A 144,179-nucleotide genomic window follows, 5' to 3' on the forward strand; every position below is an offset into this window, starting at 1 on the left:
TCCTGAGACAACAGAGGATCTCATTGCCCGGCGCCTTCAACTACTCGATTCAATCCACCGATTTAACAAGTAAGCTTCAAATTTTGGTGTAGTATTTAAAATGCTGATTCTAAAAGATATTGCCAGAGTAAATGAGAAGAGCTGATGTTACCTCAGATACTGGAATCTAGTAAGGATTGGATCTTTTGATGATCTTCCCTGAATTATGGGGACGTGTTATAGCATATTAGTTATTAACTTCTGTGTGAATTACAGGTAGTCTTCGACTTATGACCGCAATTGAGCCGGGAACTTCTATCATTAAGTGATGCAGTTAAATTAGTTGTGTCCAATTTTACAGGCCTCTTGTCACAGTCATTAAGGGAATCATATGGTAGTTACATGAATCCTGGCTTCCTCATGGATTTTGCTTGTCGAAAGCCAGCTGGAAAGGTCACAAATAGCAATGCTGTGACTCTAGGACATTGCAACCATCATAAATACATGCTAACCAGGTGTTCAAATTTTGATCATGTGACCACAGGAATGCTGCGACAGCCATACGTGTTAAAACTGGTCATAAGTCACCCTTTCCCCCCAGCACCGCCATAATTTTAGTTGTTAAATGAATGGTTGTAAGCCGAGGAGTATCTGTAATTGATATTATTAATGTTTTGTATTAGCTGTTCTAAAAATAGGACTGTTTTAAGACTGATTGTCTATGATTGTCTATGCATTTCAAGATTACTGAACTCAAAAGGAATCTTGATTTTGAGATGATCCATCCAAACCAGGCACATTATAAATCTGAATGCATGTTTATATATATATATATATATATATATATATATATATATATATATATATATATATATATATATATATATATATATATATATATATATATATATATATATATATATATATATATATATATATATATATACACACATACATACATACATATACATATATACCCATCAGAAACCACGTGCCAAAAGGGCAAAGACAAATATATATATAAATCAATAACATTAAAATTAATTGCCTATAAAATGCATCCCAGAAACGCCTCTTACATGTAAGAATGCAAGTTAGCTATCTCTAATTTAGGTGATTGGGGTAATGGTTTATAGTCCTGAGAATACCTTTAAATGGCTTGGTTTCAGAGCTGTAAATTTACTAACTTCAAAGGAAATGTCCTGGCATTTATTTTCAAGAAAACTCGAGCATTAGAAGTGAAAGCAGACTGGTCCTCTTTCAGTTGAAATAGTGCCATCTGGCGGCTGGCCTGAGGAACCTCCTAGTGACATAGACTGAAGCATGGAGTAACTTACTTTTCATCTTGTGTTCTCTTAGATCAAGAAACTTGCGCAAAGCCATAACGAAAGATAAAAGCATGCCTAACTTCGATGAAGAATTATTGCACCAGGTAAGTATACAGTATTAACTTCATACCACCGCAGTTCTGTTTGTTTTTTAAAACACAAATGAACTCTGCATGAACTTAGCTCTTTTTTATAGAATAAAAACATGAATACTTGGGGTAGAAGAGGGAAAAATAGAAAGGGAAAGGATGGTTGTATAGCTACGGCAGAAACCTATCTGACTGCCAAGACCTAGAGTAAGATTTGCCAATGTTCTCTTTGCTGCAGAAAAAAAAAAGGGGGGGGGGATGAACGGTGGCTAGCACTAGCAGTGAAGATTTAATTCTCTTTCAACATACAATTTTAATTTCAGCCTTGCGAAATCTTATCAAGGCATTTCGATATTCTCCAACCAGGGATTCTAAACGTATCTCTGTTTGGGGAATGCAATTATTTCAAGCTTGCAACAAAATGCAACAAGATTTTTAGCAGTAAGAAACAATAGCAATTTGAAACAAAATCTCTTTGGAGAGGAGAGGTAGGTTGGAAAGCTATAAAACAATAACAAAATGAATGCTGTTTTGGAGGACATGGAACAGACAGAATGGCTGGGTGTTTTTTTTAGATGGAATTCTTTGCATTTCAACAAGATAAACCCTGCCATCCTTCCCTCCCTTTCTTCTTTAAGCTAGCTATCAAGAACTTTAATAACAAGCAGAATCCCGTGGATGTGTTAGAGAAAATCCAGACTCATAATCTTGATGCCAATAGCTGTGATGGACCTGTAACGGCTGAAGGCGATGCAGAGGTAACACCTCTGAGAAAGAGGGAAGTACATCGGAGTCACACTATTAGTGTGGCACTTTCAACAGCAGATAGCAGTGACTTCTACAGTTTGCCCAGAGATGCAAGTGCTGCTTCCACTGACAGCTGTCCGGAGGATTGATGCTCTAAAAACAAGATGAATAAGGAAATCTGGGTGCCTTACACAAGGAACACGACACGATTCAGGCAGAGCGGTTTTCCCATTCAGCATTGAAGAGGCTTCTTGAGATCAAGGTTTTCAAAATTACATTGGGACATTCAGCAGGAAGAGAAGCTTCCCCCTCTGACTTGGCATGGAGTTTGCACTTCTGGAGATGGACACTCCTGTTTATTTTGGAATGAATCATTAAAATATCGTATAGTAGATCTATATTTAAAAAAAAACTAGAAATGTATTGAGATGTCAGAATTTATATTCTATAGTATTGCACTCTCTAATCAATTTTAGTAATAATAGATATGTGAGAGCAAAACTTTTTATGGCATTTTGAAGGACTGTTCTATTTTTATTCTGAAAAAGCAGTGGGTTTTAGTTGAACTGCTGATTGATGGAATGCTTACAGTATTCAGTATGAGGTGTGTTTAAAAGTTAAGAGAGGCAAAATTGTGTAGCTTGTTTAGTGCTCACTGAATTGATTGCAACGGAAAATTAAGAGTAATAGCTTTTAACAAAAGGTACATTATATCTTGCTGAAGAGACTAGACACCTAATTAAAAAAAGAATTTCCTCTGTGAGCAGAGTTGAAACTTCTACTCAGAACATGTTCGTATTATATGAAATGCCTACATAACTGAGCAGCCCAACCGCATTTGCTATTTTAAATTACGTATTTGTGGCACAGAAAACGGGCCTACTTAAGATGAGCCTCGTTAAGCAGAGCACATCTGATAATAAGTTGCAATTTTTGAAAAGCAGCTTCATTGCCCTTACTTTCAAAGGCAAGACTTCCAGCTAGTCTGTTGTGCACTTTTAGAAATGGAATGTTAACTTTAGGTGAACATTCAATTATGGTGAATAGCGCAATAATTTCATTTCATATTTTGTGTTTATATAATGTTTGTATACAAAATGGTGTGCTTTTTAAATTGGTTTAATATGTCTTAATAACATATTAGGTAGGTAATATGTTTTAGGTAGTAAGATTGTCTTAAAAATTCTCTGTACATTAATATACGGTTTAAAAACTGAGCTTTAGTTTGCTGCTGAAAAAGTTTTTATTTTTCTACCAAGTAATTCACCTAATCTTCATATGTGCCTTGGAATTGTGCCAAATATTGTAAACTAAAGTAGTAAAATTAACAGTTCTGTGTTCTTAATGTCTGACCCTTTAATTCAAAATTATGATTTGTAAGCCAATCTGTGTGTCAAAGCAGTTTCTAAAATGTTCAGAATGTTGTTGATGCTTGTGTATTTGGAACACAAGGCATTTCTTGACGGGCAACATGATACTGAACATAGGATAAAATCTCCACCTGCTTGGTTATGCTTGTGTTTAGTTTAATGTGTTATGTAAACTCAACTATAACGCTTGTTCAACATTCTAATCAAATTGTCTCAACACAATCTATGAACACAGCTTCCTCTGGCCCTCAAAACTATATGGAGAACTTTGCATATTTATAGACACGATCCCAGAGAGATAGAGGGCTTCCAATGATGTACAAAATGTGTATTAAGAAAAATTCTTTGTGGAATAGGAATAGACAAGAATTGGTCACGGCTAACTTTGCTTAATGGAAAGGTTTTAATACATTTCAGAGCCCATACAAGCCAGAAAAGGAACTTGTCTTTTAACACTCTGACTTACATAGGGTAGATTGTATGCATGGATTGAACACTTATGCTCAGTAGCAAAAACGCACAACATTGTTTACAGTGGCATCATGCATGAAAGATGGTCTTTGAGCAGCTTGACAACTCTGAAAATGGGAAGTCTCAGTAGCTATGAATGTGTTTATGTGATGATGGATTACACCAAGACAAAATACAGAAATCAGCCTTTAATTGATTTCAGCAAAATATCCTTTTTAAAATTAATGTTGGCTAAATTATGTTCAAAAATTGAAGCACTTATTAATCTGTTTCTGTATAAAAACAACATGCTGAAGTTTTCTTTTCCCAAGCAGACTTTAAATTTCATGATGTTCTAAGCAAAACATCCTGAATTTACAATACAGCAAATCAATCAACAATACATTATGCAGCCATATTTTTTTTTGAACTGTATCTTGCTTGGTTCCAAACCAAGATTAGCAAAACTTCAGGAAGTTTTCTGACATGTAATGTACACATAGTATTTCTGATCCTCTGAAACCATGGTAATGCTAAACAGGCTTCAAAGCCAGTTTCAAAAACACAGCGCTTGGGGAAACCTGTTTGGCATTAATCATAGTTAATTGAAAATGAGGTGGGAATTTCTACTTGGGGGAAAGAATAAATTTGTTGGCTGCTCCTCAATTTTTTATTCATGGTTAAGAAATGAAGATTGTGTGGGTCTAATGTATCCCCCCCCCCTTAAATATAAATACAGAATTCTCTTTCCAATATGTAATTTAGCCTGCAGACTTAAAATTGGTATTTCTTGGCAAGGTAGAATTTCACTTCCCATGAGCACATGAAGCACCTCTAGGAGAGGCAAGTATATTTTCACATGTGCCAGTTGCGCAGTAAATAGTGTCAAAGGAAAGCTGAAACCTTAGAGAATGAATCCTTATTTCTCAAGCTCATTATATAAAACTTATCTAACAAAACCATTTCACTTAATTGTACAGAAGGCAAGCTTATCAGTTTTACTTTTTATAAAAATGTGTACAGAACATTTTGTAAACTTTCGCCTATGATAGAACATACTTTCCTTGACTTATTCCAGGTGATTAGCAGTTGGCAACTGTCTTCATATTTCATTAATCTTCCTCATCAGAATCCAACACTTTTCTTCTATTGAACTAGAAGAATGATAGAATATAGGTGAACTCAGGCTTAAAATACTTTTGAGGCTAAATTGTCAATAGTTGATTTACAGTAACAATATCAATTTATGGGGGTGGGGGGACACATGCACAGCAATTCTACCACTGATGTGTAATCCCTTACGATTGCTTGGAGTCTTCCTATATAATTTTGAATGTGCAATGTGAAACCGTACTCTTAAAACATATCAATTTAAAGCCTTCATAGCATCTAAGTTGGGCGGGGGAAAGGCAGAAGGAGAAATCTGGGCAGTTTGTAGATAAAATTAAAAGAAAACAAGGCATATCAAAAGAGGCAAAAAGACAACTGACCAGGGTCAAAATCCAAAGAACCAAATAGCAAAAACAAAACATACAAATGGGCTCAACTTAACAGTCAGTTTGTGGAATATTGAAAGAGTGGGAGTAGTTCAAAGATGAAGAGTAAAGAGGGAAAACATTAAGAGGTTAAGAAAAAACACTGCAATGTACTGAGCAGATATGGAATAAACGGGAAGCCTTTCATTTCCATAAACCATCTGTTGCCAGTTTCAGTGATGTAATTTGCTTTATTCTACTTGAAGAGCTACGTCAAATACCCAGCTATGCTGTGTCTTCTACATTTCTTCCTTGCAAACCAGATTTAATTACTTTAAATTAGTTTTAAAACCTCTTACCTTTACTGTTGTTTTTTTGTCCATTTGCTGACTCACTTTTTCAAGTATTTCTATCAATCCTTGTTCTGATACCTAAGAAGTCAGGAGAAGAATGGAAAGAATACTGACTTGGTAATATGGCACACAGAGCTCTTGCTGAAAAATGCAGGGTTTATGGTTCTCATTTTGAATTACTGGTACCTTATTTATTAAGATACAAATAGCAACAATCAAATGTTTGAACTATACTTATGACTTTGTCCTCTACATACAATAGCATAGTAGCAAATAGAAGCAAAGGTGGGGAAACAGTCAAAATATTATGAATAGCTAACAGCTTGCTTTACTAGCTATATTAATGGTTCAAGTTACTAATCTCTTCATACTCCAGAGTGTTCAGGGGGCTTAGGAGACAGGCTGCTTCTTCCCTCCTGAAGCAAGTTATAAAGAAGGTAGGAAACACTCTTGCTTAGCAACATCCCCAGCAGAAGTTCCCTTGCAGTAAATGGTTCTTTAAGGGTCCACCTATACCCTCCTTTACATAAAACAGCTTCTTGCTCTCTGAAACCAGAGAGGACTTTACCCAGGGAGAGGGAGATAAAGGACCATTCTAATTGCAGCGAACGTTTTAGAAGTTTTTTTGGCAGGCTGTTACACCATCCAAATTCCAAATAGGAAAAAAAAATCGGGTTGTTGTTCCCTTTTCAAATAATAGCCAATCAAATGTGTTTTGGGAAGAGATAATGCCCTCAACTCCACAACTCTGAATACTCTGCTAGAGAGCAATATTGCAGGGGGCTAAAAACAAGAAATAAACTTACTTTTCCACCTAGCTGTCCAAATCTTGCCATCTGTATAAGGTAATTTTCAACCGCCTTTGCCTTTTCTGGCTTTACAAGTGCTAAATTGCTTACTGCAAGAGGAAAACAGATATTTAGCTAGTTAAAGACCATCTATTAGAGGTATATCTGGGCTGCTCTCTCAAGAGCTCAAGACTACAAGGGACAAAACTAGCCTTGGCTGGGTGGAGGAAAGACCCAAAATCACCAAATAAATTTCCAAGACTGATTAATGACTTGAATCTGATCTCTCCAGTCCTAGTCCAATACTTTAAGCACCATGCTGGCTCTCACAACTCTAATATTTAACAACAAAAAGATTATTACATCCATCCCAGACGTTTCACCTTAACCCTGAATTAAGAAGAGTAACCCTTATACAGTGGTGTTTAAATAAAACCTTTTGTAAAAGATGACCAACTGGAGAATAGTACAGAAGTTCAAGGAATGGTTTGTATTCTAAATGATCTTAGTACAACTGTACAATTTTTGCTTTATGCACCACTTTTTCAAGTAGAGATCCAGTAACTTTTGAGAGTGTTCAGATGCCACAATCAAGGCAAAATAAAATACCAGCAGGTAATATGTAAAGGATACTAAATATAGCATGCTGTAATGCTTTTGGATGAATGACACCAGCAATTCAAACCTGGTGGAGAAGTGGAGGACTGCTGATCAATGAAATTCTGAATATGTATACAATGTCAGTGCCATTTAGGCATGGATAGTATTACAGCCCATGACACTCTTCCTTTAATCTAGAGGTCTATGCCAAGACTCTTCTGACTTTCTTGAAAACGTGGTTCTTCCCTGGGCATTGGGCTAGAACATTGGATGAATCCATCTTGACTGAAAGTATGATTGTCCTGTGAATTTTGTTAGTCTCATTGCTCTGTTGATTTCCATTCAAGAGGTTTATTGTATTCTAATTTCTAGTCCCTTGTTTGAATGCTCTTACAAATGCCACCCAAAATTGCTTTCTTCAAACTGAATGGTCATAAACAACAAGTCAAATAATGTTAAATAAATACTTACATCTGGCACGTGCTGCTTGATCCAAAACCTGAGCCAAAATATTATTTCGCATTTCAGCTTCCCTGTAAATAATGAAATAATTTTACACAGCAGAAAATAAAAATTGCTCCAAAAATGTTAACATCTGCTAAAATGCTAATTATAATATCTGTTAATTTTATAAACCAATGCATGGCAGTTATATATAATCTTTTGATATTTTTCCATTAATTATTCCATAATATTATTTTTTAACATTAACATGTTTAATTTTTATAATTCTTCAAAAACTGAAAATAAAATCAGTTTTACATTTATAAGTAATTGCCAGAGCAAATTTTTTAATCAGAGTGACAGATTACAAATTATCCCACAAAGCTCATATTCTAATAAGAAATTAATTGGAAAAACATCCATTTATTTTACCAGCTTGAACTTGAATATCTTTCAGCATTGAACAGCAAAACATTTTAACAACAGAATATTGGAAAAATTTTAAACAAGAGCACAGAAGCCATTAATCCCACTGTTTGTAGAGAATACTGATCAATCATAAAAGTTAGTGCACACCCATCACAACTTTCTTTTTCCTAAAGATTTTCAAATATTTAATAATATAACATTTAAAATGCTGCAATGCATGTTTTTGAAAGAAAATATATACTCTATCATGAAATGTTTGCAAAATCATATCTATATGATCTAAATATTCTTAAAGCCACAAGATTTGAAACTGAATGTCCATAAGCTATTGTTCTAAGTTTGGGATATGCCCCACTGTTAGAGAAAAAGAATGTGAAGTTCTAGAAACAAGTTCTGAAATACCTTTGTTTTGATTCTTGTTGTGCAATTTCACTGGAAGGATCCTAAAAGGTTAGAAACAATCAGGTTATTGATAACTGAAGCAATAAACTGAAGAAGTTTCTTCTGAGCTCTGATTGGTAAAATGCTAAATCATTCATGCTATCACCTTAATATTACAAGAGTTTCAAGGGCAGAATTGCTGGACATCAAATAGCTCTTATATGCACAAATATTACGGTGTCTTAGGGTCAAAGGAAAAACATTTTATTTGGGTGTTTTAAAGTGCCCGCCCTCTATCCCTTTTAGAATATATAAACTGCAAATATATACAATCTTCAGTGCTTTCTATGTCAAAAGCGTACCATTTCATGTTATCTACAGAAAGAAAACTACTGTATATACTCAATTCTTAGCTTATTTGCAAATATATTGTATTTTCCAACTGGAAAATCATCCAATTTTAGTACTTCTCTGAAGTGAGATGCTGGCTCTTAGAATAGAATAGAATGACAGAGTTGGAAGGGACCTTGGAAGTCTTCTAATCCAACCCCCTGCTTAGGCAGGAAACCCTACACTACTTCAGACAAATGGTTATCCAACATCTTGTTCAAAACTTCCAGTGTTGGGGCATTCACAACTTCTGGAGGAAAGTTGTTCCATTGATTGTTCTCACTGTCATGAAATTTCTCCTCAATTCTAAGTTGCTTCTCTCCTTGATTAGTTTCCACCCATTGCTTCTTGTCCTGCCTGAAAAGGTGCTTTAGAGCAGTGGTCTCCAACCTTGGCAACTTTAAGACCTGTGGACTTCAACTCCCAGAGTTCCTCAGCCAGCTTTGCTGGCTGAGGAACTCTGGGAGTTGAAGTCCACAGGTCTTAAAGTTGCCAAGGTTGGAGACCACTGCTTTAGAGAACAGCTTGACTCCTTCTTCTTTGTGGCAGCCCCTGAGATATTGGGAGACTTCTATCATGTCTCCCCTAGTCCTTCTTTTCATTAAACTAGACGTACCCAGTTCCTCATATGTTTTAGCCTCCAATCCCCTAATCATCTTTGTTGCTCTTCTCTGCACTCTTTCTAGTGTCTCTTCCTACAGAGAAACTGAAAAATAAGCTAGCAAACTAAATCTCCTCCATTGGAAAACAAAACAGTGCAGTGTCTCCATTAAGAGCCAATTTGGTATAGTGGCCTAGAAACCAGAAGACAGTGAATTTTAGTCCTTCCTCTGGCATGAAAGCTGACTAGGTGACTTGGGCTCTCTCTCTCAGCCCAAGCCACCTCACTGGGTTACTGTGGAAAAAAAACAGGAGGAGGAAGGAGGTATTAGATACCTCTGGCACCTTGAATTATTTATAAAAGAAATTAAAGCAGAATAAAGAAAAATCTAAAAAATAAGTGCCAGCTGGGTGATTTTGGGCCAGTCACTTTTTCTCAGCCCATCTCATCTCACAGGGTTGCTCTTGTATGGAAAAAGTAGGACAATTAAATCTGTTTCCTGCCTTTAGTTATATACAAGTAGTCCTCGACTTACAACCTTTCGGGTTAGTGATCAAGTTACAACAGCAATAAAAAAAGGTGGCTTATGACCATTGCAGCATCCCCACGTGTTCACGTGATCAAAATTCAGAAGCTTTGGTAACTGACTCATATGACAGTTGTGGTGTCCCGGGATCACCTGCTGCTACTGTCTGACAAGCGAAGCCAATGGGGAAGCCAGATTCACTTAACCAAAAAAATTGAAATAACAAGTAAAATAAACAAAATAATAAGTAAATACTTAGAATAAATAAAACAAATAAAAATAATAATAAATAAAATAACAAGTAAAACAATAAGTAAAATAATAAATAAATAAAAATAACAAGTAAAACAATAAGTAAAATAATAAATAAAATAAAAATAACAAGTACAATAATAAAATAATAAGTACAATAATAAATAAAATAAAAATAAGTACATAATAAATAAAATAAAAATAAGTACATAATAAATAAAATGAAAATAACAAGTAAAATAAATAAAATAATAAATGAAATAACAAATAAAATAATAAATTAAACAATTAATAAATCGGCCTTCCTCCCCCTCCCTCTTGGGGAGCTGAGGGGCGCGATCTCCTCAAGTGAGGCTGAACTGAGGGGGGCATCGTGAGGAGCCCAGCCTTGACGCGGATCGGCCGGGAGACCTTCGGGGGAAGGTGTGGCTCGCCCTCACCCCATGCTTGGCCTGCAGCTCGGCCATCCTCTGCTTGCGCAGCGCCTCCAGCTCCTCGTCCGCCATCGCCTCAGAGGTTGGGGAGACGGGCCGCAGCAGCCCCGCCGCGCGTGAGGGGGGACGAAGGAGGAGGAGAAGCAGCAGCAGCGACCGCACCCGCCTCTCCGGCCGCCTTCTTTGCGCTTGCGCGGACCGCCTTCTGCCAGACTCAGAGAGTCGAGCGCCGAGCGAGCGAGCGAGCGAACAACCCGGACCAGGCGGCAGCGGCGGACCTTGCACAAGGCGAGGGCTCCGCTTGCTAGGCCTAACGACTCGAGCATCGATCTCCAGGATCCTGGAAATAAAGAAGGCTCTGATGTTAGATTATATAGAGCAAGGGCTCTCCAACTTTGGCAACTTTAAGGCTGGAGGACTTCAACTCCCAGAATTCCCCAGCCAGCTTTGCTTCTGGGAAAGTTGAAGTCCACCAGAATTCTGGGAGTTGAAGTCCACCAGACTTAAAGTTGCCAGGGTTGGAGATCCCTGACAGAGGGGAGCAGGTAGGCGCGCTTCGCTTAGTAAGCGAAGCAGGGAGAGGGCCAGGAGGGATGGACTTTGTAATGCTTGCTATATGGGGCGGGTTTTTTTTTCTTTTTTTGCAGTACTGTTGCACTAGAGTTTTCTTCCATTTTAAATTATTCTAAATTTTTGCTTAACCTGCAAGGAGAACGTTTGGATGGGAAATGGGTTTAGATTACGGAGTGGAAAAAACATAAATAAATCCCTAGGTATGGTTTCGTCTGGTAGACACCCCCCTTCCCCCCAATTTTACTATCCATCTGGTGAAATGGCTGGGTTGTGACCACCAGAGGGAGCGCCGGCTCTATCCAAAATTATTATTTTTCTGCTATGGATTAAGGAAGGAAGGAAATGAGGTTATATCCGTGCATTCTGTGCTGTTAGGCGGCAGTAATATAGCCAGGGCATAGAAGACGGAGGTTTTAAAGTAAAACTATCACCTGAGAGACGCAACGATTTCAGCTGAGCTGCAAACCTGTGTACGATGGAAATTCCTCTTGCTCGTAAATAAAATTGCAGACTTTTAGTACATCCACTCATTTTGTTAGTTTAGCATTTTTATTGAGTTATGAAATATTGTAAGATGCCAAATGTAAATAAAAAGCAGGAGGGAAGAGAAGGGAGGAAGGATAAGGAGGAAAAACAGAAGAAAGAAAAAGAAGCATTGACTTCCGACTCTCTCTTGTTGCAGTAAAATAAGGCATTCGCATCAAATCACAACTGTTTGCCTTTTCGTAATAAAACGAGCAAGCCATTTCTATAAAGATCTATCAATTACTCGGTAAAATCCAAAATCAAAGTTTCAAGCAGTACATCCACTCATTCTTGAAATAAACCTAAAGCTCCTTTTTATCCTATCGTTTAGCTCTGTTTTCCTGCCTGGGAGCATTAATCAGAAATACACTGTGTTTAAGTGTCTTGGAAATACAAGTGTGAGACAACGCACTATCAATACAGGAACATTCTCCATTTGGAGAGCCAGAAAAAATAATAATGTTGGGCCAAGAACCAAGGCAGGATTGCGGTTAAGTCTAGAAATGTTTTAAAAAACCAATCTATAGTTAAAAGCCCGGCGGGAATTTTTATGAATGGGCGTGATGCTGATGAGCCACGTGCGCGTCCATTGAAGCCGGCCGCCTGGTCGCTGATTGGTCGGTTTCCCTCCCGACGCTCCGCCCTCTTCTAATCTCCATCCCATTGAAGAATCTGCGGCGGCGGAGGAGTTTGAGTGTCTATGGAGACTCTCACGGTTGTCCCAAAGGGGCTTTTTCGTCAAGAGGCAACTGGGTTTTTCCTTGAAGACGTTTCGCTTTCTCCCCCCAAGAAGCTTCTTCAGATCTGGAATGTGGATGAAAGTAGGGCGGGAAATTGCCTTTTAAAGGGGCGAGCGGCTTCCAGCATCCTTGCACCCGGAGCCTTGTTGCGCCTAGGGGAATCCGGGAAGCGTCAGCTTTGCCCAGCCAGGCGCTGCGGAGACGCTCAGTGCTGCACGCCGTTTGGCCAAAGACGCGATCTCCGCTGCCCTGCTCTGTTATTCAGATATTATCTACTTGAACAAATTTAACGTGACACGACTTGATATCAAAAAGAGTTGGAGGTTGGGGTTCTTTTTGTTTTGGAGTGATGTTAGGATAATAAATGGCCCGAAGAGTTTGTTTTTGGTATCACCTGAGTTATTCGTCTTCATAGCAATAGCAATAGCAGTTAGACTTATATACCGCTTCATAGGGCTTTCAGCCCTCTCTAAGCGGTTTACAGAGTCAGCATATCGCCCCCAACAACAATCCGGGTCCTCATTTTACCCACCTCTGAAGGATGGAAGGCTGAGTCAACCTTGAGCCGGTGAGATTTGAACAGCCGAACTGCAGAACTGCAGTCAGCTGAAGTAGCCTGCAGTGCTGCATTTAACCACTGCGCCACCTCGGCTCCCTTCATGCAATGGGCAAGAAGACAGTTTAAGAAATTGCAGCCGACAAGAAGTTCCACACTCGAGTATTTTAATCTCCCGTTCCGTGTCTCTCTAGATGTGGCCCCCCCGAGCAAGTTTTGATCAGCCACGTGAATGACAGCTGACGTGTCTGGGGACCAGCGTCTCCTCCGATGATCAGGATGAAGAATTAAGAGGTAGCTCTTATTGTTGCAGCTGTCCGTGTTAATGATGAAGAGAAAGGGAATGCTTTGGTGTCCCCGAGAGCGTCATTTGAAATATTAATGAAATAATTTTTCAAGCGTTCAGAAGATCATATTTTAAGAGTGCCAGGAAGGGAGAAGAAAATGACTCTTTCCTTTCTCTCTCTCTCTGCTTTTATCCAGAGGCATTTGGCTCTCTTCAGCTTGACAGCTTGTAAATGTTGGTTTTATAAGAGGCCTGTGAGGGATTATGTTAAAGATCCATACGTTTCTATCAGTGGAAAAGGGGGGGGGGAGGATGTCTGCAGGGAGGGGTTAAAAAAATGGCAAGATAGCAGCCATAACAGTGCAGTGTAGCTGCCATATTTTGCACATAAATAGATGGGTGGGTTTTATTTGCACCAATCATAATGTTCATAAAAGTAGGTAGAAATTTGACTGAGCTACCATGTCTGTCTTTTTTTTATCATACTCTGTGTGTGTGTGTGTGTGTTGTGTGTGTGTTATGTCAAGGCACCTGGTATGCCCAAATATGGGAGGGAGCATACTGCTTCCCTTTTGCCTTTCAGCTCCACCCTAGGAGCCTTCCAGGCAGGAAACCATTTTTGTGTTGCATTTGTGTTGATAAATAAATAAAGGGAGACTAGTATAGATCTATTTCAAGCTATTAACTCTCATCAGCTAGCCATACCCTTACTGGGATGCGAACCTGGGCTGTTTTTACATATTAGGCAGTTATTTTCGTGACCCGTCAAAACTGCGGTCCACTAAAGCGCGCCCGATTAAAGCGCGTACCTGACGTCATCAGCAGCGCGACAAATAAAATTAAAAATAAATTAAATTAAAATTAAAATAAAATTAAAGCAAGCCGATTCACATAAAGGTAAGGGTTAGGTTTAGGGTTAGGGTTAGGGTTAGGGTTAGGTTTAGGGTTACGTTAAGCGTTAGGGTTAGGTTTAGGGTTAGGTTAAGGGTTAGCGTTAGGTTTAGCGTTAGGTTAAGGGTTAGGTTTAGGGTTAGGTTAAGGGTTAGGCTTAGGGTTAGGTTTAGGGTTAGGTTTGGGGGGGGTTAGGTTTAGATTTACGCGTTAATTTTAAGTTTACCGCTCACAGCGTGCTGTTTTCGTCGTGCTGTGATGACGTCACGTACGCGCTTTCATCGAGCGCACTTTAGTCTACCGCGGTTTTGTGGTGGAACCGTTATTTTAGCCTCTAAGCCACAAGCTCTCCTCCCTTATCACCTGAGCCAAGGAAATAAGTAAGTGTTATGTCAAAGCACCTGGTATGCCCAAATACGGGAGGGAGCATACTGCTTCCCTTTCAGCTCCACCCTAGGAGCCTTCCAATTAATATATATGTAGCACATATATTTATTGAATGATTAAGTAGATCAATAAATTGACCCCATTATTAACGTATCTGTTATGACCTCCTGGCAGCCAATCAAAACATCTTTGGAAATTAAATAAAACTTCATTAATATAGATAGGTCCTTTAATAAGTATAGAAATGTATTGGCTAAATTAATTTAGATTGCTGATTATGTACTAATCATACTTATATGGATTAATAATAATCAGATTCAGCTCCTTTCCCACAAGACATTGTGTGCTTATGCATATCCTTAAAAATCTCTGATACAAGCAGCAATAGCTACTCATATAGTAACAACACTGCCCATATATAAAATGTATTTTTCCAATTTCCCAAGTTTTAGGAATTGACACAAAGTCAAAGTTCTACCTAACAACTGAAAACATTGGAGGAGTCTTTGAAGCTGAAATAGAAACAGGAGCCGTCTTCACGATTCACGAATTGTTTTTAAATATGTTTATTTTGTTTTATCAGGAAAAATAAAATAGAAAATAGAAAAACAACAACAAAATATCTCCAGCGCTAACAATAACAAAAAAGAAAAAAAATATGACCCAACTATCAAATAAATTTAACATTAAACATACAAAATCCACCCCTGGTGGGTAAAATGAGGACACAGATTATTGGGGGTAATATGCTAACTCTGTAAACCGCTTAGAGAGAGATGTAAAATATTGTGAAACAGTATATAAGTCTAAATGTTATTGCTATTGCTATATGACAGTAAAAAGTGGAGACTAATTTTTTACTTTGTAATTTACTGCACTGAAAAAAGTTGGAAGTTATCGCTTTTTTCTTTCTTTTTTTTCACTTCAACATCTCTTTTCCCCTTTCTTTTCCTACCTCACTTTCCCTGTGTTTAGTTCCATTTGTATTTTACACTAGGATAAACTTCAATACTATCCTTTAAAAAAAAATCTTAGGAAAACGATGAAAACGACAACTTGTTGGCAGGAGCATCTCCTGAAGCTTGGAGAATCTCTCTAGAGATCACGCAGGTATCTTTCCTAACATCTGCTGTGTAAGATTCTTTTTAATTGGAGATATCAGGCATTGATTGATGTATGAACATGGGAATTGCAAGTGTTATTGGAAGACAGAAACAAAAAAATCCAGACAAGACTAGTGTCAGCCTCTGCTTTGCTGCTGCTTTGGCTGTCATTGAAACGGGGAGGGGGGGGGCATGGTATTTGGGAGGGGAATCATTGATGTGCTGGAGGAAGTTTCTAGACGCTGAACTGACCACCTTACTGCGCATGTGGAGGAGGGGTGTTTCCCGCCAAGGCCAACGGTCCAGCATTCCATCCTGGTGATGCCTTTCGAAGCTATCTCACGCCTAACATTTGAGGGAAATATGATTGGACTGTGCACAGGGATGCCAAGGGGAGGGGAATGAATTATACATTATATTATTAGCTTTCGCACCTAATTAACCAGACTCAGCTTAGCTTTGCAACTGTTCATTTATAATTAGTAAAAGTACACTTGATTTCAATTCAAATGGAGTCCAGTGGTTTTCTTTCCTGATTACTGAATGAAGTGATGCTGACAACTAGAAAATACCTGCATTTTTCCTCATCTTCAGTCATGTATTCAGGCTGCAGGAGTCATCTTTTCCTGGGGCACAATTTCTCAAATAGATGATGGGCGTACCTATTTTTCTTTATTTAAGGGCATTCTGCCCATTTGTGACCTCGATTTCAGCTTTACTTTGGTTAAAAAACCAAAAAAGCAGGGATTTGTTTGCAGCAATGCTGAAAACGGCTTGGATCATAACCTTTGAGAAACGCTAAGCCGCAATAAAAATGATAAGTGTGGCGATAAATCCTGCAGAATATAAAGCTCTTTGGAAAAAAGGAGAGAAATTAATGCAGATTTATTGTAATTTATTTTAGCAGGGGGAAAAAAATGGTTAGCGCTTGGGGAAGTGTTTGGGCCTGATCAGGATGACTGGGACAATAAAACATTTGCCTTGGAAAGAAAAATGCACAAATAAGGAGTATATTGGTGTCAGCTGAGGTAATAGTTAATATTTATGTGTCTGTAATTGTTTTTTTTAAAAACCCCTTTCTTGTTTGTGTATATGAACAAAGATGGGATTGCAGTTGGTTTTTCTTTTTAAATTTGTATTTTGCATCCATGATGTGCTCTAGGCTCAACAATCAGTTGTGTTTCACAGTAGTAAAAAGTTTTTGCTGCTGTGTTTAAATTTCAATTGCCTCTAAGGTTTGAGACAGGATTGACTGTAGCAAAGTAGGTGTAGAAATCTCTTTCTTTTCTTCCTCCCTTCCTTCCTCTCCCTCTTCTTTTTATCTACCTACCTACCTACCAGTGGTGGGTTTCAAATTTTTTTGGAACCTACTCTGGGTGTGGCCTCTATTGTGGGAGTGGCTTGCCGGCCATGTGACCTGGTGGGAGTGGCTTGCTGGCCATATGTTTTCTTTCTTTCTTTCTCTCTTTCCTTCCTTTTGTCTCTGTCCCTTTTTTCTTTCATCTCTCTCTCTCTTTCTTTCTTTTTTATTTATTTCTTCCTTTCTTTCTCTTTCTCTCTCTCTCTCTGTGTCAGTTTGTCTCTCTCTTTGTGTGTGTGTGGCAGTGGTGGGTTTCAAAATTTTTTGGAACTTCTTCTGTAGGTGTGGCCTGCTTTCCAGGTCCACTGGTGGAACCTCTTCTAACCAGTTCGGTAGATTTGATGAACCGGTTCTACCGAATAGGTGCGAACTGGTAGGAACCCACCTCTGTACCCATCCTACCTACCGTATCTACCTTCCTACCATATCTATCTATCTATCTATCTATCTATCTATCTATCTATCTATCTATCTATCTATCTATCTATCTATCTATCTATCATCATCATCTATCACCATCCAGCCATTATCTGTCTATCTATCTGTCTATCTATCTGTCTGTCTGTCTGTCTATCTATCTATCTATCCATCTATCTATCTATCTATCTATCTATCTATCTACCTACCTACCTACCGTATCTATCTATCTATCTATCTATCTATCTATCTAATCTATCAACATCCAGCCATTATCTGTCTGTCTGTCTGTCTGTCTATCTATCTATCTATCTATCATCTATCTATCTACCTACCTACCTATCCATACCTACCTACCTACCTACCTACCTACCTTTCTTTTCTTCTTTTCTTTCTTTCACATTTACATTACACAAATTTTGTGTGTCCTCCACAAAGCAGATAAAAAATGGATTTCCATGCAGCCGTGGTGGCACAGAGGTCATAGAATGCAGTACTGCTGACTGCCGACTGACTACAATTTGGCAGTTCAAATCTCAAATGAAGTTCTCTCTTGAGAAGCTAGACAATGCGTTTATTAGTAAGCGGCAGGAGTGGGATTCAGCCGGTTCGGGTGAACCGGTAGCTCCGACGATCAGCTGAGAGCGAACCGGTTCGTTCCGTCGATTAGGTGGGCCCCCGCGCGTGCTATACTGACCTGTATTTCCTTTGTTTGAGGCCCAGCTGATCGGCGCGGTAGAGTGCTGTGCCTCAGCTCTTTTACTCACAGGGGCTGCAGTGGAAGGTAAGTTTTTCACCTGTTTTCAAATGCACCGCAAAGCGCGCGCTCAGCAAACCGGGTGTTACCCCGGTTCAATCCCATCACTGGTAAGCGGTGTTAAATGTATTATGTGAACTCTGCCAAGCTGACCTGTATCTGTCTAGGCAACTTGGGAGAGATGCAGGCATCACTGAACCATGAACTTAGCATGAATTAAACTTTACCTTTCCCCTTAACCAATCTAGAGGCTGATTTTCCTGGCAAGATCAAGCGTTGCATCCCTATAGGCTTAATTAAAGTTTTAGTACTTCACTGAAACACTTTATTATTGAATTCTGCTGAATTGGCAGGGGACTCCAACCTCATTAAGGGAATCAAGATAAATTACTGAGGGACTTCCGTACTTTTATAACAAAAACACGGTCTAGATTCGGCTTTGACTTGTTCTTTTTGGTTGCAGAACATCCTGTCTACCTGAATTTGGTTTGTGACGGACAGAACTGCAACCATCCCTGCAGTGATATTCCCAAGGACAATGGGAAGAAGGAAACCTTTTCATTAATTGGGGAATGGAAGGCAGCTCTGCTGGGGAAGCTTTAATCTCATTACCCATCTTGACTTAATTAAATCTGGGAGGTGCCAGTGGAAACCATGTAAGTTTCTTGTATTTAGAAATTAATTGTAACAATTTTCTTACGTGAATTACTTGAATCAGCCAAAGATACCCCTAAGGATCCTTTGATGGCTTTCCAGAGGCAGATGGCAGCCACAATTTGCAACACCAGCTGCGTTCCACTGGGAGTTAACTTTTAGTGCTTAAATTAGGAAGTTACAGAAATCATTTCCTTCTTTACTTACCAACCGGTTCACTAAGGTTTGCGTTAAGAGGACATCCTAAGGCAGGTTGTGCCCACGGCGGATGGGCAGCTACTCAAAACCTGGAGAAGTTCTGCATCAAGCGAACTGTTTTCTTCCATTCCGTATACAACGTTCAAATTGGCAATAATTTCATTGTCACAATGATTTTCTTAAAAATAAGGCATTACAAAGCGAATGATACAAACAGAAGAGAATATTTGCAACTCAGAGTTGCACTGTGGTGTCCTTGCTGTACTCGTGTTCATTTTCTTGTAGACATTTCATTACCCAACTAAATAACATTATCCCAGCCAAGGAACTACTAGCTCACACAAACCGTAAACAACAGCCTAATCAACGAATCACCAAGAACACTCCGACCAACATAGACAGGACCAGCTACTAATATATAAACAGATAGAAAATCCTGTCAGAATATTCATGAACTGGCAGATACATGGTAACAAGTTCAGCCAATGAATAGGCATGGTAACAGGTCATCCAATGGGAACTATTTGTTGACTGAGAGTCATGCCAGATGGCTTGGAGCCTGGGCGTGGCTTACCTATGTAGTTCCAAGTCTGTGCTGAGAAACAAAACTGAAACTAGACTGTATTAAGCTCTGACCTGAAACTCATCTCTGCTCTCCTCTGCCTTGTGCTTGCTTGTAGTTGCTACCACGTTGGAAGAATCTGCTGTTGGTATTGTACATTTATTAATGTGTTATTTTATATATATAAAGAAGGTAATGAATCCTGCTGAATCAGTTATCTGTTTGTGCTTTCTGGATTTGATTTTTGCAACAAACTTTGACAAACCCCACTCCAGTAATAAGCACTGATGACGTTACTTAGTTGGTCAATGAAATGTCTGCAGGAAAGCTCAGAGACTACCGAGGGCCCAAAATTGATGCCTTCATTAAATTTCAAAAGGTGTCCAAATGTGAACTTCTCGTACATCAATATAAGTTAGCTGATTCACAAAGGGTTTGTTCTGCATGGCGTACGGATGAGTCTTTAGAAGCACGAAATCATATTTTCCATTAAAAATTAAGTATCTGGCCTTTTTAGGAGAATTCTTTATGGTATTCGTTATCCCCCTTAGGATGTTACATACTCAAAATGAGGCAGAAGCAGAATACAGTAACTGAACATGGTTTTATATCAGAACAAGGTGGGAGCATTTTCATTTCAACACTTTCTTCAACTCCTTGAAATATAGGTCACTGTACTTTACTGCACTCTACCAAATCTCAATTTCAACATTCTATGCCTAGACAAATTAACAATTAAGCATGGAAGGAAAGAAAGCAAATTGCTACTAATAAGACTTGAAATAGAGTGTAAAAAGTCCTGGAAGTAATGATGCTTCGAAGAACCACAGACACTGAAAATGGGTAGGAGTGCAGTGACCACAAGCACTTGGGTGTTCCTGAATTTTTTTTGCTGGATTGAGTTTAATTGTTAATAACACCTCCCCTACTAAAGCTTTGAGGAAAATAGATAAATCTACAGCTGCTACTGAAGGAATGAGAGCTGGGAACTGAATTTCCCTCTATATGGGTAAAGATTCCCCTTGCACATATGTGCTAGTCAATCCCGACTCTAAGGGACGGTGCTCATCTCTGTTTCAAAGCTGAAGAGCCAGCACTGTCCGAAGACGTCTCCGTGGTCATGTGGCTAGCATGACAAAATGCCGAAGGCGCACAGAACGCTGTTACCTTCCCACCAAAGGTGGTCCCTATTTTTCTACCTGCATTTTTTTACCTGCTTTTGAACTATTAGGTTGGCAGAAGCTGGGACAAGTAACAGGAGCTCACTTTGTTACGCGGCACTAGGGGTTTGAATCGCTGAACTGTTGGCCTTCTGATTGGCAAGCTCAGCGTCTGAGCCACTGCAGCCCTTTCCCAACCTTGCCAATTTTAAGACATGTGGACTTCAACTCCCAGAATTCCCCTGGCAGCCAGAGGAATTCTGGGAGTTGAAATCTACACAATTTAAAATTTGCCAGGGCTGAGAAGCACTGTTCTAAATAGTCCCATCCTATTCTCAGTCCTTAACAAGGATAGGGAAGGGTAAAATGTCAAAAAGATTTCCAACTTATAAGGCCCATGTGTATACCAAACTCTGGCAGAATTCCCTAAAGACTAAATGGGAAGAGAAGACTCATAGAGACCCTTGGTGCAGAGGATGTAGATGAGGAGAGGGTGGCATAAGGGACTCTTTCTCCTCTTTAGATCTTTTTTTTTTTTAAATCATGAAATATTGGAATAGAAGTTATGAAAGATTTGCTTTTCATGATCTTCGTATATATGGCCTCTGTTTTTGATAACTTACATTATGGCACATGTAAAGTGTTACGAAACCAAGCGTTCTTGAATTATCGAGGGATTAAAAATGAAACACTTTCAACCGACCTAAAACAATTTCCCTTTCTTTTCTTTCTTTTTTTTAAAAAAAGAGCCATTTTTAGCAAAGCTATGCGTGGTTTTGATGTCGAGCCAGTTTGTAAACATGGAATGTTTTGTTGTGAAAGACTTTAGTAAAATACATGGTGTAGGAGGGCAGATTTCTTTTGATTTCCTCACAGAAGCGAGGCGACGGTGAAGGTTTGAGATCAGGATCGTATTCTCCAGGACCATCCATAGTCTGTAACGGAAAGTGAAAGGCTGTTTTAACTATTTTGACACTGCTTTATTTTTATTTTATGTCTTTGTATTCTGTTTTATTATTTTTACAAATAACTCAAGGTGGTGGATATATCTAACACACCTTCCTCATCCTGTTTTCTTCACAACAACCCTACAAGGTGAGTTGGCCTGAGAGAACTTTGTGTCTAAGGTGGGACTAACAATCTCCTAGCGAATGGCCCAAAGTCACTCAGCCAGCTTTCCTAAGGTGGGATTAGAACTCACCACCTTCTGGTGATTGGCCCAAAGTCACCCAGCTGGCTTTCATGGCTAAGGTAGGGCTAGAATTCACTGTTTCTAGTTTTCTAGTCTGGTGTCTTCACCATTAGACCTGTTGTGGCCCACCATTGGAGCTGGCAGCAGATTTGGATAGTGAGGAGGTTGGGGAGGAACATGGGTCAGTCCTGGAGTCTGAGGAAGGCTCTGATGAGGAGGCAGAGATGGGGCCAGAACTGTATGCCAGTTATCAGCTGCCTTCAGAGTCAGACATCAGTGAGGCAGAGGAACAGCTGGAGCCTGTTCCCAGTGTGCCCATGTGTAAAGTTGCCAGGCGAAGGGAACAGCTAAAGAACAGGGGTCGACTTGGGAGTAAGGCCACAGGTGGACCATGAATGGCTCCTCCCAGAGGAAATAAAAGAGGAGCGAAAGGGGAGTGGAGTTTGCAGGAGACAAATAGTTTGCTTAATTGGTTCGTGATTCTCCGAGACTCCTTGCCAAGTTCTACGAATATCGGCCTGTCAGCTCTCCAAGCCAGATAAGGTCTGTGACTGTAAATCCTCCTTTGAAAGACTTTGTAAATGAGCAGAAATCACAGTAAATGAATAAAAGGGATTTTTGTTGGGACAAGGAGTTTGTTTTATGCTCTTGGGAAGCATCGGATAGAACAAGACCAAACTGGCTCACTTAGATCAAAACTAAAGTAGCATACTACGCCAACCTTCCAATCCTCTCATTATTTATTAGTTTTATTTATTGCGTTTACTAAACCTATATGCCGCCCATCTCACTATCAAAGTGACTCTATCAGTCTTATGAGATCTCCGCTTTAGAGGACGCACGCTACTGGATTGGTTTCCCACATCCATCCTGCAACAGTGCTCAGCTGTTTTCTGGATTTCAAATGTGTCCCCCAGGATAAAAAGGTTGGGGACTCCAGATCTAATATCTTTGTTTCCGGGTTCACAATAGATTTCATAAGGGGCACCCCAAGGACATGTAAAAGAGTAACTGAATTCTTGGAAGCAACTTAAATGCAATTTGGATGACTGATGTTTGTGGAATTTAGTCAAGAGTCAGAGGAGAAAGAGGTTCAAACAGCTCGCAATCTTTGTTATGCAGGAAAAGGGTATATCTAATAGTTAAGTGCTTTAGTCTGGCAAGATTCCCGTCTGCAGGCGAACAACAATAAAGTAATTACTCTGATGTAACTCTCTGTGTCATTCTTGGTTTCTTGGGCGCGACAACTGGTTTTGGAAAAGACTTACGTGGCCGTTGGCAATATCCAGAAGGTCACGCAACCGACAACCCCTGCTATGCCGTCTTTCATAACAAATGCTGTCCTCCAAGATCACAAAGTCGGTGCCAAAAGATCTGAGGATCCTATGGACATCTTCGGGCGATCTTTTGGCATACACCTGATAAACCTGCAAGTGAGTGAGAGAATTGGGTTGAATCGCTTTATTAATTCATTAAACGTGGGACTAAATGACGAGTAAAGGAAGGAAACAGGCAATGCACACACACACAGAGATCAGTCACAATGATTAGTCACGATTAGTCTTATGGGATCGGAGCATCGGCGTGGCATCAGTGGAGGGTGGCATCATCCAGAGAGGGGGACACAGTGGTGGGATTCAAATAATCTAACAACCGCGTTGCCCAGGGTTAGGTTGGCTGTCATGGGAGGTGTGGCCCATCCCTGTCCTCCACATGCGCACATGCGGGAGGAGCCTCCCGCGACTGCCAACCTGACTCTGGGCAAACAGTTATCCACCATTGCTAAAAACAAGGACAATGCAAGAATTGGAGTAGCTGGAGAAAGTCAGATCCTCTTACCTGCTTTGTTCTTTCTCGCAGGCTCTTGTCTTCATAATGGGGGTGATTGGTTAAAATTCTTCCAGTGCAAAGCTTAACCCCTGCTAAGAGCTGCATACTTCCTGCAATCACTGCTTTCTTGGGAGTGTTGGACCTGGAGAAACATTGAGGTTCACTTCAGAAGGGCACAGCGATGGGATTCTTCCCTTTGGTTACTTTTACCAGCTTACGGTCCAGGAGCAGATATTGGTATAACATTGCATTTTTTTTGCTCCCTACTGCCTTCACCAGTACAACCTACAAAGGCTGCAGTCATGAAAGAAGGTTCACCGACATGCACGCTCGACAAAAGAGCGGCGACAAAAGTGCGAGGTTGAAATCGTGCTGATGAATGCGCGCAGAAGCACGCTGACAAATGCGCGCCGATGAAAGCGCACCATCAAAAAACCAACGAACACAATGTAATAACCCTAACCACGCTTTTGTGGGCGCGGTTTTGTCGGCGCTCTTTTGTGGGAGTGCTTTCGACATTGCGGGTTTCTCGCCGCGCTTGGTAGTGGAACACCTTCAGAAGTTGTGGGTGCTTCATCACTGGAGGTTTTTAAGAAAAGTCTGGACAGCCACTTGTCTAAAATTGTATTGGGTCTCCTGCTTGAGCAGGGGGTTGGACTAGAAGACCTCCAAGGTCCCTTCCAGCTCTATTCTGATTGAAATGAAAATGGTTATCATTTCGTCTCCCTGTTCTTCCTTCCAGGGGAAAAAAAAATTGCACTTGAAAGACAGATATAATGCCCGGCCATCTGTTCGACATTTCGTCTCATCAAAGCTTTTGCACATAGAAAAATAAGACAGATGTCCTTCCAAAACCCTGTCTGGTGTGGGATAATTCCCGAAGGGCAATCTTGCCAAATAACCAGGCACAGTAAAATGAAGTACACCTCTTTTATCGTTTGTGCATGTGCTGCCAGTCATCCAGCTAAACAGATGTTTAAAAGTTCAGCAGCAGCAGCAGCAACAACAACAAAAAACCTCTGTTAAAAGAAATTCTTTTCATTTCACTTTGGAACTTCTTGGTGCATGAATTTTTCGAGTAGGTTTTCCTGATTACACAGGAATGCAGCCTGGGAATTTGCTATGAATAAACTACCAGCAGTTTATTGATTTACGTCTATTTGTTGTATAGTTGCCGTTTGAAGTCAGAGTGACACTGGAAAAAAAAGTGATATACGACTGTTCCTCACACTCACAACTGTCGCAGCATGCCCACAATCAAGTGATCAAAATTCGGCCACTTGGCAACTGGGATGTAGTTAATGATGACTGCAGCATCCTGGGGTTGTGGATCACCATTTGAAACCTTCTCAGTCAAAGGGGAAGATGAATTTGTTTAATAATTGCACAGTTTATTTAACAGAATAACAGAGTTGGAAGGGACCATGGAGGTCTTCTACTCCAACCCTCTGCTCAGCAGGAAACCCTGTAACATTTCAGACAAATGGATGTCCAATCTCTTCTTAAAAACTTCCAGTGTTGGAGCATTCACAACTTCTGGGTTCTATCTATCTATCTATCTATCTATCTATCTATCTATCTATCTATCTATCTATCTATCTATCTATCTATCTATCTATCTATCTATCTTACATCCAGCCATTATCTATCTATCTATCTATCTATCTATCTATCTATCTATCTATCTATCTATCTATCTATCTATCTATCTATCTATCTATCTATCTATCTATCATCTATCTATCTATCTATCTATCTATCATCTATCTATCTATCTATCTATCTATCTATCTATCTATCTATCTATCTATCTATCTATCTATCTATCTATCATCTATCTATCTATCTATAGCCGAGGTGGCGCAGTGGTTAGGGTGCAGTACTGCAGGCCACCAGCTGACTGCTAACTGCAGTTCGGTGGTTCAAATCTCACCAGCTCAAGGTTGACTCAGCCTTCCATCCTTCCGAGGTGGGTAAAATGAGGACCCAGACTGTGGGGGCAATATGCTGACTCTGTAAACCGCTTAGAGAGAGCTGAAAGCCCTATGAAGCGGTATGTAAGTCTAACTGCTACTGCTATTGCTATTGCTATCTATCTATCTATCTATCTATCTATCTATCTATCTATCTATCTATCTATCTATCTATCTATCTATCTATCTATCTATCTATCTATCTATCATCTATCCATCATCCATCCATCCTTCTTCTATCTTCTTTTCTTGTATCTATCTATCTATCTATCTATCTATCTATCTATCTATCTATCTATCTATCTATCTCTCTTTTTTATATTATTTTATATATTATCAGCTAGTTAATCAAATAAAATTATCTCAGATAGCAATAGCACTTAGACTTATATACCGCTTTACAGTGCTTTACAGCCCTCTCTAAGCGGTTTTACAGAGTTAGCATACTGCCCCCAACAATTTGGGTCCTCATTTTACCCACCTCGGAAGGATGGAAGGCTGAGACCATTTCTGACACAGGTGGCCTCCCCCTCCTCAAATCTTTCACCCTGAGGCTGCCTCTCAAATGCTCAACTTGAGCCTTCCTCAGCTAATGTGCTTCAAACGACCAAACGGCAGTTTCCCATTACAGAAAAATGAAGCAATTTTTACAAATGTCTGGATAAATGATGTATAAAATGAAAGGAGAATTTGTTTTTATAGGTTTCTGCCAAGCTTCATATCCAGGCTGCTCAACCCTCACGCAATTTATTCTGCAAGAAATGTCACTAAATAATGACAAGGACTTAGAGGTCAAACTGATTTACATTATGTAATTTAAATGTCACTCCAAGCAGACCTAATGGCATTTTGAACAAATAATCTCATTTATTTTGGAAGCTCCAAGCTTCAACAAGTTAATTACTGTTAAACTAATGGGGGTAAGCTGAGCGGAGTATAATGTAAAACGGGAACCTCTGTTTTATCTACGCTTTCCAGTATTATAGGATTATTATAAAATAACTCATTTGCAACAGAAAGAGTTCAATGGGAAGTACAGGAATTTGGGGGAAGAGACAGAGCTTTCCCTTCCTTTGGATCTTTTCGAAAATAAAGATTCGTTTCAAAATTAGAGGAAAGAAGTCAATATTTCTCTGCACATTTGACAATCTTTAATAGCCAGTGTTACAAATGCAGGTAATGGCAACTCTAAATTCTCCTAAATTTGGCATTACTTTGACCTAGATTGGATCTTTCCTGATGGTGCTTAAAAGAAGAAAAATTACTGTATATGAAGCTTAGCCCAAGTCAGACCAAAAAATAAAAAAAAGCCTTTTTAAGAAACAAGCTTTTATTTATTTTTTTAAAAAAAGGAAAAACATACCTGGAAAGATAGAAAACTGTATGTCAAAAAGCAAAGGATTGTGTACAGAAATGCTGAATGAGACAAGGCAAAGTTGGACTGAAACTTATATTAATCAGAATAGAGCTGGAAGGGACCCTGGAGGTCTTCTAGTCCAACCCCCTGCTCAAGCAGAAGACCCTATGCCATTTCAGGCAAGTTGTTGTGGGCCCCCAGCGGCCAGAAGAGCTGGCAGCAGAGTCGGACAGTGAGAAGGTTGGGGAGGAACATGGGCCAGTCCTGGAGGCTGGAGAAGGCTCTGATGAGGGCTCTACATTGGAGACAGAGAGGGGGCCAAGGCCGTCTGGCAGTTCTCAGCTGCCTTCGGAGCTAGATAGCAGTGAGGCAGAGGAACAACTGGAGCCTGTTCCCAGTGTGCACAATGGCAGGCAGAAGAAAAGAACAGCTAAGAAATCAAGGTTGACTTGGGAATAAAGCCACAGGTGGACAGTGAATGGCCGCACCCACAGGAAATAAAGAGGAGCAAAAGGCGAGTGGGATTCGTTCATTTGTTTCAGGAGTGTGGAGATCTGTCCGTGAATCTCAGAGACTCTGTGCCAAGCCTTTCTTTGCACAGCATTGTGTTTGGAAAAAGATATACCTGGTAGCTTTCCAAGCTAAATAAGGTCTGTGGTCATAAATTCACCTTTCAAAGACTGTTTACCAGGTCTTTGCTGAATGTGAATGAGAGGAATTCATATTTGTTTAATAAAAGGGGTTTTGTCAGCACCAGGAATCTGCTTCGTGCTTTTTGGGGAAGCCTAGGTCGGAACACAAGCGACTGTCCAGTCTCTTCTTAAAAACCTCCAGTAATGAAGCACCCACAACTTCGGAAGTCAAACTGTTGAATATGATGAAATACTGGCAGTCCTCGACTTATGACTGGTTCGATTAGTGATTGTTCGAAGTTATGACAGACCTACCTTAAGAATGGTCTACTTACAACCAGTTCCAAAGTTCCCAGAGTCAGGACCCTTCCATGATCGTATGACCGAATTCTTAGCGCTTGGCAACGTGGCATTTTCAGTCATTTGCAATGTCCCATAGCCACCTGACCTTGTTTTTTTTTTAAAAAACAATTTTGAAAACTACCACTTACTTCCAGTTTTGGGCAAAACCGCCCTCGTAGCGAACCATGGATTCGCTTTGCGACCACATCATTTGTTTTACGACCTTCACTTAAAGACTGCCGCAGAAAAGTTTGGAGTTTGGAGTTTATTCAATTTGTAGGCCGCCCTATTCCCCGAAGGGACTCAGGGCGGCTGAACAAAGCCAAGGGAGGGGAAATTACAAAAAGTAAGACAAAGACAATCAGACAATACGAACAATTTAAAAGCACAACAGACACAGCAAATTTGAGTAGGGGGGGGGAACTCAACTCCAGGCTTGCTGGGACAGCCAGGTCTTCACGGCCGTCCGGAAGGCCTGAAGGGTGGAGAGGGTCCGAATCTCCACGGGGAGCTCGTTCCAAAGGGCCGGGGCAGCCACAGAGAAGGCCCTCCTCCGAGTAGTCACCAGCCGACATTGGCTGGCAGATGGGAATACAGAGGAGGCATAATCTGTGGGATCGAATGGGCCTTTGGGAGGTAATCGGCAGAAGGCGGTCTCTCAAGTACCCAGGTCCAATACCAAGAACCAAGGTGGCGCAGTGGTTAAATGCAGCACTGCAGGCTACTGCTAGATCAGCAGTTCAGCGGTTCAAATCTCACCGGCTCAGGGTTGACTCAGCCTTCCATCCTTCCGAGGTGGGTAAAATGAGGACCCAGATTGTTGGGGGCAATATGCTGACTCTCTGTAAACCGCTTAGAGAGGGCTGAAAGCCCTATGAAGCGGTATATAAGTCTACTGCTATGTAGGGCTTTATAAGTAATAACTAGCACCCTGAAGCGTATCCGGAGACCAATAGGTAGCCAGTGCAGCTCGCGGAGGATAGGTGTAACGTGGGTGTACCGGGGTGCACCCACAATCGCTCGCGCGGCTGCATTCTGGACCAGCTGGAGTCTCCGAACACTCTTCAAGGGCTGCCCCATGTAGAGCGCATTGCAGTAGATTTCACGACTGTCACGAAGTGGTGCTCTAATGGGCCAGCTCTGGAACTACCTGTGCCACTGACTTACTGAGATCTTATTAAGTCTGACTCCCAACCTCAGGTTAAGAGGCATAAATTGGTTGCCAACTGCTGTTCCTGCAAAAGTAATTAACTTCTTCGATGCATAATGTTTCCCCTCCACGCCCATAAATCCCCCCCCATAACAAATCACAAGGAAAAAAAAAAGCTAATTTAAACGGAGGAGGCTAAGCAACAGTCCTGCATTCTCCAGCTTGGAACCGGTTTGAAAAATGATGCTCGTTGCGACTTGTCAAATCCAGTTTGTGGCTGAACCCAAAAGACCCATGCATATTTTATGTTTAAATCTATATATAAAACACCGCATATTGCACTCGAGAGACCAGGTTTATCAAACATTTAGCATCTCTTAATACAGAAGTGGTTTTAAAGACCTCTGGCTGGTGAAGATTTGTCATGAGAATATGTCAATAAGGAAGCAGAGGGATGGAGATCCCTTTAGCTGGCTTTCAGGATGCTGTCAGCGATTTATATGGCCTCTTTATTCGTGAATAATCACACTATTCATTATTATTGCAAGAAAGAGAAAAATTAGAATGAAGTAGCGTAAAGAACAAACGTTGGTCTCCTAGCCCCTAGAGATCATATAAATCAGAGCCTGTCCGACCATGACAATTTTAAGACCCATGGATTCCAATTCTCAGAATTCCCCAGCCAGCATAAAGTGCCCATCACAGTCCTTAACTGAACACAGCTGCCATTAAGCGAACCTTCTGTTTCCTGGGGAGGGGGGGTTCTTATTTATTTGTACCCAACCTTTATTATTTTTATAAATAGCTTAAGACAACAAACATATCTAAAATCCCTTCCTCCTCCTGTTTTCTGCATAAAAAACAACCCTCCCTGTAAGAGGGTTCACAGACAAAACCGCACTCGACTGAACCGCGCCCGACTAAACTGCGTCGCTGATGTCATCAAAAGGGCGACAACAGCGCGGAGACAGAAGCACGCTGTAAACCCTAAACCTAAAATTAACCCCTAAACCTAAACCTAACCCTCCCTAAACCTAATCCTAAACCTAACCCTTAACCTAACCCTAAACCTAACCCATAACCTAACCCTAAACCTAACCCTTAACCTAACCCTTAACCTAACCCTAAACCTAACCCTTAACCTAACCCTAAACCTAACCCTAACCCTTAACCTAACCCTAAAGCTAACCCTAAAGCTAACCCTAAACCTAACCCTTACCTTAAATTGAATCGGCTTGCTTTCAAAGCGCTATTTAAAGCGCCTTTCTTTCTCCGCGCTGGCTGTTGTCGCCCTGTTGATGATGTCAGCGACGCGGTTTAGTCGAGCGCGGTTTTGACGGGTCACACTGTAAGAGGGGTTGGGCTGAGAGTGTCTGACCCAAGGTCACATAGTTGGCTTTCATGCATAAGATAGGATTTGAACTCACGGCCTCCTAACTGGTGTCTTATCCGCTAGATTAAACATATTTTTTTTGGTCAAAAAATTAGAAGTAAACACTATTTTTTTTTTGGCAAAGATATTATAAACTGTGTGTCAGGCCTGCAGAGGTTCCTTTAAGAATCTTTGGCCTGCCACACTCTCATTAAGGGGGTGGGGGGAACTAGCAAGGGGTAGAATGTGTTGTTTTCAAAACAAAAAAATTCCTCTCTAGAAGCTCAAGGTCATCTTTTGTCTCCCAAACCTTTGCACCTGACCGGAAGCAGTTGGGCGTAGGTGCTAGCGTGGAAGAAGGAGATTGGACCATGTGATGGATTGTGGGTGTGGGGACAAGATCATGTACTTTTAACTGGGTGGGATCCTGATGTAACTTCCAGAATTGGGATTCCATAGCACGATGCCAACATGCCTGCCTTATTAAATTGGAACTTTAAGCATAGTTTTGCCTTCGACTCTGATTTAATTCTGCATGATATTTGGAACGCTGACACTGTGTTGCTAAGCACCTGAAATCCATTGGAACTTTGAAACAGTAAGTACTTTTTTGGGGGGCGGGGGCGGGGAGAATCTGTCGTAATTCAAGGACTAACTAAATTTCTTCAATTGTGGAGACATGTTGAGGACCTGTTGAATGGGCCTCTACTAGCCGAAGCTTCTTAAGAGTGACGAAGACAATGGTTTAAGAAAGAAGGTAACAAGGATCCCCAAAATATGCCCCCCCCAAATGTCAGAAATTTCCTGACATTTAGAACAATTAACCAGTGGAACAACTTGCCTCCAGAAGTTGTGAATGCCCCAACACTGGAAGTCTTTAAGAAGATGTTGGATAACCATTTGTCTGAAATAGTATAGGGTTTCCTGCCTAGGCAGGGGGTTGGACTAGAAGACCTCCAAGGTCCCTTCCAACTCTGCTACTGTATTGTATTGTATTGTAAATAGTCTGTGACATACTAAATGTGTGTGCCATTTTCTAAAATATTTGCAGTAGTCTGTTCATGCTTGTTAATTTTCTTGCCTATTTAGAACCTGGGAGATGGCATCATTGGGGTAGGCAGTATTTCTTAACCCAGTGGTTCCCAAACTTCGCAACTTTAAGACTTGTGGACTTCAACTCCCAGAATTCCAGCTCTGCTGGCTGGAGAATTCTGGGAGTTGAAGTCCACAAGTTTTAAAGTTGCCAAGTTTGGGAACCACTGTCTTAACCTCAGCCACTTGAAGATGGGTGGACTTCAACTCCCAGAATTCCAGCTTGCTGGCTGGGGGAATTCTGGGAGTTGAAGTCCACTTATCTTCAAGTCATTGAGGTGGACAAACCCTGGTGTAGGATGTCTTGAAAGCTATCCAACCATGGTCAGAAACGACAAAGTATTTCAGCTACTGAAAGTTTGGTCCAATGGAGCAAAAATTTCTAAGAAGATGTTTCAAGAGTCTTTATCTCTTCCCAACTGTGGTGACCGCCACACCAAAACTGTATTCTCACTCACCTGAGGGCTACAGATTGCGAAAAACTGGCATTGGGCAGGGATCTTAGTGCCTATATTAAACCAAGTTTCCTAGCTCACTTTTTAGACTCTAAAAATTTACGTATGTAACTGGCAGAATTGGAAGCTGCGATCACAAAAGGCATTGACTCGCCCTATCTAGCGCGTGATTTTAAACAGAGAGTAAAGTTCCTCTTACTTAATCCAGTTCATTAGCTCCACTGTGTCCGGGTCGTAGAATTCTCTCAGCTCTGACAGCTCTGCCATTATTCCCGGAAGGAACTAAGAAGAAAACAGAAACGACCAAATAAATCACCGCAGACGTCCAAAGGAACCCAGCTTTTCAGCATGGAAAAATACATTGTTTATAAAGTCCGGGCAGCAAAGTTACCAGCCTTTGTGGCCAGCTAGCGGCCAGCAAAGCTGGCAGTAGATTCGGACAGTGAGGAGGTTGGGTAGGAACTTGGGCCAGTCCTGGAGTCTGGGGAAGACTCTGATGAGGGCTCTGGGTCGGAGGCAAAGGGGAGCCAGGCCGGTATGCTAGTTATCAGCTGCCATGAAATTATTTAAAAGCAGCTTTCCAGGCAGTTAAAAAAAGCAGCAACTGATTGTTCATCAAGAAAAACTATAAATGATTAGGTGAAGGTTCCCCTCGCACATATGTGTTCATCATTCCCAACTCTAGGGGGCGGTGCTCATCTCCGTTGCAAAACCGAAGAGCCAGCGCTGTCCGAAGATGTCTCCATGGTCATGTGGCCGGCATGCCTAAATGCTGAAGGTGCACGGAATGCTGTTACCTTCCTACCAAAGGTGGTTCCTATTTTTCTACTTGCATTTTTTACATGCTTTTGAACTGCTAGGGATTCGGCACTAGGGATTCAAACCGCCGACCTTTCTGATCGACAAACTCAGCTTCTTAGCTACTGAAACACGGCGTCAGGCTAATCAAGGAACTAACCAGGGCAAATGATGTATCCATTAAAGGTTGAATTATCTTTAATTCAAACAGGTAAATCTTTGGTAGAAAAGTTTTCTATTCTGAGAAAAGAAAAGAAAAAACAAATTTAAGAAGACTAAAAAGGGTCTTACCTTATAGCAAAGATAGAGCAATACGAGGATTGGTGTTACATATCTAATCACAGACACCTATACAGAAAAAGGAACAATGTTATGTACTGAAAGGAAGAAAAAAACACCGCTATTTAGACCAAACTCATAACAAATTTATCCTACCAATGGTGTATACTTTGAAGTCACAGAATGACTTTCTTTGACAGCATTTCTGTTAAGAATATTAAGCACGTTAGACTGTGCATTAGGTTTCTGTGAATTGTACTGATTTTTATTGTGCTGTATCTGAGCAATCACGCAGACACACACATACCCCCGGCATTTTTCATGAATTCTCTACATTGTTTATGCTTTTCATAGCTTCTACAACATCACCATCTAGTGGACTTAAATAGCATTCATTTTCAAAAGACGTATGTTTCCAAACGCATTCCAAATATACTGCTAGGAATGTGTCAATGTTTTATTAGGACATTTTGAGCTCTAAACGTTGTAAAACATTCTACTTTCTATGCAAATGTCTACTTGAAGCAGAAGATTGACATTTGGAACAGTGCTGAAAGCTTTTTAAAGTACATTAAAATAGTTGTTTTTGCTGAGAGCTGAAATTTTGCATGGGAAACAGGACATTTTGAGTTTTGAGCTCAAAAGAGTTAGGCATAAAAGATCACGCAAGCTCTCCCAACTACCTTATTAAATTGTACTCAATCTGTTTTCAACCACCATTTTGCAAATCTGTTCAGGCCATGGAAAAGAAACCAGAATTTTATTCATTACTGAAATAAGAAGGACAAAATGTAATGATTGAAATTCCTGCACGGAGGGAGGTAGTTTGAATTTGAGTTCTTAATCACTTATTAATTTTTGCTGTTGCTTTTAAATGTACTGGCCTTTTAATGCTTGTTTTCCTGACTGCATGCCATCCAATGTTCCAACTTTGTAAGTTGGGCTTCCATACAGATAGTTCTCAACTTCCAACTACAATTGAAGCCAAAATTTTGGTCAAAAATTTGTATGGATAAAAATATGGTGGATTATGCAAAATGTTCTTAAAAAAGGATAAAGTTTACCCCTCAGTTATTCTTGTTAGGTATAATTACTGATTGTACAGTTAGAGAGACTAACCTGATTTTGCATTTAATAACTGCAGCAAGATTGTTGGTGGCACAATACTGGAAGAAGGAAGATTTGCCTACTATTCAAGAATGGACATTAAAAGTAACAAACCTAGCAGAGATGGCTAAAATATCAGCATATCTCAAGGACCATTCAAATGAGAGATATAAACTGGAGTGGAGAAGATGGATTGACTATACTCAAAATAAATATGGGACTAAGAAATTCCAGATAGTTTATGACTGAAGAAACAAGGAATGATATAATCTGTTTAGACTTAGCCTAGCAAAGAGGAGTTAAAGCTCAAATGAAAGATGATACTAACTTTAAAAAAAAAAGTTTATCTTAGAATATCTTTGTTAAAGATTTATACCCTGTATTGGTTCTGGGAAGTCGGGGGGGGGGAGGTTGGGGGGGTTGGGGGGAGGGTAGGGGGAGGGAGGTAAATATTTGTAAAAGTTTTTTTTTTCCAAAATTTTCAATTAAAAAAATTGTTATGATTGTAAGTTGAGTTACATACAGCCGTACTCAATTTTACGACACTTTTTACAATGCCTTTAAGTGAATCACTGCAGTGAAGTAAATGATGGGGTCAGAAGTCCGAATCCATCCTATACAACGCGTGATTTTGTTTTTGCTTGAAAATGGCGGAGGGGGGGGGGAGAAACATTGCAAAATGTGATCATGTGACTGTGGGATGCTGCAAATGGTCATAAATGCGAGCCTGTTGCTAAGTCACCAAAATATGGCCATGTGACCACAAAAGGTGATAACAACACTCATAACTTCGGCGGTGAGTTGTAAGTCACTTTTTTCAAGTCTGTCGAAACTTTAACTGGTTGTTAAGTGAACAGTTTTAAGTCAAGGACTAATTTGTACAATTTGTTATATAGCTAAATAAATAAAAGATCTCTAACCCGTTTGGGTGTGTGAAGATGAATGCATTTCAAAACCAGTCCCCAGATATCACCACTGCACAGGCCAGAAGCTGCAAACATGCACACGTGGGAAGTCCAGAGATATTTCATCCTGCAAGATTCAGAAAGAGGAAAATTAAGAGAAAAAGAAACCATATCTACTATCTGTTCACCTCCTGAAAGTTTCCAATTTCCAGTTTATTGGTATTTGTATGCCGCCCACTCCCAGGGGACTCTGGGCAGCTTACAGACAAACAAGGGAATTAAAAATTAAAGGTAGAAATATAATCATTTTAAAAATACACAACATACATACACTTAAAATGGGGCTGGATGCTGATCAACAGCCCCAGGCCTGCCAGAACAGCCAGGTCTTAGTGGCTTTACGGAAGGCCGGAAGTGTAGTGAGGGTCCGGATCTCTACGGGGAGATCATTCCATAGGGCCGGGGCAGCAACAGAGAAGGCTCTCCCCCAGGGGGTCGCCAGCCGACATTGACCCGCCGATGGTACCCAGAGGAGGCCCAATCTGTGTGATCTAATCGGTCTTTGGGAGGTGAATGGCAGGAGGCTGTCTCTCAGGTAGCCAGGTCCTAAACCATGTAGGGCTTTAAAAGTAACGACTAGTGAAACCTAGCTGTTACATATTTTTACTTTATATTTTTGTATTAAACTTATCAAAGGATAAAATGCAAACGAAAGCGAAAATAGTGGGAAAACGGGAGAGGAAAAAGGGAAGAGAAAGAAATATACGGGAAAGGGGGAAAAAACGAAAAAGCCTTGACTTCCGATTCTTTTTAGTGCAGTAGAACGTCATAATAACATTACAGCCTCAACTTTTTACTTTTACATACTTTTTACGTACTAGCCATTTCTGGAGCCACAAACTTATCTAATCAGAAAAATCCAATATCATTGTTTCATTTCTCCCCCCCCCCCCACACCTCAAGCACAAAATCCAGAAATGGTTTCCAAGTAGAAAGTAAGTTCTTACACTCTTGCTGACCACGACATTATTAAAAGCAGCTTTCCAGGCAGTTAAAAAAGGCAACAACTGATTGTTCATCAGGAAAAACTATAAATGATAAGGTAAAGGTTCCCCTCGCACATATGTGCTAGTCATTCCCGACTTTGGGGGGCGGTGCTCATCTCCGTTTCAAAGCCGAAGAGCCAGTGCTGTCCAAAGACGTCTCTGTAGTCATGTGGCCGGCATGACTAAATGCCGAAGGTGCACAGAATGCTGCTATCTTCCCGCCAAAGTTGGTTCCTATTTTTCTACTTGCATTTTTACATTCTTTCGAACTGCTAGGTTGGCAGAAGCTGGGACAAATGACGGGAGCTCACTCCATTACGTGGCGCTAGGGATTCGAACCGCCAAACTGCTGACCTTTCTGATCGACAACTCAGCATCTTAGCTACTGAGCCACCGCGCCCCTACTGTAAATGAAAAGCCTCTAAATCTGCCAGAGGTTTTATAGAAGGACAATGCCATGGGTTAATGCAGCTTATGAAAAAGGGTAACCCGGTCATCAGAATCACTTAGCATTCTGCCTGATTGTTCTTCGTTTCTTCTTTATGGACTGGTGGTTTTTTTTTACAGTTTTCATGATAGATATGACTATGATAGATAAAACGTACCTCATGGTGCTTAAGGCCAGGAGCCCGAATGAAATGGTGTGGACCAAGTGGTAAGCCATAGCAGGTTTGAACACGGTGGCGGACGTGGGTTGTTTTCCCGCGGATTTGATACTCGCACGGCCACTGAACAAATGAAGGAGAAGGAAAGGAAGAAGATGTTTATACTGTGGCCAGCCAGAAGACGACTTTAAAGTTCTTTTTAAAAAGGACATTGGTATTCAGCTCAAGGCATCCTCTCGCTTATTGATTCTTTATTGAGACAATAAACATAAACATAACATTTATAAACAGTATCCTGAATAACAGGAAGCGAGCTTCCTATAATCTTCTCAGCTGTCCTTACCACTCTCTGTAGGGGCTTTCTATCTGAAAAGTGGCATATATATGCTGCCAGGTTCCTTTAAAGCTGTTACTGCTCTTAGTGAAGTTGGGGGAGGGGGGAGAGAGGAAGGTCACAACCAGAAAAAAAACTCAACAGTTTAACAAAAGACCTACCTAAGGTTTTGAAAAGAGACAACAGCAGCTGTTGTGGCTGTGATCAACAGGACAAATAAGTAAGGGTACAAAACGAGTGTATTTGATAGTCTTGCAAAAGTATTAAAAGGCAAAAGACCAAAGGCTTCTTCGCACAAGTACAGGTTAGCATCAAAATCTCTGAAGAAAATAAGAAGAGAAATATGGTGACAAAATCTGTGACTTAAAGTATTTATTTACTAGAATTATACTCTATACTCTGAAATGTGGAAAAACCTTCCTTCTAAGAAAATACTTTAGAAAAACAATTATTGCTGTACCTTGTTGCTCCGAATCCAAATTTTGCTTTGAGAAATTTGAAGATGTGCTCATCGGATTGCAGATTTAGAATTCTCTATGGGGAAAAGGGAAAATGTACAGCATTTATATTCTCTGGAAAGGACTGTACAACCTAGTCTCATTCCTGCCAATCCTCCTCATGAAACAAGTTATTACTTGAGAATTCTCTAAAGCAGGGCAGTCATTCATGGGACTCAAATCTGCAAGAAAAGTATTCTGAAGAGGAAAAGGTCTTACTTTCCCTGAAGATTTCTGTGAACCCAAAAGTCTGTTCCAGAAGGGGTGGAGGATCCACCAGAAGACAAATTAGAGCTATAGAAGATTGAAGTTTTCTTCTACATCAGTGGCGTCAAACTCCCGGCCCGCGAGATGTTTAGGCCTGGCCTGCAGGGCCACCCTGGAAACAGTGAAGGACCAGCCCACAGTGTTTCTGCCAGTGAAAACGGAGCTCAGGCTGCCCTCCCGAGCTCCATTTTTACTGGCAGAAGGTTGCAGGAGGCCGTCGCAGCCGAAAACGGAGCTCGGGAGCCCGTTTTCGCTGACAGAGTGCTCAGGCCACCACAGGCGGTCCTGACACGAGTGACGTTGTGCTGGCCACGCCCACCCCAGCCGCCCAAGGTCAAACACCACCCTGATGTGGCCCTCAACGAAATCGAGTTGGACATCCCTGTTCTACATGAATATAGTCATCTATAATTTAGTGCCTAAGACTTAAATATCCCATATTCCTCTTTAAAATGATGCTCTATAGATGGAGAAAAAAGAAGAAATCTTACCCACCTTAATAAAATTATTTACAAGGAATGTCAAGCACAGCACTAATAGCACATGGAGTAGAAGTTTTCCAATTCTGCTTAACAAGCCGCCGGTTTTCAAGTTATTCTGGAAAAGGCAAGCGGTTAACAGTCCTTAAAATGCATCTACAACATGGGTGTCAAACACGGGTGGGTGTGGCTTAAGGTGTGATGCATCCAGCCCACGGGCCGCTAGTTTGACACCCCTAATCTAAAACAATACAAATTACGTTGTTTGGTATTGCTGGATTATTAATGAAATAATGTTAATTAATGAAAAGTATTGTATTGACGTTTGATTGCGATCCAATAAAGGCAATTTTCAGCTTCATACAAGTAGTCGTCAACTTACAGCCAATCTTTTAGCGAGTGTTCGAAATTACAACGGCACTAAAAAGAGGGATTCAAACCGCCGAACTGCCAACCTTTCTGATCAACAAGGTCAGCATGTTAGCCACTGAGTCACCACATCCTATCTATCTACCATTTATAATGGTACAAAAGGGATCAAAGAGCAGGCAAACAACAGCTTTTATGTTCTTAGCTATCGTATTTTTCGGAGTATAAGATGCACCTTTCCCTCTCAAAAACGGGTGAAAATCTGGGTGCTTCTTATACACTGAATACAGCATTTTTTGCCTCCCGAAATCCCGCTCCCTTCACCAAAATGGCCGCGCATAGCCTTTAGGAGGCTTCCAGAGTGCTTCTGGGGGCTGGGGAGGGCAGAAATGAGCGAAAAACGGGCCGCTTTTGCCCCCCCCCCCAGCCACCAGGAGCTCCCTCTAAGCCTCCTAAAGGCTATGCATGCCCTTTCTTTGACAACAAATGGGCCGGTTTTTGGGAGGTCTGCAGAGTGCAAAACCTTTTTTTTTATTTGCCTCTTCAAAATTTTGGTTCGTCTTATACTCCTGTGCATCTTATACTCTTATATTATGGCAAAGCAAAAATGGAATAATAATACGTACCTGAAGTTTTCTTGCTAACAAAGCTGACATATTAAAGCTGACAAGCAATGACCCAATGATCATGGAATTAAAGAACTGTAAGAGGTAAACCATCAGCAGACTGGCCACCTGTACGATATAGAGCCTTATAACCTGCAAAAATGATTAAAAAATGATGCCAGACACAGCTTCTATTTTTTAGTATTCATGCTTGGACGAAAGAGACTAAATTTACATGCCTCATTTTTGCTTTACATCTAATCCAGTTTAAATTTATTATTTTCAATCGCCCCCACTGCCTTTGGGTGATAATATTGTACGGGGTGGGATAATATCAAGCACAGCCACCTGTAAGAATCTCTTATCACTTCAACATGGCTTCAATCTGCACCAATGAGTGCCCCGCCCAATAGTTAACTTACTTTTCCTTCAGGGATCATGTCAAGGCAGTCGAGAGTAAACAAAGCCATCGCTTGGATCAACAGGATGAATTGATTAAATTGCCAAGTCAAACTTAAGAGGAAGGTTGCAATAAACACGGCTAGAAGCATCAACCTCTGGAAGAGGGAAGAAGAAAAACAACTGATGAAAAAAAAAAGAATGGAAGGCTGAGTCAACCTTGAGTCAATCAGAATCGAAATCCTGGCTTTTGGCAGAGTCATCTTGAAATACTACATTCTAACCCCTACGCCACCATGGCAATAGAATAGAATAGAATGGGATGGAACAGAACAGAACTGAGTAGAGTAGAGTAGAATAGAATAGAAATAAGGAATGGAATGGAGTAGAGTAAAATAGAAATAAGGAATGGAATGGAGTAGAGTAGAGTAGAATAGAAATAAGGAATGGAATGGAATGGAATAGAATAGCAAAAGCAATAGCACTTATATACTGCTTCCTAGTGCTTTATGGACTCTCTAAGCCGTTTGCAGAGTCAGCATATTGTCCCCAACAATCTGGGTCTTCATTTTACCGACCTCAGAAGGATGGAAGGCTGAGTCAACCTTGAACCAGTGAGAACTGAACTGCTGGCATCATCAGTTATGATTATTTCTTCATGAGATGTGAAGGACAATACATAAAGGTAAAGATTCCCCTTGCACATATGAGCTGATCATCTCCGCTTCAAAGCTGAAGAGCCAGCGCTGTCTGAAGATGTCTCCGTGGTCATATGGCCAGCATGACTAAATGCTGAAGGTGCACGGAACACTGTTGCCTTCCCACCAAAGGTGGTCCCTATTTTTCTACTTGCGTTTTTTTACATGCTTTCGAACTGCTAGGTTGTCAGAAGCTGGGACAAGTAACGGGAGCTCAGTCGTTTACGTGGCGCTAGGGATTCAAACCACTAAACTACTGACTTTTCTGATCAACAAACTCAGGGTCTTAACCACTGAGCTACCACATCCCTTCAAAAGGACAATATCTTCCTAATCCCCTTGATTGCAGTGGTTGAACCAATCTATGGATGCATTTTGTCCTGACATTAGATGCTAAGTGCTTTTTGGCAAATGCTAGGGATAGTATATATGGTCTCTGTAGGATTAATTCAATGATGTGATGTGGGTTTGTTTTGAAACTATTCCAGAGGTGGGTTCCTACCAGTTCGCACCTATTCGGTAGAACCGGTTCGTCAAATCTACCGAACCGGTTAGAAGAGGTTCCACCAGTGGACCTGGAAAGCAGGCCACATCTACAGAAAAGGTTCCAAAATTTTTTGAAACCCACCACTGGTCCTTGGATCTGATTATTCTACACTATCATGCTCATATTTATAAAACTCAGTGCCTCTGTGAAAGGTAAGGATGACTACTGCCTTTGTGGTGCAATCAGAACATTGCGTGTGTTGAAGTTGTTTTAACCAAAGATGCCTTTTAAAAAACAAGTTTACCTCATATTGTTATGCATGCCAGTGCTGTGTGTGAGGTGATTTAAGGTGGTTCTGACAAGTGTCGTCGGCATCTTCATATCCGGTCACATGGGTGGCAAGCCACTCCTATTCGGTCACATGGGCGGCAAGCCACTCCCACAAGGAGGCCACACCCACAGAGTAGGTTCGAACAATTTTTGAAACCCACCACTGAACTATTCCCAATATTTCTTTAGCTGTAGCCAAATATTTTCTCAAGAAAACTTTTTTTTTGACCTGGAGAGACTTACTTCGTGAACAGATCGTAAATGTGATCTGAAAAGGACCGTAATTGCAGCGAGCTGGACGGCAAAGAACGGCAGTGCCCAGTTTTCTCTTAGCGGGATGGTGAATTCCACTCGGGTTGTATCTACTCTGTGGAAATCAAAAACAAAAGCTAGTTCTAAGCTAAGATGGGGAAACTCCTCAGGGAGGTGGAAATTAAAACACACTTGGAATATTCTTTTGCCTACTGTGAAATACATCAAAAAGTTTACAGGCTAATCAGACAAATGTTTAAAAAGGTGTTTTATTTATTTTTTTAAACAGTCAGGTTTGAAACAGAGGAGGAGGATGGTGAAATTATGGAACTTCTGATCGAGATAAGATTATGCTGATTAAGAAAAGCAGACCTTCCCTTGGCTGTTTTCCCCAAAATAAGGTAAAAGTAAAGATTCCCCTCGCACATACTCATCTCCGTTTCAAAGCCGAAGAGCCAGCGCTGTCTGAAGATGTCTCTGTGGTGATGTGGCTGGCATGACTCAACGCTGAAGGCACACGGAACACTGTTCCCTTCCCACCAAAGGGGGTCCCTATTTTTCTACTTGCATTTTTTACATGCTTTCAAACTGCTAGGTTGGCAGAAGCTGGGACAAGTAATGGGAGCTCACTCCGTTACGTGGCGCTAGGGATTCGAATCGCTGAACTGATGACCTTCTGATCGATAAACTCAGTGTCTTATCCACTGAGCCACTGTGTCTCAATTTACCTCAAGGAAGCTCTCCTGATATAAACATTCTGATGTTCCCAGGTAAAACCTTCCCCAGGAGAGAAAATCATTATGATGGTAGGAGAAGACAACCTCACCTGTTGACTATATACCAGACAGCAGCTAATACACCTGAAAGCCACGTTCCACTAAGAAGCCAACTAGTCACATATAAGGCAAGGACATACACGGCTTGAAGGCTGAACAGCGTATAGATGTAAAAATAAATGGGTTCTAAAAATCTCTGCAAAAGAAGGATAAATCAAGCAGTGAAGTGGTCATAATTCATTTCAGCATGATGTCAACTGTTTGTATCCAAAAGCATGTTTGTAAAACTCATCCTGCTAGAAGTAAGGATAGAAATTCTGGCAGAAGCATTGGTGATAACCAAAGGGAAGATTATGGAAGGAACGGAGGAGGGGTTTTGAGCTTTTTACAAGATATGCAGTGAAATACAAGTCGCCAAAGAGACGTCCATATAAGATTTACTAAAAAAGCAATTAGAATACAAATAACACAAATGGGAAGAGATAAAAGATTGTACTACTATTGGATGGATACAGGATGATGTAATGAAATGCTATAATAAAAAATTAACTTGAATTTATTTAATTTTAGAATATTTTGCATAAAATGAAGTAATAATAGTTATAGTCAAATAAATGATTAACAGTGATAATAATGTATACATATATACTTGATTGTTAATATAAGATTTTATATAATTTGTAAGTGAGGACTATGGAGGGAATTTTATAAAGATGTATTACTACTGGATGGATTTAGGATGATGTAATGAAATGCCATAATATAAATTTATTCAAAATTTAGAATATCTCACATAAATGAAGTAATACTAGTTATAGTCAAATAAGTGTTTAATAATGATAATAACTGTATACATACATATCAGATTGATAATACGAGATTCTATATAAATTGTAAGTGTACACTATGGTGAGGATGCACAATAGTTTTGTAACAGGGGTGGGTTTCTCGCCCCGTTCCAACCGGTTCGGTTGGAACGGGGGCCGGCGGTGTCCTCGTGCACGCGCGCAGTGCACACACATGCGTACTAGCGTCTGTGCGACGCTCCAGCTGCTCCTGGAGGATCGCGCAGGCACTGTATGCGTCCTGCGCATGCGTGGAAGCGCAGAACTCGTCAAAACCGGGTAAGCACCGCGGGCGCGCCCTTCGCCGTTCCCGGAAGTTACTTACTTCCGGGTTCGCCGACCAACCGGTTCGCAGGGACCGCCGCGAACCGGTTGAAACCCACCCCTGTTTTGTAACCAATCGACACACTGTACAAAACTGGAAGATGATTTTATTTTTGTCTGTGCTTGTTTGTTTAAAAATAAAAAAAAAGTTTATAAAAAAAAACCCCATCCTGCTTACTAGAAAGCCTTTTGAAACTTGAAATTTGACATGTTCAAGTAAGACATACTGTAATTCTCCAAGCCTGCTCTACTCTTGGTGGAAGAGGTTAACCTCATTGAATACAGTAAGATTTACATCTAAGTAAATATGATTTTTGTGTGTGCGTCTTTGAGTCAATCTTGACTCTACAAGGACCAATCTTTGCATTTTTGTAGGCAAGATTTTAAGAGGATGTTTTGCCAGTCAAAATCTTCTTCATATGATTGGATAAAAATGATTGGCCCAATGTCATCTAGACGGCTTCCATTCCTAAAGCAGGATTAAACTCATGCTTCCCTACTCCCAAGCCAGGACTTCACACATTATACCAAACCAAGTCTCAAAAGAAATATATCTTTGAGTCAGTCTTGATTCCTGACAACTACTATATTTTTCAGAGTATAAGACGTACTGGAGTATAAGACGCACCAAGGTTTTGAAGAGGCAAATTTTTTTAAAAAGTTATTGTACTCTGCAAACCTCCCCAAAATGGCCTGTTTTTCATGAAAACTGGCCCGGTTCCCCCCCCCCCCCAAAGGGCATGAATAGCCTTTAGGAGGCTTGTAGAGTGTTCCTGGAGGGTGGAGCTGGGGCAAAAACGAGCAAAAAATGACCCATTTTTTGCTCATTTCTGCCCTCCTCAGCTCCCAGGAGCTCTCTGAAAGCTTCCTAGAGGCTATGCACGGCCATTTTGGTGAAGGGGGAGGGCTGAATACAGCATTTTTTGGGAGGCAAACAATGCTGTATTCAGTGTATAAGATGCACCCAGATATTCAGCCTCTTTTTTGAGGGAAAAAGGTGCGTCTTATATTCCGAAAAATATGGCATAAGAACAGTACTTGCAATGTACTTGGCAAGATTTCAGAATGCTTTGCCCTTGCCTCCTTCCAACTGACAGAGAGTGATCGGCCCAATATCACCCTGCTGGTTTTGCATCTAAGGTGGGACTAGAACTCCCAGTCTCCCAGACTGTTCTGACTGAGGCCTCCCAAGAGCATGAAACAAATTGGTCCCGACAAAAACCCCTTTTATTAATTGACTGTGAATTCTGCTCATTCACATCCAGCAAAGTCTTTCAAGGGATAATTTACAGACACAGACCTTATCTGGCTTGGAGAGCTGACAGGCTGATATCTGCAAAACTTGGCAGTCACAGCCCAATGAAGTGAACTAATTGTCTCCTGCAAACTTCCCTTCCCTTTTGCTCCTCTTTTATTTCCTTGAGGGGGGGGATTCATCATCCACCTGTGGCCTTACTCCCAAGTCGACCCCTGTTCTTTAGCTGTTCCCTTCCTCTGGCAACTCTGCACATGTGCACACTGGGAACAGGCTCCAGCTGTTCGTCTGCCTCACTGACTCTGAAGGCAGCTGATCACTGGCATATGGCCCTGGCCCCCACTCTGCCTCCGATGCAGAGCCCTCGTCCGAGCCTTCCCCAGACTCTAGGACTGGCCCATGTTCCTCCCCAATCTCCTCATTGTCTGAATCTGCTGCCAGTTCTGCTGGCGGGCCAGAACACAGATTACCAAAATGACTCTGAAATATGTTTTAGGCCCTGTGTGTTTGTGTGTGTTTGTGTGTGTAAAACAGTGACATTAAATGTTACTATATTTATGCAACAACCATAACAATATGGGTGACTTTTTGAGCATTTGCCATTTGAGCATTTTCATTACAACTTACTTTCAAATGAAGCACTGTATATAGCATGCTGAGAAATACTTCTTGATAAACATTCATTCTTTCAAGTATATTAATTGTTCTCATGGATTCAGTTTTATTGTCATAGATCAAGCTGTGTAAACCTGCACAGTGAAAAGAAAGGGAAAATGTGACACCTCCAGCTATAAAACCCACGAAAATGTTAAAGTTACAAAGCTACAATGAAAGAAACTGAAATAATGTCATTCATTCAATCATTCATTCATTCTGCCCATCTCAACCAAGTGATTTTATCTTCTTGGTTTAGAGCATGGGTATCTGTTGTGGCTCGGCTGGAGCCTTTGCAGCTGCTATCAGACTCTGACAGCGAGGGGGGCCCTATGAGTCATGCCTGGAGGAGGCGGAGGGCTCTGGACAGGGGTCTGACTCTGAGCAGGGCTCAGAGAGACTAGTTGGTCTCCAGGTAATGACTGAGCCTTGGATCAGTGGGGAGGAGACAAGAGAGGCTGACAAAGAACCCTCCTGTGAGTTGTTTCGGGATGCACGTAGGAGAAGAGCTGACCGACGTAAGGAACAATTGAGGACTCATAGGAGGTGATAACAGGCAGCTCTTGCTCGTTGGGGTCTTCTCCTGCGGATAAGAAGACTGATGGTGCCACGCCCTGGTTGCAGAAGTCAACGTTCTCCGTTCGTGTGTAACCATTGAGAAAAGCATTTGGATAAGTGTTTTGATTTATGTAATTCTGTTTGGTATTAGTTTGAGTGAAGACTTTTTGCCAGAGCCTTTTATCTGTGTTTATTTTGGGCTCGCAGCCAGCTCGAGCCGGGACTGATAAAGACATTCCTTTGCAAGCTTCATTTGGCTTTCGTTTCTGAACGAACAAGGTGGGGGGTCAGAACAGGTATCCAACCTTTTGGCTTGCTTGGGCCACACTGAGTGAAGAGGAATTGTTTTGAGCCACATATAAAATATATAACATAGTTTAATGTATATAAACAACAAGCCTTCTTTATTTTTTATTATAATTTTGTGGGGCCACATTAATAGTTCTCCAAGATGGCATGCGATCCATTGACATACAAAGTCAAGAGAGAAAGCCGGATTCACTCAAAGTCCATATGATTCACTTAACTGCAATGATTTGCTTTAACAATCAATGACAAAATGTTGTGAAAATTGGGCATGATTTAACAACCACATGGATTAACGATGTAAATTCTAGCCTCAATTATGATCAAAAGTCAAGGGCTCTCTGAAGGCAAAGCTGAGTAACTGGGTTCTAAGCACCAAAGAGTTAGCAATAGCAATAGCAGTTAGACTTATATACCGCTTCATAGGGCTTTCAGCCCTCTCTAAGCGGTTTACAGAGTCAGCATATTGCCCCCAACAACAATCCGGGTCCTCATTTCACCCACCTCGGAAGGATGGAAGGCTGAGTCAACCTTGAGCCGGTGAGATTTGAACCGCTGAACTGCAGATAGCAGTCAGCTGAAGTGGCCTGCAGTACTGCACCCTAACCACTGCGCCACCTCGGCTCTTGAGGTATTTGATGCAGAAAAATAACATTGAAAACACTAACTCTACAATACCTTGTTGAATTGAGGGTGCCGCCAGCATCTGCTTGTAATAAGAGTAGTACAAACCGCATTCTGTTCTGAAGGAAATTTCCCGTTCTACTTCCTACAAAGAAGCAAATCACTTGAGATGCAAGAAGAACCTTAAACTATGAATCTATTAATTTTGCTTGTCCTTGAGACCTGTGACTCTTGGGCAGGGTTCACATCAGAGGTAGTATTCAGCCGGCTCGGACCGGTTCGGACATTTTGAGTAGTTCAGAGAACCGGCAAATACCGCCTCTGGTTGGTCCTATCCCATTGTTTCCGGTCCTATATTCCCTTGTTTTTCAGCTCAGTTTATTTGCGTGTCAGAGAGGATTTCCGCGCCTCAGCTCAGCTAGAAAACAGATAAGCTCACCAATGTTGACACCAAGGGTGTTCTTTGAGTGCTGCGCGCACACGCAAAGCATGTGTTAGGCACGCATGTGAAGCGCACTCTCATAGAACTGATAGGAAAGGATTTGGACTCCCACCACTGGTTCGCATATCACAAAAAGGGCCATGTTTAACGATGATCTGTTGTACATACTAAAGTTGGTTCAATCCCCATTTTGGAAGGTTGTAACTGTGACTGACATATTGCAAACGCTATAAAAACGAAAGCTGTCCCATTAAGTCTGACCGCGATGTTTCAACTTAGTCTTAAGTAGAATAGAGTTAGAACAAGACGGAGAACAATTTATGCAATGCAACTTTTTAAACTTATGGGCTAAATCCACGCTTACTGACTTCAGGGCATCTATTCTTTGCACGATTAGGTTGAGATGCAACCCAATGCATTAAATAGGCAAAGCCGTTTGTAATACTTATCTCATTTCTCAATACAGTTATTCCAGGCCATAGATCACTAACTTTCCTAGCCCAAGCAGTGTGAAATTGAGGTTGAAAGATTAATCAAGATCATTTTGTGAGTTGATGACACAGCAAAGCTTTAAACTCTTCTTACTGACGTCCACATATTCCAGACAATTTTGTACATTGACCAAAATATCAATTCCTAAAGAAATGCAAGGAACTATAAACCATGTTTCTTGCCAAAGTTGGTGAAGATGTTTAAAGACAAATCAGCTAAATGTTGGAAATGCCATCAGACACCTGGCTCATACTAATATATGTGGTGGACCTGTGAAGAAGCCAAAAATTATTGGGCTAAAAATACATACGTGGCTGGAAAAGATGATACAAGATATTGACTTAAGACCTGAAATATTTTTGTTGGGGATTTTACCAGAAAACTATAGTAAAGAAAATATATATTTGATTATCCATGTTATAACAGCAGCTAGGATTGTATTTGCACAAAACTGGAAAAGTGAAGAGATCCTTACAGAGGAGAATGTGATTAAGAAAATATTAAAATGTGCAGAAATGAACAGATTGACACTGGCAATTAAAGAGAAAGAACAAACGGATTATTATACTATATGAGAATCTTTTTACTGGTGGTAAGAGAATAGGTTAGGTTAGGTTTAGGTTTATTGGTTTTGTATGCCGCCCACTCCCGAAGGACTCCGGGTGGCTCACAATAAACAGGGGGGGGGGGGAATAAATAAGACAATAGACATAGTAAAAGAAGTTGTGTAAAGTATAGAAAATGTACTGATAGTTAAATATAATTAATAGAGTTAAATAAAGCATGGTGAGGATTGTTATAGTATCAGACATTTAAGGTATTGGAAATTAAGCTAAGAATAGATTAAATAATGAATATGATTGTAAATTTTAATTGTTGGCACAAAATATTTATACCCAGGCGACACAATGTTTAATGGAAAATGGATTGTTTATATAAAAATGAAATTAAAAAATTAAAAAACCCACTTTTCATTTCAGATAACGGGCACAGGAGTTATAATCAAAGAAAAAAAATCCTTAATCTATCATTACTTTTTGAAAGTTACTTCCATGATCTGGTAATTCTTGTGATTTTAAATTGTCAAACAAGTCTTAACGCATGTGCCCTGTCCATATGAACGGAAGTGTTCTTGGGTAAATTTAAAATTGGTAGCTGGACTGCTTCTCTCTCTTTTTATTTCTTATACCTACAAGGGGGGGAGGGAGCTCCAGTGAAGTTGAATGAATTACATATGCTTAGAATAATCCACCAAAATCAATTAGTTTACTCTAATCTGGATTGAACCCAATGGAAATTTCACAAATGCCTTTTCTACATTCTTTTGTCTTTTCTAAAGTCATTTGTACGTTACAGCCGTCATCCTGTCATTACATTTCATTTCTGATCCCAATTTGAATCGGATAGAGTCCTTCTATTTAAAATAATCTTGTCTTTGCAACATGGGGAAGATGCTTTTATGCCGGTAAGCTTTTAATCTCTTGAGTTGCAAAGACTTAAGGGACTTCGCTTGTTTTAAAGCTGTTTTATCTGCTGTATTTGTCTGTTTTATTGTCTTGCTGACGTTCAAGGCTTATCAGGTGGATAGCCAAGATATCGATGGAGGAGAGACGGAAGAATTAATATCCAACCGAATGGCATCAGACCACAACGGACACAAATTATTTGAGCGGGTCACGATTGGCACAAAGGACATATTTCAGGCTAGTGGCGTGATGATGTCCCATTGTTGAGGTTTGTGAGGATACAAATTTTCTACCACACTAAGAGTTTCAAGACTACCTATTTGCTTTAATTACTTTATGACTAAGAACTGCAGAATTGCAGAAAAAACAATTGCTACCAACCTGCCTTCTATTGAGGACCTGTACACTGCATGAGTCAAAAAGAGGGCTGTGAAAATATCTACAGAGCCCCCACATCCTGGACATAAATTGTTTTAACTCCTACCCTCAAAACGAGGCTATAGAGCACTGCACATCAGAACAACTAGACACAAGAACAATTTTTCCCCAGAATGCCATCACTCTGCTAAACAAATAAATCCCTCAATACTGTCAAAGTCTGCATTACCATTATTATTATTATTCTCATTGTTCCTATCACCCATCTCTTCTCACTTATGACTGTAACTTTATTGCTTGTATCCTTACAATTTATATTGATTGTTTCCTAGTATTATTCGATTGTTTATTTGTACTCTATGACTATCATTAAATGTTGTACCTAATGATTTGGGTTGAATGTATCTTTTATTTTATGTACACTGAGAGCATCTGCACCAAAGAAAAATTCCTTGTGTGTTCAATCATACTTGGCCAATGAAGAATTCTATTCTATTCTATTCTATTCTATTCTATTCTATTCTATTCTATTCTATTCTATTCTATTCTATTCTATTCTATTCTATTCTATTCTATTCTATTCTATTCTATTCTATTCTATCCTATCCTATCCTATCCTATCCTATCCTATCCTATGATAATCCAATCACAAAGAACAGTGTTTCCCAACCTTGGCAACTTTAGGAAGGGTGGACTGAACCCACAACCAAAAAAATCAATTCCAGATGGTAGAATATGGACTTCAATTCCCAGAATTCCCCAGCCAGCCCAAAAAATCAATTCCACATGATAAATCTCACCATCTTTGGAAGCAGGAGATCCTGAAGAACTTTCAGTGGTTTGGATAGGAACTATTCTATCCTATATTCAATCAGCCACAAAGCTTGTAGGTTAATACGACCGATGTTTCCACATTCGTTATGCATTTGGGAAAAAAATATATAATGCACAATATCGTCTCACCTATATTTTTTTTCAAACATTCTGGGTTTAATGAGGGAGGGGGCAGGAAGATTGATCATAGAGAGGGATCCAATTAGCAAGAATGCATCGAACATAATTAATTTGTAAGCTGGGTACCAGCTGTATTCCACCAAATGCCCCACTTTATGGGGTAAACATTACTGTTTTACATCTGTTTCATACTAAGCTAACATCTGCTTTCCTTGTTTGCCAGTTCTGTAACAAGTTCTACTTTTTTTCTAGACTCTCATCAATTGTGGCCAGAGCATAATAATTGAATAGTAAAATGCATTCAGCCATATTAACATTAGTTAAGTAAACAACATAGTTCTTCCTTAGTAACACTAATATTAATAGAAGAGAAGGAGTATGTATGTATGTATGTATGTGTGTGTGTGTGTGTTAACCATTAAGCCACAGAGTTCGTCTCCTTATCAGCTGAGCCAGGGAGAAAGGTATATATCTGGCTCAGCTGAGAGGAACTCTGTGGCTTAATGGTTAACACATCTGCCTAAGATGCAATACAGCACAGGTTCCAATCCCAGTAAGGGTATGGCTAGCTGATGAGAGCTAAATAGCTTGAAATAGATCTATACTAGTCTCCCTTTATTTATTTATTAGCACAAATAAAAAAACCCCACAAATATAACAAAGGCAACAGTAAAAATATTGGGTTTCTGTCGTGATGGACTCTTGTGACGAGCCGATTGACAGATGGAAGCAGTTAGTAGCTTCCTCCCATAATTGGGGCTTACCAATGGTTGTGACTCTAAATATATATATATATATATATATATATATATATATATATATATATATATATATATATATATATATATATATATATATATATATATATATATATATATATATATATATATATATATATATATATATATATATATGTTTTTTTTATTTGTGCTGATAAATAAATAAAGGGAGACTCATATTCACATTCATATATATATATGAATTATAAACATCAATATCTAAAATGTGGACATATTTTATTCAAATGCTTCAGTGGTGGGATTCTACTTTTCCCCCCTTACCGGTTCTATGGGCGTGGCTTGGTGGGCGTGGCAGGGGAAGGCTACTGTAAAATCTCCATTCCCACCCCGCTCCAGCGGAAGATTATTGCAAAATCCCCATTTCCTCCCGATCAGCTGGGACTCGGGAGGCAGCGGATAGATGGGGGCAGGGCCAGCCAGAGGTGGTATTTACCAGTTCTCCAAATTACTCAAAATTTCCGCTACCGGGTCTCCAGAACCGATCAGAACCTGCTGAATACTACCTCTGAAATGCTTGTGTTGCTGCTAATTATTGCAGCTCCTCAGAGTCTTGTGACTGAATCAGGTGTAAATGGATAATTAATAAATAAGATTAATACGGGAGTTCTATTCTTACCCTGCATGAGCTATCTGTTTCATTGTAGATAAAATGTCGTATTCAAACTGCTGAGTTACTGAAATAGTTCTCACTTTTGGGGGGCAGATTTTTCAATCACTTTGGAACCCCGATTTATCCCAGAAGGGCGAACAAAAAAAATTGCATTTGAATTTGCTGTGACATGCATAAAGAAGAATAGACAACTTGGCAGCTTCCTGGTCTATTAAATCTTCAACACATAGCACTATGTATATTGATTATATTCTATGCTGTTGTGTCAAACTCAAGGGCCGCGGCCTGGATCAGCCACACGGGGTGCTTAGATCTTCCCCCTGGGCCCACTCTGGAAACAGTGAGGGACCGACCCACAGTGCCTCTGCCAGCAAAAACGGAGGTCGGGAGAGCTGCAAGTGGCCCTCCCGAGCTCCATTTTCACTGACAGAGGGTTGCAGGAGGCCATTGCAGCTGAAAATGGAGCTCAAGAGCCCATTTTCACCGGCAGAGCGCTCAGGCACCGACATGAGTGATGTCGAGTAGGCCACGCCCACCCCGGCCCCTCGAGGTCAAACACAACCCTGATGTGGCCCTCAATGAAATGAGTTTGACACCCTTCTTCAATGCAAACGCGAAGAACAGCAAAATAGGAACAGACCAAAATTTTCAGAATGCAACCGCGATGTTTTACCTTGATATTTGAAAACCACAGATCGTTTTCATGGAGCGTGGAGACGTAAACGGATGTGATTATTCCCAAGAAAAGGCCCACAATTCCGCCGATGACGAGTGAAATCTTCTTCCATTGTTTCGCACCTAGTTAAAAGGTTACATTTAAAAGGTCTGAAATGAAGTCAATCATCTTCTCCAGTTATTGTCCATGTTCTATCCGTAAATCTGTGTAGTTTTAATGCTTTAATTTTTTTTTCTTATTTTGAAACTTGTAAGTCACCCAGTCATCTTACAGGGGAGATAGGCAGCATAAAAAAATTAATAAACAATAAACAAATAATACTGATTCATCATACACATATAGACCATTTTATTTCTTTCCAACACCGCACAGAAAATGGAAACCACTAACAAAACCTGTGCTAAAACTACCAAGTTAAGCTGAAGACTCTGGTTGTTTTATCTTGATAGAGTATAAGTAAATGCTTATGATATTTACCCATTATACTATTAATGTCGGGGTTCCTAGTAATACCCCCAACAAACTTGGAGTTTCCTCCAAGTTCCTCCAAGTTCCACTTTATTAGAGATGTCATATTGGCACATCTGGGAGAACCCGAATCTGAAAGCTTCCAGGTTTTTTCCCCCCACCCAAGTGAAAGTTCAAGACCTTGCCCAGCACCCACATGTCCGTCACATGGTCCCATCAGGTACTGTCCCAACTGGAGATGTCTCCCAGTCACACCACTGCCGGTGCAGGGCAAGATGACCTTGACTCTGAGAAAGGAATGTTATTTTGACGATGTAACTCCCATACTCCATATAATCCCCCCCTCCCATTTTCCCATATATGTGGGAAATGTGGCAGGCCTGAAGGGCTTTCAGGCCTGACAATAAAGTCACGGTGGCCATAAAGTAGGTCATCCAAGGGACTGACCCAATTTTATACACTGTTTTGCAGTGGTCCATTCATAACGTTTGAACAGTCGGTAAGTGATTGGTTATGCCAAGGATCACTTGTAATGCACAAGAGGGGCAAACTGAAATCAGAGATGTTCTTTGCAAAACCAGACAAAGAGATCTTCATTTAGGTGGAAATTCTGGTGCCCTCTGGCAAACATCGTGTCTTAATGTAACAGAATACTGGAAAAAAGAATAACTCATGACTTTTTCTTAAAATTACTATTTCTGCATGGAATCATTCATTTCTTGTTTGCATGTTGTTGAAAAAAAGGAGCCGCAGCAGTGGCACAGTAGTTAGAATTCAATATTGCAGGCTGACTCTGCCCAATGCCAGGAGTTCGATCCTGACTGGCTCAAGGTTGACTTAGCCTTTCATCCTTCCGAGGTCGGTAAAATGAGGACCCAGATTATTAGGGGGCAATATGCTGGTTTTGTAAAGCCTTCAGAGAGTGCTGCAAAGCACTATGAAGTGGTATATAGTCTAAGTGCTATTGCTAAAAAAGGTAATATTGCCTCAATAATGACAGGTTTTGTAAGCTTAAAATTATTTTTACCACCATTCATTTGATTCAATTTGTTTGTTTGTTTGCTTACTTGTTTGTTAAACGTGTTTGCTGCCTATCTCGCCGTGGGGCTTACAGTAATAAAAAGGAACAAAAGGAAAACAGTGCAAACAGAACAGAAATAATACAGCAATAAAATAATGACGAAGGAGCAAAATGAGAATAATACCTTTATACAGGGTGTCCTAAAACTGCACTGAAACGTTTGGGACACCCTAAATACTTATTATAATTTATTTTTTTAATATAAAAAAAGGACGCCATCTAGTTTCAAATGAAGACAAAGTGCAAAGCAACAAAAACAATAAAGATTTTAAAAAAAGGAGAGGAGGAGATCAAAGCGGAAAATGGTGAAAAAGTGATCAAAAATTGTTTTTAATTTTTCTTTCACACAATTGTGACTTACCAGCTACGCTCTTCTCGTTAAGTTTCCAGTTTTTGTCCTGTGACAGACAATCTTGTGGAACATTGGTGCTTTTTATTCCTCTTCTATGTCTAACACTTGTCATGATGTCAATAACATTCACACATTATACTTCGTCTGGTTCCTATATGCATATTTACAAACAAAAATTACGAAAGGTGTTAATTAAACATCCATTTAATGATCAATCAATCCTTCTTCTTTTCCTCCTCCTCCTCTTTAAAATGTACACCAGGAAGTAAAGATTCACACTCCACAGAAAATGGCAGGCTTTGAACATTAACGCTGCAGAAATTTTTTTTTTTCTTGCAGAGCAATTAATCATCTTGTTGGCTTATTCCTGTCACAAATAAATTAGAGAAATAAACACGATCCTCAAACACATTAGCTCATTTGAGATTTCAGATCTGTCAGACAGGGCACAAAGAAGATAGAATAAAAGCAAAATATTGTGATTTTTTTTCCTTTTCCTTTTCTGGAAGCTTGGTACAATACAGGTAGTCCTCAACTTACAACAATTTGTTTAGTGACTGTTCAAAGTTACAAAGGCACTGAAAAATGTGACTTATGACCATTTTTCACAGGTACAATCTGTGCAGCAACTCCAAGATTATATGATCAAAATTCAGAGGCTTGGTTCATATTATGACTGTTGCCAAGATCAGGTGATCCTCTTTTGTGACCTTCTGACAAGCAAAGTCAATGGGGAAGTCAGATTCACTTAACAACCGGGTTACTAACTTATCAGCTGCAGTGATTCACTTAACAACTGAGGCAACAAAAGTTGTAAAATGGGGCAAAATTCACTTAGCATGTCTCACTTAACAGCAGAAATTTTGGGCTCAATTGTGGTTGTAAGTTGAGGACTACCAATAGTAGATCCATAACAATAGAAACATGTAAATTCCTACTATTTGGAATTTTATCCTGATATACTAGTCCCTTTCTGCTAAAAATATTTTAGTTTTGTAGTAACTAATATATCAAGACAAACTTCCAAATGGGATTTTCATTTCTACAAGGACTTTTTAATACCAAGTTACCACAAGGAAGTGAGAATGTCAAGTATGGAAATTAAATAATTATTTCCTGCGTAATTTATTTTAAAAGGAGAGATAATAAAATTTCAAAGTTCTATAATCACATGAGCATGTTTTCGTTATGTTTTCAGCATGCTTTCAGTAAAAAAACATCAATTTGGGAAAATGGATTTACTTAACGACTGCATTATTCACTTGATGATAGCATGATTGGGACTAAACATGATTCGCTTAACAACCGCCATAAAAACAGTAGAAAAATTGGTTCCAGTCACGTAAGGGGCTGACCTTATGACTGCAATGGCTAACAATCAAAACTACGTTTCCTGACAAAATAAAAAATAAAATAAAATCCACTTAGGGTTATGTCTCCATGAATTTGGAGAGCAAAATGGACATTGCCAATGGATTTGGAACAGTGGTGAAATTCAATTTCTTTTACTACCGGTTCTGTGGGCGTGGCTTGGTGGGCATGGCAGGGAAAGGATACTGCAAAGTCACCATTTCCTCCCCACTCCTGGGAAAGGATACTGCAAAATCTCCATTACCAACCCACTCTGGGGCCAGCCAGATGTGGCATTTGCTGGTTCTCCACACTACTCAAAATTTCCGCTACCGGTTCTCCGAACTGCTCAAAATTTCTGCTATCGGTTCTCCGAACTACTCAAAATTTCCGCTACCGGTTCTCCGAACTACTCAAAATTTCCGCTATCAGTTCTCCGAACTACACAAAATTCCCGCTACCGGTTCTCCAGAACCTGTCAGAACCTGCTAGATTTCACTCCTGATTCGGAGTCTAGGGGGTATGGTTAGGAGGATGCATGCTTTTTGAGTCTTCCTTATCTAGGTTTCCTGGAAAAATACATGGTAAAATCCCATAGAGAGCCGAGGTGGCGCAGTGGTTAAATGCAGCACTGCAGGCTACTTCAGCTGATTGCAGTTCTGCAGTTCAGCTGTTCAAATCTCACCAGCTCAGGGTTGACTCAGCCTTCCATCCTTCCGAGGTGGGTAAAATGAGAACCCGGATTGTTGTTGGGGGCAATATGCTGACTCTGTAAACCGCTTAGAGAGGGCTGAAAGCCCTATGAAGCGGTATATAAGTCTAACTGCTATTGCTATTGCTATTGGGGTAAAATCCACTTAGGGTTAGGATTAGGTCGCCAAAGTTTGAAGTTTCAAAAACCATCAAAGGTGAAAGCAGGGACAAACAGCTTCTGGGCTTTTGCCAAGACACAGGACGTGATCATAGCATGGCCAGGTTCTAAGTTCAACTCAACGTTTAAATAAGCAGCCTGCAATAGAAAGGGAGAAGGAAGTGCTGTTTTGTCTATCATTGGTTGATGGAAAGAAATTTCTATTCTAGGCTTCCTCTGTCAAAGTAGCATCCAGAGCACAAGGGGCATATCTGGGGGATTAATATGCATTTGGCCAGGCAGGAGGAGGATTTTAATTCCTGAAACTGCTACCCAATGGGCAGACTGATTGTACATAATAACAACCGGTGCTGTATGGATTGATTTTATGGTCAGAATTCTTTGTCCCGTTACTTTTTCGGACAAGGCATGTATTCGATCTATGCATATTTGTAAATAAAATTAAAATAAATTCTTCAAAAATGAAGGGATATATATGTGTATGTATGTGTGTGTTGCATTTGTGCTGATAAATAAATAAAGGGAGACTAGTATAGATCTATTTCAAGCTATTTAGCTCTCAACAGCTAGCCATACCCTTACTGGGAATCAAAGCTGGCCTGTATTACATATTAGGCAGTTATGTTAATACAGTCCAGGTTCAAATCCCAGTAAGGGTATGGCTAGCTGATGAGAGCTAAATAGCTTGAAATAGATCTAGGCTAGTCTCCCTTTATTTATTTATCAGCACAAATGCAACACAAATGTAACAAGGCAGCATTAAAAAAATGGCTTTCTGTCTGGATGGCTCCCAGAGTGAGTGGATAGACAGAAAAGGGAAGCAGTATGCTCTTTCCCATATTTGGGCATACCAGGGGTTGTGACACAATACACACACACACACACACACACACACACACACACACACACACACACACACACACACACACACACACACGAACCCCAAGTTTGTGTCATGAACTTGCCTAGGAGGTTGACAGAAAGAGGGCATCATGGCTAAAGGAAGCCAGGGTTAATGGAAATCATTTTTGGGGGGGTGGGGTGTCCATTCCGGTCTGTCCAGGTGCCTGAACGGCCCTCAACCGCTTCCACACAGGGCCCATTTCCCACGACCTACAGAGCTAACAAGACAAGACCCTTCTCCCTTTTTTTGCAGCTCAGTCGTGCGAACGCAGTTACAGCGTGCACGAAGATGGTTCTGGAGCGATGCCCAGCAAAAAAGGGGGGCACAGTGCACGTGTGAATGCAGACCCAGAGGGTGTGTGGGATGTCTGCGTGCAGGAAGCTGGGTCGCCGCAAAGGGGCCGATCCTGATCTACGCGGGCCAAATGCAGGCGTCGTTGGGGAGGGGAGCCTCAAAAGACCCCGATTCCGAAGACCACATCCGAGCAGCATCCCTACACGTGTCTTTTCCAGCAGCAGCACCACCAACCAGGGCGGCAGGGCATCCACGAACCAGGGCCCGGGCCAGCCGCTTCTCGGGTCCCTCCCGCAGCCGGCCTAGCCCGGCCCAGCCCCGCAGCGCCTCCGCCGCGATTCCCCACCGCCACCCCATCGCCTTGCCCGCCCGCGGAGCCTCGGAGCGGCGGGATCCACCTACCTGCCGGCGGCGGCGGCGCAGGGCTGGCGACGTTCCTGGAAAGGCGGCCTCGGCTGTTTGGGCGCCGGAGGAAGGGAGGCGGGCAGGCGGGCGGGAGCGCAGCCGGGGCGAAAGGAGGAGCCAGCCGGGCTTGGCTGTGCATGGACGGGGGAGGATGCAAAGCAAGGGCCGGTGCAACAGGCGGGTTTAGGGGGTCCGCTGGACGCGCACACGCGTGGATAGGCGCTGCTACTCCCACGCGCAGGAACGAGACCCTCCTCCCTCGGCTTGCGCGCATCCTCGCTGCTTTTCTTGCGATCCACGTGGGAAAGGTAGAGCTTCCAGTACAGGTAGTGAAGTGAGACGGTTAAGGGAGCTTTGCCCCATTTCAGCACCTTCCTGCCCGCGGTTGTTAAGGGAATCTGGCTTCCCCATGGCCTTTGCTTGTCAGAAGGTCGCCAGAGGGTATCCCCGGGATCCCAGGCTTGAAATGTTGGCCTTGGAGAACCTGGAACTACACCAGGCCAGAATCCTTCCGTTCACCACCATCAGAGCTGAAGAAGCTACTTGGATGAGAAGTGAACGGTCTTCAAAGAAAAACAAGAAAGTCCAGTTGCCTCTTGAAAAAGCACCTTTGGTATTACCTCTTAGCTAGGCATGCATCTATCTATCTATCCATCCTTCCATCCAAAACAAATCTATCTGTCTATCAATCCATCCATCCATCCTCCAAAACAAAACTATCTATCCATCCATCCATCCATCCTCCATCCAAAACAAATCAATTATCTATCCATCCTCCATCCAAAACAAATCAATCTATCCATCCTCCATCCAAAACAAATCAATCTATCTATCCATCCAAAACAAATCAATCTATCTATCTATCCATCGAAAACAAATCAATCTATCCATCCTCCATCGAAAACAAATCTATCTATCTATCTATCTATCTATCTATCTATCTATCTATCTATCCATCCATCCTCCATCCAAAACAAATCAATCTATCTATCCATCCTCCATCGAAAACAAATCTATCTATCTATCTATCTATCTATCTATCTATCTATCTATCTATCTATCTATCTATCTATCCATCCATCCATCCATCCAAAACAAATCAATCTATCCATCCTCCATCCAAAACAAATCAATTTATCTATCTATCCATCCATCCAAAACTATATCTCTCTCTCTTTCTCCTTTCTTTTTAGGTAGCTGCCCAAAGGCCCATCCCTGACAACAGAGGATTGAAACATCCTAGTCTGGATTAAGCATGTGTGATCCCAGTTCCCTCGGAACCATTATTAACCAACACTAAAGGTGGTCCTAGTCACATTAGGTGAGGTGAACCCACGTAGTGGCAGTTTTTGGAACAAAGTGTGATTCAGCCATGGGTTGGCATGGTCTTCCCATGTTGAATTAAATTGCTACACTTCATAATTTCTCTAAGTAAGTAGAACTATTGTTAAGGTTCCCAGTTGCAACTTGGCTCCAGATGCAGAACTAACGGATGGGGGGGATCCGGTTTCTTTTGTACTTTTAAATCTTCTGTGACCAATTCATATTTCTTTGTAGAATGCCTTTCAGGTTGCAAACGCTGGGGAGGGTTTCCATGGAAAACAAAGCAAAATCGCCATCTATTTTTGCTCTTTAACAAGATTGCTGGCTATGCATTTTTTTTTAAACCAACAGAAAAATGGGAGTTTCACCGCTTTGCTCTGTTCGCTTTTCGAGTGGTTCATCTCACAGTAAATCAAGAGCATGCTACTGATGTAATCAACAAAGGAGTTTATTACCAAAATACAATTAGTCAATACATGACAAAACTTCTGTAAAAGTAAAATAAATTATTCTAACGTTGTTCAGTATCTCGTAAGGTAGTCAAATTAGCTGTATACAAAGCCTGTGTCCGTCGTTTCTAAACCAGACAAATCTAAAGAGAGTTTAAGGCATGCAGTTTAATGTGCGGATCTTACAAAATAAGCCATCCAATCAGTAAGATACAATAAGAGAGAGAGAGAGAGAGAGAGAAATAAAAATAAAAGAACAACAACAAGTCTGTGATCTTCTACATGTCAGTTTTCTATACGTTTTATACTTTGGCTATAAAAAGCAGTGCCATCGTATTACAATTTTTTCCTTTAAAAAAATATAAATGTATCCATGCTCATGAATATCAAATGCAAAAGTCTATTAAATATATTTTTTAACATTACTTTGAGCACCAACTGTACAGTTTATTCATTTATTTAGGGATTAAATAAGAGCTTTAAAATTCAGAAACCGACAGTCACTTCACTGGTCCCTCTCAAAGACGCCGTGGAGTGAAGCGGTAGAATACCGTCTCTCGGCCAAAGCTGTTAATGCCATACTTAATTGTGGGAAGCAGGGCCCCGTTAAGTATAATATTGTTTTCCAGGTAAGCTATTTAAAGCAATCTTATGGAATGAGCCGAGACTGAGTCTACTCCGACAGGAGAGCAGAGAGTGAATTGCACGGGTGCTTCTCGTATCCTAGATGTCTGATGTACTTCTGCATCCATTAAGGTTCAAGCCATGTTCGCATAACATCTGCATATATCAAAACTAAACCATCTACAGGCTAGCATTTACTAGGGGGAAAAAAAATTACAAACCTGGGCTTGCTTTCTATGGGGTTATTTTTTTATATGCGCCTTACTTAAATACTACTTGTCGTGCACAGATATCCAGTGAGTGCAAATGTGATTTCAACCACTTCTCCATATTTTATTTTACTGTCCATGGCAGAGTTTTACAACTGGGTGCGGTTCGGCTTGAAGCAGGCTGATTCTTTAGCGCAGCATGTATTCAATACAATACGTTGAATATAATTGGAGGCTACCACGGAATAAGCTGGCTCTCTAACTCTTCTTGATAAACTCTGCCTCCCTAACCAAGAGTATATAAATAACTACAGCTTGGAAGTATAAACGTTTATACTTGGAAGTTTATCTTGTAAGAACTGGGAACTAAAGCCGACTTTTTAATTTGGAGCACTGAGTTTGGCTCCTACATAAATTAAAACAAACAGGATAATTAGCGAGTTCTAAACATCATTTTACCAAAACTGAGAAAAGACATGCTATATATCTGAAAAGTGCTTTTTGATTTTAAAAAAAAAGGAAACTCATGACATCCAAATAAGGCGTGGCACGACAAAACCGCGCTCAACTAAGCCGCGCCCGATTAAACTGCGTCGCTGACGTCATCAACAGGGCGACAACAGCGAGCACGGAGAAAGAAGGGCGCTTTAAATAGCGCTTTGAAAGCAAGCTGATTCAACTTAAGGTAAGGGTTAGGTTTAGGGTTAAGTTTAGGGTTAAGTTTAGGGTTAGGTTAAGGGTTAGGGTTAGGTTTAGGATTAGGTTAAGGGTTAGGTTTAGGTTTAGGATTAGGTTTAGGGGGGGTTAGGTTTAGGTGTTAATTTTAGGTTTAGCGTTTACAGCATGCTTCTGTCTCCGCGCTGTTGTCGCCCTGTTGATGACGTCAGCTACGCGGTTTAGTCGAGCGCGGTTTTGTGGTGGAACCCAAATAAGGTACATCTCAACACTGGTTTCCCCCCCGTAAGGCAAGTAACATGATCAATAAACCTCTTTCAGGCTCAAGACTGAAAAATGTCAGTTTAAAATCGGTTGGCTTCTTGTGCAAATAAAGGTAATGTCACTCTTTTAGTACTGACTAGTCCCTTAATTTCTTATTATAAAAATTCTCCGAGTTTGTTTAACGGTGTGAGTTAAAGATTACATACAGAAAATACACTTATTTATTCCTTGTGCATTTAAAAAAAAACTACGTGCCTACAAATTAACTTCAACAGAAACTTCACTGCTGTTATATACTGTAAGCGTACACTTTCACGATTTTCTTGTAGTGTATTAAAGAGGCATGATCTGTTATGAAGAATGAAAATTAACAAAAAAACAGCTACCATGGCTTGAAAGGGAAAATCCAAAATGAAATTTTAACCTGGGTAATTCGTAACAGAGCCTAACCAGGTTACAATAAACAGATGGTTTGTTCTAATAAAAAAGAGGATAAAATATTGATCTTTTTTTTTTTTAGTATGAGTGCACATACTTAAAGAAATACCCCCAAATTTCCTCTTTTTGCAAGCACATCAGAAATCCATGCTGAGGATCAAGTGTCAATAGAAAAATGAATCCACTATCTTAAAACCCATTCTAACCAGTCTCATTTCCATTCTCTTGACTTGGGATGTCAAGTCCTGTACAGTATCCTGAAATGGCAAATTCCTTCAGTTTCCCCTTAGAGGAGAAATATGTAACCGTGACAATTTTAAGAGTTGTGCACTTCAACTCCCAGAATTCCCCAGCCAGTTGGCTGAGGAACTCTGGGAATTGAAGTCCACAAGTCTTAAAAGTTGCCAAGGTTGGACACCCCTATCTTAAATGTTCTTTAAAAAAAAGTTTCTCTACCTCAGCATCTTAAAAGTTACTGTGGTTGAGAAAAGCTGCCTTAAAGGACACCTTGGAAACAGTCACATTCTACATCCTATCTAACCGTAATCCTAACCTGACATATTCCTGTAAATCAAAAATGGGTAACTTGGTTGGTGGCAGAAGATTATATTTCATTTAAAAGTAAAAGGTCGGGCAAGGGAAAAAGCTGTCTTTTTCTTCTGATTTTTCTTTTTCTTTTGGCAAGAATGGGTACCAGGTAACAGTGGACAGTAGGTTCTTCTCAAATTTGGATTATACAGGGGGGCCTCCAGGCTTGGCAACTTTTAAGACTTCTGGACTTCAACTCCCAGAGTTCTGGATTCTGAATGTTGAAGTCCACAAGTCTTAAAGTCATGAAATCTCTCCCCCCCCCACTATTACAATACTCCCTTTTCAGGGTACTGCTGCATACAATTTAGAAAGAAACAATATGCAGTATTTAAACAATGCAAAAAGGAGGAATCCTACATTAGGTAATATGAAATGGTTTCAAGAACTATTCCCCCATTTAGCATTTAAAGCTTGAAAACTATTTACACCAAGTTTTCCGTTTGCCCAGCTTCACACTTCAGAATTATTTGGGGTGAGGGAAGCAGGGAAGGAGACCCCCCCCCCCCAACTCAAGTAGCACCGTAAAAAACTGTCAGGTTTTAACTCTGCAAAATGACAAATATAAATAGGTCAATAAATAGACAAAAGGAATATATCTCACAAGTCTGGCAAAATAATTCAAAACTGCATATAAAGCCACTTGTTAAGCAAACCAGCTACTTGAGGGAAAGAAAAGGCAGTAGGTGTGACATGAGCTGAGAGAGAACTGTTAAAAGGAAGCATCCAACTACATTTCACACGAAGAATAACATTGGTTTTGTAGTACTGAGAAGAGGCTCTGTGAATAGCATGGAAATCACTGGTGGAGAAAGACATCCATGGCATAAGATGGGGTCTCCAAATGTGGCTGTTTTCAAGACTTGTGGACTTCACCTCCCAGATTCTGGAAGCTGTAGTCCATAAATCTTAAAAGTTGGCAAGAATGCAGACCCCTGGCATAGAGGTTGTAACATCTGCCAAATCCCCAGAGTGTAACGTCACATGGTGTCGGAAAGAACAGCGGAGCTCGGCTAAGAACGCACAAAACCTTGTGTTGCCTTTTACCTACCTGAGGTGTTCCCCCCCCCAAAAAAAAGATGAGAAAGAAGGGAGAAAGGGACAAAATTAACCTTCGTTCTCATTTTGATGAAACAATCCCTCTCTCAGATTAAAAGCTGCCCGAGACTGGAAGGGACCTGTTGGTAAATCCATCAGGTTGATTTTTTAAAAAAAATTGGGAGTTGCAATGGTCTTTTGTATAAAGATTTTGCCATGTTATTTCATGAGGGGGGGGGGAAGGAAGAGAACCCTTTCATTGCACTGATTCCGAGTTGGATTATCTTGTATATTGTGGCCCTTCTAAAATGATGCATGTTTAAGCACACTGAAAGGAAATCCTAATAAATATCTGTTTAACCTATGTACAGGTAGAACGGAAAAAAAAAACTTGGCTAAAGAGGGCCCAATGACATACTTGCTTTTCTATCTCATCAAAGAAAAAGAATTAACCAGCCAAATATATATATGTATTTTACCAAGAGGCAGAACTTATTTTATGTCGCTTGATGTAGCAAAAAGAGTTTTGCCTGGAAAACACATCGGTTGCGGTGGGAAGCATAAGAACTAACCAAGGTTTCCGTCCTCAGAAATGACTGCTTGATGGTCACATCAAGATGGTTTTCTTTAAAACTTACCTTAAAGCAGATTTTTATGCCCTCTGGATGCATTTCTAGGTAGAAAGGTTAAATCCCTTTTTTTTTGTTAATTCCTCTATGCCACTATCATTTGGGTCAATAATAGGCATTAAAAATAGTTCTGTGGGTAGAAGGTAACGTCCGGATATTTTTTTTCCCCACTGTAAACGCAGCATTATTCGTGTCAGGGTTTCTTCAAAAGCTTGTAAAATAACTTGCTCTTTTGTGGGTAAGAGAGGCTTCGGATGGAGGCAGGAAACAAAGACTTGCTGAAGAAAAGCACTTTGAGCAAATAAATATGTACACATACATACATGCTTATTCCTAAGTTCTTCGATTTAGCAAGTCTTGCAGGCAAAGCTGGAGATCTGAAGAGAACTTTTGTCTAGTTCAATGATATTTCCACACGGGCAATTTGGAAGACGCGTGGACTTCAACTCCCAGAAACCCCTCGTCGGCATGGCTGACTGGGGAATGCTGGGAGTTGAAGTCCAGACATCTTCTAAGTTGCCAAGGTGGAGAACCATTGATTTAGTTTATACTTTGAGTTGCTGCATGGTCCTTATTGAGGATGATGTTGATGATTTCCCCTTCGTGTTCTTTCATATGGTCCAACAAGTTCTCTTTGCTGGTGGACTCAAACCCACAGATGCAACAGCAGAAGAGCAGGACACAGTATTCTGAGCCCAGGTAGGACAAGCCTGCGGGCTTCTCTGAACCGCTTGAGGTATTGGTTGTAGAAGCTTGATCCTGATGGTGGTCAGAACTCAATATTTTGTTCGCTGTCGGCTTAGGAGAGTTTGAAAAAGACAAGCCTTCGGAGCTACTGGTGAAAGGAACGGCATCGCCTTCCAAAGTTTTGGTTACTTTCTTCCCAGTAAGCTGACCCAGTAGCCTACAAGACAAAGGGAAAAAGTTGTTCATTTTTAACTAGCTGATAACCAGGCATTGCCCGGAACAAATCCCCCTTACCAGAGGGAGCCCCCTTGTTTTTTGTTTGGTTGTTTGTTTGTTGAAGAACCAATCCCCCTTACCAGAGGACCACCCCCCCACCTTGTGGAGTACTGTGAAACCGTGATCATAGCAATTCCACTGTGCTGTACAGTAGAAGTCATTTTAAGTCACAACAGGCTGTATCTTAACAGAACTTGAATCCAAAATGCACACTATCACTGTCAAAAGTACTGTGATTTGACACTATAGATATAATTCATTTCTTTTCATTTCAGCGGCCCAGGAGTTCCAGAGTTATGCTGGAACACATAGGCACAGATACACACAGACACCCCGAGGGGTACCCCCTTAAACATACATACATACATACATACATACATACATACATACATACATACATACAACACTCAAGAGAGGGGAAGAATATATAGATACAATACTGAAAAATGCCCTGAGTTATATTCTGCATTTCCTCAAAAGTGCTGCAACATTATCTTCAAACTGTTATTAAATATCCCCTTGTTTTTTAAAGAGAAGTTTAGAAGCTTTGCACAAGGAGAGTTGTCTCGGACAGCCAGATGGGTGGCATATAAATTTCATAAATAAATAAAGAGGCCAGCTGTGATGGATTTGTGGGTGTGGGGACAAGATCATGAACTTTCAACTGGGTGGGAATCCTAGGTAACTTCCAGAATTGGGATTCCACAGATGTGCCAAGATGTCTGACTTATTAAATTGGAACTTTAAGGATCGTTTTGCCTTGGACTCTGATTTAATTCTGCATGATACTTGGAATGCTGACACCAGCTATCAAAATCATCCATTTTCATCATCCATCCATCCATTTTTGATTACATTTTTTCTCGCAACCCAGGGGGATTAAAAGGGTGATATTCCATCGTGGTTTTGATTCGAGTCTGGTGTCACAAACCTAAACGGGGACTGCCGATCGCACACACCTGCCGCTTTGTGAAATGGCATCGTTAATAGCTTTATTCACTTGTTCATAGTTATAGTTTTCATCACTTGCATGTTTCCACATATGAGACTTAAGGGAAGGAGGGTGGCTGCATACATATCCGCAGAGAGAACACCTGAAATAACATCAGCAGGATGCAAAAGTTACTACGAGCGTAAACACATACTACCGCAAAGCATTATTATCGGACCACTCCTCTATTTTGCATTTAAACCTGTCTTATTTGGGATTACAGTTTAAGTAACATTTTAAAGAAGCTCTACAGGGCCCCTCCCTTAACTGTAATGCTGTCTCAGGGCAAATCTATAGTCCTATCTAACATGACAGATTAGCTAGTAAAATGGACTTTTAAGGATGCAGAAATTGTAAGGGGAACATCCCATGTTCTCAGGAACTGAGAATATGAATTTTCAGAAGCAAGAGAAGATATCCACTGTCAAAGGCTGAATCTGGTTAAACTGGAGAAAAGTCTATTGCTGTAAGATTATTTCCCTTTTTGTGCCTTCAAATTAGATTTGTTCCCTGGCCGTTCACAGGAGCGGTTTGTCCTTACCTCCTCCTTCCTAGAGTTTTGAGAGTAGGATTGGCCTAAAAATCACCCAGCAGATTAAAACACCCATTTTCTAGACTGTTGTTGTTGTTAAGGCTACACCACACTAGCTCTCTCTAAACAATTATAGGTATTCTTTGATTTTCGGCCACATGGCAGTGGGAGATTGGACTACGTGATGGACTTGTGGGTGTGGGGGCAAGATCTTGAACTTTCAAATGGCTGGGGAAAACTGGGAAGCTTTCAGATCCGGGTTTTCCCAGTTGTGCCAACGTGGCTCTCTTAATAAATTGGAACTTTGAGCAATACTTTGCCTTGAACTCTGATTTACTTTTGGATGCTATTTGGAACCCTGACAGTTTAGGTTGCTGACGGCAACACAAAGACTAAAAAGGTAAGACAAACCAAGCAATAAGAACAGATCCATAAGAAACCTTGAGAATTGTAACCCTGTTGTTTAGCCACAGAACAAGATTGTCTCGGTATGTGCTATTTGTTACCTACTTGAACTGCTCCATTAACTGCACTGCCTGATGCTCTTGTGGGTGGCGTCTCATATGACACTTCAAGCTATTCATACTTGTGGTGGCGAAGTCACAAACACGGCATCTGAACAAAAGCAAAGAAAGCATTGATTCCAGCAGTCTTGCATCCCCTTGGCATTTTAATGCCCCAAAGTTTAAAAAAAAAATCTTTTGGAAAATTAGCAGTGCTTCTAGGCTTGATCACTTGCAATCCAGTAGTCAAACACGGCCTTCCTTTAGTTCCAAACTCACTTTCTGCAGGGATAGAAAGAAAATTCTGGTTGGGGAATTCAGGAAGGGACCGTCGGCAAAAGGCTGGTCAAGTTTATTAAGAGAAGGCTGCCATGAAGATTGCAAAATCACAAATCAAAAACCCGTTCTTTGCTATTCAAGCAAGGAAGCAGAGGGACAGATGGCTGCCAAAGTCTGAAAACCCCACAGCCTTTGCAAAAATGATTGCTAAATTGTTTAATAGGACAGGATGGGGAAATATAGGGACTGTAGCAACGGAATGTAACAATTAAATTAAAAAGCAGATTTAGATCTATTTCTATTTCAACTCTTGCATTCCTTTAAAATGCAATCTCCAAAATGTTCCTCAGAGGTTGTTCTGACCTAGGCTTCCCAAGATCATGAAGCAGACTCCTCATCCTGATGAAACCTCTTTTATTTAGGTTAAAGGGAATTCCTCTCCAGCAAAGTCCCAACCAACAGTTTTCAAGAGATTTCACAACTACAGACCTTTATCAGGCTTGGAGAGCTGCCAGGCTGATATCTTCCAAATGCCACGCTGTAGCAGCAACTACTTGGCAAGAAGTCAGGAACAGATCTTCACCCAAATGAATTGAACTAATTGTCTTCTGCAAACTCCCCTCCCCTTTCGCTCCTCTTTATTCCCTATGGGAGGGGCCATTCACCATCCACCTGTGCCTTTACTCGTGAATCGGCCTTTGTTCCTTAACTGTTCCCTTCTGCTGGCAGCTCTGCGCGTGCGCAGATTGGGAACAGGCTCCAGCTGTTCTTCTGCCCCATTGATCTCCGACTCCAAAGGCAGCTGATAACTGTTGAACGGCCCCCTCCTGGTCCCATTTCCACTTCCAAAGCAGAGCACTGGTCAGAACCTTCCCCAGACTCCAGGACTGGCCCATATTCCTCCCCAACCTCCTCACTGTCTGAGTCTGCCACCAGTTCCGCTGGCTGCTGGCAGGCCACAATAGAAGTGACTTTGGCTTGACAAAACTCAGCTGACTGTTTTCAAGCTCTCTTTGAATGTTTTAAATGGAATATTCTAAATGTTCATGAGTATTTTGCAAATGGGGTCTCTAAAAAACTGGGCTTAACCCACTTGCTTTAACAAGTTAGTGGGTAAAATTTAGGTTTGAATTCTGCCAATGAAAACAGATTACATCTATGGCAAGCAGATGCGTAGGAAACAGTGCGTAGAAGGCTGGGGGATTCTAAGCATGTTGCGAGAACAAATCCCCCCATCATTTATGCCCTTCTCCAAAATCAGAATATTCCAAATTGCCCGCCGGTTGCTGCTGCAAGGGAACCATTAAGAAACGAACGAAACAAAACCGGCTTAAATTCCCTGGGTATAAAAATAGAGATTATCTTCACCTGTATGGCTTATCCGAATTGTGAATCCGTCTGTGATTCCTCACTCCAACATACGTTGTGCTTGTGTAATCGCAAATGTCGCAACGGTAAAGTTTCTGGACCGAAATCTTCTCCCCTGTAATAAGAACATCAGAAAATATTTGTTCTCCTTCAGCACTGGTTTTTACCAGGCCCAATTAGATGCTTGTGAGACCCCTCTAAGCTGCAAATGATACACAGGAAAGGACACAATGCATCATAATTGTCAGCTTTCCGAAAGATGCCCTAATTGATTCTTGAGCCTCAGGCCAAGTTTCAAAAGAAAACCAGTTATTATTAGGAGCACCATTTTGGCAATACCCTACTGTAGTCAGATCTGAGCCTCATTTGAATTATAGCTGAACTTTACCCGCGCTCCTTCCCTCCCCTCAGTCTGTGTCATAAATCACATTCTCCAATGAAGTGCACCTCTCACAAGCCTGCTGTAGTAATCTGAGATCCGACTCTAGCCGAAGGTATGCATGGAATGCAATCCCCCCCTTTCCTCACCATGGCAACTTTATGAGTTGACAATAATCCTCTGACAGTGGAAGATATGCTGAGCCATGCTGATGGCCAGCTACTCTTCATTAAATTTATATGATGCCTATCTTGCTATCGAGAGGAACTCTGGGTGGCCTTGATGACCTTATCCTCTTCACCCTTTCCAGCCATGTAGATTGGCAGGTCTCATACCACAACTTTTAAGGGATGCTGCCTTTCAATGAGCCATAGTGGTGCAGTGGTAAGAGTGCAGTACTACGGGCTACTTCTGCTGCCTGCCAGCTGCCTGCAATTTGGCAGTTCGAGTCTCACCAGGCTCAAGGTTGACTCAGCCTTCCATCCTTCCGAGGTGGGTCAAATGAGGACCCAGATTGTTGGGGGCAAGAGGCTGGCTCTGTAAACCGCTTAGAGAGGGATGTAAAAGCACTGCGAAGTGGTATATTTTAGCCTAAGTGCTGCTGCTGTTGTCTTGAATCACCTGCTCTTCATCCTTCAGTGGTTCAAAGCCCTTTCCTGAGTTGCTTCTAGAACCCAATACCTGATATATTGCTTTAATTGATTGTAAAAAAATACTCTCCTATTTGCATCTTTTGCATTATTTTCAATAAAAATTGCCAATTCACTCGATCAAAAGTTTTCTCGGCATCTAAGAATATAAGTGCTGCGGGGGTTTGATTATTCTTTCCCAAGTATTCCCAAGTATGTTAACAATTTGTCTTATTTCTCATTTGTCTCCCTTGTATAAAACCGGTTTGATCATTATGAATCAATTGTTGAACAACCAACATTAACCTATTGGCTAATATTTTTGTAAAAATTTTATAATCTATATTAAGTAATGATATAGGTCTGTAATTTTTTGGTTAACTAAGATCTTCTTTAGGTATCAGGGATATGAAAGCTGTCTTCCAAGATGGGGGTACCTTCCCTTCCATTTGGATTTTATTAAATAATTCCTTAAGGGGTTCTTCCATTTCTAATTGTAAATACCAATACCATCCCTGTATTGCCATGACCAAAACTGGATACTTCTTGCTCTGCCATTTGTGTAATGGTCACCCTCTGTGTAATCGGAGGGTAGGATGTATTGATGAATTATACAAAACCTGCTCCCCCCCCCCATCTGCACTATTCAGGTGACACCGAGGGCGCAGATTAAACCTCAATGTGGCCTCAGTGACCCTCAGAGAGAGTGCTAATGATCGGAGGACTGCAAGGAATATAAATCCTTCCATTCTCCAGCAGTCAGTCTGAACGGAAGCAGCTTCATGGATGAGGAGCGAAACACCTTCAAGAGAAAAAGGAAGTCCAGATGCTCTTTGAGAAAGCGCCTTTGGGAGAAGAAAGTCTTAAGACCTGGCAAATGACGTATCATTGACTGGAGATGACCAGGCTAAGCCAGAGGATGGGATCAAACATGTAATAGCAATAGCAATAGCAGTTAGACTTATATACCGCTTCATAGGGCTTTCAGCCCTCTCTAAGCGGTTTACAGCATATTGCCCCCAACAACAATCCGGGTCCTCATTTTACCCACCTCGGAAGGATGGAAGGCTGAGTCAACCCTGAGCCGGTGAGATTTGAACAGCCGAACTGCAGAACTGCAGTCAGCTGAAGTAGCCTGCAATGCTGCATTTAACCACTGCGCCACCTCGGCTCTTTTGGAGTCGCTGTGCTTCCATAACAGACCTAAGTCCAGGCCCCTCCCCCTTGAATCCCGTTGACTCCTATCTAGTGTCAATTTGCCTGGACCGTTAATAGATCAGATTCTTGCATACAGGTATGATGTAATTAACACGAAGTGCTTTGACCTAAACTCCTACTTCTGTGCCTGACATTGGTGCCTGTAGTCACTGCACCTAATATTGTACACGACAAAACTCTCAGATTAAATTAGTTAATCTGGCAAAGCACTACACTCCCATTCCATTTTAGCCAACACAGTTCTAGGCTGCAGAAACAGAGGGAATCAAGATCACGTGAAGTGTTAATACCACTTTATAATGCCTTGGTAAGGCCACACATGGAATACGGCATCCCGTTTCGGTCTCCGTGATGTAAAAAAAGATGTTGAGACTTTAAAAAAGAGTGCAGAGAAGAGCAACAAAGATGATGAGGGGACTGGAGGCTAAAACATATAAAGAACTGCATCTTGGTATGTCTAGTCTGATTGCAAAGAAGGACTAGGGTTGGCATGATAGCGGTGTTCCAATATCTCAGGGGCTGCCACAAAAAAAGAGGAAGTCAAGCTATTCTCCAAGGCACCTGAGAGCAGGACAAGAAGCAATGGGTGGAAACTCATCAAGGAGAGAAGCAACCTAGAACTAAGGAGAAATTTCCTGACAGTGAGAACAATTAATCAGTGGAACAACGTGCTCCCAGATGTTGTGGATGCTCTAACACTGGAAGTTTTAAAGAAGATGTTGGAGAACCATTTGTCTGAAGTGGTGTAGGGTTTCCTGCCTAAGCAGGGGGTTGGACTAGAAGATCTCCAAGGTCCCTTCCAATCCTGTTATTCTATTCTATTCTATTCTGTTCTATTTTTACCCTTTGATTGAGCTAGTGGGTTTGGTACCTGCTTTATAATGCATACATGTTTTGGAAGGGAAATAAGATACAACAATCTCGGTTTAGCTGTGGGTCTTTTTCTACAGCGACCCCATGTTTCCCTCCCTCCAATTCTAGGTACTGGGGATCCTGTTAATGTTTATAAGTGCCACCGTGATACACAGAAACCCTGATGATTTTCTAGGCAGGGAAAGGATGTTCCTGCTCAAGCAATTGACATGCAAGCAGATGTTGTGCTTTATATATCTATGTATATATGGAGGCAGCATCTGTTTCACACGAGGGTTTCCTTCCTGCAATTGTCTCTTAATTTGATTGCAAAGGGCTTCTAAAATGATTTGGGAAGCGAGCATTCTCGTTTAATGAATGCCATTAAAAAGGAAATGGTGTTAAGTGAAGGCAGGCTCGGGACACAAGGTTTTCAAATTAAAAAGGTACTTTAAGACAGTGTTTCTCAACCTTGGCAACTTGAAGATGTCTGGACTTCAACTCCCAGAATTCCACAGCCAGCGAATGCTGGCTGGGGAATTCTGGGAGTTGAAGTCCGGACATCTTCAAGTTGCCAAGGTTGAGAAACACTGCTTTAAGATACTAGACAAGGCAGAAAAAATCCCCCTTTTTTTTAAAGCAATGAGCAATCAAGAAAAAATGCAGACAAACACTAATCTCTGCATCCAGATGAAAGAATAAGAAAAAGGACCTCCCACCTCAAATAAAGGTAAAGGTTCCCCTCGCACATATGTGCTAGTCGTTTCCAACTCCAGGGGGCGGTGCTCATCTCCATTTCAAAGCGGAAGAGCCAGCTCTGTCCAAAGATGTCTCTGTGGTCATGTGGCCGGCATGACTAAATGCTGAAGGTGCATGGAAAGCTGTTCCCTTCCCACCAAAAGTTGTCCCTATTTTTCTACTTGCATTTTTTACATGTTTTCGAACTGCTAGGGTGGCAGAAGCTGGGACAAGTAACAGGAGCTCATTCCGTTACATGGCACTAGGGATTCGAACCGCCGAACTGCCAACCTTTCTGATCGACAAGCTCAGTGTTTTAGCCACTGAGCCACCCTCTAATAATCCATCATTATTCAGTGACAAAAGGCCTTAAATGAGGATATCTGAGAAACATTCCCCACTCTCAATTCTCCAAGAATCCCCAAGATATCACGATTCTATTCGCAACTGGATGAATTAAAGGATGAATTTACAATAACCTCCTCACAAACCTGCATTCTTTAGAGCAGAGGTCTCCAAGCTTGGCAACATGTGGACTTCAACTCCCAGAATTCAACCAGTCAGCAGGGGCGTGGAATGGGAGTTCATGCTGGGAGTTGAAGTCCACCAGTCTTATGAATGAATGAATGAATGAATGAATGAATGAATGAATGAATGAATGAATGAAGTGGCCAAGTTTGGAGACCCCTGCACTTTAGACCAATGTTTCTCAAACTCGGAAAGACTTGTGGGATTCTGGGAGTTGAAGTCCACAGCTCTTAACCAAGTCACTGAGATGGAGAGACACTGCTCTAGCTCTACCAAGGTATAACTCCTGGAACTGCAGGTCAGCAGAGCCAAATAGATGAGTAGTGTAGCATTTTTGGAGGGCGCCAGGTGAGAGAGAAGGAGCATCCTGTCCTTTCTCCCAGTCACTCAGGTTGAGAGCCACGGTGCACAAGGGGAACCCAATCCAGCCCACAAAACTAGCCAACGAGATAGACAGTACCAACTCTTTCATCTGCTTCGCTGCAAGCCGTTAAGCTGTCAAACGCTGGGGCTGCATATGTATCTGGGAGACAGTGCTGCTCTCTTTCGTGACTGCGCAGCTGACTCTGGAACACAAAACAGTTGTATAAACGTTAAAACGATGTTGTTAATCTCTAACCCCAAACTCAGTTGAGCATTCTTTTATTTGGGAAGCGAGCATTCTCGTTTAATGAACGCCATTAAAAAGGAAATGGTGTTAAGTGAAGACAGGCTCCTGACATGAGGTTTTCAAATAAAAAAAGGTACTTTAAGATACTAGACCAGGCAGGAAAAAATCCCCCCCCCCTTTTAAAGCAATGAGCAATCAAGAAAAAATGCAGACAAACACTAATCTCTGCATCCAGATGAAGGAATAAGAAAAAGGACCTCCCAACTCAAATAAAGGTTTAAGCATTAATGACAAGTGGATGGACTAACAACACCCGTGCAGGACTCAAAGCCACCATTTAACAGCGGTTTGATAACTAAAATCATGTGGGTTGGATGCCTCCATCTTGCTAGATTGTCAGTCCTGGTTTGAAAGTCGAATCAGCTTAGTTTACACCGCACAAGGTGCTAATGTGTAAACTTGGTCAGTACCTAATCCCAATGAAGAGATTGGGGGGGGGGGAAGGGGGTCAGATCTATAAGCCGTCTTTTTTGGGGGGGATTTCAGGCCTGCCACACTTCCTACTGTGGGAAAATGGGAGAGGGGATTATATTGAGTTGGATGATGTGTAGCCATAACAACATTCTTTCTCAGAAAATCAAGGTCACTTTTGTCCCTGCACCTGGGCAGACGTGGATGGGAGGAATCTGTCTTCGTGGCAGTGAAGGACTGGACCATGTGATGGGACTTGTGGGTGTTGAACTTTCACTTGGGTGGGGAAAACCTGGAAGCTTTCAGATTCGGGTTTTCCCAGATGTGCCAACATGGCATCTCTAATAAAGTGGAACTTTTGAGGAAACTCGAGCCTCGGAGTTTTATTTCGCTGGGGGTGTTTTTTGGGACCCTGACAGGGAAAGTTATTGCATATAGTAAGATGAGTTAGGGGGAAATCCTATGAGATAATTTTCAATCTAAAGCAGTGTTTTTCAAACTTGGCAACTTTTAAGCTATGCGGATTTAATATCCCAGAAGTCCCCAACCAACATGCCAGATTTCAGCCTGGCATGTTGACTTGGCAAGGACTCTCGGAGAGTCACGAACCAATTAAGCAAACTAATTGTCGACTGCAAACTCCACTCCCCTTTCGCTCCTCTTTTATTCCTTCTGGAAGGGGATGCTCATCATCCACCTGTGGCCTTACTCCCAAGTCGACCCCTGTCCTTTAGGTATTCCCTTTGTATGGCAACTCTTGTACTTGTACTTGACGCCTCTTCACCCATCGTGGGTATAGGCGACTTCCATGGAAATTTGACGCCACTGTTAAAGGAATGGATATGGCGATCCATGGAAGCTGTTTCGGCTGGATATACCCAAGCGCATGCGCACACTGGGAACAGGCTCCAGCTGTTCGTCTGCCTCACTGATGTCTGACTCTGAAGGCAGCTGATAACTGGCATAGGGCTCTGGCCCCCTCTCTGCCTCCGACCAGAGCCCTCATCAGAGCCTTCCCCAGACTCCAGGACTGGCCCATGTTCATCCCCAACCTCCTCACTGTCCGAATCTGCTGCCAGCTCTGTTGGCTGCTGGCGGGCCACAATAGTCCCCCCCAAGCAGGACCACAATCAAAAAGCACAGTGGTGGGTTGTATAAAACGAGGAGAGGAAACCAACTTGCCCCCCCATCAATTCACATCAATTCTAAGCACCCAAGCTGGCTGTTTAGGCCGGGCGTTTAATTAACGCAAAGCGCAGCTTTGTTCACCTTGTAATGAAAGGATTCCTCACACTGCTTACACTGGTACATTCGGGTTTTGCAGTGGTTGATCATGTGACTTTCTAAATCCTTGCTGTGGTCGGCGACGTGCTCACAAATCGGACACTGATAAGGCTGCCTCTGCCGATGTACCCGCAAATGCTGTTTGATGTAGCCTTTGTTGCCGCTGCTGTAGTGGCATAAGCGGCACCGGAAGGGCCGCTCCGCGTCGGGGATGTATTCCACCAGACTGCTCCCCAACACGCCGGCATCCCCCGACGGTTGGCACTGGACGTTATCTTGCAACTCCTTCAAAATGTCGTCGTCGGAGGCATTTTGGTCTGTCCTCTCTTTCAATTTCTCAATCACGGTCAGCAGCGACATGCTGATGCCCATTTTAATGGGGACCTCGGAGAGCTCCGGTTTATCTTTCTGCAGTTCCACCAAAGCCCGTTCCTCTTGGTGCAGGCTACTCAATTCCTCCGTCTTCAGGGAGGCGATCCGTTTAGAATGGCCTAAATAGCCGCCGTCCGGAGGCCTCTGCCCAGCCTCCGAACCTAAAGGATTTACGTCGGCGAAAGCCCGGAAGCTGGATCGGGCAAGCTCCGCGGCTCGGATTGGCATAGTAACCAGGGCTTCGGCGGCTAGCGAGTGCAGCCTCAAAGACTCTGAATTGGTTCTCCTCCGGGCAGGGGGAGCATTTTCGTCAGCTGTTTTAGCCCGGCTGGGATTCATGTTCTCTTCGGCCTTTTCCGTGCTGCTCCACCCAATGATAACTTCTTCAATTTCAATCGAATTCTTATCCATGTGATAAACGTCGTCCGACGCATCCCGTCCAGCCGGAGGGTGTTCAGGGCCGGCGTCCACGGAATAATGCAAGACGCTATCCATGACTTCATTCTGCAAGGCAGGCTCTTCGGCGCTGGGCAGGCGCTCCACAATGACGTTAACGTGGCCCTTTTTGTTCGGGCTGCAGTGGATGATTTTCTGGGCCGATGAAAGCAAGCTGTCAGCCCCCAAATGATCTGGGTCAAGGTCTTCATGCGACGACGCGCTCTCCTCGAACAATCGGTCTGCAGGGGAAAGCGCAGCCGGCTGACTGAGGGCTGATTCTTCTTTGACCGGCTCTTCCGTTTTGAAAGCCATCGGCTCGGGGCTGCAAATGCGAAGTTGTACAGGCGAGTTGTTGCAGAGTCCCGCTTCGTTATTGTCTAGGGACAGGACGACTGTATCCAATATGGCGGAATCCGACAAGGCGGCTTGCTTTTTTTCTTCCTCGAATATGGGATACGAGCAGTTCACCTCGCCCGCGTGCTTCCAAGCGTGCGTCTTCAACATTCGCTGTTGCCCGCACGTATAGCTGCAAATCAAGCAACGGTACATGCCGTATTGCTCGTAGGTGTACCACTTCCGCCTCCCCTTCTCAGGCACTTGGGGAGGAGGCTGCATCTCGTGATCGGTGCCGATGATGACTTTTTCTACCGGCCCGGGCAAAGCAGTACCGGACACGTCAACGCCATGCTCTTCCTTCAAGAGGGCGTGGATTTTGCTGCTGTTCTCCGGGTGACTTCGAATGTGGCTCTCAAAATCTTCGACGCTCCGGGTGGTGAAACTGCAGACCGAGCACATGAGCATGACCTCATTCTGCTGGCCGTGTTGCTTCATGTGCTCCTGTAAGAGGGGGAGAGAGGGCGACACGGACTTGCAGAGGCTGCATTCGTAGCAAAGGACTTTCCGTTTGCTCTGAGGAGGATCGTCCATCGTGTAATAGTCTTCTATATTGATGGTGCCCAGAGCGGGCAGTTCCAGGGCTTTGGATGGGACCTCCGGAAGGCCGGTGGTGTCGGGGTACAAGCGTTTCTTCCCGATTAAAACGCATTTCTGCGACTTTTCACTCTCGACAATTTTGCTGAGCTTTTGGATGACCTGGATGAGGGGATCGGGTTTACACTTCAGCGAGTCGTCGGCGTTGTCTGCCGATGAGCTTACGATGGCTTCGGAAATCAGGACGGCTTCCTGTTCCCTCAGATTTGAGATTAGGGCAATGATGTTACTGCCTTCTTCCATAATACCTAAAATGGAAATAAACAAACAAACAAAAAATAAATTCATGCTTTGCAGTGGGTGAAATCCAAAAAGTTTTCCTACATGTTTGGTGGGCGTGGCTTGGTGGGCAGGGCCAGCCAGCTAAGCCGCGACTCCCAGGCTTACCTGGCAGACAGATCAGGGGCGCAGTGCTTCAGGCAGGCAAGCTGCAGAGCAGAGACTGGGCGGGGCGAATGAATGGTGACCGGTTCGGGGGCAGGGCCAGCCAGCGGTTATTATCGGTTCGGCGACCCACGCCAAATGTCCGCTACTGGATCTCCCAAACCGGTCTGAACCAGTAGGATTTCACCCCTGATGCTTGGGGTACAGACGGAAACTTCCATTTGTAAAGTATGGAGAAAAAAAAAGATTTATATATTTTGGGCTGTCTTTTTAATTCTACCAGCTATAATAGTACACTATATTGCCAAATGTATTCGCTCACTCATCCACATAATCAGAAGCAGTTGTGAGCGAATACTTTTGGCAATATAGTGTATATGACAGGGAGGGGGGGCTAACCCCAAGTCCATGGATCGGCACTGGGCCGCGGCATCCCAGAAACTGGGCTGTGCAAACAAGCGAAGCCCCATCTGTGGACTACAGGCAGCATGCAAAACCACGCCGCTTCTGGTCCACGGAAAAACCTCTCTCCTTGGAACCGGTCCCTGGTGCCTAAAAGGTTGGGGGCCACTGATATATGAAATGGTCTGTTTCATCATCAGTAATCTGAAGTATGTGCAATTAACTACAAGAACAGGATGCTTCTTTAATTAAGAAAGGATCTTTCACGTGTGATCCTGGAAAAGGCTCCTGTGTATTCTTTGGACAGCAGAGAGACTAACAAGCAAGTGTTATGACCGAGGCGTCCCAAGAGCACAAAACAAACTCCTTGTCCTGACAAAAACCCCTTTCATTAATTTACTGTGGATTCTGCTCATTCACATCCAGCAAAGTCTTTCAAGGGAGGATTTACAGTCACAGACTTTATCTGGCTTGGAGAGCTGCCAGGCCGATATCTGCAAAACTTGGCAAGAAGTCTCTGAGAGTCACGAACCAATTAAATGAACTAATTGTCTCCTGCAAACTCCACTCCCCTTTCGCTCCTCTTTTATTTCCTCTGGAAGGGGCCATTCATAGTCCACTTGTAGCTTTACTCCAAGTCGACCCCTGTTCTTTAGCTGTTCCCTTCATCTGGCAATTCTGTGCATGTGCACAATGGGAACAGGCTCCAGCTGTTCCTCTGCCTCACTGATGTCTGCCTCTGAAGGCAGCTGAGAACTGGCATACGGCTCTGCCCCCCCCCTCTGCCTCCGACACAGAGCCCTCATCAGAGCCTTCCCCAGACTCCAGGACTGGCCCACGTTCCTCCCCAACCTCCTCACTGTCTGAATCTGCTGCCAGCTCTGCTGGCTGCTGGTGGGCCACAACAGCAAGTACCGGAGCTCATAACCCCAGACATTATCACTAGCAGGCAAAATCATAAAGCTGCATCTCGCTTATTTTGGCCATGCCATGTGATGGAATTCACTAGAGACAGCAATTGCGTTTGGAAGAGTTAGCAGTAAAAGGAAATCGGGCCACCAAAGAACACGGTGGCTGGACACTGGGTAATAACTGACACCAACCAGAGCACAGAAAAATTCAAAGAAGTAGTGCCAGATGCAAAGATGTGGAGAGACCTGGCTCAAAGAATCACCAGGAGTTGGACATGATAAATGGACCTCATCATCTTTCACATGATAGACTTACCAGGTTCTTTCCAGTCTAACAGATGGTTTAAGAGGGAAGGGGTTCGGAGACAATTTTTCTTCTTGCCAGCTCCAGCACTCTTCTTAGCTGCTCTTCTGCTCTATTCTTACAGGTGATTATTGCTGAGGTTCCCATGTGCCAGTGCACAGCATCGCTCATTGGAACAACTGTTGGTGGAGCCCTTGCATCTTCCTTGTGAATTCTCTCCTCATGCTAAAACATTCATGGCAGCAATCTGGGACAAAGATATAGTTGGTTAAGTATCTCTTTAGAGTAGAAGAAAGAAATCCATCTTTTCTACAGCATCGTGCAACATTATTTTAGTTTAGAAATAAAAATGTTATCTATTAAAGACTGCCGAGTGTATAATCTTGGATCTTGCAGTCCTAGTGGACAACCATTTAAATAGGAGCCAGCCATGTGCAGCAGCTGCCAAAAAAGCCAACACAGTTCTAGGCTGCCTAAACAGAGGGATAGAATCAAGATCACGTGAAGTGTTAATACCACTTTATAATGCCCTAGTAAGGCCACACTTGGAATACTGCATCCAGTTTTGGTTGCCACGATATAAAAAAAGATGTGGAGATTCTAGAAAGAGTGCAGAGAAGAGCAACAAAGAGGATTATGGGACTGGAGGCTAAAATGGTTGCAGGAACTGGGTATGTTTAGTTTAATGAAAAGAAAGACGAGGGGAGACATCATTAGCAGTGTTCCAGTATCTCAGGGGCTGCCACAAAGAAGACGGGGTCAACCTATTCTCCAAAGCACCTGAAGGCAGGACAAGAAGCAAAGGGTGGAAACTAATCAAGGAGAGAAGCAACTTAGGAGACATTTCCTGACAGTGAGAACAATTAATCAGTGTCTGATCAGTGCCTCCAGAAGTTGTAAATGCTCCAACACTGGACATTTTCAAGAAGATGTTGGATAACCATCTGTCTGAAGTGGTGTAGGATTTCCTGCCTAAGCAGTGGGTTGGACTAGAAGACCTCCAAGGTCCCTTCCAACTCTGTTATTCTATTCTATTCTGTTCTGCCTATTATTAAATTAATTTTCAAACCACTCTTGATTCTTGGCAACGGTCTGGATGAGACCCTGCCTCAATGCTGGCAACGTTTTCAGAGGTGGCTTTGACAGTTAGTCATCCTCTTCCAATAGCTGAGAGTGACTGGCCCATGGTCATCCAGGTGGCTTTGAGCCTAAAGCAGAACTAGGAATGTATCCTGGTTTGGGCGCTTTTAACTACCACACCAAACTGGTTCACAAAGCCATTCCTTTCATAATTCAGGGCAAATGACCTTCAGGGACTTCAACCATGATAGAAAGCTTTGCACACCAAAACTGAGCATCTTGAATTAGCTTGGAAAGCAATCAGTAAGCAACAAGCTATTTAAACAATATCCGTATCCATGCCATCATTCTTGGCCAACTGCAATTGATAGATTTTCTTCTAGCTTAGAGAGGTAGCGTAACACACGATGGTTGATATATTGGAGCAGGGAGATCTAGATTTGAGTTCACTTTCAATCAAATAGTCACTAGGGCAAGGGTCGGCAACCCACAGCTCTGGAGCCGCATGTGGCTCTTTCATCCCACTGCTGTGGCTCCACAATCGATAGGGCTCTTGGTTAGGATAGGTAGGGGGAAAAGGACGCCGTGCTAGGAGGAGACTCTATGGTGGGGGAACCAGACTTCCAGTTGGCTCCAGAATTTGTGGCTCTTTGTGTGTTTAAGGTTGCCGACCCCTGCACTAGGGAACTTGTGGAAGTCACGTTCTCTCAGGCCAGCTTCTCTCTCAGGAAAAGAGATAGGGAGAATACTGTGTTTATTGCCTTGAGCTACTAAATGCAAGGCAGAACATAGATCAAATCAAGAACATTTTGATCAATCTAATGAAAGTTTCTAGTAATACTGCACTCAAACACGTTAGATGGGTTGGGATTTGGCAGCGATGACTTCCTATGTTAGAAAAAAAATAAAAGTCTGGACAACACAGTGGAGAATCAATCCCAGGTTTCCAATTCCTTCATTGACATTTGATAGCCCGAGATACCTAAATCTAACTAGCTTACACTCATTCAGACTAGCCTTTTAGATATGACAACTCAATTTGAGGCTAAATGGTGGGATAATTTCACAGGATTTTAAAATCAGTGCGCCGGCTTCAAGGCAGAAGAGGACAAGGAAGGCCGAGTATAGGATGTATGCAAAATGTATGAGAAGCTGAAGCCAACGAAAATCCTTTCATGAAAGTACAAAAACTGGCTCTGAAGGAAGGTTCAAACACAGTCTTTAAAGCAGTAGCCTTTAATTTTTTTTTTTAAAAAAAAAATACGGAGCACCAATTCGCCGGCTCACACGACAAACCAATTGGGAAGACCTTTGTAGGAAAAAAAGACTCTATAAAACAAAGAAAACTCTTGAAGGACAAGTGCATTCACCTGCCATAGCAAGCAAAATAAAGTGTGTGTGTGTGGGGGGGGAGGGAAACGCCTAACAGAATCTTCACAACTGACCATTCAGAAAGGAGTTTGACAGACTCCACCAGTCTGCCCCCCCCCCCCCCCCTGAGCCCTGACACCTCCAGATGGGTTTAGAATAGAATAGAATTCTTTATTGGCCAAGTGTGATTGGACACACAAGGAATTTGTTTTTGGTGCCTATGCTCTCAGTGTACATAAAAAGACAAGATACATTCGTCAAGATAGAATGCACTGCCTGACTGTTGTTACATCCTCAAAGTCCCCATAACTTTAACCTTAAACTGTCCACCGTGGACCTCACTCATTTCTAAGCGGTCAGTAGGGGCGTGCATAAGCACACCAGCGTGCCTACAGTCCCTGTCCTACTGTCCCAATTTTTTGTGTTCTCATTCATGTTTATTCTTATTCCTGTTATCTTGTACACAAGTAACAAACTAAATGAAATGAAATCATAAGGTACAACTGTTTAGACTATAAATTCAAACATTCCCAGCCAAGAGCGTCTATTGGTTGGGAATCCTAAGAACTGTAATCTCAGACATCTGGTGACATGTTGTATTGAGGAATAGGAAAAGGATAGAATAGAATAAGAATAGGAATAGGAAAAGGACAGAATAGAATAGAATAGGAAAAGGAATAAGAAAAGAACAGAATAGAATAGGAAAAGGAATAGGAAAAGGACATAATAGGAAAAGAATAGAATAGAATAAGAAAAGGAATAAGAATAGGAAAAGGTCAGAATAGAATAAGAAAAGGAATAAGAATAGGAAAAGGAATAGGAAAAGGACAGAATAGAATAGCATAGAATAAGAATAGGAAAAGGAATAGGAATAGGAAAAGGACAGAATAGAATAAGAAAAGGAATAAGAATAGGAAAAGGAATAGGAAAAGGACAGAATAGAATAGGAAAAGGAATAGGAAAAGGACAGAATAGAATAGAATAAGAAAAGGAATAAGAATAGGAAAAGGAATAGGAAAAGGACAGAATAGAATAGGAAAAGGAATAGGAAAAGGAATAAGAATAGGAAAAGGAATAGGAAAAGGACAGAATAGAATAGGAAAAGGAATAGGAAAAGGACAGAATAGAATAGAATAAGAAAAGGAATAAGAATAGGAAAAGGATAGGATAGAAAAGAAACAGGAAAATGATAGGTTGGATAAATAAATAAATAGAACGTTTGGTTCAAATCCGCAGGGCAGAGATTGTATTATTCTCCACACCCACTTATTTCGGGTGGAGAAAACCCGCGTGGTGATTAACGAAGGGAAAAACGAACGGCCAGGATCGGACCCGCTCAGAAACCACCTTCGCCCACGGCATCCTTCTCTCCCCTTGGCTGGCTCTGTGCCCCGCAGCGAGCCCAACCTCCGCGGGGAAACACGCCACGCTCGGCTTACGGCGTCAAAAGGAGCCAGCCTGGCCAAGCGCCCTCGTGTGAACCCAATTGGGGGCGGTAAAGAGGATCACCACCTGCCGGGCGAAACGGGCTCCGGGGAGACCCCCCAAACCGCCGACCTCTCCCGCAAGACGGCAGCCTTTTCACCCGCGGGGACCCTCCGCGGGAGGGGAAGAGCCGTTTCCGAGACATCCGCCCTCCCCTCCAACGCCTCGCTCCCTCTCTCTCTCTCTCCCCGGTCCTTATCCGATGGCTCGCCGGCCTCCCCTCCCCGTCCTCGCCGCCCGCTTCCCCCGAAGACGGCTCCCCTTCTTCCCCTTCCCCTTCCTACCCCGGCTCTCCCTCCTTCTTCTCTGCGGTAGCCACTCCGCTTCAAAATGGCGACGATGGAAAGGCGGTCACGTGAGCCCGCGGGGCCAGGTCAGGTGACCGGTGGGAGGGAGTGAAAGTTCCGTCTCTTGACTTTCTCTTCTCCCTCCTCCCCCCTCCCCCCGCCCACCTGTTACCATAGAGACCGGAAGGCGCACGAGGCCGGCCGAGCGGGAAGTGCGCATGCGCTCTCTCTCGCTCTCTCTCGCTCTCTCTCTCCGCGTTCGCACGACGCTCTTTTAACCCGCTTTTGGGGAGTGGGGGGAGGAGGAGGGCGAGCGGGCCCGCTTCTGTGGTCGCGTAAGCCGTGCGGTAACCAGAACTAGAAACCTGCTTTAAAAGCTATCCGAGCCTGGTGTGGGGAATGGGTGTTTGGGGAGCCAGATCAGCTGGGTCGTGTGAACGTCCTTAGCTGCCCCTCAAAGGGGTCGCATGCAACTGTACACTGTAGTGGTGATTTGGGTTTGATCATCAGGCTGCTTTGCTTGCAAAAATTGTGATTTTTGTAACTTTTTATTTTTTTAAAAAAAAATTCTATTAACTTGTTGAGATGGGCGGCCGTATCGGTTAAATAAATCAGTACATAAAATAAATAAATACATCTCCTTTTAAGTTACCATTTCCTGTCCCCAGAGAGGGGATTCTCAGTTTATCAGCTTGCAGAAGTAGGGCTGCAATTATTGTTATATTTTTTTACTTTGCCTGTGTGTCTATAGAATAGTTATATATTTATATATCTCTGTTTGTGTGTATCTGTAAGGGACGGGGTGGCTCAATGGCTGAGCTCGATCAGAAAGGTCAGCAGTTCAGCGGTTCGAATCCCTAGCGCTGCGTAATGGAGTGAGCTCCCGTTACTTGTCCCAGCTTCTGCCAACCTAGCAGTTCGAAAGCATGTAAAAATGCAAGTAGAAAAATAGGAACCATCTTTGGTGGGAAGGTAACAGCGCTCTGTGCCGTTTATTAATGCCAGCCACATGACGATGGAGATGTCTTTGAACAGCGCTGGCTCTTTCACTTTGAAACGGAGATGAGCACCGCCCCCTAGAGTCGGGAACGACTAGCACATATGTGCGATTGGAACCTTTACTTTTTCCCAAAGGGTAAATTATGTAACAATAACAATTCATGTAACAACAACCACCTTAGGTTCATAAATAATATCAATCTAACTGTTCACAAAACATGCTTTGAAGGCATTAAAACAGAGTAGATGATGTAATTATTTTTTAAAATGCTGTTACTTAGGTTTTAATTTTTTTTTTGAAAGAATGGGCTCTCAGGAACATGCTCGTAAATCTTTCTGTGAGCTTTCAAATGCATTAAAAAAAAAGTCCTCTGGAATTGTTGACCTCATGGTGGTCAAGCTTTCTACTTATTCTTTGTAGCTCGGGTCCAAAATATTTTTCAATGATTAAAAAGAATGGGGTGTCTTGGCGTTATTGATGAGATAAGTCAAAGTGAATTCCTCAAGAAGAACAACGGATGTAGTATATTTTATGTAGCATTTGGGTTGTAAATTCTCCCCAGCCTACACATTTTCTGTAGTGGGGGTGTGAGTGCTTTGGAGCCTCCTCAGCCTTTTAATCACAGGCCCTTTATTTTAAATTGAACATCAAATTGGCATCCCAACAATCATAAATTTGTTTGCTGGCATGTCACATAGCATGCTGCAGTGCAGTGGCCATAATTGAGTTCTTGATACTATGATGTTTGAAACACTTCCAAAACCCATGGCTTATCTGGTATTCAGAGGATCAGGCCCATCTGATAAAGGCTGAATGCCATGCATACATCTGAACTGGTGTAATGCAGGTAGTCCTTAACATGATCACAACTGAACCCAATATTCCCATTGCTAAGCAAGACTCTTGAGTTTTCCTCCGTTCTACAAACTTTCTTGCCACTGTAGAATGGAATGGAATGGAATAGAATAGAATAGGAAAGAATAAGAAAGAATAGAATAGGAAAGAATGGAATGGAATAGAATAGAAAATGGAATGGAATAGAATAGGAAAGAATGGAATAGAATAGAAAATGGAATGGAATAGAATAGGAAAGAATGGAATGGAATAGAATAGAATAGAATAGGAAAAATAGGAAAGAATGGAATGGAATAAAATAGAATAGGAAAAAATAGGAAAGAATGGAATAGAATAGAATAGAAAATGGAATAGAATGCAGAATAGAATAGAAAATAGAATAGACTGCAGAATAGAATAGAATAGAATAGAATTCTTTATTGGCCAAGTGTGATTGGACACAGAAGGAATTTGACTTCGTTGCAGATGCTCTTAGTGTACATAAAAATACATTTGTCAAGAATCATAAGATACAACACTTGGTGATAGTCATAGGATACCAAATAAGCCGTCAAATCATACTAGGAAATAAAACAATATAAATCGTAAAGATACAAGCAGCAAAATTATAGTCATAAGAGGGAGGAGATAGGTAATAGGAAGGATGAGAAGAATAATAGTTATACAATCTTAGTAAATAGTTTGACAGTGTTGTGGGAATTAGTTGTTTAGCAGAGTGGTAGCATTTGGGGAAAAATCTGTCCCTGTTGTGTCTAGTTGTTCTGGTGTGCAATGCTCTATAATGTTTTGAGGGTAGAAGTTGAAATCAACAGTCTAGGTTTAATTTCCGAGAATTCATTGCAATTCACTACACGTCTCCAAGTGATTTTTGTTTTTAAAAAGTCTTATCTCATTTTTTGGGGGTTAATTTAGACATACTTTCCTCTTGCTGTCTTAACGGCTAGAATGAATTCTCCAGCAGTCAGGACTGTGCTCTGTATAAAATAAGTTGATCTTTTTGAAGAGACATGCTGAATCACTTTGAGATTTCATAAGGCGACATATTTTCACAAGGCCTCTCCATGTACACACTTGATCGTGCCACCAAAATGAGCCGGATGGAAGTGAGTGAAAATAAAACGTGACACTTTTCTTCGGAGACCTTGAGGTGGCAGCAATGCTACGTTTAACTCCTGTCATACATTTGGAGTGAGAGGTTGTGCGTGTGTTTAAAAAGCACTAAATCAAAACAACCCTATTTGTTATCGTTTTATAGCTCGCTCTTGAAGTCAGTAAGAACTTGTCTCGAACATCATTTGCATTGTATGCAATTTTTACTAGTTTATCAGATAAGTTTTAAAAGCACGTTGAAGTGGGGCTAAATGTAAAAATAAGCCATAAATGATGGCGGAGCTGGGAACATGTCAAATGTTATAGTAAAATTAAAAGGCCCTTTTGGAAAAGCACGGTGCTAAAATAGTGTTTACAAAGGATTTGATAGCGCATCAGATGGAATCCCCTTTGTCTTGACTAACTGTGCTTAATCTTTTCTTGAAGACATTCAGCGATGGAGCATCCACCACTCTTGAGAGGCAAGCATTCCACTGATGAATTGTTCACTGCCAGGAAATTTCTCTTCAATTCTAGGTCTGATCCCTCTTTAATGATCTTCCACCTGTTGCTCCTTGCCCTGCCTTCAGGTGCTTTAGAGGAGAAGTCAACCCCCTCATCTCGGTCACTGCCCTTCAAGTACTGGAAGACAGCTATCGCTTCACCACTAATTCTTCTCTTCGCCCTATTAACCCAAGACAACACAAATTAATCCTATAGTTTGGCTTTTCCAAACCTACTTCACTAAAATGTGTGTAGTTTTTGGTTCAGCATATGATGTGGACCTACCTAGACCCTATTTCTTCTCCTTTCATGATACACAAGGTCTTTGGTATAGTCAAGGCTATGGTTTTCCCAGTTGCAATGGATGGCTGTGAAAGCTGGACCATAAGGAAGGCTGAGCGCCAAAGAATGGAGGCCTTTGAATTCTGGTGCTGGAGAAGACTCCTGCGCGTCCCTTGGACTGCAAGGCGATCAAACCGGTCAGTCCTACAGGAGATCAACCCTGACTGCTCTTTCGAAGGCCAGATCCTGAAGATGAAACTCAAATGCTTTGGCCACCTAATGAGAAGGAAGGGCTCCCTGGAGAAGAGCCTAATGCTGGGTACGATTGAGGGCAAAAGAAGAAGGGGACGACAGAGAATGAGGTGGCTGGATGGAGTCACTGAAGCAGTAGGCATGAGCTTAAATGGACTCCAGAGGATGGTAGAAGGCAGGAAGGCCTGGAGGAACGTTGTCCAGGGGGTTGTGATGGGTCAGACACGACTTCGCAACTAACAACAACAACAAGTAGCGACCCTCCATGGTGCCAGGTTTCCCAATAGGAAATTTGCATGGGCAACGTGTTGGAAGTGTGTGCCCTGTTCCATCAGAACGGCGTTCATTTGTTTATTTCACCAATAGGACAGAAAGCCAATAACTGCAATGGTTAAAGATCCTGCTTGGGATGCTAATATGCGGAGGGCGAGCGCATTGTGACAACGTGCTCATTCAATCTTGTGCAGCAAGGCTCTTCCATAAATTCATGTATTTGAGCTCACGTTTGCTTATGATGTCGAAACACACGCGGTATTGTGTTTCTGCTACCTCCTGCTAAGTCACATTCGTCTCAGAATACAATCTTTGTACCTATCAATGATTTTAAAAATGTGTGATACCATAATGTGTGTGTGTGTGTGTGTGTGTGTGTGTGTTGTATTTGAGCTGATAAATAAATAAAGGGAGACTAGTATAGATCTATTTCGAGCTGTCAGTAAAAATACTGGCTTTCTGTCTGGATGGTCTCTTGTGACGAGCCGATAGACAGAGAAAGGAAGCAGTATGCGTCCTCCCATATTTGGGCATACCAGGGGTTGTGACACTAAATACATACCTATTTCCCTGGCTCAGCTGATAAAGGAGGAGAACCTTGTGGCTTAGTGGTTAACACAACTGCCTAATATGTAATACAGCACAGGTTCTAATCCCAGTAAGGGTATGGCTAGCTGATGAGAGCTAAATAGCTCGAAATAGATCTATACTAGTCTCCCTTTATTTATCAGCTCAAATACAACACAAATGTAACAAAGGCAACAGTAAAAATACTGGCTTTCTGTCTGGATGGTCTCTTGTGACGAGCCGATAGACAGAGAAAGGAAGCAGTATGTGTCCTCCCATATTTGGGCCGATAGACAGAGAAAGGAAGCAGTATGCGTCCTCCCATATTTGGGCATACCAGGGGTTGTGACACTAAATACATACATACATACATACATACATACATACATACATACATACATACATACATACATACACACACACACACACACACACACACACACATATGCACACGCACACACAAAGGGGGTGTATTCCTTTATTTTGTTTGTGGATAAGGTTGATTGAGTGAGGAGGCACGCTAGGTATTCTTGTATTCTTGCTAAATCACGAGAGTCCCCTTTAAAATGGTTCGCTTGTTAAGACCACCTCAGTAGGTGTCTTTAGCCAGTACCATCCTCATTTGATACCAAATCAGAGGTGGGTTGCTACTGGTTTGGCTCAGTTCGGCTCAACCGGCAATGGAAGTCAGGCCTGGGTCACAGAACTGGCAGCCACCCAGGCCTGCCATGCCTGATAACCAGTTCCCTTGCTGTCGCTGGGCCCCACCATTTTGGATTTCAGTGACTGCGCGTGCGCAATTCACTGTAAACTGTTCTGCACATGTGTGCAGAACAATTTACATTGAACAGCACGCACACGCCTGATGCACGGCTTGCAAACTGGTAGTAAAACCGGCAGCTATCCACCCCTCTACCAAATCCATATTCTTCTTGTGCCATTGGTGATTGTGTTGGCAATCCTATTTTTGTCAACAGCCACATGAAAAAGTGCTGTTGAGTTTTGTCCAAATCAGTCCTTTAGGTTTTGAAGCCATGATGTTCTTCTTCTGCCTCGACCTCATTTGCCTTCAATCTTTCCCTGGAGGATTAAGTGAAGGATGCCGTATCTTTCTGGGTATCGCATCACATGTCCAAAATACTCTAACTAAATCCATATTACATATTCAATTCTGGTTCTACCCTTTGACAAAATGTGTAGGAGTAGCGAGAATATTATCTCTATAGTACCTCAGTGCTGAAAATTCAACTCCTGGTGAATTGGACTTTATACATGGAATGGCTCAGCGGTTAAAGATGTTGAGCTCGTCGGCTGGAAAGCTGACAGCCCAAGTTTTGAAACCTGGCGCTGCGTGATGGGGCGAGTGCCCGTTAATTGCCTCACTCCTACCCCCTAGCAGTTTGAAAGCATGCAAATATGAGTAGATAAATAGGTACCAGTTTGGTGGGAAAGTAACAGAGTTCCGTGCACTTTGGCATATAGTCATGCTGGTCATATGATCAACGGAAGTGTTCTCGGATAATATTGGCTCCTTTGTCTAAAAAATGGAGATGAGCACCATCCTCTAGACTCAGATAAAACTGGACAGGGGAAAACTTATTAACCTTTATATGGAATGGAAAAGTAGCATCATCTCCCGCACCCCCATCTCTGGCACCAAATTATCTTCAGCTGGTCTTACCTGTCTTAAAGTTGCCAAGGTTTTAAGGTGACACTAGTCTCTTGTTGTTTTTCTTGCACCAGATTAACACGGCTACTTGAACATTATGGAACATTACGGAGGAGTTTTCTTTAGCCTATTGTCTGGTCATTCTCCCAAGGGAATTCTGTTATAGGCTCTCTCTCTCTCTTGTACCATTGAAGGTAATTTGTATTGGGATAATTAATTCTTTGGCTACTTTTGGAAATATGTAATTTTTGTGGTTAAACATAAGATGACAGGAAAGCTCTTTGTTCTTGGTGGAAATATTCTTGGCACAAGAGTTCCCCTTATCCAAAAGGCAGTGTTGATTTTGATGGATAGTTTCATTTGTGTATGAGAATTAATTTGTGAATATGCGTTCAGCGAATTCATTGGGATGTCCTGTGTGTTCTCTCCATTTTTTTTCCAGTGATGCTCCAAGGGTTCCTTTAGTGGTGTAAAGAGAATAGCACCTCCTCGGAGAAGAAGGAGGATCCAGCAGATAAAATGCATATGCAAGATCAAGTAGACCTCTAGAGTGGCCTGTTGGGGAGACCCATGGATGATCATCAGGAGGCAGGTCAAGATGACAAGCATTTAGCCATTCAGTTAGCTACATTAGATGTGCTTGTCGATCAGAAAGGTCGGCAGTTCAGCGGTTCGAATCCCTAGCGCTGTGTAACGGAGTGAGCTCCCGTGACTTGTCCCAGCTTCTGCCAACCTAGCAGTTCGAAAGCACATAAAAAATGCAAGTAGAAAAATAGGGACCACCTTTGGTGGGAAGGCAACAGCGTTCCGTGCGCCTTCAGTGTTTAGTCATGCCAGCCACATAACCACAGAGACGTCTTTGGACAGCGCTGGCTCTTTGACTTTGAGATGAGCACCGCCCCCTAGAGTCGGGAATGACTAGCACATATGAGCGAGTGGAACCTTTATCTATCGGTAATGCCAAATGTGAAGGCTTCTAGCAGATCTTAGCTGCATTCAATAAAATAAGTCTAAGCAGGATCATACCTAGTTAGTACTCTGATACTTAAGGGATGATAGGAAATCCCTGGGTTGTTGGTTTTAATGGAGAAATAGAATAGCAATCTGAAAGGTACTAATACCTGCATGGTTAGTGTTGTATACATTCATGAAATAATAATAATAAATGATAATAAATAACTTCTATACCACCTGACTCCCTCCCGTTTTCTTATAAAAACCGAGTGCACCATTAGAGCAATGAGAGAGCCCAGTTCTCTCTTAGCTTTTGAGGCTTTTCATTTAAAAAGAAAGAAACCTAGCAGAGGGAGAAATAGACGCCCTCTGCTGCTTTGTTTTCGGATAACAGAGACAGCGCAAAAATCCAACGGTAAGATCATATTGTTTGGTTACGTACAGCATTCATTTATCCTCTGATATCCATGAATCAAGAAAGAGTTGCTGAAAGGAGAAAAAGCGGGAATTAATCTCCCCTCGATCGCTGGAGTAATTTCAGAAGAGACCCATTCTGCTGAATTATCCATATGTGTCTCTCTATCTATATACCAAAAACAAAAAAGGAAGAGTTTGTGTGGGTCTGTGGATCGATATTGTTGCTGCACAAATGCAAGATATGAACGTTAGACCAGTGTCACTCAGTAGCCGTTCGGAAATGGCATTAACAAAGTGATGGGGGTGGGGGGGTGAGTAGGTGGGGTGGGGGACAAAGGCAATTCAATCTTCCTGATAAGAAAATTGTTATGGGGCTACAGGATAGGTGTGTTGGGGAAAGGATTATCCATTGGTGCGCGGTGTGCAAATAGGGGGGCAGGCATTCGTGGTTGATCTGTGCTTGTTTTAGTCTTGTGTTCACGCCAGGGGTGAAATCCAGCAGGTACTGACAGGTTCTGGAGAACCAGTAGAGAACATTTTGAGTAGTTCAGAGAACCGGCAAATGCCACCTCTGGCTGTCCCCAGAGTAGGGTAGGAATGGAGTTTTTGCAATATCCCTCTCCTGCCATGCCCACCAAGCCACGCCATGCCCACCAAGCCACGCTCACAACTGGTAGTAATTTTTTTTTTGAATTTCACCACTGGTTCAGGCTCCGTTTTTATGGGTGTGATGTGCCAGTTTTTAACTGGTTTCATGGTGGTGAAAAGAAGGGAAAATCCCAGGATACTTTTCCCCCCCCGGTTATAGAACAGAATAGAATTCTTTATTGGCCAAGTGTGATTGGACACACAAGGAATTTGTCTTTGGTGCAGATGCACTCAGTGCGCATAAAAAGACAAGACACATTCGTCAAGAATCATAAGGTACAACACATAATGATAGTCATCGGGTACAAATAAGCAACCAGGAAACAATCGATATTAATATAAATCGTAAGGATGCAAGCCACAAAGTTACAGTCCTGCAGTCATCAGTGGGAGGAGATGGGTGGTAGGAACAATGAAAAGACTAATAGTAATAGTAATGCAATCTTAGTGAATAGTTTGACAGTGGTGAGGGAATTATTTGTTTAGCAGAGAGATGGTGTTTGGGAAAAACCTGTTCTTGTTCTAAAACTCTTGTCTAGTTATGTATACAAGATGGTAGTCCTTTCTTTTCCTCATACAGATGTATGTTTAATATCAACAAGATAAAAGAATGTAGTGTATCTTCATCAATGTTCATTTCCACTGTATAGATCAGAGTCAGGAATCGGCTGCAGGCCTCATATAAGGGTATAGCAATAGCAAAAGCACTTAGACTTATATACCGCTTCACAGTGTTTTACAGCCCTCTCTAAGCGGTTTACAGAGTCAGCCTCTTGCCCCCAACAATCTGGGTCCTCATTTTATTGATGTCGGAAGGATGGAAGGCTGAATCAACCTTGAGCCTGGTGAGATTTGATCTGCCATATTGCAGGCAGATGGCAGGCAGCAGAAGTAGCCTGCAGTACTCCACTCTAACCACTGCGCCATAGGGGCTCAAGTGTATCCTCTGTAGAGAAGACCTGGGTGCAGAGGATGATGGGTGGCAGGAAGGAGAGAAATAGAAGGAATGAGCCGAGGTGGCACAGTGGTTAGGGTGCAGTACTGCAGGCCACTTCAGCTGACTGTTATCTGCAATTCAGCAGTTCTAATCTCACTGGCTCAAGGTTGACTCAGCCTTCCATCCTTCCGAGGTGGGTGAAATGAGGACCCAGACTGTGGGGGCGATATGCTGACTCTGTAAACTGCTTAGAGAGGGCTGAAAGCCATATGAAGCGGTATATAAGTCTAACTGCTATTGCTATTGCTATTGAATGCAGGTTGGTGTACCTCTGCATCCGATACCTAAACGGGTCTATGATAACTCACCACAGCCAACTCATCACAGCCAACTTACTATGGCCAACTTGCCATGGTCAACGAATATCACAGAAAGGGTGGCATAGAATCATGAAAAGATGCAAAAGGAGGGATAGAATGAAGTGTGAACGACAAAAATGGAAATAATGTTTTTAAACTCATTTTTAAAAATCCAATTGAACTGTTAAATTGTCTCGTGGCAAGTTGGCCATGTTGAGTTGACTGTGGAGAGTTGGCTGTGGTGAGTTGCCCCATTCCAACCTAAAACCGATGGCATGCTACCCTTAAGAGTTGAATCTGGCCTTTAAAATATGTGGACTTATTTTATCTTGAGTTTAGTTTTCACTTTTTTTAAAAAACTTACCTTCTTCCATTGATTTAAAAAAAAAGGAACACCTTTCTTGCATCCTCCAAATAACTCCCAGAATACTCAAAATAGTCCTAATATTTGCTACAAGGGCTGGCCTAGTAGCTATAGAAGCTTCTGAGTGGTACCAGGATGTGAGAACACCATCTGTGTGCTTGCTTGTTCAAGCCAACCCTGAGTCTTGGACTCAGGCTATGATGGTGGGTTGGATTTCCATAACCGAAGTTTTGCGTTTTCTTCTTCTTTCAATATTGTGTGTATGGGTGTGGGTGTATTGTTACTGTCAAAGACCACAGGGTGTAAGGAAGGTTGACTTCCCCTCATTGTCTCACTGGAAAGTACCTGTGAGGATGTGATTAGCCCATGTGGTGGTGGGGAAACTTAGAGAGAGAAGAAGGGGCAAAAAAGAATTAGTTGAAGTGTGTATGGCGAAAAAGGAGTCTTCCACTGTTATGAGATTTTATACCTAATATGATATGAGACCTGAAACTAACTTGCAAGGTTTAGGTGATAAGCCACTTGCAGCCCAGTTGTCTTACGCCATGTGTGAGCTGGGAGAAGAAACAGCAACTACCTGGATTGTCTTCGCAAAGCTTCAGATTATGGGAAGCATAACGGATAGCATCTGTACGGTGGCGATTTATTTCCCAGCTTACCATGTGCTTTTTTGTGTGTTCTCTGGAGACGGTATTTCTTAGAAAGGCACAACATGCGGAGCTTCTGATGGACTCCAACCGAGAGAGGTACAATTAGGAATGTCATGTAATAATGCATTCTTCTCCTTAGGCACAGCGTGTGCGGGCTTCAAAAATGCAACCGCCAAAATGCTGAGCTGTTCTTTCTTTCTTTCTTTCTTTCTTTCTTTCTTTCTTTCTTTCTTTCTTTCTTTCTTTCTTTCTTTCTTTCTCTCTTTCTTTTTTCTTTCCTTCTTTCTTTCTTTTCTTTCTCCTTCCTTTCTTCCTCTCCATCTTCCTTCCTCTCTTTCTTCCTTCCTCTCCCTTTCTTTCTTTCTTTCTTTCTTTCTTTCCTTCCTTCCTTCCTTGCTCTCCCTTTCTTCTTTCCTTCTTCTCCCTCCCTCTTTCCTTCTTTCTTTCTTTCGTTTGTTCTTTCTTTCTTTCCTTCCTTCCTTCTTTCTCTCTCTCTTTCTCATTCCTTCATTCCTTCTTCTTCCTCTTTCTTTCCCTCCCTCCCTCTTTCCTTCCTTCCTTCTCTCTCTCTTTCTTTCTCATTCCTTCATTCCTTCCTCTCCCTCTTCCTTCCTCTTCCTCTTCCTCTTTCTTTCCCTCCCTCCCTCTTTCCTTCCTTCCTTCTTTCCTTCCCTCCCTCCCTCTCTCTCTCTGATACACACACACACAAAACAACACACACACACACACATTGCTGTATGAGAGAGTGAGGAATAAAGTATATAAAAGTGTGTTCAAAAAGCAAAAAATAATATCTGTAGACAAAGAGCGTAGCTACTGTTTTAGCCTGTTTTTTTTCTTCAAAACATTCCCTTCTCAATCTGGCAGCCTCGAGATCTATTGGAAGATGACTCTCCTCATTCATGGATGATGGTCAGTCGGACCGAGGATGATGGGAGATGGAGTCCAGCATAATCACAGGGGGAAAGTTTGGAAGAAGCTGGTTCACTGCACTTTTTCTTCCGTTGCAAAATACCTTCAGGTGGAGAAGTGAATTAGGCAGGACTCCGATAAGGTTTCCTCAGCTCAGAGAAATCAGGTTCAGTCTGTACTCAGATAATAAAGGCGCATCCACGAACCATAACCCTAGGATTGGTATCTTTCTTAGCCAAATAGTAACCTGTTGGAGGAGTTCGAAAAGTTGGAGTTAATATATCATCATCCCAAATAATTTGAGCCTGTGCAGGTCATTCTGGGAACAAAGACTGCACTACTGAACAGTTTTTCCCTGAATGCCATCACTCTCCTAAACAAATAAGTCCCTCAACACTGTCAAACTATTTACTAAGTCTGCATTACTATTACTATTAATTTTCACATTGTTCTATCACTCATCTCCTCCCACTTATGACTGCAGGACTGTAACTTTGTGGCTTGTATCCTTACGATTTGTATTGATTGTTTCCTAGTATAATTTGATTGCTTATTTGTACCCTATGACTATCATTAAGTGTTGTACCTTATGGTTGATGACAAATGTATCTTTACCTTTAATTACACTGAAAGCATCTGCACCAAAGACAAATTCCTTGTGTGTCCAATCACACTTGGCCAATAAAGAATTCTGTTCTGTTCTGTTCTATTCTATTCTATTCTATTCTATTCTATTCCATTCCATTCCATTCCATTCCATTCCATTCCATTCCATTCCATTCCATTCCATTCCATTCCATTCTGTTCTGACCCCCTCCTCCGTCCAGTAACGAAAGCCGAGACAAGCTTAACTATTTTAAGTATTTTAATTAGCAAGACCAAAATCTCGGTGGCTGAAAGCTAAGCAAACAAACAGATAAGGACCTTGGCAGCAACTCAGACAAACCTTGGCAGCAATCCAGCCTGCCAAGTTAGTTACAACAGTTCTCTTTAGTCAATGCGTTGACTTCTGCAAGAGGGCCGTGTGCATAAGCAGTCTTTTTTATAGTCTGGAGAGGAGCCTAATGACCACCAGCTGAGCACAATTACCTCCTGTAATTGCGTAATTGTTCCTGACGCCTAGTAGCTCTTCGATGGCGTGCATCCAGGAACAACTCACTGCTGGCTTCTGTATCACTCTCCCTTGTCTTCTCCCCCCACTGGTCCAAGGCTCAGGCGCCACCTGGTGTCCAACCCATCTCTCTGCGCCCTGCTCAGAGTCGGAACCCTGTCCAGGGTCCTCTACATCCCCCAGAACCGACTCAGAGGGCCCCTCGCTGTCGGAGTCTGGTGGCAGCTCCAACGGCTACTGCTGGGCCACAACACCATTCTATATTCTAAATTCTATTCTATATATTTTATACTATTCCACATCCCATCCCATCCCATCCCTTCCCTTCCCATTCCATTCCATTCTGTCTGAAAGGAAGCCTAGTTTAGCTGCCATCTAGAGCATTGCTTCTCAACCTTGGCAACTTTAACTCCCAGAGTTCTGCTGGCTACCAGTTGCAAATCAAAAATTTGAGGTCAGATTGCTATCAGTCTGTTCCTGAATTTTGTTAATCAGCAAGTATGGAACCAGCTAGCATGTTGTTGCCCTAGTTCAGTGATGGGCAACCTTTTTGGCGTGGTGTGTCAAAAATCGGCAAAAAATCGAGCATAACTCACGTTGTGTGTCACTTCGACAAAAACATAATTTTGCGCAATTTATAGTTTAAACTACAAAAATGTATAATTGCAATATATAATTATTTAATAAACCAAAAACAAATTATTTAACATACCTGCTTAGTAACTTTATAGATATATAAATTATAGATAGCCAATTAGGGGTTAACTAGCCTAACAAGCTAACACAACCTCCCCCTCACTTATCTCAGTTATTGTGGGCAATTACAAGTCCATGGCACCCCAATAGTTGCTGCTAATGGCGCTCACAGTTCCTGTTGGCACTCCGCTGTTCCCTGCTGTGGTGCGGTCGTAACCGACAGTCCCAGGAGTAGACTCTCTGTGCCGGCCTGACTGGAGAGAGGCGCGCACTGTTCCTGCGCTCCTCTCCTGCGGGTCCTCCCTCACCGCGCTGATGACGTGTGTGCGCACGGCACGCACGCCTTACCAGCAGCCCCTACGCTCAGAAAGGGGCGGCGGCGATACAGTAAGTGAGTGTGGGCGGGGGAGATCACACGTCCCGCCCCCCCTGTTCCTCCAGCACAGATTCTTTCATCCTCGGCGGCCGTGCAGGAGCCGAGGATGAATCGCATGAAATCCTGTGCGTGTCACCCCAAATGGCTACGCGTGTCAGCACTGACACGCGTGTCATAGGTTCGCCATCACTGCCCTAGTTAAACCTCCCAGAAAGCTGATTTTGCAGCAACTACTTTCTTGAAATTGTTCCATAATTACGTAACTGTACAGTTTTATTTGAACGAATTCCTCCCTTTCAATTTGCACCTCTATCCAGTTAGAATTTATCACCTCCTCTCATTGCATTGCACATTCCTTAATAAGGCATGATCACATCACATATTATGGAGCAGAAATGATAGAATGATGGCATTAGAACAGTTTGAAATGTCATCTGGTTAATTGCCTGGATTGTGTAGAGAGAAGAAAAGGCAAGCATGGTATACCAAAGGAGCAAGTTCAGCAAAACCCGGGGAATATTTCAGGCAGTCAAATAAATAATCATTGTGCCATAATGCAAAAGACATTAGCAAAGTGTTTTGTTCTGCCAACAATAAGAACAGATTTCAGCTTTGTAAATAGCAAGATATGCCATCGTTATTAGGAGAGACGAAAGCATATATGTGGATATGAAAAAAAACAAAAAACCACTTTTGGATTCCATAGCTGATGTACGTTTTATGGTAGGATGTGGCTAGTTTGCTTTGGGCTTGCAATGTTGTGTGAACCCCATCATTGCAGTGTAGAAGCTGGTTTGTGGCGCAGCTGTGTGAATTCAGGCTTTGTGGCTTATTCAACGTTGCAAAACCTGGCCTTTATCTCTTCGTTATAGAGGACAACCTATCTTCATTAAAAAGAACATCTTACAGTGTAAACAAATATTTTTCACCTGTTTCTAGGTTGATACATTGTACTTTGTGTATGCTTGTATGTGTGTTTGTGTGTGTGTGCATCTGTGTGTGTGTGTGTGTGTGTGTGTGTAGAATGATGCGGTAGCCTAGAGGTGGAGCTCTCTCCTCACAAGCAGGAGGCTGTGAGTTCGATCCTAGGCAGAGGCAGATATTCCTCTCTTTCTTGGCACAATGAGAATACTGAACAAAAATCCGCATTGGCAACAGGAAGGGCATCTGGCCAGTAAACATTCTGCTAGCTCCATTCAGTTGCCCAGACTCCACCCTATGGGGTTGTTAAACGATGATGATAAAGAAATGTGTGTTTGTGTGTGTGTGTGTGTGTGTGTGTGTGTGTGTGAGAGAGAGAGAGAGAGAGAGAGAGAGAGAGGGAGGGAGGGAGGGAGGGAAAGAGAGAGAGAGGCTGGTAGCTTTATTTGTATATTTATTATTAAATTTCTTTAATGACCAGAGGGCCAATGACTCATGCCATGCCAGAGGTGGGTTCCTACCGGTTCGCACCAGTTTGGTAGAACCGGTTCGTCAAATCTACCGAACCGGTTAGAAGAGGTTCCACCAGTGGACCCGGAAAGCAGGACACACCTACAGAAGAGGTTCCAAAATTTTTTGAAACCCACCACTGCATGCCATGCCAGTGTTTAAGGAAAAGAACACTATAACAAGACAAAAGATAGCAATGATGACAAAAACTGGCTGGGAACAAAAAAGAGGAACCCATAAGCCATAGGAGGCCTCCATCACTTTCGTCAAAGCCCTGGGCAAATGGACTCTTGGCACCAGACATCTGAAGCAGAGAACACAATAGCACCAAAGGATTGCGGCCCCTGCTTTTGAGGGACTAACAAAAACCCGAGTCCCCCTCTGGCTAGGTCCATGCAACACACTGGACTAGTTTAAAATCCAGGTTAAGCAATTTCTGGTTCGGCATGTTGCCTGTGAATCATCCCCCTAGGTCCCCCTTGAGCACAGCCTATGATGTCAACCCAGCAGTTGCCTTTTGCAATGAGCGAGATGTGGAATCGTCTTCCTTGTACACGAGTTGCCTCCCACGTCCATTTTTATACTTCGTAACCAGTGTGTACAGTTGGATAAACAGTTTAACTATTCATGAGTATTTTTATGGAATAGAAAACGAAACGTAAGTGCACCCAAATGGATAATGTATCTTATTCCTCCTGTGCTTGGTGGGCTGGTGGGGCGAGGTAGAGAGGCCGGGGAGAACCCTGCCGGAGACTAACCATTCAAGGCTATCACTGAATCACTGACATGCCAGGGTGTAAAGGAGCCCATGAATCATAAGTCTAGCATGCTTCACCTGTTTTGTTGCTAGCTTTATGATTTCATGCTGCCTTAAGCATTATGATTTTGTGATTGAACTGTCCGTTTTCCCACCTGCATGGTGTAATAAGATGACAGTGAGGAAGACGGACCCTCTGGCTCAGAGCATATTTTGAATATATCAACATTTCCTGCCGAGGCTCGGATTGAAGAACGCCTTGGTGGTGCCACCCCTCCAAGAAGTGCGCCAACTCTGCTCTCATGCGGAGGAGGGCGCTCTCTTCGCTTTGCCATGTTCTCTGCCGCTTCTTTGAAGAGGCAAAGGGGGGGGGGACTGGCTCTGGGATGGATGGAATGGGGGATAGGCCAGTGGTGGGATTCAATTCTTGGTGGGTGTGGCTTGGTGGGCGTAGCAGGGGAAGGATACTGTAAAATCCCCATTCCCTCCCCACCTCGCTAAGCTGTTTTCCAGCTCCGTTCTCCTATGCAGGGCAACAGAAGAAGACCAAGCCGATTAGCTGGGACTCAGGAGGCAGCAAATAGATAGCCAGCCAGAGGTGGTATTTGCCGGTTCTCCGAACTACTCAAAATTTCCAAAATTACTGGTTTGCCAGAACCGGTCAGAACTGGCTGAATACCACTTCTGGGTTAGGCATCATGAGCTGTTCAGTAGTTCAATGCACCAGTGGCTAAGAATCTTTGGGTTGGGACTCTGCCAGTGGTGGGTTTCAAAAATTGTTCGAACCTACTCTGTGGGTGTGGCCTCCTTTCTGGGAGTGGCTTGCCGCCCATGTGACTGGATGGGAGTGGCTTGCCGCCCACGTGACCGGATATGAAGATGCCGACACTTGTCAGAACCACCTTAAATCACCTCACACACAGCACTGGCCTGCATAAGAATATGATGTAAACTTGTTTTTTAAAAGGCATCTTTGGTTTGCGTTAAAACAACTTCAACACACGCAATGTTCTGATTGCACCACAAACGCAGTAGTCATCCTTACCTTTCACAGAGACACTGAGTTTTATAAAGATGAGCATGATAGTGTAGAATAATCATATCCAAGGACCAGTGGTGGGTTTCAACAAATTTTGGAAGCTCTTCTGTAGGTGTGGCCTGCTTTCCGGGTCCACTGGTGGAACCTCTTCTAACCGGTTCGGTAGATTTGACGAACCGGTTCTACCGAATAGGTGAGAATTGGTAGGAACCCACCTCTGGACTCTGCACATGGAATTATACCATCCTACACATCAGAGAGAGCCATCAGCTCAGAAGAGGCAACCTAGGTTATCTGGTCTAGCTCCTGATAATCTCCAAGTCTCCACCAGCAGCTGTTTTAGTGACATCTTCCTACTGTTTGATCTTCCCATCTCAGCCTGGCTTGTTTCTGAAAAACTCAGCTGATCTGGAGATGACATCTGCAGGAGGCTTTGAAAAGTGGTTATCTGGGCCCCTGAGACTTTTATCAGAAAGGGCAAAGGGAGGAAAACCTGGCAACCCCAAAGACACTTTGCCATTTATACAATACAATACAATACAATACAATAGCAGAGTTGGAAGGGACCTTAGAGGTCTTCTAGTCCAACCTCCTGCCTAGGCAGGAAACCCTATACTGTTTCAGACAAACGGCTATCTAACATCTTCTTAAAGACTTCCAGTGTTGGGGCATTCACAACTTCTGGAGGGAAGCTGTTCCACTGATTAATTGTTCTCACTGTCAGGAAATTTCTCCTCAATTCTAAGTTGCTTCTCTCCTTGATTAGTTTCCACCCATTGCTTCTTGTTCTACACTCAGGTGCCTTGGAGAATAGTTTGACTTCCACTTCTTTGTGGCAACCCCTGAGATATTGGAACACTGCTATCTTGTCTCCCCTAGTCCTTCTTTTCATTAAACAAGACATACCCAGTTCCTGCAATCGTTCTTCATATGTTTTGGCCTCCTGTCCCCTAATCATCTTTGTTGCTCTTCTCTGCACTCTTTCTAGAGTCTCCACATCTTTTCTACATCGTGGCAACCAAAACTGAATCCAGTTATTCCAAGTGTGGCCTTACCAAGGCATCATAAAGTGGTATTAACACTTCGCGTGATCTTGATTCTATCCCTCTGTTTACGTAGCCTAGAACTGTGTTGGCTTTTTTGGCAGCTGCTGCACACATTATCTCCTATAATCTACTTTCTCACTTTCCAGGCTGGTCGCAGCGGACGATGGGACTGATACAAAACTCCCGGAGAGGGCAAGGAGCTCTTGATCCTTGGCCAAGATGAGTCAGAGGTCTGACTTGGAAGAGGACAGTTTATCTTCCACCTGGACGATCTATAAGATAAGGGACGGGAAACTGAACGCAAGAGATGAAAGATGGGAAGCAGGTTCCCCGTCATGTGACAGCTACAATTCTTCCTCCTCCTTCCTCCCCCATCTACGGCTTGGCTTTTGGTCTTGAAGCCAGGTGCCGCAGTCATTTTAAGTCACCACGATTCATGGGACAGTTGTGGCTTTCCCTCTGCGCTGCTAACCCCCCCCAGCTGTAACAGCACATGTATAAGAATGCCAGTTGGATATAAGCAACAACCTCAACGCAGCTACTATTCCATATGATTGAAATAGAAAATGGTGGCCGAGGTGCTGGAAATGACAGAGTGAAGGAAGGCATGGCAGAGGAAGAAGCTTCTACAGCAATCTAGAAGAAAGATGATCTTTTATTCTGGTTTCTTCTTCTTCTTCTTTTTTTTCCCATGCTGAATAAAACTTGATGCGATCCGGTCATCGTAAGGGAAATGCCGCGAAGATGCAATGCGCCTTTCATCATTGTGAAACTCCAACACTCTCGAACCTTTTTTTTTTATTATTATTACGCCCCGCTCATATTTATCTTCTCGCTCTCCCCCTCCTGCCTTTAACGGGTCTCCCCCACTTGTATTGATAAATTGTAGGGATCCGGAGACGTATTGATGGGAAAGAGACAGTTCAAAATGCGGGAAAGCGGTGGCTTTGCATATCATTATACCCACCTTGCTCTTTTACCTCTGGAAGGCTGTCGATGCAGGCATTATTGCTATTCAGGCTGATAAATGACAGTAATTGTTCTTAAGTTGAAGAGCTGCCTTTATAATGTGCTGATTTGCTCGGGAGTTGCGATCACCCCGGTTAAACTAGTGCTCGGCTGGTTCGAACAAAATGGTCATTTTCAGCTCAGAATAGATACTTAATTAAATTACTTTCCCTGCATTTTGTAAGCCAGGCTCTCAGGGCGTTTGCGGGGAGGGGGAGGGAAGGGCGGGAGGGAGGAGGAGAGAGAGAGAGGGGAAAAAAAAACCCATAACAAGATCAGGGAATTCAGAGCAGTCCTTGAGAAGACTGTGATCGACCTAGAGCAGTGATGGGCAACCTTTTTGGCGTGGTGTGTCAAAAATCGGCAAAAAATCGAGCATAACTCACGTTGTGTGTCACTTCGACAAAAACATAATTTTGCGCAATTTATAGTTTAAACTACAAAAATGTATAATTGCAATATATAATTATTTAATAAACCAAAAACAAATTATTTAACATACCTGCTTAGTAACTTTATAGATATATAAATTATAGATAGCCAATTAGGGGTTAACTAGCCTAACAAGCTAACACAACCTCCCCCTCACTTATCTCAGTTATTGTGGGCAATTACAAGTCCATGGCACCCCAATAGTTGCTGCTAATGGCGCTCACAGTTCCTGTTGGCACTCCGCTGTTCCCTGCTGTGGTGCGGTCGTAACCGACAGTCCCAGGAGTAGACTCTCTGTGCCGGCCTGACTGGAGAGAGGCGCGCACTGTTCCTGCGCTCCTCTCCTGCGGGTCCTCCCTCACCGCGCTGATGACGTGTGTGCGCACGGCACGCACGCCTTACCAGCAGCCCCTACGCTCAGAAAGGGGCGGCGGCGATACAGTAAGTGAGTGTGGGCGGGGGAGATCACACGTCCCGCCCCCCCTGTTCCTCCAGCACAGATTCTTTCATCCTCGGCGGCCGTGCAGGAGCCGAGGATGAATCGCATGAAATCCTGTGCGTGTCACCCCAAATGGCTACGCGTGTCAGCACTGACACGCGTGTCATAGGTTCGCCATCACTGACCTAGAGGCTCCCACTTCAGCCCCACCTTCTCCCCACGGCCACGAAAGGGGCTCACCCAGACATCTACTTACCTAAGCATTTTAATCCCACGGTATTCCCCCCCCCTAAGGTAAAGGTAAAGGTTCCCCTCGTACATATGTGCTAGTCATTCCTGACTCTAGGGGGCAGTGCTCATCTCTGTTTCCAAGCCGAAGAGCCAGCGCTGTCCCAAGATGTTTCCGTGGTCATGTGGCTGGCGTGACGGAATGCCGAAGGTGCAGGGAATACGCCTTCCTGCTAAAGGTGGTTCCTATTTTTCTACTTGCATTTTTACATGCTTTTGAATTGCTAGATTGGCAGAAGCTGGGATAAGTTACAGGAGCTCACTCTATTATGCGGTGCTAGGGATTCGAACCGCCTGGCCCCATCTCTGCCTCCAGCACAGAGCCCTCATCGGAGCCTTCCCCAGACTCCAGGATTGGCCCATGTTCCTCCCCAACTTCCAAACTGTCTGAATCTGTTTCCATCTCTGCTGGCCGCTGGTGGGCCACAACATTATCTTTTCTAGGCAAATCATTTCATTTTGAATGCCATCAGTGCATAATACAGGATAACTGGTTGGATTGGCTAAAAGGGCCTTGTTTTTCTCTTTTCTACTCACCACAAAGAGGGAATGTAAGGATTTTGCTTCCATGACAGGTTCCTGCCTCTTTCCTTTTCACAGGTAAAATATGTAACAATAAAGAAACAAAAATAAACCTGTAGTGGTACAAATGGAGTCAATTTGCTAGCCGCCCTTTATATATTTCAGATCTTTTTTTCTTTCTTCATAGCATCATGGGATGTTTGAACACCAGCAGGGCCATAGAGACTAAATGGCTAGAAAGACTTGGCTTTCCAAGGCCTCATAAAGTCTTCTACCAAATTAGCACCGATCCAGGGCATCAAATATCAGACTGGATCAGTGGTGGGTTACAACCTGTACACCCAGGTATGGGCATACCGGTGCTTGCTGGGAGCACCAGGTACCGTTTTGGTATGGTGCTCCAGAGGGCCCACCCGCCCGCCCACTCTCCTTACCTCTATTTGACCCAACCGGGCCATTGGCGCATGAAGCGTATGGTGCCTGCATGACATTTTGCTGAGCAGCTGGAGCGTCGTGGGAGGTGGGTACTCACCCACCCGCCCACCCGCTCTCCTTACCTCTATTTGATCCAACCGGGCATTCGCGCATGCACATGCAATGTACGGTGCCTGTGCGACACTTCACCGTGCAGCTAGCGTGTCATGGGCAGTGGGTACGCAAGCGTTCACTGCACACATGCACGTGGTGGACACCTGGTCCCATTACAGCATACCGGTTGCAACAGGATCCGGAACCCACCACTGGACTGGCTCCAATTCAAAACGATCCAATTCAGTTTTGGAGCACAATCCTATGTGCATTTATTCAAAAAGGCGTCCCATTAGTTTCGGTCTGCTTTACCCAAGGGCTCTGCCTAAGATTTTAGATCAAACAGCCAGTTTCTAGATGTCGAATTATCAGAATAAAATATGCACATTCAGCCTGGGATAAAAGAGCTACTTGAATGTTCTGTCACTCACCATTAAATCGAGGCCACCGTTACTAATCCACAGCAGGAGAAAGATGGAAGGGGCTGAAAGGGTTACAATGCAGCCTTCTTCTCCGTTATGACTTCCATCATCTAAATCTATAGTTGTTCAAACCAGAAGAGCCAACAGGGGTCAGTGGGTGGAAACAAGACTGGCTCACCTGGTTCAGGGTTTAGATAAATACTACCGACCTATATAAATGTTTCAGCACCATGGAGAGTAGCCAGGATACTGTAAAGAGAAATTATTGGAGCACAACCGATTGTACGCTTTGGCTAAGGTTCCTCTACTTCCCCTTTACTGTAAGTTGTCAGCCTTTCGGGATGAAGGGGAGCATCTGAGGAGTGACATCTTGATGCGGGAGTGTATTTTGTGATCTGAAGAGCCACAACCTTCAATGACCCTAGAAATATCACACTAAACTGGGTCAGCAGACACAAGCAGATCATGCATGCTCCAAAATGGACTTCATTGATCTAACTGATGAACCAGAGTTTCTGCCTCATGTTCTGAAACAACAACAGTACAAGGGTACACCTTAAATTCAATCAGGGGTGGCCAACCTTGGCGACTTTGTGATCTTCACCTCCCAAAACTCCCCAGCCACCCGTGCTTGCTTGGGAATTCTGGGAGCTGAGGTCCACAAGTCTTAAAGTTGTCAAGGTTGGACACCTCTGATTTAGATGGAGAAGGCTCCTTGCTGCTCATTTTCAGACAGCAAAATAATATGTGATTAGTTTGGAAAATAATTGTGTTTCCTCTTGTGTGATATGGACACAGGGTGGAGTTTTCAGGGCAAAAGGAGTCATGAGTACTCCAAAACGTTGGAGTTGGGTGGTAGTAGAGAAGAGTACTTGGTGCAGTCTTTCCCAACATGGTACCCTTCATAGGTGGTGGACTTGGTGTCCCATAATTCCCATCCAGCATGACCAGTGGGAAGGCATGATTTGGTGCATTTGGCAACATTAAACTGAGTTATTTATGGCTATCCAAACCTGAGAACAGAAGTTAATAACTTTTGCGCAAAGTCGTAAAAATGTAATAGTAATGCTAAATGGACACCTTGGGCAAAATCAAGTTAGCAGTATGCATTTTGATTGGAGTCTGGTGTATAATCTGAACAAAACCTTTTGCTTTTGCTTAGCTTCATTTTTTAATCGGTAGATACAGAGCAAGAATGGAGAGACAGATGGTCTGTCAGCTGCGTATTGGATCTTCAAGACACTTTTATGCTGACTGTGGATGTTTGTTCAGATGTTTGGAAGTTCAGTTTTCACACAGACACACACACACACACACACAGAGAGAGAGATGTGGAGAGGGAGAGGGAGGGAGAGAGAGAGAAAGAGAGAGAAAAAAGAGAGATAAAGAGAGGGGAGAGAGGGAGAGAGAGAAAGAAAGAGAGAAAGAGAGAGGCAGGGGGAGAGAGAGGAAGAAGGAGAGAAAGAGAGAGAAAGAAAGAGGAAGAGAGAAAGAAAGAGAGAGAGGGAGGGTGGGAGAGGGAGAGAAAAAGAAAGAGAGAAAGAAAGAGAGAGAGAAAGAGAGAGAGACAGAGAGGGGGGAGAGGGAGAGAGAGAGAGAAAGAGAGAGAGGTAGGGGGACAGAGAGAAGGAAAGAGAGAGAGAAAGAGAGAGAGAAAGAAAGAGAGAGAGGGAGAGAGAGGGAGGGAGAAAAAAGAAAGAGAGAAAGAAAGAGATAGAAAGAAAGAGAGAGGCAGAGAGAGGGGGAGAGAGAGGGAGGGAGAGAGAGAGAAAGAAAGAGAGAGGGAGGGGGACAGAGAGAAAGAAAGGGATAGAAAGAGAGAGGCAGAGAGAGGGGGAGAGAGTGAGAGAGAGAAAGAAAGAGAGGGAGGGAGAGAGAGAAAGAAAGAGAGAGAAAGAGAGAGACAGAGAGGGGGGAGAGGGAGAGAGGGAGAGAGAGAAAAAGAGAGAGAGGGAGGGGGACAGAGAGAAAGAAAGAGAGAGAGAGAAAGAGAGAGTGAAAAAAAGAGAGAGGGGGAGAGAGAGGGAGGAAGGGAGAGAGAAAAAAGAAAGAGAGAAAGAAAGAGATAGATAGAAAGAGAAAGGCAGAGAGAGGGGGAGAGAGGGAGTGAGAGAGAGAGAAAGAAAGAGAGAGTGGGAGAGAGGGAGGAAGAGAGAGAGAGAGGGACGGAGAGAAAAAGAGAGAGAGAGAAAGAAAAAGAGAGAGGGAGGGAGAGGGAGAGAGGCTGTTTCTTAAGGACACAAAAAAGCACAGACTTTGGTCTCACTCTCGTTCAGAGGAAAATGGAGCAGCAGCTGGTTCTATTTCCATGGTCTTCTGGTTTGCATGACTTTAATTCTGGGAATGTAGACATTTGGAAATGTCAGCGCCTTCATCAATTTATTTTTTGTAGTGTTTTTGCACTTTATCTCCTTGATGGTGTGAATCAGTGATGGGAAGACATGAAGCAAAGTTGGTTTTCTCAGAAACAAGCAACCGGGCTGGGCAAAGAAGCAAGGAAATCCACAGTACCATGCGATTGAAAAAGCATGTCTGTGTGTGCACATTGTTACTGAGAATGTCGATGGCCCTTAAAAGCAGAAATCCAGGATCCAGAATATCAATTAATTCAGGCCAAACCACCAGCTCTCTTGTTTCATTTTACAGATTGGGCTAATCTGTAAATGTGTTTGTTTGAGCATTGGCAGTCCAGGAACCAAAACACAAGCACAGCAAATGAAATGAGCCGGTTGACATTCTGTGTTATACAGGAAATCCTTGACTTACAACCACAAGTGAGCCCAACATTGATGTTGCTAAGTGGAACATTGGTTGAACGAGTTTTGCCCCATTTTACGACCTTTCTTGCCACAGTGAATCATTCCAGTGGTTCGGTTAGTGACCGGGGTAGCTTGTTCAGTGAAACTGGCTTCCCCATTGACTTTGATTTTCAGAAGCTCGCAAAAGACGTTCCCATGTTCGCCAGGATACCGCAACCGTCATAAATAGGAAACAGTTGCCCAGGATCCAAATTTTGATCACGTGACCATGTTGCAAGGTGTGAAAAACGGCCACTTTTTTTTCAGTTGCAACTTTGAACAGTTCCTAAATGAACTGGTGTAAGTTGAGGACCATCTGTAAAGACAAGACAGGTAAAAATAAATTTCTATGGATAGGAAAATAATGATATAATGTAGCTCCTCCTTTCTGTTTCTCCTAAAAAAGGTGGAAGATCTACAAAATTCTTTCCTGTGGCCCCCATTATCTGCTTACTTATAGAACAGTGTTGGCAAAGCTTTTTGGCACCAAGTGCGCACACCAGTGGTGGGTTCCGGTTCCCATTGCAATGCTCCCCCCCACGTCCATTACATGATCACACGCAGCACGTGTGACACTCATGGAGTGCGTGTATGCATCCTTACCTCTTGCGATGCCTCCGCGAGCCTCTGCAATGCTCCAGCTGCTCGGCGGAGTGTTGCGCAGGCGCCGTGAGCTCTGTGCGCGGAAGCGCTGAAGAACTCAAATACAGGTAAGGAGCTCGGGCGGACCCTCCAGAGCACAGTACCGGAACCGTATCCGATGCTCCGGACAGGCACCGGTACGCCTGTACCGGGGCATATTGCCTGCAACCAACCACTGGCGCATGCACCTGTGCGCGCATACCGGAAACCAGAAGAGCAGCCACCTGGTGAGCATGCACACACTGGGAAGATAATCTTCCAGAGACCCGCTGGCAGGTACACATGAGTGCATTTCCAGCGCACACGTGTCTGCCTGCCAGCTGGTCTTCACATGTGCATGCATGCCAGAAACTGGAAGAGCAGCCGCGCGGTGTGTATGCGTGCACTGGAAACTGGAAGATCATCTTCCCGGCACGCGTATGCTCTTCCAGTTCCCAGCATGCACATGCGTGCTGTCCAGATGGTCTTTGCACATGCATGCGTGCCAAAAACCAGAAGACTAGGTGGCCGGCGTGCATTCATGTGCTGGAAACTAGAAGAGCAGCTGCGTGGCGCACGCATGAGCACTGGGTGGCTACTCATCCATTTTCGATGCTACCGCATGCGTGATGACCAGTTGGCCGGCATGCTGGAACCCGAAGACCAACGGGCAACGGCTCGCACGCCCAGGGAGATGGCTCTGTGTGCCACTTCCGGCAAGCATGCCATAGATTTGCCATAATGGTTATAGAATCTGTCAATGGAGCCACTAACAATAGAGTTGCACTAAGAATCGTGTCACACTTAACCCTTGAATCGGCTCAGCTAAGGAACAAATCTAATCCAATGCACTGAGAAGTTCATCATCTTTTACTCGTTATTTCTACAACGCCTCTTTTATTCCCCCCCTCCCTTTTCCATGTACGCTGGTTGTGAATTACACCTTTGTGTCCATCTTGTAAGCTGCTGGCCACTTTTTAACACCCTCTAGGAGGTGCGCAGATGGGAGAGACTTGATGTAAAGTCTGCGGGCTTTAACTTCATAACCAGATTGTAAAATATGAACTGAATTAATCATTACCGCAAAAAGAGTAATGGTGCATTTTCTCTTATTTTATCTTTTAGTGCCTTTCAGATCATGCTTTAAAACCATCTACCACTGGCACAGGGAGCAAGGCAGTGGCTTTGGTGGTGGATGGCAGGAGGCAAAGGTCAAACCGGAGCCCTGCACAAATATTGCAGTCTGGATTTATTGTTTTAATTAAGAGCCTGGCAGTTCATCATAAACTGTTTATAGTGTTTTTGCACAGTGCAGCATTTTGGAATCAGCTGTTTTAATGAAAACATAATGTCATATGTGTCAAAGTTCTAAATATTTTTGAGAGTGAAATATGGAAACATAAACTTTAATTCTGGGTTTACTAGGATTAGCTCATGGAATGATTATTATTATTGTTGTTGGTTTTTTTTTTAAAAAAAATTCCCTTAAGAGTGTCACAATGCGGGGATAGTTTCATTATTGGTTTGAGGGTAGGTGTATATGAAAAGATCTGGCACTAACATAGCCTGCCCTTAAATAAGGAAATGCTAACTTAGGTATTGAGAAAAATAATAATATCTGATGACTTGTTTAGAATATTAGATTAATCAGCGATCAGTCATGGGATACTCTTTCTGTAAGTCCATTTAACTGCTTGACAAAAACTATATAAAGCATTTGGCAACCCCGGAAGAGAAGATGCTGTAGATAATAGGACAATGCAATAGCAGCTTTGTGGCTAATTATGTCTAATAACCACAAGGCTTCTAGCGTTGAAATAGGATCTATATCTCTGAGCAATTTAAAATTCTGGCCCAGTTGCTGTGTGCTTGTGTCATTATGTCAGGCCGTTTTGGTTGGCATCTGCGATATAACACAATAAAATATTTGGGTAATCTCCAAAGAGTGAGGGGTTTTTTCTTTTATGATTTTTATTTTTATTTTTGTAATGCTCTCCTTAGAAAATAGAAATTAAGTCGGTCATTAGATGCCCGAACACAGGCTCTGTCTGAGCAGTGTAATGTATGTTCTGTTCTGGCCTATACTTGGTCAAGTTTCATATATATATCGTATTCCACATTATTTTATTAACTTTAATATCTGCACTTCCTATTACCAACCGTGCCTCTCATTCAAAGCGCAGAGGCACAGTTCTCTAATCAGAAGTGACAAGCTATATACTTCCTTTCAGCCATTATTCGGTAGCCTAGAGCAAGGAGCTGTGTTTCCACGAAAATGTTTTGAATTGGGTTATTTTTATTGAAGTATTAAAGTAATTCTTCAGATTTTAGGCTATTATTTAAGCACTTTTGGGGAGAATGCAATAACTGCTGAATTGTACAGTCTTTGTTATGTTTAACCATTACAACGGGAGCATGGCCGTGCGCTGGCTCTAATGACACTTTGTTAATTAAACAATGTTTGAACACCGTGTTCTCATTGTAAAAGTAGGGGGGAAAAATACCAAAAAGGTTAGGGTTCCCCCCCCCCCCCTTGTGAACTTGGTTGCCACAATCCTGTCAAAATATTTCTGCTGTTAATTGTATGATTGGGTGCCTAGATGGTTCATGAAATGACATGAGGAACTGAGCAGGTTATTTTCTTTAAAGAAAGGTAAAGTAAGTAAGTCCTCTTCAGTCAGTTTCAATTTTAGATCTTTTGTCTTCCACTAATTTCATTATCAGGCTGACGCTTAGAGAACTGTTTTTAAAATATGTGTGAATATGCACGCTGGAGGGATGTGTCATGAGCCACCAACAGTGGTTTAAGATGAGTGGCCTTACAAATAAAAAAAAATTAAACAAAATAAACTATATTTAGTCCTTTTTAGGGTAAATCACACATACGTTGGATTTTTACAATATCGGAGGCCTTGTGTATGTGAATGAGTGATCCCAAATTGAACAGATGTTAAAATTTATAGTATCTCTCATCAGGGCTTCCTTCTCCCCTTCACCTCCAAAGTTAAAGTGGTGGTTGTGAAATTATGTAGAATAGTGTTTCTCAACCTTGCCAACTTTATCAGGTGTGGACTTCAACTCCCAGAATTCCCTCAGTGGTTTGGTGGGGAATTCTGGGAGTTGAACTCCACACCTCATGAAGTGGGCAAGGTTGAGAAACATTGATAGAGAAGATACTGTCCCATCAGTGGTGGGTTTCAAAAATTTTTCGAACCTACTCTGTGGGTGTGGCCTCCTTTGTGGGAGTGGCTTGCCGGCCATGTGACCTGGTGGGAGTGGCTTGCTGGCCATGTATTTTCTCTCTCTCTCTCTCTCTCTCTTTCTTTCCTTCCTTTTGTCTCTCTGTCCCTTTTTCCTTTTTTTCTTTCATCTCTCTCTCACTTTTTCTTTCTTTTTTCTTTTTTTATTTCTTTCTTTCTTCCTTTCTTTCGCTTTCTGTGTGTGTGTGTGTGTGTGTGTGAGTGTGTGTGTGTCAGTGGCGGGTTTCAAATTTTTTTGGAACCTCTTCTGTAGGTGTGGCCTGCTTTCCGGGTCCACTGGTGGAACATCTTCTAACCGGTTCGGTAGATTTGACGAACCGGTTCTACCGAACTGGTGCGAACTGGTAGGAACCCACCTCTGTGTCCCATACACACACCATTGAAGGAAGAAGTCATTGGAGTTTTGTCTCTGGAGACATGATTGGGAGGGCACTATTTTCTCCCATGAAAAATACTGAAGCTTTCCTTTGAAACGACATTGTTTAGACTGGTCTTGATGGGGAAGTTTATCTGGGCCCCAGCTGCTCCTGAATCAACAATCCATGAAAAGCTACTGTAAAACAATAGGGGTGAAACCCTACACTGGAAATATATTAACTCTATTAAGATCTATGTGCAGATTGGACATTAGTACTATAGACAAGGTGTGTGGGGAAATATATTTCCAAACATTTCAAGCATTGTTGACCTTTGTTATATCCCACTAAGCTCAAGGAAATAGATTTGCATAGCCTTAGCATTCCACAATAAATAACTACTTAAGACAGTGCATATTTCCCCTTAAGATGCAGTATTATGAACAAGACATTAAATTACACTGATCAGACAAAGCCAGAGAATCATATATACACACATACACACACATACACATATATACGTATGTATGAAGACATTCAGTAAAGGAGACATTCCGGCTTTGGAAAAGCACATGCATTAACTTTCTGATTCATGTGGTGACATATGACATATCCAAATGTGTTATGAATCTCTCAGGAATAAAAGCAACATAGCCAAAGCATCACCTTGGGATTCCCACTGAGTGAATATTTTACAGACATATTCCTTTTATATTTATATAATAATTTAGTGTTATGACAATTTGTTTTAGCCGCGTTGGCAGTTTTTCTTTTTTTCTTTTTTTAATAATGGTTTTAGATTTGTGAACCTATTAAGTGCATATGGGCTAAACTACAGAAAAAAGTATTTTTCATAATTCCTCAGGGGGCCGGTAGCAAACCCCCCACCCCCCCCACAAAACCCCATATTGGCTGAGCGAGGGGAAAAAATGTTAATGAAAGGTCAAGCAGAACTTTTTGGTGTTTATCATGCTATTTGGATGGATTTGGAGCTTTCTGGAAAACGCTGTGTGGAAAAGAGATTTATTGAGATAGGTGCAACCAGGAATCCATGCATTGTGAAATTTGCTACTAGGAGAAAGTGACAAATGGATCCGAACCTGTTCAAGGAAAACAACATCACTTTGTTTTGGCCGTTTTTTTCCCCTGACCTTCTGCACTCAGGATGAATCAAATGGAATGAACCACAGGATGCCATTGCATATGCAGCTAAGTCTGCAGTTGGGATTTGTAGTAAAAGGGGGAAAAAATAGTATGCCAAGTATTCAGCAAAGAAAGGACCAATGCTAATAGGTTACAAAGAATAGAATAGAATAGAATTATTTATTGGCCAAGTGTTATTGGAGGTTCCACCACAAAACCGTGTTCGACTAAACCACGCTCGACGAAACCGCGTAGCTGACGTCATCACAGGGCGACAACAGCGCCGAGACAGAAGCACGCTGTAAACGCTAAACCTAAAATTAACCCCTAAACCTAAACCTAACCCCCCTAAACCTAATCCTAATCCTAAACCTAACCCTAAACCTAACCCTTAACCTAACCCTAAACCTAACCCTAAACCTAACCCTTAACCTAACCCTAAACCTAATCCTAACCCTTAACCTAACCCTAACCCTAACCCTAACCCTAACCCTAAACCTAACCCTAAACCTAACCCTAAACCTAACCCTAAACCTAACCCTTACCTTAAGTTGAATCGGCTTGCTTTCAAAGCGCTATTTAAAGCGCCCTTTTTTCTCCGCGCTCGCTGTTGTCGCTCTGTTGATGACGTCAGTGACGCGGTTTAATCGGGTGAGCTTTAGTCGAGCGCGGTTTTGTCGTGCCACGGTTATTGGACACACAAGGAATTTGTCTTCGGTGCAGATGCTCTCAGTGTACATAAAGGAAAAGACACATTCATCATGAATCATATGGTGCAACACTTAATGATAGTCTCAGGGTACAAATTAACAATCAAATCATACTAGTGTTGGAAGAAATGTCCTTCTGGGTGCGGCTCCAAGTGGGGAAAAAGACACTGAAGACATGGAGGCTGCTTGGAAAGATGGTTTTAATGGTGAACAGGACCACATGGCTTGAGTCCTGAATAGAAAAGGTGATCACATGGTTCAATGTTGGTGGAGAAGAAGAGAAGGGAGGAAGAGAAGCCGAGTCCCTGGTTTTATGCCCTCTCTGGCCTTTGATCTTGAGCTTGTATTCTGATTGGTTGTCAGACTCCCATGGGTACATGCAGGGGCAACTCTCTAGGCTTGGTTTGAGTTCTCAGATGCCATATGGTGAGTTGGGTAAAGGGCCAATATTATCATGCCTTAATCCCATCACTCTGGAGCTGAAGGGGAGAACTCTTTATTATGTAAAGTGGACTAGCTTGGGCTTTAATGACTCACTGATAAAGTGGGATGGGCAGGCAGCTGCAGGCAGCTATTCTGTCTTTTAAAACATGTTTCTTCCTTTTCACATCCAGAGAAATATTCTGCCCTTTCAATATTTCCTAGGATATTTCATTTTTTCTGGGAGAGGGCTGGGTGATAACTTCCTACACTAGGAAACAATAAAAAAATAATAAAAATACAAGCAACAAAGTCCTACAGTCATAAGTGGGAGGAGATGGGTGATAGGAACGATGAGAAGATTAATAGTAATAGTAATGCAGTTTTAGTAAATAGTTTGACACTGTTGAGGGAATTATTTGTTCAGCAGAGTGATGGTGTTAGGGAAAATCCTGTCCTTGTGTCTAGTTGTTCTGGTGTGCAGAGTCCCATAGCGTCGTTTTGAGGGTAGGAATTGAAATAATTTATGTCCGGGATATGAGGGGTCTGTAAATATTTTCACAGCCCTCTTTTTGACTCGTGCAGTACACAGGTCCTCAATGGAAGGCAGGTTGGTAGCAATTGTTTTTTCTGCAGTGCTAATTATCCTCTGAAGTCTGTGCCTGTCTTGTTGGGTTGCGGAATCAAACCAGAGTTATAGAGATGCAGATGACAGACTCAATAAGCCAATCAAATCCTGCTTTGATTGATAAAAACATGGTTTATACTAAATGACTTTAAACATGTCATACCAAATGCACTGTATGCTAGGACACTGAAAAAGACTTAATGGTGTTTGGATGAACTTTCATACTGCATATTATCTTTGAGAAATATGCCAGATTGTAATACTAACTAACTGGAGGAAATAAAATGTTCTCCCTGGCTTTCAAAAAGGAAAATAGGAGGATTCAGGGATCCATAGATTACTTAGTTTGACATCCACACCTGGAAAAAGGTCCAAAACAGAACTTGTCTGAACGCACCTTGGAAATAAAGCAGTGTATTAACATGGGTTTGTCAGAAACAAATTCTCGCTAAGCTAACCTTATTTCATTTTTAATTGGATAGCCTCTTTAATAGATTGCAGGAATGCAGTAAATATAATATGTCTTTATAGCAAAGCATTCAAAAAATTGCTTCGTGGCATTCTGGATTTACAAACTGAGGACAGACTGGATGGCATGAAAAGAAATAAAAATGTTTATATTTGGCTTGAAAACCATATTCAGACTGGAGAGAGGTGTTGGGGCCAGGGACTACAAGATTCAGTCCTGAACCCATTATTCTTTAATATTATTATTAATAACCTAGGTGAAGAGCAAGGAACGAAGATCAAATCTGCAGAAAACACGAAGTTTGATGAGATATCTAATGTTCTAGCAGACAGAAATGGAAGTCTTAATAGATTGAAAGAAGCAGGATGAAATTTAATAAATAAGTGCCTTAGTTAAGAAACAAGAAATCAAATAAGTAGGTGGTACCTTGATCAATAATAGTAACTGTGAGAGGGATCTTGGAGTCCTAGTAGACAATCATTTAAATATCAGCCAGCAGTGTGCAGCAACTGCCAAAAAAGCCAACACAGTTTTAGGCTGCATAAAAAGAGGGATAGAATCAAGATCACGTGAAGTGTTAATTCCACTTTATAATGCTTTGGTAAGGACATACTTGGAATATTGCATCCAGTTTTTGTTGCCACAATGTAAAAAAGATGTTGAGAAAAAGTGCAGAGAAGAGCAACATAGATGATTAGGGGACTGGAGGCTAAAACACATGAAGAACGGTTACAAGAACTGGGCATGGCTAGTCTAGTGAAGAAATGGATTAGGTAGACATGATAGCAGTGTTCCAATATCTCAGGGGCTGCCACAGAGAAGAGGGAGTCAAACTATTCTCCAAAGCACCTGAGGTTAGGACACGAAGTAATGGGTGGAATTGATCAAGGAGAGAAGCAACTTAGAACTAACGAGAAATTTCCTGACAGTGAGAACAATTAATCAGTGGAACAACCTGCCTCTAGAAGTTGTGAATGCTCCAACACTGGACATTTTTAAAAAGATGTTGGAGAACCATTTGTCGGAAATGGTATAGGGTTTCCTGCCTAAGCAGGGGGTTGGACTAGAAGATCTTCAAGGTCCCTTCCAACTCTGTTATTCTATTCTATTTTATATGATAGTTTGGGTTCAGTATCTGGGAGAATAATTTGGGGGCATTGTAAGTAACAAACAGAATATCGACGTTTTTCCACAGCACAGGACATGCCATAGTACGTTTAAGTTTCAGGTAGACAAATTTCAGCTGAAATATAAGAAAAATTATAACAGTGGTACAAATTACTCTAAGTGGTGGAGGACTCCACCTCGCTGGATATGTTCAAGCCGAAGTAGAATCTGGTTATTTTAAATTCCATTATCGCACTGAGCAGGGGTTGGTTTCCCCTCTATTATTCTGTGATTCCAAACGTACCCTGGAAGGTTGAAATCAGCAATATGGGACGGTTTTGGAACATAAACATTTAAGTTAGTAAATGAGTTGCGGAGTGCCAGAGCGTGCCTTCTGAGATCTCCAAAATGTCCCACTGAGATCTCATACAAGAATGCTGGAAACCTCCTGAGGTCTTGTTAACTCATAAGAGTTCAGTGATCTCGTACCTTGTAGTGAAATAGCAAACTATTTAAAAAAAAAAGCAAAACCATCAGTGCAATAAAAAGGGAGAAGCCACGAAATGTTTTCCAGAAAAAAAGACGGTAGCTGAGATATTCAAGCAGGATTATCCGCAAATCAGACTAACTTAAAGAAAGTGGAATTAGAACCAGATCATTTTCTAAGGCAGTGTTTCTCAACCTTGGCAACTTGAAGATGTCCGGACTTCAACTCCCAGAATTCCCCAGCCAGCATTCGCTGGCTGGGGAATTCTAGGAGTTGAAGTCCGGACATCTTCAAGTTGCCAAGGTTGAGAAACACTGTTCTAAGGGATGAATCACACAAATCGTCAACTGGACGAAAAGCATGAAAAAAGCATTTACATCTTTGCAATGCGATTGACCCGGAGCGTTATATTCCACTCTCTATTACTGGCCAGCCAAACTGTGTGCCATAGAGACTGGCGCAGAGTACCTTTAAGTAGAAATATAGTCTCCCCCCCCCCCACAATGCAGAAGTGTAGATAAAGGCTATTTTCTTGAAATTGATCCAAACTGCCTCCACAGGAGCAGAAGCACAGGCATCCAAAGTAGTTGTAACAGCAGGAAATTCACTTTTCATTGCCATTTGCCAGCATCCCATGTGAGAAAGGTGGAAAAAGAATGCTGGAAAACTACAGGAAATCTATATCAAATTTTCTCAGGGATCCGTCTTATTGTTTAGCAATTTTTCTGTTATATTATATTTGTGCTCTGCTTAGTATTTCTTTCCTGACAAAAGAGCGGGGGGAAAAATGATTGCGACAGGCAAGGGAGGGAAGAATGAAATCAGAGTAATACGCAGATAGGAAGAAAAGTGGTAAACGCCAAAAATATTACCTTGGAATATAGTTGGCTGTCTGATTTAGCTAATGTACAGGTAGTACTCGGCTTACGACCACGGTTGAGTCCCAAATTTGGGTTGCTAAGCGAGGCTTTTGTGAAGCGAGTTTTGCCCCATTTTATGACCTTTCCTGCCATAGTTGTTAAGTGAATCACTGCAGTTAAGATAGTAACACAGTTATTAAGTGAATCCAGCTTCCCCATTGAGTTTGCTCATCAGAAAGTCGCAAAAGAGGATCTTTGGGAATTGTGACCTCATAAATATGCACAAGTTGCCAAGCATCTGAATTTTTTTTTTTAGTAATTTTTTTATTGAAAATTTAAAAAAAAGCTTTTACAAATATTTACCTCCCCTCCCCTCCCCACCCAAACCCACCCCCTCCCAACGTTCCCCCCCACCCCGACTTCCCAGAGCAAATACAGGGTATAAATCTTTAACAAACGTATTTTAAAATAAACTAAAAGGAGGTTAGTATCCTCTTTCATTTGTGCTTTAACTCCTCTTTGTTGGGCTAACTCTAAACAGATTATATAATTCCTCGCCTTTTCAATCATAAACTATCTGAAATTTCTTAGTCCCGTATTTATTTTGAATATGGTCAATCCATCTTTTCCACTCCAGTTTATATTTCTCATTTGAGTGGTCCTTGAGATATGCTGATATTTTAGCCATCTCTGCTAAGTTTGTTACTTTTAATGTCCATTCTTGAATAGTAGGCAAATCTTCCTTCTTCCAATATTGCGGCACCAACAGTCTTGCTGCCGTTATTAAGTACAAAATCAAGTTAGTCTCTATAGCAGTACAATCAGTAGTAATACCTAACAAGAATAACTGCGGGGTAAATTTTATCCTCTTTTTAAAAATATTTTGCATAATCCACCATATTTTTATCCAGAATGCTTTAACCTTCTTACAAGTCCACCATATATGGTAATATGTAGCATCAACACAGTCACATCTCCAGCATTTAGGTTGTAAATTTGGATACATACAAGCCACCTTTTTAGGATCTAAATGCCGTCTATAAAACATCTTATAACAATTCTCTCTCAGATTTTGGGCTTGCGTGAATTTTACATTCCTTACCCATATCTTTTTCCATGTATCCAACCTTATTGGTTCTTCAAAATTTTGTGCCCACTTTATCATGCAATCTTTAACTAGTTCTGTTTCCGAATCCATTTCTATTAATACATTATATAACCTTTTTATATGCATTTGACTTTGATCCCTAATTTGTTTTAGTAAATTGTCCTCATTTTACGTAATACCAATTTTCTGATCTTTTTTCCATCTGGCCTGTAACTGTCCATTCTGAAACCATGTTTGGATTACCTTTTCCTCTTTTGGTACATCCAAGCATCTGACTTTGATCACGTGACCTGCAATGGTCGTAAGTGTGAAGAATGGTCATAAGTCACTTTTTGCGGTTCTGTTGTAACTTTAAACGGTCACTAAAGAAACTGTTGTAAGTCGAGGACTGCCTGTATTTTGTTAAAAGGAACTACTGAAATTCATTAATAAAGTGAGTGAGCCTGTGCTATCGTTGGTATTTATTTAGTTATATTACACTTTTAGTAGCTTGATAAATAAATCAAGGTGACAAACATATCTAATATTCCTCCTTACTCTTCCTATTTCCCCCACAACAACCTTGTGAAGTGAATCGGACTAAGAGAAAGGGAATGGCCCAAAGTCACCCGTCTTTTCAAACCTAAGGTGAGACTAGAACTCACCATCTCCTGGTGATTGGCCCAAAGTCACCCAGTAGCTTTCAAGCCTAAAGTGGGACTAGAATTCACAGTCTCCTGGTGATTGGCCCAAAGTCACTCAGCAGCTTTCATGCCTAAGGTGGGACTAGAACTCCCAGTCTCCTGGTGATTGGCCCAAAGTCACTCAGCAGCTTTCATGCCTAAGGTGGGACTAGAACTCCCAGTCTCCTGGTGATTGGCCCAAAGCCACTCAGCAGCTTTCATGCCTAAAGTGGGACTAGAACTCCCAGCCTCCTGGTGATTGGCCCAAAGCCACTCAGCAACTTTCATGCCTAAGTTGGGACTAGAACTCCCAGTCTCCTGGTGATTGGCCCAAAGTCACTCAGCAGCTTTCATGCCTAAGGTGGGACTAGAATTCACCGTCCCCTAGTTTCTAGCCAGATGCCTGAAATGCATTGATGCCATTTGTGTCAGTGTAGATAATTTGCGTACTAATGTCTACGTAGTTTGGGACTAAGAGACCTGTGTATTCAATTGAGATTTTTCTGCAGCCTTTTCTATATTGCTTCACAGTCCTTTCTTTATGGAACTGTCCAGCCCAAGCAGAAAAAGAGAGAGCAGAAATCTTGAACTTGCCTGTCAACAACCAACAGCGCCAGGAGAGCAAATTAAACAGCATGCTGCCCGACAGACAAGCAATGTCTCTCCCCTCCCTCTGCGATGAGATGTATGAGCTTTCTCTTTGAATTGCAGCAATCATTCCTAAAGTTTTCATCGGTGCCGATAAATCAGCACGTGGCTATTGGGTGGCAAACGTGCCTCTCCTTTGCTGGGATCAAAGAGATGTGGCAACAACACACATTGCCCCAAAAGAAAAGGTAGAGGCAGTCAAGCTACATGCGTTGTGTTGAGAGGGGTGATGATGCTTCCTCAAGGGTGTTAAGAAGGATCTTCAGGGCTGTGGATCCTTCAAACGTCTTCAAGATGCCACCATGCAAAAGTGATAGTTATTCTGGGAGATGGGGAATTTATAAGCTCTACTGTCTCTCTTGTCTGTCTATCATCTATCATCTTCTATCTTCTGCCTGCCTCTATCTATCTATCTATCTATCTATCTATCTATCTATCTATCTATCTATCTATCTATCTATCTATCTATCTATCTATCTATCTTTCTACAGTATCTGCAGTATCTGTCTGTCTGTCTGTCTGTGTCTATCTATCTATCTATCTATCTATCTATCTATCTATCTATCTATCTATCATCTATCTATCTATCTATCTATCTATCTATCTATCATCTATCTATCTATCTATCTATCTATCTATCTATCTATCTATCTATCTATCTTGTACCTATGTACTTATGTACCTACCTACCTACCTACCTACCTACCTACCTACCTACCTACCTACCTACCTACCTATCTATCTATCTATCTATCTATCTATCTATCTATCTATCTATCTATCTATCTATCTACAGTATCTATCTATCTATCTATCTATCTATCTATCTATCTATCTATCTATCTATCTATCTATCTATCTATCTATCTATCTTTCTACAGTATCTGCAGTATCTGTCTGTCTGTCTGTCTGTGTCTATCTATCTATCTATCTATCTATCTATCTATCTATCTATCTATCATCTATCTATCTATCTATCTATCTATCTATCTATCTATCTATCTATCTATCATCTATCTATCTATCTATCTATCTATCTATCTATCTATCTATCTATCTATCTATCTACAGTATCTATCTATCTATCTATCTATCTATCTATCTATCTATCTATCTATCTATCTATCTATCTATCTATCTTGTACCTATGTACTTATGTACCTACCTACCTACCTACCTACCTACCTACCTACCTACCTATCTATCTATCATCTATCTATCTATCTATCTATCTATCTATCTATCTATCTATCTATCTTGTACCTATGTACTTATGTACCTACCTACCTACCTACCTACCTACCTACCTACCTACCTACCTACCTACCTACCTACCTACCTACCTACCTATCTATCTATCTATCTATCTATCTATCTATCTATCTATCTATCTATCTATCTATCTACAGTATCTATCTATCTATCTATCTATCTATCTATCTATCTATCTATCTATCTATCTATCTATCTATCTATCTATCTATCTATCTATCTATCTATCTATCTATCTACAGTATCTATCTATCTATCTATCTATCTATCTATCTATCTATCTATCTATCTATCTATCTATCTATCTATCTATCTATCTATCTATCTATCTATCTATCTATCTATCTATCTATCTATCTATCTATCTATCTATCTATCTATCTATCTATCTACAGTATCTATCTATCTATCTATCTATCTATCTATCTATCTATCTATCTATCTATCTATCTATCTATCTATCTATCTATCATCTATCATCACTCTCTGATACTATATCTATCTGTATCTATATCTATCTCTATATAGCTCTCTCTCTTGTTCTCTCTCTCTCTCTCTCTGCACCTTTTTCAAAAACACACATTTTCGAAGGCTCTTGTTTTACATTCAGATTTGGGACCTGCTACTTGGGAACGGGAGGGAACCAATTTTACAAGATTACATCCTTATCCCCCCCTCCCCCAAGCTGTAGAAGGAAACAAGTGCTTGAAAAAAATCCCAGGCACACACCCCATTTGCATTGCATTCTCATGAACTCCTTCTCATCTGCCTTCCATCCGCATTTAAGTGGGTGAGAGAGAATGCATAAGAAGCAACCTCTCCCGTTGATGCTATTTTCATGAATAAGAATGATTACAGAACAAAATAGCAAGGCGGAAAAGCTGCTTTCATGTCATAAATAACTGACCAGCTTTTGACTTGGTCCTCTTCCCATCCCCAGTTCTCTTTTCCTATTTATACCAGGGGACAGTCTAAGAATGATGTGAAGCTATTTCACAACTTTATTGCTTTTTTTTTCTTCAGTGATTGCACATTGATTCTTACTGTACAGGGCTATTTGCAGCCAAGTAGCATTCGGCTACAAACTTTGGAGCTTAGCAGGTGGTCAAAGCCAGAAACGATTTCCGTGTCTGGAAGGCCTCGTATTATTTTAGCGCTGCAGGTACACATGTGTATTATTGCGAGACCAAAAGGAGGAATGATGGAAAGAGGAAGGGGGACTATGAGCTGTATGGCTGATTTAGCTTTTTTGCAAGTGTTTTTATCGTATTGGCTGTGGTTTGAGGGAGCTTCCTTTCTGATATCAGTGCAAAGCGAAGTGATTCCGGGACACTGAAAACCAGAAGACCAGCTGGTCCTCATTTGTCACCTTCCCATCCATCTCTCAACAAGCAAAGTCAGTGTGGGAAGCTGGATTTGCTTAACGACCTCACGGTCCATTTAACAACTGCAGTGATTTGCTTTAAAAGCCATGGCAAAAAAAGGTCATAAAAAGGGAATGGCTCACTTAAGAACCACCTTGCTTAGCAATGAAAATCCTGGTCCCAAATGTAGTTGTAAATCGAGAACTAGAACGGAATAGAATAACAGAGTTGGAAGGGACCTTGGAGGTCTTCTAGTCCAACCCCCTGCTTAGGCAGGAACCCTTACACCACTTCAGACAAATGGTTATCCAACCTCTTCTTAAAAACTTCCAGTGTTGGAGCATTTACAACTTCTGGAGGCAAGCTGTTCCACTGATTAATTGTTCTAATTCAGGAAATTTCTCCTTAATTCTAAGTTGCTTCTCTCCTTGATTAGTTTCCACCCATTGCTTCTTGTCCTACCCTCAGGTGCTTTGGAGAATAGCTTGACTCCCTCTCCTTTGTGGCAGCCCCTGAGATATCGGAACACTGCTATATGTCTCCCCTAGTCCTTCTTTTCATTAAACTAGACATACCCAGTTCCTGCAGCCCTTCTTCATATGTTTTAGCCTCCCTTCCCCTAATACTACCTGTATTATAATCATGTGTTTGATTAGAAAAGGCTGCTCAGTAAATATGGTGCCCAAAAACAATCCAGGAGGCAATCGAGTTACATCACATTGGCAAAGACTTATTTATATCCTATCTTGAGAAAAATGCAAGGAGACATAATCAGATAATCTCTGAGTCAACCCTTATAGGAAGAGTCCTCTTTCAAGGCCTCCTGATTCTTGGAACGGTGTGATTCCTGGTGACTTCAAGTATACAACTATATACTGTAGGTTTTTTTTTTTGCAATAATATAGAAGTGCTCTTTAAAAAAAGAAAAGAAAATCCCTAGTCTAAATTTGGAAATTTGGAGACGGTCTCCTCTCCAAACTCCAATTAGAATTAGAACTGTTTGTATTTCGATGGCGTTTGAGGCCACCAAGTTTGGCTAGTGACAGCCAGATGGTGATCCTCATTTGACTGAGGGGGAAATCCTATTTTAAATGCAAGAATCTAGCAGGGATCCTCTTTAGCCTTCTGTCTCTGCAATTGTATGATCTGGCAAGACGCTTTTCGGGAGTATTTTAAGACTGTAACAGAGTCAAGTTTCCCCAAGATGTACAGTTAGGTCTGTGGCTTGGAAAGAAAAAGAAAACCGCTTTCTGGGCCTGCTGAATTGAGGTGGCAGCAACCTCCTGCTAAACACGTAGCCGTAGCTTAAAAAGCATTTGCACGCTTCTCATCACAGATATTATTAGTTTGGAATAAAAGGATGGGAAAAGGAAAAATAAAAAGCCAGCCTGGGTGCAATACTAATATTGGCCTGTTGGTGGGAGTAGAGCCTCATGGAGCTGAATTGTCCTCCCAACATACAGGGCTCCGAGTGTGACCTTTGCCATAACATAACCTTTCATTTATCACTGATCGCAAGAGTGGAATGAACATATTTACTCGTGTTTTACTTTCCACTTATAATATCCAGTGGCACGGGAGGAAAATGAAAACAATTGTTCATAGGGGAAACTTCTGGGCTTTTATCTGGCTACAGGATTCGCACCATCTTTTCTTTGGGCCTTTTAGGCAGGTGTTGTGTTTTACATTTAAAAAACAACAACAACAACCACAGTTTGGAAGTTGTGCTTTTTCCATCGGCTGAAAAAAAAGAGCAAATCACATTCTTCAGCTGCGGTTTTGGCCTGCTTTGTGATTCAGGCATGGTTGTCTGTGTTCAGACAAGGGAAGTTTGCTGTGTTTTGCATATATTCTGGAACTGGATAGTTAGAGGATAAATTTTGGATGGCAGATGATGGCTGTTGTGGCATCCTTAGAAAATGTATCCTTTCCTGCCCCTTGCTGCACACCACAATATGTATTAATTCCTCCAGATTTCCTGGGTCAGCAGAAAAGCTAGTGAAAGAGTTTCATAATTTTCAGACAGCAGCAAGAAAGCAAGTATTAATTGGCGTGAGATGTTTTAGCATCTTAGCAGGATATATAGCTCATAATAGGCAACTCTTTCATGTGTAATATTTAGTTTATTTTTTAAAAAATAAAATACAAAACACCAAAATATTAAAAAAAAACAAAAGAAGAAAAAACTGCAGACATTAAAAAGAAAGAGTGCTTTAGGAAGAAAAAGACTAACACATATACACATAATATCCTCTCTAGCTGGATGCTGATTAATACAATTCAACGATGTTAGTTTTCCATCCCTTAAATAGGTAACTCTTTGAAGGTGCAAGACAATTTTCCTTATTCCTGGATTTACTTTTTCCAGCTTCAAATGCAAATGTATTCTTCCAGGTAGAAATTCCACTCAACAATGACGTGGAAACATTGCATATAGATCTATCCATCCATCAACATATCACGCTCTAAAGCAAAAAGAATGCTTATTTGATGCTAGGGTATCTCAGGATACAAAAGTTAGATCTCAGAGTGGGAAAAAAAAGAAGAAGAGAAAAGAGAAAGAAAAAAAATTAACTTCTCTTGCTATTAGCAACCAACCTTTGCACAAACAGCGTCTTCTCCATTATAGCATCTGAGCAAATGCCATGAAGAAACAAACATTGGAACATGAATGTAATTTTTTGGGGATGGGTGGGTGTTGGCTGGGTGAGGGAGAAACATTTGCAGGTTACATTTGGAAAAGCATGAGGATATGTTCGGAGTGGAAACATTATCCACAACACAAGTGCAATTTAAAGATAAAAGCACCTCCAAGAATGCACATAGCCAACAATTAATGTTTTTGTTAACACCGGCAGGGCTCTGAAAATGCTTTTGTATGAATTCTCTCTCAAACTTGACAGCAGAATAAGAGGGAGCACATTAAATCAATGGCATAGCAAGAATCACCTCTGGATAAAGAGGTAGAAATCCGCTATCTAACTGTTCATTAAATTCTGAAGATAATCTCAACCTAATTTAGCTTTCCTTTTTGGAGAAATTTTGAAGGCAGTCCCCCCCTCCTTTTTTTAAAAAAAATAGGGGGAACATCATTCCATTCCATTTCAAATAATATTTAATTACATTTTACAAAGCAGGCATGTAAAAAAAAAACCCCATAAGCCAGCAATCAAAAGAAACGATAAAGAGTAAAAAGAGAATAAGGATAGAAGTGTGGAAAAGTATAAAGAAAAGGAAAGAAAAACCACAAATATTTATCCAAAGAATGACTTTGGATTTCTTCTTCCAAGGATGTAGAGAACTCTTACTTTTGAGTCTTATTTTAAGATTATAACAACATGTCCATTCCCCCCCCCCCCCGAAAAAGAACATTTCAAAGGAAGAAGAAGGCAGTTTATATGTGAGCAGCAATATGACTCTGTTCAGAATAGGCGAGATTGTTAAATAATTCTCATCTCTCTTTGAAAATGGCACATCTGCCTAATTGATAGTGAAATCTGTACAACTATGTTCAAAACAGTCTCTGTCTTACTACTCATGGCAAATTCACAATGCATGTTTGTCCTTTACAGTTGTATAATCGGAAGACTACAAAACCACGATTTGTTCCCCCTGTTTTTGGTTTTTTTCCCCCGCAATTATGGAGGAAGACTTCATTTAGCTCTTTTCTCTATTTATTCGCCAGCCTTTGAGACGATGGCTGGGAAAAAAAAAAACCTCGACTGATCGTGGTTGTGTCAAAACGTAGCTTGCAAGCCTCGCTCGGTAGAAAGCATTGTAAAAGGAGATCTGGATTAGTCTAGGAGGGCCCAAGCATGTTGTGCCTTTAGGAAAAGAACGCACCTAAAAAGGAATCCATATATCATCATGCTTCGGTCCTTGGCAAGAGGCTTTAAAACGGATGTGTTTTCCCCAACTCCCTTCTACACATGGGAGATCTAGATTTTCAGCATACCTGCCTGTGTTTGAACACGGAAAGCAAAAGCATTTTGCCTTTTGAATCTCTAACATAATGCCCCTCGGCTCATGGAGAATTTTTTAGAGTTTTCTATCCTGTGCAGCATATTCTCAGGTTTTTTTTGGATACAAGCTCACCCGTTAAACCTTTGCATTATTGCAATTCCTTGAAATAGATGGGGGGGGGGGGGTTGGCATATTATCAAATGAAGCATCAGGGGGAAAAATGTATATCCGTAAAATTGTGTCAGCAGTTAACAGTAAGGGAGGGGGGGGGGAAGGAGAAGACATTACAGTACCTATGGAAATGATTCCGTTTAGAGATGATTATGACTAACTTATTTTCCCTTGACTGAGGTTAGCAATGAACTCATTCCTGGCGGGTTAATGAAAAAACCTGTAATAGCGTCAACTCTTGAAAAATATCCTAGCTATAGATACATTAATAGTTTATTAGATGCTTAAGCACTTGAATCACCTAGTCAGTTATTTTCGAGTCACACCTATATTCCAAATGTCTTTCAATCTTGCTCAGCATTCTAACTTCTCAGTTAGAGAGGCTGAAATTCCCTCTAAGGTAGAATATTGTAGCTTTGATTTTTAAAAAAAAATCATACTAAGGAAAAGCATCGAATTAATAAGTTAGCAGATGTAACAAGATCCTTTCTTTCTTTCTTTCTTTCTTTCTTTCTTTCTTTCTTTCTATCTATCTATCTATCTATCTATCTATCTATCTATCTATCTATCTATCTATCATCTATCATCTTCTATCTGATGGTAAAAGCTGCAAATTTTTTTTTGCAATCTCTCTCTCTCTTCTTAGGCAAACAAATCTGAATGAAACATTTTTGTTTTGGATATACAGGGACTCTATAGTAATAAAGAGGCCTAGAAGAATAGGAAATATTTTGCTAATTTTGCATTTAAAATTGGAAAACTCTTTTTTTTTTGCTTGAAATAAAAAAGTTAACTTTTTAAATAATTTATGGTCACAATAATGCATGTTTTTGTTATTGAATTGTCTCTCTATAGTTCATATACTGAGCGAAACCTTCCCTTGGCTAATTATAACTTACAGTATTTTCCCAGCAGTCTCACAATCAAATTATTCAAAATTGCATTTCTTTATTGCATATTGCGAAAACTCAAGACAAGCAAATATCAAGATAATAAACAATTATTTATTGGAAATTATTACCTAATATATAAGATTAACAGCTTGTAACTATTAAGATTAATACAGGCAGTAAGCTGTATTTATTATACTTATTTTGCCATAAATATCTTTGTACAAAACATATGTTTATGTATTGCAATTAATGAGAAAAAGTGTAAGATTAACAATTTGTGCTGCATTTTGCCTTAGATTTATGTGCACTGTAAAACTTATTTATGGCACTTATTAAAAGTATTTAATGATAGACTTTTAGGTGCTATATTTTAATGTGCAAATATAAACTAAAGTAGTATAAAATTATAAAATGGAAAATTATAACTGAAATCCAACGATCTCACTGGTTTTCTGCAGTAAATCTATTTTAAAGTGATCCTCTCTGGAATTGCAAGATCTTAAAAATGGTGTTCCTTTTATTTCACAATCTGTTGTAATGTATAATGATTTTAATTGTCCCTTTTCCTTCGTTAGAGCTTTTTTTTGCTACCTTGCTTTTCAAGGTAACTAAACGGCACACAATGGACAGCTACACAATTTCTTTTCATGGCACAGGATGAGAAGAGCTTTGCAAGCAAATGACCAAAACAGAAAACAAAACGGAATTACGAGAGTCTATTTCTTACAAGTGTACAATGTCCTTCTAAGCAGGCGAAGATGTTTTTCCCCTCTCCAGTACATTCCACATTCCTATTTTCCAGCATTTTTCAATATGCAAAATCAGTGTCGCACAGCTAATTATAACGGGCGCCATTTCATAAAAAAGCATGCTGGAAGCCAGCCACAACATTCCTCTAATTATATGACCCCTATTTATTAAAAAATGGATACTAAGGGAAAGGTTGTTTTAGTCCTCCAGTTTGATCTGCTGGCATTCAAATGGCGAGGCGGCTTTTTGTAAAACTTACAACCAGCAGCCGTAAGATTGTGAGTGTTAATTCCTCTGCACACCAATGTGGAGAGGATTAAACTAAAACACTTTTAGTGTTTGCAGGAAAGTTGCAAACTTTCTAGAGTTGCAGGAAAATCACTTTTCACACAGAGGCGCCTTTTGAAAGTCAGTTGATGTGATTGGATGTGGAGGAATCCATCACTCAAATGTACAGTATAAGCAGAGTTACACTGCTGTGTCTAAATCTGTCCTTGATATGTTTTGTGTTACATCCTTTGGAGGGTGGAAACTAAAAATGGACCAATTCCCCCCACCCCAATTCTTTTTTTTTTTTTTTGGCCTGGCTTCATTTTTATTATGAAATTTATTAGAATGTTGATTTCTGCAGCTTCAGCTTGCTGCCTGGACTTTATTTCATATACTTTTTGTAAAGCGAGGGTTGCAGCTAAACGGCTGTTGATATTTTAAACAAGAGTCTGGTTTTTATGCACTAATTCATTGGATCTTATCAACTCTCTGGGATCCTGGAAAAAAAAATGACTTGCCTCCAATGAAATCAATGGCACGTAAGGCCAGGAATTTAAAGGGGCAAAATGGGTTATTTAAGCAACTGATAGCTTAAGGCATCCACTTTCTCTCTTAACGTCCCTGGAGCCTCCAAACATGCTTAAGAAAGGACCTATATTTTAGAACTCCTGTTTTCAGGGGATAATCTCGGAGGTCTACACAAAGGATATTATGACTTGGCACAAGCCTGCAGGCTGAGTTTTTCCCAAGAACCTGAGTCGAAGAAATCAATTTTAGAAATGGGGAACTGGCCCCATTGTTTAATCTCCCAGTTTTCTGTGGGAGATTAAATTAATTTAGGCATTTCTACTGCTGATTTTAATGGAATCAGACCTTAAATAAAGATCTCGGCTTTCCAAGTCACAAATGTTCAATCATTGAACAAAGAAGGGAAAGCTTTTAATCTTTACATCAAAGGTCTAAAAAAGTAGGATTTTTATGAAGTCAGCCTCTTAAGGATTTCATTCATTGTAAGGCACAAATTCTGGGCAATGATGAGTTGACGATTCTAAGGAGAAAGGAAGAAAGAAAAGAAAGAAAGAAAGAAAAAGAAAAAGGAGATAAATGTATAAAAGTGAAGCTTTGTGCCGTTGTTTAAACCAACAGGGATTCTTTTCTGATTCTCACAATTTTCAATATTTATCGAAATGAATGGGACGGAATTATTAGAATTCCGGCAGCTGAGCCATTTTCTATGTAGAACAAACACCTCTCCATGTACATTAGAGTAGATGCATTCTGAATCCCTTTTATAATAGCTTTTCCGTGACCCGTCAAAAGCGCGGACGGCAAAAGCGCGATCGACAAAATCGCGCCTTTGACGTCATCACAGCGCGACGAAAAAGATCGAAAAATTCAAATAAAAATTAATAAAAATTAAATTAAAGCAAGCCGATTCACATAAAGGTAAGGGTTAGGGTTAGGGTTAGGGTAAGGGTAAGGGTAAGGGTTAGGGTTAGCTTTAGAGCGTTAGCGTTAGCGTTAGCGTTAGGATAAGGGTTAGCGTTACGTTTTTCGTTACTTTAACGGTTAGGTTTAGGGTTAGGTTTAGGGTTAGGTTAAGAGTTAGGGTTAGGGTTAGGTTTAGGGTTAGGTTTGGGGGGGTTAGGGGAAGGTTTTAGCTTTATTTTTACATTTTTTCGATCTTTTTCGTCGCGCTGTGATGACGTCACAGCGCGCTTTTGTCGAGCGCGATTTTGTCCTACGCGCTTTTGTGGTGGAACCAGCTTTTCAGCAAGCTGCTGAAGAGGTTAATCCCTTCACGGATAACGGAGAATTTTGCAGCTGGTGGTTTGTGCCGAGATGAATGGTCTCGTTGAATCTCCAGCAATCTGGGAACTAAATCTGAAGAACTACCTCTGGACGAAGAAGCTACTTGGATAAGTAGCCAAATGTTTCAGACAAAAAGAAGAAAAGAATTCCAGTTGGCATGATGCAATTTCCAGATAAATCTTATAAGAACCTAGATTTCGTTTCTTTCAACCTGGTGCCTTCCTTCTGTAAATCTAGCCATGTTAGCTGGGCAATTCTATCCTTAATAATGTGAAAAGACTCCAGAAACGGCTGTTCTATCTATTCACGCATCCTGAATTCAAAATGGCCGATTATTTTGGATTCTGCAGGGGTCTTTCTCCAGCTGCAATGTGTTTCTTTCTAGCTACGTACAGAAATAATTCTAACTGAATCTTTTTTTATTATTACAAGCTCACTAGCTGATAACCCGCTGCTGCCCGAGTATTTATTTATCCCAACCCTCCTTCCATGAACATTGCCACAATTTCTAATCTTGGATTTTCCCCCTTACGAGAGGGAGCCCCCTTGTGGAGTACTGGGAAGCCATTACCATGGTAACTCCACTGCACTGCACAGTAGAAGCTATTTTGAGGCAGTATGATAGAAGCCATTTTAAGGCACAACATGCTGTATCCTAAGAGAACACACACTCCGATAGGTGTTAAGGGTGTCTTATCCCCACAGTATTTGTTTCCAGAGGATAAGTAAGTATGTATGTGTATGTGTATGTGTATGTGTATGTGTATATATGTGTGTGTGTGTATGCACACACAAACACACACATATCCATCCATCCATCCATACACACACGCACACACAGACACACAGACACACAGACACACAGACACAGAGGTGGGTAAAATGAGGACCCGGATTGTTGGGGGCAATATGCTGACTCTGTAAACCGCTTAGAGAGGGCTGAAAGCCCTATGAAGTGGTATATAAGTCTAACTGCTATTGCTATTGCTATTGCTACTACGTCGGTCATAAATACATAATTTTTTAATCACCTGGCCCTAAAAAGTTGGCTTTTCCAGCAAGCCAGCCTGGCCTGAACAAAACAAAATAAATTATTGGTCATTGTTAATTTTTTTTAAAAAAAAGTTACTGTCAATTTTTATTGGATTTGTTTGGGTTATTCTATTTAATTTTTTTTAATTTTTGTATTATGTGTTTCTTTTAATGTTGTATGCCGTCCTGAGTCCTTGGGAGAAGGGCGGCATATAAATCTAATAAACCTAAACCTAAACTTGGCCATGTGAAATTCGCAATGGTCCTAAGTGTGAAAGATGGCCATAACTTACGTTTTTTCCAATGCTGTTCTAAGTTGAACAGTCACTAAATGAATTGTTATAGTTATAGGTCGAGGACTTACCTGTATTGGATGAGACTGAACGTTATTGTGACAGTTCTTTGAAGCTATTCTATAGAGCTGACCACCCACTCTAGATGGTATTTTCTTTTATTTTTTCTTTTATTTTTTATTAACAAACATGTAAAAGACACACACACACACACACACAAAAGTTAGACGTACACCACATTTACACAATACAATATGAACAGGAGCTTCCTGTTCTTTCTAATAGCAATTATCAATCGATACCGCTCACCTTATATTATTTCCCCTCCTATTGTATTTCATTTGGATTTCACCATTCTTAACCCTCTTATTTTACTCATAACTATTATTTTTTGAGTTTTGTTATATTCCTTCATTGATTCTTGTTTCTTTCCTCCATTCACCTATACCATTTATCCCATATCTGGTAGAATTCTGATTCTTCTTTTCCCTGGATTTCTTTAGTTAGTGTGTCCATTTCAGCCCAATCCATAACCTTTCTTATTATTTCATCTTCGCTTGGAGTTAATTTGTTTTTCCATTTCTGGGCAAAGGCAATCCTTGCCGCCGTAATTATATGTAGTATTAAATACTGGATTTCTTTTTTTGTATTTCGCAGACATTATTCCTAATAAAAAAAAAAAACTTCAGGTTTCCATTCTATTTTAACCCCTGTTATTGCCTCCAGCCAATTTTTGATCCTTTCCCAAAAATTTTTAGCCTCCTCACAGGTCCACCATGAATGGTAATATGTTCCGTGTATTGATTCGCATTTCCAACATTTTGGGGAGGTATTTGTTAAGATTTTAGCTAACCTTGTTGGTGCCAGGTGACATCTGGATGGTATTTTCATTTCCTCTGCCACTCCTGTAAGTGTTTTGAAGATGTCTTGCTCATTGCATGAATTGTGGTTCAAACCTTTGCCTACATCTCTTGGTGCGATGGCAGAACTGCAGGAGTTCAGCGACCTCATTGAACTGAAAGGCATGTATCTTTGGCTGACTGTATTTCTTACACTTTTTCCTCTCTTTGTAACCTTTTTTTAAAATATATATATATATATATATATATGACAAACTTAACTACTTTGGGTAACTTCGATAGAGTGCAGAGTTTTAAAAGTGAAATTTCTTTTGGGTTTTTAAACATTGTGCACAGGAAAAAAAAATGAGGAAAGGACATATATAATTTTAAATGTGAGTGTTTAACCAATAGACTCAAATGTCAAAGCCAGCGAACCAAAAAATTCCAGTTTCTACAATATTTGCACACAAAATGACTTCAGGTTTAATGCACATTAATGAGATGAGATAAACCGGGTTCTTTTCCAGCTGTGTGATCATAGGAAAAAGAAAAATAAATACTTAATTTTAAAAAAAATATATATTCTTGATTTGGTTTTACAGGAGAAAAATACTCCAGGCCTGGATTTTCAAACTGGACAGATACATCTTTGTGTTTGTGTGTTCCTGCGTCTCTGTGTGTATGTTTAAACTTGTATGCTCCCTGACTTCCAGGGACTCTGGGCAGTGGTATTAATCAAAAGAAATGAAAATAAATGAAAAAAGGTTAAAAAAATAGCAGGAACAATAGAATAAATATTATAGTATTGAATAGAATAGAATAGATATAAGGAATGGAATGGAAAATCACAGCCAATACAGTTCTAGGCTGCATAAACAGAGGGATAGAATCAAGATCACGTGAAGTGTTAATACCACTTTATAATGCCTTGGTAAGGCCACACTTGGAATACGGCATTCCGTTTTCGTTGCCAAAGAAAAGATGTGGAGATTCTAGAAAGAGTGCAGAGAAGGTCAACAAAGATGATTAGGGGACTGGAGACTAAAACATATGAAGAACGGTTGCAGGAACTGGGTATGTCTAGTTTAAGAGAAAGAAGGACTAGGAGAGACATGATAGCAGTGTTCCAATATCTCAGCGGTTGCCACAAAGAAGAGGGAGTCAAAGCACCTGAATGTAGAACAAGAAGCAATGGGTGGAAACTAATCAAGGAGAGAAGCAACTTAGAACTAAGGAGAAATTTCATGACAGAACAATTAACCAGTGGAACAGTTTGCCGCCAGAAGTTGTGAATGCCCCAACACTGCAAGTCTTTAAGAAGATGTTGGATGGCCATTTGTCTGAAATAGTATAGGGTTCCCTGCCTAGGCAGGGGGTTGGACTAGAAGACCTCTAAGTCCCTTCCAACTCTGCTATTGTATTGTATTGTATTATATTGGAATGGAGTAGAGTAGAGTAGAATAGAGTCAGACATCAGTGAGGCAGATGAACAGCTGGAGCCTGTTCCCAGTGTGTGCATGCACAGAGTTGCCTGATGAAAGGAACAGCTAAGGAACAGAGGTCGGCTGGAGAGTAAGGCCATAGGTGGACGATGAATGGCCCCTCACAGAGGAAATAAAAGAAGAGCGAAAGGGGAGCGGAGACAATTAATTCACTTAATTGGTTCATGACTCTCCAAGACTCCTTGCCAAGTTTTGCAGATATCGGCCTGTTTGCTCTCCAAGCCAGATAAGGTCTGTGACTGTAAATCCTCCCTTGAAAGACTTTGCTGAATGTGAATGAGCAGAATTCACAGTCAATTAATAAAAGGTTTTTTTTTTTCAGGACAAGGAGTTTGCTTCACGCTCTTGGGAAGCCTCAGTCAGAACAGAGTCCCTTTGTTAACTTAAGTTGAAATGGCAACCATATCCTTTACTTGGTGACATGGTCCTCCTCACATCTGAAGGTCCACAAGTTCTCCCTGTCTAGTCAATTTTAACTGGTATCAGATTTCTGGAGTTTTCTCCTAGCACATTTTTTTTTTTAGTCCTAACTGTGGAGATCCAGGGTTGAATGTTTGCATGTGAAGAAGATTCGTTGTGATTGGATCATTGTCTCTTCAAACAGCAACGTGTTTGAGCAATCTACAAGCAAAAATGCTTACAAACACCTGGGATTATTAGTTTATGGAACTGGTTGATTTATACAACTTCTTTTTTTAAAAAAAGATTAAACTAGTGCATTGTGAAGTACAATTAAATCAGTAGCCCTAAGATGTTGTCCTTTATACTTAAGTATGCTAATTTTATAAAATAATTCCTTCTCTTTGTTAGCAAATTTGACATGAGTCTCTCGTTTTCTTGGCAAACTTTATTCAAGTTAAGATTTTTTTTTCAGGACGTCACACGTAAAAACCCAGTTTCCATCTGGCAGATCTCTCCTTTGTGATTTCCCCAACATTTGCTGGTTTGGCAGTATCGGAAGCAATGGCATTATCTTTCTGTGCTCAAGAAAGATGAAAGGAGGGAGAGAAATGGTGTATCATTTTGAAGGTGAGCTGTAGTTAACATTTGTCTAGCTATCTTTATGCCATCTTATCTTGGTTAAGCCAGTTTAGATCATGCAACACTTGTCCAAGGTCTAGTGAGTTCAATAGAGGAGTAGGCATAAATAGACAGTCAGACAGCTGTTTCATATTATCTTCTTATTTCTCTTCTGGCTTGATTTTGGAAGCTGTTTATATTTTGAACAATTGTTAAAATGCTTTAAATGCTGACTGCCTATTCACCAAGGATATTTTATCTTGTAAAAAGTCACACTGCTATAGAAAAGGGTTAGAAATCAACGCGGATGGTCAGATGCTCCCATGCACTTGCCTTTATGGAACTGTCCATGGTACTGAAGTTATTTTCGAGACCCTTGCGATGGCTGTGAGCCTTAGTGCAGATGTGCCTGCTGTTGGACTGCTGTGTAACAATGATTCTCTTCTCTTCTCTTCTCTTCTCTTCTCTTCTCTTCTCTTCTCTTCTCTTCTCTTCTCTTCTCTTCTCTTCTCTTCTCTTCTCTTCTCTCCTCTCCTCTCCTCTCCTCTCCTCTCCTCTCCTCTCCTTTCCTCTCCTTTCCTTTCCTCTCCTCTTCCAACTCTACTGCAATGCGCTCTACATGGGGCAGCCTTTGAAAAGTATTCGGAGACTACAACTTGTCCAGAATGCAGCCACGCGAGCGATTGTGGGTGCACTTCGGTACACCCACGTTACACCTATCCTCCGCGAACTGCACTGGCTACCGATCGGTCTCCGGATACGCTTCAAAGTGCTAGTCGTAACTTATAAAGCCCTTCATGGTATTGGACCTGGGTACTTGAGAGACCGCCTGCTGCCAATTACCTCCCATAGACCCGTTAGATTGCCCAGGGTCGGCCTCCTCCGGGTTCTGTCTACCAGCCAATGCCATCTGGCTACCACCCGGGGGAGGGCCTTCTCTGTAGCAGCTCCGGCCCTTTGGAATGAACTCCCCGCGGAGATTCGGACCCTCACCTCTCTCCAGGCCTTCCGGAAAGCTGTCAAAACCTGGCTGTGCCGGCATGCCTGGGGTTGATGAGTTCCCCTCCCCTCTCGACTTGTATGGCTGTATGACTCTTGTGTATTTTAATTACGTGTATTGTGTTTGTGTCCCCTTTTCCCCTTCTGAGTTGTTCGCCGCCCTGAGTCCCTCCCGGAGAAGGGCGGCATACAAATAAACTAAACCTGAAACCTGAACCTGAACCTATTATTCTATTCTATTCTATTCTATTCTATTCTATTCTATTCTATTCTATTCTATTCTATTCTATTCTATTCTATCCTATCCTATCCTATCCTACCCTACCCTACCCTACCCTACCCTACCCTACCCTACCCTACCATACTCTACTCTATTCTATTCTTTCTCTGGGTGAACTTGGACTACGCCATTCTTTTCCCTCTGCATCATGTGGTTTTTGAAAACTTTCCTGGAAAACCAAGAGGCCACACAATTTGTTTTTCTATATTAGTAGATCATAGCTTTCTGTCCTACCCACAGAGGCTAATAATAAGTGCTTAGCTACCAAGAGAAATAGGTTATGATTTCGAAATGGTTGCCAAGAAAGAACTCTGTTCCATACAGTGGTTCCACTTTATCTATTTAGGTAGAATAATTGCGTCCCATTTCCCCCCCTCAGCGATATGTAGATAAGAAGATTTGAAAAGGAAATCACATTTATGAAGAAATTGCACCAGTCCACGGTCTTGAGTCATGAGAATTACTAACTGACAATTGAGTAAGTTCTATCTGTTTTCTGACACTATACTGGTTTTAAATAAAGTTGTTTCTATTAAACAAAGATATTTGACCAAAAGGTTCTATAAATAAGAGCTTGTGGTTCCTTAAAGACTACACTTTTATTTAGGTAGACATGAAGTCTAATTTAGAGAAAAAGTATGAAACAATAAATACTTTAGTTTGAAAGTATAAATATTGGCAAAATTCCCTCAAGTCAGTCTTTGGAATGTCATTTAAAATGTTTGTAAAATTCCACTTCAAACTCAAGGTAAAGGTAACCCTTGCTAGTCGTTCCTGACTCTAGTGGGCAGTGCTCATCACTGTTTCAAAACCAAAGAGCCAGCACTGTCCAAAGACATCTCCATGGTCATGTGGCCAGCATGACTAAATGCCGAAGGCACATGGAATGCTGTTCCCTTCCCATGAAAGGTGGTCCCTATTTTTCTACTTGCATTCTTACGTGCTTTTGAACTGCTAGGTTGGCAGAAGCTGGGACAAGTAATGGGATCTCACTCTGTTATGTAATGCTAGGGATTCAAACCGCTGAATTGCCGACCTTTCTGATCAACAGGCTCAACATCTTAGCCACTGAGCCACCGCATCCCACCACTTGAAAATAGGTGGGTTTTATAATCTAAGACAAAGAGGTCCTGCCCATTTTTTTTTAGTGCATTCATCCCTTGTCTTCAAATGTTTGCAAAGAGGAATAATAACCAACACGAATACGGATTTCTGCTGTTTATTCCCCCCAAAGCAATGGTTTATCAGTTTGTAAGGATTTGGGGAAAATGCACGGAAGTTTGCAGTAGTGAGAGTCACGCACTCAGAATTTGTTGTTATGCACACCTGCAATGTAAGGCAGGGCAGCACTGTGTGCAGATGGTGGAAGGATAATAAAAGACATGCTTAGGTTCTTTGAATTTGTCTGACACTTTTTATGTCTCGAGTCACTCGAAGACAATAGCCCATTGAGGTGACCAACTGACCACCAAGCTGCAAAATACTACATAGAACTAAGTATGCCAATATCTTTTCGGGAAAGGTATCTTGATTTAGAAGGCTGTATAGGTAGTCCTTGACTTAAAGCGGTTCACTTAGTGACTGTTTGAACTCGTGACCCGACAAATGCGCGAACGACAAAAGTGTGCCGACAAAACCGCGGCGCTAAAACCACGATGTCAAAAGCGCACCGACAACAGCGCGCCGACAACAGCGCACCGACAGAAGCGCGATTTAAGTTAAGGTAAGGTTTAGGGTTAGGTTTAGGGTTAGGGTTACAGCGTGCTTCTGTCGGCGCGCTGTTGTCGGCGCGCTTCAGCATTCATTCGTCGGCGCGGTTTTGTCGGCGCAGTTTTGTCACCGCGGTTTAGTCAGGCGTGCTTTTGTCGTTCGTGCATTTGTGGTGGAACCGTTTGAACTTACAACAGCACTGAAAAAAGTGACGCATGACCATTTTCACACTTATGACCATTGCAGCATCCCCACGATCAAGAGATTTACATTCGGATGCTTGACAACTGGTTCATATTTATGATGGTTGCAGTGTCCCGGGGTCATCTTTTGTAAACTTCTGACAAGTGGAATCAACCGAGAAAGCAAGATTCAGTTAAGATAATGATGTTGAATGTGTTTTGAACTCATTTTACTTCTTCTTGATGGAAAACTTAAGTCAATCCTGCTCTTTGGCCTAAACAGAGATGGCCATTCTTGTGTCCTGGGTCTTCAAGGGGTTTCTAAGAAAACCCGCCTATGGCCCCTGGAGTTTCCTCTGAATGTGTTCTGACCCAGGCATCCTTAGAAAGCAAGAAGCAAAGTCTTGGTCCTGACAAAACCTCTTTTATTTACATGACTGTGAATTCCTTTCATTCACAGTCAGCAAAGCTTTAGCAAACAGTCTTTCAGAGGAATGTTTATCCACACGCACCTTATCTTGCTTAGAGCCCTGCCAGATAACTAGTTTCCAAACACAGGGCAAAACAAAACTTGGCACAGTGTCTCTTATGATCCTCCTCCGGCCTCCTCCGGATTCCATCGGCCAGTCAATGTAGACTGGTGACCCCCCGGGGGAGGGCCTTCTCTGTAGCTGCTCCGGCCCTCTGGAATGATCTCCCTGCTGAGATCTGGACCCTCACTACTCTTCCGGCAACAAAGACCTGGCTGTTCCGGCAGGCCTGGGGCTGTTGAATTGTCCAGCCCCAACCTAGGCTGTGAATGTTGTTGCAATTTTAAACTGTTGCTTTTATTTTTGTATCCCCATTCCCCTTTTTATTGTAAGCCGCCTGGAGTCTTCCGAGAGTGGGCGGCATACAAAACCAATAAATAATAATAATAATAAAATAATAATAATAGTTATTATTATTATAATATATACTATAATAATAATAGTCCTAGGCCCCTGAGTGGGGCCCGACTAGTAACCAATGCCAAATCCGGCGAAACAACTGGCCGCTGTGATACAATTGTATAATAATAATAATAATAATAATAATAATAATAATAATAATAATAATAATAATAATAATAATAATAATCTCAAACAGAACTTTCCAGACCGAATGAATGAATTGTTTCCTGCAAAATCCCACTCCCCGTTCGTTCCTCTTTTGTTTCCTATGGGAGGGGCCAAACTCCTGCAAAGTGTGGCTTCACTCTTAAGTTGACCCTGCTTTCTAAGTTGTTCTTGTCTTCTGGCAGCTCTGTGCATGTGCACACTGGGAACAGGCTCCAGCTGTTCTTCTGCCTCACTGCTGTCTAACTCCCCCTCTGCCTCCGACGCAGAGCCCTCGTCTGAGCTTTCCTCAATCCCCAGGCCTGGCCCATGTTTCTCCCCAACTTCCGCAACGTCCAACTCTCTGCCAACTCTGATGGCTGCTGGCGGGCCACAACAAACTGTACCTTTTGCTGACATTTAGAGGTGAGAAATGTAAAAAATCATGGTTCCACCACAAAACTGCGTTCGACTAAAGGGCGCTCGATGAAACCGCGTAGCTGACGTCATCACAGGGCGACAACAGCACAGAGACGGAAGCACGCTGTAAATGCTAACCCTAAAATTAACCCCTAAACCTAAACCTAACCCCCCTAAACCTAATCCTAAACCTAACCCTAAACCTAACCCTTAACCTAACCCTAAACCTAACCCTAAACCTAACCCTAAACCTAACCCTAAACCTAACCCTAAACCTAACCCTTAACCTAACCCTAAACCTAATCCTAACCCTTAACCTAACCCTAAACCTAACCCTAAACCTAACCCTAAACCTAACCCTAAACCTAACCCTAAACCTAACCCTAAACCTAACCCTAAACCTAACCCTTACCTTAACTTGAATCAGCTTGCTTTCAAAGCGCTATTTAAAGCGCCCTTCTTTCTCCGCGCTGGCTGTTTTCGCCCTGTTGATGATGTCAGCGATGCGGTTTAATCGGGCGCGCTTTAGTCGAGTGCGGTTTTGTCGTGCCACGCAAAATCATAGTGTATGGCTTAAGAATTGTCTTCACACATCTAAAAATGTGGAGGGAAAGACAATCCCAAAATCAGGAAGAAAAGAACATTCAACTCTATAGTTTGCCCTGTCTAATATTGCTTTTGAGGTTATACAGGTATAACCATCCTTTCATGCAACTTCACATAGGCATCAAAATAAAACAAACTACTGTAGATCTATTTTTTTTCAACGGATGTCATTTTAGCTCCCAGGGTATTTTTTTAACCTTTGTTTCCCCAGTAAATTTACTTACACAATGCTGAGCAAGGAAGCTAGGTTTTTCTTCATTCCTTCTTTTTCTTTTTTTTCCCTTTTGCATCTTCCTTTTGTCTGCAAGCATATTCACCCACCGCTTAATTTGTCATAGCCCTGGAGGTATCAAAACTAATGAGCTTTGTTTGAATAGACTTTTTCCAGTTCATCTAGCACACTTTGGGGTAATCATTCAGCTTCTGTTTCCTTCTTGATGTGGAGTATTCTGGGATGGAGAAGGGAAATCATGGTATTCATTTAGGTGGCTTTGCCCCCAACAGCCAAGCGTTCGGCACCTGTCCTAAATAATTTTATTCATTTCACCGTTACCTGAAATATCGTTAGGTACCACCTGCTCTTCATTTAGATTGCAAGAGGAGTCAAATGGAGTAATGAGAGATTTTCTGACTATCTGATTGGGGAGGGCTTACAATTCATAGAAAAGAAATATTTAATTGATTAAAAGAATTGGAAGGGACTTTGTAGGTCATCTAGTCCACCCCCCGCCCTACACCATTTTTGACAGATGGCAGTCCAGTCTCTTCTTGAAAGCTTCCAGTGATGAAGCTCCCGGGAACTTCCGAAAGCAACTTCTGTTCCATGGGTTGATTGTTCCACTGTCAGAAAAATTCTCCTTATTTCCAGATGGAATCTCTCCTTGTTCGATTTCCATCCATTATTCCTTGTCTGGCCTTCAGGTGCTTTGGAAAATAGCTTGACCTCTGTGGCAGTCCCTCAAATATTGGAACACTGCTATCATGTCTCCCCTGGTCCTTCTCTTCACTAGATAAGCCCAGTTCCTACAATAGTTCATCGTATTAGAAAGAAACTTACTTTTAATAAATATTTAATAAACTTAAAACCATTTGCTTCAGATCTGTTAATCCTTCATTAGCATCCTTTAGTTGCCAGCCTTTCTGGCTCCACAAACTGGCAGTGGCAGAGGTGAGTACCAGCAGCAGGTGAAGTTTGTGTGTTTGCCCAACACTGTGAAGTGGTTCCCAACAAACCAGGGACCGGTTGCTCTGACTGAGGCTTCCCAAGAGCATGAAGCCAACTCTTTGTCCCGACAAAACCCCCTTTTATTAATTGACTGTGAATTCTGCTCATTCACATCCAGCAAAGTCTTTCGGTTGTAAATGTGTTTTTATTTTCCATTTTCATTTCGTACAGTCACATATATACTGTGCATAACCGGGGCCGTAAAACATTAAACAATAAACACAGCCATTCCTCTTGTCAACAATACCCCCCAAAATAGAAACCCAATGTACCTCTTCGACCCTCCATACACCTCTTTCTTTCGCCCCCCTCCAACTTTCCATCTTCCCTCCAACATTCCCCTCTACCCTACTTCCCCTCCCCCTCTACCACTCCTCTCTCCCAGTACACTCCCTCCCTTCCTTCTCAAATCAGAGAGGAGAAGAATGTCTGTTTGCCAACAAAAAGACATAATATTGTTCTGACTTAGGTTTCCCGAGAGCGTGAAGCAAACTCCTTGTTCTGACAAAAACTCTTTTTATTAATTTACTGTGAATTCTGTTTTTTCACATCCAGCAAAGTCTTTCAAGGGAGGATTTACAGTCACAGACCTTATCTGGCTTGGAGAGCTGCCAGGCCAATATCTGCAAAACATGCCAAGGAGTCTTGGAGAGTCATGAACCAATTAAGCGAACTAATTGTCTCCTGCAAACTCCACTCCCCTTTCGCTCCTCTTTTATTCCTTCTGGGAGGGGCCATTCATCGTCCATCTGTGGCCTTACTCCTAAGTCGACCCTTGTTCCTTAGCTGTTCCTTCATTGGGAAACTCTGCTCATGCACACACTGAGAACGGGCTCCAGCTGTTCGTCTCCCTCACTGATGTCTGACTTTGAAGGCAGCTGGTAACTGGCATACGGCCCTGGCCCCCGCTCTGCCTCCAACACAGAGCCATCATCAGAGCCTTCCCCAGACTCCAGGACTGTCCCATGTTCCTCTCTGACCTCCTTACTGTCCGAATCTGCTGCCAGCTCCGCTGGAGGGCCACATCAGTCCTGCTTCGTGGACCAGAGGTTGAGGACCCCTGCTTCAGACATAGTCCATCCATTGTTCCTAATATTGTGACGACTAATTTCTGGCTCCGTTCGTTGAAGATCTCCTCTAATGTTTCAAATGTTAGAATATTTTTTGTCATTTTGTCTGAGACAGAAAAAACTGAATGGAAACGGCTTTGCTCAAGAAGTTCCTTTTTAGAGTGCTTGAATATTG

The 144,179-nt window shown here is 41.7% G+C and overlaps 4 protein-coding genes across 8 annotated transcripts in view; 1 reads left to right on the forward strand and 3 right to left on the reverse strand.

The window, feature by feature from the left end:
* Window positions 1-3,483, forward strand: part of ANKRD27 (ankyrin repeat domain 27) — a 65,583-nt gene extending 62,100 nt beyond the window's left edge. For 2 of the 4 annotated variants that reach the window (XM_087728992.1, XM_087728994.1), the window contains one exon: window positions 1-685. This exon is cut by the window's left edge and continues 13 nt beyond it. In XM_087728992.1, coding sequence (XP_087585118.1) covers window positions 1-73 — 73 coding nt within the window. In that variant the 3' untranslated portion in view covers window positions 74-685. Of the gene's footprint in view, window positions 686-1,338; window positions 1,412-2,034 lie in introns of those variants that run through there. The other 2 variants (XM_087728995.1, XM_087728993.1) reach the window with 2 other exon arrangements.
* Window positions 3,484-3,893: 410 nt separating this feature from the next.
* Window positions 3,894-10,816, reverse strand: PDCD5 (programmed cell death 5). Its single transcript, XM_087728996.1, has 6 exons — window positions 10,643-10,816; window positions 8,455-8,495; window positions 7,651-7,712; window positions 6,598-6,689; window positions 5,798-5,869; window positions 3,894-5,117 (listed from the first exon to the last, which is right to left on the reverse strand). The coding sequence occupies exons 1-6, from the start codon at window positions 10,706-10,708 to the stop codon at window positions 5,076-5,078; spliced, it is 375 nt and encodes a 124-aa protein (XP_087585122.1). The 5' UTR covers window positions 10,709-10,816; the 3' UTR covers window positions 3,894-5,075.
* Window positions 10,817-20,230: 9,414 nt separating this feature from the next.
* On the reverse strand, window positions 20,231-58,648 carry DPY19L3 (dpy-19 like C-mannosyltransferase 3). The gene is made up of 19 exons (XM_087728484.1): window positions 58,540-58,648; window positions 54,728-54,869; window positions 52,815-52,939; window positions 47,054-47,144; window positions 45,485-45,606; window positions 42,484-42,629; window positions 41,649-41,772; window positions 39,914-40,048; window positions 39,513-39,644; window positions 38,534-38,635; window positions 37,735-37,808; window positions 37,436-37,594; window positions 36,941-37,063; window positions 35,305-35,416; window positions 33,290-33,346; window positions 32,400-32,482; window positions 23,837-23,969; window positions 23,266-23,424; window positions 20,231-21,740 (listed from the first exon to the last, which is right to left on the reverse strand). Exons 2-19 carry the CDS (start codon window positions 54,828-54,830, stop codon window positions 21,570-21,572), a joined length of 2,151 nt encoding a protein of 716 aa, XP_087584610.1. The 5' UTR covers window positions 54,831-54,869; window positions 58,540-58,648; the 3' UTR covers window positions 20,231-21,569.
* Window positions 58,649-64,948: 6,300 nt separating this feature from the next.
* On the reverse strand, window positions 64,949-84,212 carry ZNF507 (zinc finger protein 507). Of its 2 annotated transcripts, none has more exons than XM_087729483.1 (8): window positions 84,146-84,212; window positions 79,938-80,172; window positions 76,110-78,172; window positions 74,220-74,325; window positions 69,416-69,530; window positions 67,776-67,880; window positions 66,702-66,836; window positions 64,949-65,683 (listed from the first exon to the last, which is right to left on the reverse strand). In XM_087729483.1, the coding sequence occupies exons 3-8, from the start codon at window positions 78,165-78,167 to the stop codon at window positions 65,320-65,322; spliced, it is 2,883 nt and encodes a 960-aa protein (XP_087585609.1). In that variant the 5' UTR covers window positions 78,168-78,172; window positions 79,938-80,172; window positions 84,146-84,212; the 3' UTR covers window positions 64,949-65,319. The 2 variants fall into 2 exon arrangements, with proteins under 2 accessions (XP_087585609.1, XP_087585610.1); XM_087729484.1 differs by having other exon boundaries at window positions 65,545-65,683; window positions 66,674-66,836.
* Window positions 84,213-144,179: the final 59,967 nt, after the last annotated feature.

Source organism: Thamnophis sirtalis, unplaced genomic scaffold, assembly GCF_051295495.1.
Source record: "Thamnophis sirtalis isolate CommonGarterSnake01/CBP01778 unplaced genomic scaffold, rThaSir2_p1.2 scaffold_14, whole genome shotgun sequence".
Classification (NCBI taxonomy): domain Eukaryota; kingdom Metazoa; phylum Chordata; class Lepidosauria; order Squamata; family Natricidae; genus Thamnophis; species Thamnophis sirtalis.

Coding starts and splice junctions, on each gene's coding strand:
- PDCD5 (XM_087728996.1), bottom strand. CDS start 10,708: ATGGCGGACGAGGAGCTGGAGGCGCTGCGCAAGCAGAGGATGGCCGAG. Junction 6,690..7,650: donor TCAAGCAGCACGTGCCAGAT/GTAAGTATTTAT, acceptor TTCCTCTTGCAG/TAAGCAATTTAGCACTTGTA. Junction 5,870..6,597: donor TTGGACAGCTAGGTGGAAAA/GTAAGTTTATTT, acceptor CTGACTTCTTAG/GTATCAGAACAAGGATTGAT.
- DPY19L3 (XM_087728484.1), bottom strand. CDS start 54,830: ATGACAAGTGTTAGACATAGAAGAGGAATAAAAAGCACCAATGTTCCA. Junction 38,636..39,512: donor TGTTAGCAAGAAAACTTCAG/GTACGTATTATT, acceptor TGCCTTTTCCAG/AATAACTTGAAAACCGGCGG. Junction 37,595..37,734: donor TTTGGATTCGGAGCAACAAG/GTACAGCAATAA, acceptor TATTTTCTTCAG/AGATTTTGATGCTAACCTGT.
- ZNF507 (XM_087729483.1), bottom strand. CDS start 78,167: ATGGAAGAAGGCAGTAACATCATTGCCCTAATCTCAAATCTGAGGGAA. Junction 74,326..76,109: donor AGGAATCCTTTCATTACAAG/GTGAACAAAGCT, acceptor TTTGTGTTCCAG/AGTCAGCTGCGCAGTCACGA. Junction 66,837..67,775: donor CAGTTAATGGAGCAGTTCAA/GTAGGTAACAAA, acceptor ATGTTATTTCAG/GTGTTCTCTCTGCGGATATG.